The sequence below is a fragment of the Salvia splendens genome, chromosome 4, assembly GCF_004379255.2.
Source record: "Salvia splendens isolate huo1 chromosome 4, SspV2, whole genome shotgun sequence".
NCBI classification, from domain to species: Eukaryota; Viridiplantae; Streptophyta; class Magnoliopsida; order Lamiales; family Lamiaceae; genus Salvia; species Salvia splendens.
The window spans coordinates 25939383-26083561 of NC_056035.1; the positions used below are offsets into that span (position 1 = coordinate 25939383).

The 144179-nt window shown below is 40.1% G+C and overlaps 2 protein-coding genes, 2 long non-coding RNA genes and 1 pseudogene across 4 annotated transcripts; 1 reads left to right on the forward strand and 4 right to left on the reverse strand.

Annotated features, from left to right (window-relative positions):
* Positions 1 to 47907: 47907 nt before the first annotated feature.
* LOC121800888 (transcription factor bHLH140-like) lies at positions 47908 to 67348 on the reverse strand. The gene is given in 10 exon segments (XM_042200380.1): positions 47908 to 47999; positions 48648 to 48954; positions 49229 to 49399; positions 63762 to 64323; positions 64470 to 64730; positions 64866 to 65124; positions 65127 to 65222; positions 65225 to 65354; positions 67089 to 67213; positions 67306 to 67348. Coding segments are annotated over 10 exon segments (2046 nt in total).
* A 2889-nt stretch (positions 67349 to 70237) lies between these two features.
* On the forward strand, positions 70238 to 72053 carry LOC121799246. Its single transcript, XR_006050221.1, has 2 exons — positions 70238 to 71674; positions 71763 to 72053. It is a non-coding gene; the product is annotated as an uncharacterized LOC121799246 (long non-coding RNA).
* Positions 72054 to 72120: 67 nt separating this feature from the next.
* LOC121799245 lies at positions 72121 to 76337 on the reverse strand (annotated as a pseudogene).
* A 5845-nt stretch (positions 76338 to 82182) lies between these two features.
* Positions 82183 to 84185, reverse strand: LOC121801223. Its single transcript, XR_006050564.1, has 2 exons — positions 82630 to 84185; positions 82183 to 82536 (listed from the first exon to the last, which is right to left on the reverse strand). It is a non-coding gene; the product is annotated as an uncharacterized LOC121801223 (long non-coding RNA).
* A 1172-nt stretch (positions 84186 to 85357) lies between these two features.
* Positions 85358 to 87268, reverse strand: LOC121800254. The gene is made up of 2 exons (XM_042199828.1): positions 87222 to 87268; positions 85358 to 87008 (listed from the first exon to the last, which is right to left on the reverse strand). The coding sequence occupies exon 2, from the start codon at positions 86661 to 86663 to the stop codon at positions 86034 to 86036; it is 630 nt and encodes a 209-aa protein (XP_042055762.1). The 5' UTR covers positions 86664 to 87008; positions 87222 to 87268; the 3' UTR covers positions 85358 to 86033.
* Positions 87269 to 144179: the final 56911 nt, after the last annotated feature.

Consider the following 144179-nt stretch of genomic DNA (forward strand, 5'->3'; position numbering starts at 1 on the left):
ATCCCTTGATTTGAAACAGTTTACCTATCGTCAACGATGGACCTGGTAGGTAGGGCATCATCAAACTGCCCATGTACAACCTTAGCTAACAGAGTCTTCCTCCATCTTCTTTCGTAGTATTTATCAGGAATTTTTTTTACTTCATTGTTCCTAAACAAAAAAAGATATGGCTACACTAAAATCCCTACCTACCAAAAAGTTTCCAGTCGCACGAGTATGAGTCATCAGTCTTATCGTGTCTCACCAAATATGATTGCGATTGTTGTCCCCAAGCTTGTAGCTGTCAACCATATCCGTAGATGAAAAACCAAGCACGCGGCATCTGTCATTACCCTCAACAATTTCATCTTGTATTTTCTTGAACATACTATCGGTGTACAGCGTCGAAACATGTTTCTCGAATGGCAAGCTAGTGGCCAATATGGGCAGGGCAGTTGCATCGTGGTATTCCAACTTTGTTCTAGCGTTCCACTGGAATTGAACGGCATTGTTGAAATTCAAGTTGAATTCGGCAATGTTGGCTGGGGGCTTCAAATTTTTTTTGTAGAAGTTGTTCTATGATTCAGATATGGACATTGTCCTAATCATCAAACCTAGTGAAAAATCTCTGAAGTACGCCGGTATCCAGAATTGCCCATAGTAGTACAATGTCTTGAACCAGTCAACGTATTCCATCCCATGACGTTCCACCACTCCATTCCACTCCTTTCGAATTCATCGGGTTCAAGCAGGTCTGACCAAACGTAGGCATTGAATTCCTTCTTGAAATCTTCATCCCTCAACAACCTGTTTGGAACCTTGGTGGCTAACTTATGCATTATATTCCACATACACCATCGGTGTCGAGTGCTAACAAGAACCTCTTCAATAGCTGATCTCATACCCAAGTCTTGATCTATTACGATCATTTTGGGTGCAATACCCATGCATTCAACGAAATATTTGAACAACCAAGCAAATGCCCCTGTTTTCTCGTAGCGCACCAATCCAGCGGCGAAGGTTACAGGTTTTCCATGATTGTCCTTTTCCGTGAAAGGTGTGATCATACAATACATGTGTATCACAAGCAAGGTAATGCATCATTAGCTACGAATAATGTATATGACAAGCATTGTAATGCATATACAGTGCGTTGTAATGTAACTGTAAGTAGTAGGTTAATAAGAGATTAATGTATACGTATTTGTGTTGTACGTTGAGTCAAACTCCACAATATCACCAAACATATGGTAATTCCTTTTCATCAAACCATCGCACCAAAAGAGAGCAACCAACTAGTTACTAGCGTTGACTTCATAGTGATATGTGAACGCCTCAGACATTTCCTTCTTCTTAGCCATATCATCCAACACCATTTTCACGTCGAACCCATGTGCGTATGCATTGATGTCTCAAGAAGTGTTCCTGATATCCCCGACAGTGCAACCGACAAGTTTCAAACCCACCGAGAATTTCCTTCCACACCAAGGTAAGTGTGGGGCCTATATTAGCCTTGGAACAGTCAAGAATGAATGTGACGTACATCATCCAACTTTCGATTAAGTGCCATAAAATGTTGATGCTCAACCTCAACCATATAATGGTTATGCACCTCGTTGAACTCCTGAATAATATAACCTGGAGGTCCTCCTTCGGAGAAGAACTTGAACGATATACTCGCTTTACAACCACAACGCTTGGATAACCGTTTGCGTTTCATAGAAAAACCAGAACGTGCATTCAATTGGTCATCCTCGATCGCCTTCTTGCCGCCTTCCCTATTGCATACAACATAATACCAAGTAGTAACACCGTCCGTCTTCCTTATTCCTTGTTTGCGCGTATCAAAACCTACAGCGCAGGCATATACATTGTAAAACGCGAAAGTGAAATCTAGTGATTGGAACTTCTGGCTGACGACGGGCTTAAATTCTAGAGAACATTCAGATACAACCACCACTGTATAAAATCACAAAAAAAGGCTCAGCAAACATATACATTACAGTCCACAAACCGTCCATTACTGAGTCAAAAAAATTCATTACAGAATATATTTACATTATGTTTATCAATTAAAACTACTCTCTAGCCGAGATGATCTCTAAACCATCCATTACTGGCGACGGTTGTGTTACTTACTCCATACTACACCTTAGCCCCAAGGATTGCTAAACCTTTGGGGAATAAATGAAACGTGCGCCAAATAATCAAAAATTGTCAATCTTATATTACTCATGAAATTGTGTAACACAACAAAACAATACATGCAGTCAAATTCTACAACGATCGATTACTCCAACTAATGGGTATTTCAGTTAATAACTCGGATAATAATCAATGGAGGCAAAAAATTAATTACCTTCTTCAATTGTTGATAAAAAACGAAAGCAATGACCGAGTGCTCCCACTAATCGGTATATTTAGAGAAGAAATAAAAACCATGTCTTCTTCGATTTAGAAAAACAGACAACAATTTAGGACTGAGAATGTCTTCAATAGAGAAGTGATGCTGAAAGTTTAGGGATAGAAGAAAGATTGCAGCGTGTAATCGTGGAAATTAACCATTGCGATCTTTGATAGAGATAATCAAGGAAATTACCATAACAAACTAATTTGTGTATCCCAATTTTGACCTTTTCGAGTTACTAAAATATTTTAATTAAATACATGTGGCATTATTTTTGGCCATCAGATCTTGAAATTGAATGGCTGAGATTTAGTTGGAAGATTGAACAAAACATAGAAAAAGGATATGAATACATCCCTATAGGGATGTATTTAGATTCATAAGTTAAATAGTATTCAAAATCAAAACACTTGTAGTCCATTGGATCATGTGATCTAATGGTCAGATTAATGCCACGTGTCATCTAATAATGTAACTTAGCTAATAACGTACAATTTTAGTAAAATAATGTAGAATTTTAGTCAAATAATGTAGCATGGCTAATAATGTAACATCTTAGTCTAATAATGTAATTTATCACAACCATCCAATCTAAGGATCCAAGGGCTGAGATTTTCTTTGATTTTTGACAAAATTTCACTTATTGACCATAACGCACCCCTATATATAGGGATGTACTTCAAAAATATCACATTTTAAGTTCACAACATCCTTCCAATCATATGCTGCCACGTGGCACTTATAAGCAACAAAACAATGTTATTAAGCAATAAAATGGATGACATTTATGGATTTTCGTGGATTGCATAAAAGACTATTAATGTTGCATTAAAGGAAATTTATTTTGCATTGTAAACTAAAATGCAAAATAAACTACATTTAATGCAACATACATAGTCTTTATGCAATTCGTGGAAATCCGTCAATGTCATTCATCAATTTTGTTGCTTAATAATGTTGTTTTGTTGCTTATAAGTGCCATGTGGCAGCATATGGTTGAAAGGATGTTGTGATTCTAAGGGTGAAAGAACACTAGTGTTCCCCATTATATATATATGATTTTGATCAAAACAAGAATGGCTTTAAATAAAGAAATACAGGCCAAATGTGATCCTTAGGATTTGGCGAGATCATCTTGAGATTAAAAGATCTAATGGCTCAATTAATTCCCTAAATCTTATTATTTTATTCACTAAAAATCCAATAAGGTTATTAATGTCATTAGCTATATCTCGATTCTTATGGCAACTCCTATAATCTTGCTATTTCTCTTTCCACTAACAAATCATATGCGTGAATTATGAGTTAATATTCCTCAACTTCATCTCCTTCGTATCTTCATCTGCTTCAGTCGATGTACCATCAATCTTCCATTATATTTTTTTCCAAGAAGATTTATTATTTGTGATTAAGTAGTTGCCAGAATATTCGATTTGTTAATATCCAAAATCAATCTCTCGTCGCATCTATCTGTATCCTTCATCGGTAATTTTTTCTCCGAATCCAATGTAACTGTAAGTTAATACTCCGTACCATTCCTCTCTCATCTCCTTATTCACTGCATCAGTTTGTTATCATTTTGTAATCTATAAATTCAATTTCGTAATTTTTAGCGATTTTGTTTAATGTTTTGATAACTTTCATTTGTCGGTTTTTTTTGGCATAGATTTTTGTACCTTCGTTTTGCTAGATCCAATATATACTATAAGTTCATCTACTTTTTTTAATTCAGCCGATGGTTAATATATAACTCAGAGTTTTAGTTTCTGAATTTTCATTGATTTTGTTTAATGTTTTTATTACAAAATCTGTTGTTTATGTCTTTGTATAGATTCCTGTTTCTTCACTCCAAAAATGGAATCCGAAACACCTTGTACTTCGCATGTAGATAATCAAGCATCCTATGATGACATTATTGAGAATACAGGTTATGATTTAATTAATTTAATATTACGTTAGTATGATTATTTTCGTAGTCAGTCCGTATAATTTCTTCAGAACAGTTTCTATGACTGTAATTTTGTTGTTATGCTCTGATTCTTAATTAGTCAGTGTTTATAAATATTTTCGAAGATACTATGTATGCCTTAACTATGGGTTTAGTACGACATATAATTGTTATGACCTCAGTATGACATATAATTGTTATGACCTCAGTCCGCATTTAGCATGACCTAATGTTATGAACACTTATTTGTGTACTTGTTTTTTTTAACTTTTAGTATTGTTATAACCCTGACATATTAATAGTATTATTATGACATGATTTCGTATGACTTTAATTCACACTAAGCACGACATACCTTTATTAGCACTTTTTTTTTTTACTTTTAGTACTGTTACAACCATGACTTATTAATAGTATTATTATGACATGATTTCGTATGACCTTACTTCGCACTAAGCATGACCTACCGTTATTATCACTTATTAGGAACTAATTGAGCAATTTTATGGGGCAGAGGCACCCCAGGAAGTGGTTGTTAAACCACCTGAAGTCGTCAACACGAAGGGATCTGGTAGTAGAATCCTCTCAAGAGTGGAGAAGGCTTTGAAGCTTAAGAACAAGCCTTTGCGTCAATGCAAGAAATGTCAGGAGTGGGGTCACCACGATTCTAGGAATTGCGACAAATTCAAAGAGAAAGAAAAGCGACGGTCTAGAAGAAATTATGAAGTTTGATACCATGCATTCTTTTTTTTGAAGTAACGTCAGTTTATTTTTATTTTTTTTTTGGACTCCATTTTATTTGCAATGTCAGGTTGTTTGAAATTACTCAGTTCGTTCAGTTTTGTATGAGGCATTCTGGTACTCAGTAGTTTTATGTCATGACTCGAATATTGGATTATTATGACCCAATTTACCCATACGTTTCCATGACTCAAATATTCATTTATTATGACACAAATTAACCATACAATGCCATGACTCATATATTCATTTATTATGACCCAATGTATTGAGTAATTATCATCACACGGTATTTCATCTGCAGGAAACAAGAGTACAACATTACAAGGTGTTTCGGAGTGCAGTTTTACTCAAACTACTAATTTTTTTAATTTAAAAGTCCAATTTTACGTCATTTTAAGTGCAATTTTAAGTTAAATGGCTGAAAATGGATGGAGAAAGGAATAGGTGTAGTTTGGGTCATTGTTGTTGTATTGTTGGGTCATAAAAGTCCAATTTTACGTCATTTTAAGTGCAATTTTAAGTTAAATGACTGAAAAATGGATGGAGAAAGGAATAGGAGTAGTTTGGGTCATTATTGTTGTATTGTTGGGTCATATCATCGTACGGGTAATCTTTAAATTTGTAAATATTAGCATAATAATTGTACATACGACGTTTTGACTGCTCTTTTTTTTACTAATTGGTACAATGAAACATCAGCTGGATTAGTAGTACACAGAGACTCCAAAAATGAATACATATGAAATAATATACAGTAACAATTACATCAACCTGACATATATAAAACATGGTCCACAAAACGAGAATTACAAGGTCTAAACATCGTTTAATTAAAATACGGTAATCTATAAAGAAATGGACAACAATTTACATTAGTTTTAGGTATGACATAACTATAGATTAAGATCTGTAGTTTGCTATAATCTTTTCTACGTTGATCTTTGTTTTCTTGCTCTCCTTTTGCATAGTGTTTGTATGCCGCCTCTTTATTCAATAATGCACTATGATTATTTCTTACCACCATCAACACATGATTGTATTTAGCTCTTAGATACTGAAGCACACCTTTGTTTTTAGTCGATAGTCCATAATTTCATTGACCTCTCTTTCACCCATGTAGACTTCAAGGTGTCTGAGCAAATAAACACCGTTGTCATCAATATTACCTGTCGTTCTCAAACTCATCTTCAACCCTTGAATAGGTACGTTGATCACCGAGCAAAAAATATGAGTTTTTTCCATAGCCTGTTTCACATATGTCTCATATTATGAAAGCATATCTCATACCAATTCATGAGTTCTTCAAAAGCAGAGGTACATAAGGTAAATATATATAACTTTAACCTTGTTAAAATGACAATAGGCTCAACATAATATGACATGTTCCCACTTAATTATGTATTAAAAATTATATTCCAAAGTGTCAAACGAATCAATTCAACTATACAACCTTTTTCAGCATTGTTTACGCTCGCTGCCGGTTCCGTCCCTTTCCTAGTTGCCTCCAAATTCCCTGCATAAAAACGAGGTTATGAAAAGAGGAGGCATAGAGAGTATTGCGATCAAGTGGTCTATGAAGATATAACCAATCGGGTGGATCAGTTTGCAATTATCGTTGCGACTTGATCAAGGCGCCCCTCTCTCTTTCAAAACTATTATAACTCCCTAACATGCAACAGTAAGCGGCAAGTATGGGGTTGATCCCACAGAGAAGCTGGTGCGTTGAGTGCACGTTTAGTGAACAGGATTTTGGCTGCGGCCACGCTTTAAGTTGGGAGTTTTGTTTTTAATTACTGGTTTAAGCTAGGCAGAATGTACCCTGCATAAAAATAAGGTTATGAAAAGAGGAGGCATAGAGAGTATTGCGATCAAGTGGTCTATGAAGATATAACCGATCGGGTGGATCAGTTTGCAATTGTCGTTGCGACTTTATCAAGGCGCCCCTCTCTCTTTCAAAACTATTTATAACTCCCTAACATGCAACAGTAAGCGACAAGTACGGGGTCGATCCCACAGAGAAGCTGGTGCGTTGAGTGCACGTTTAGTGAACAGGATTTTTGCTGCGGCCACGCTTTAAGTTGGGAGTTTTGTTTTTAACTACTTGTTTAAGCTAGGCAGAATGTAAACTATCTACTTGATCAAGTGACATATCATGCTGGAAGCAGTGAACTGATCAGGTGAGCGACAAACTGAAATAAATGACTTAACTACCTAAGCATGCTACGAATCTAGGAAATACCTTGCCATTCAACATTATGCAAGTTTTAACAATGGATCTGGAAATTTAAAACTGAAACTGAGCTAGAACAATTGACGAGATTTATGAAAACAAATAACTTTGATTCAAAACAATATTCAGAACATGACTTGGAAAGTGCATAAAACAAACAAGAATGATTTTTCAACTACGTAATAAACACGGAATTTAACTAAGTAACTAGAACTTAAATGTAAGAAAGCGATAAATCCAATGGTCCTCGGTCGGACACTGAAACTGCACCGAACAGATCTGGGTTTCTCTGTCGCGCTCACTTTTGTCGCACTCCTTCTTACTCTCTAGCTAACCATTGCTAACTCTCTAAACGAAACTCAAAAGATAAAAGAAACAAAGGAGAAGATTAAAGGCCAGAAGGAAGAGAGCCACTCTCTATGGCGATGCGTCCTCTATTTATAGACTCTTCATAATCAACAACAGACATAGCTCCCTGTTTAAGGGACAAAAAATCTCTCTGCATCACAATACATTGTTGGCATATATTTATCGCTGAATTCTCTTAGAAAGTCATCCCAACTGAGCACTGAAGGTTGTATCATATAGCTTGTGGGACTGTCTCCTACCAATAGTAAGCATCACCTTGAAGAAGAGATATGGTATAATCAAAACGTTCTTATGACATACAACTCATTTGATTGAACACACGGTCTACCCTCTTCAGCCATATATCAGCCTCAGCTGGATCAGTTGTCTTATAAAAGTCGATAGCTCCCATTTTTTTGAGAGAGATTGAAATGTGCTCCTTTAACCAGGTGGCTAAGAGCGTGGTCTTTGCAGCAAGTACGTTCCCGTGCTTTGATGATTCTTATTGCAACACCCTTTGACGAGATTGGAGACTCCTTCTTCGAGGTGTCTTCCCTTGGCCCTTGCATCTTCATTGAGGTGCGCTACTTGAGCATAGTTCCTTGGATCGTATCAGTACGCTTTACTAGTTCTTATTTTTGCAAGTTTGTGGAGTCATTAGAATTTTTCTTTGGACAAGAAGGTTCAAGGTTCCGAACATTAATCTAACTCATAAGAGCATCCGCAACCATGCTCTTGCCAAAGAGCATGGTTGTGGGCCCAATCCCACATTTATTAATTTTTTACTCCCTGCCCTTCCCTAAGAGCACAACACCCCCATCCATGCTCTTCCGCAAGGACGTGCTCAAGGGTCCCACCATTTCATTATTTAATTTAAATACTTCAATTACTAAAAACATTTCTACAATAAAAATTACACAATTAAAATCCTACATATTAAAAATTACATACTTAAAATCCTAAAAAATAAAAATTACTTACATATTAAAAATTACATACTTAAAATACCTTCGTGGAACACTATTCTATCCCCAATGTTTTTCGGAGACCTCGTATCATTGCATAATGTGCATCAAGTTGCTCGGGAGACATGTGCGACGTATTGGCCATATTGAGTTGAGACAAAAGGGTCCACAACGAGTTGGTGGGCGGTTGAGGTGGCACAAATGGAGTGGGAGCGGCAGAGTCGCGACGGCGGTTGGCCGCCGCTTGTTTCCTTCCTTGCGGTCGGCGTTGGGAACTACTCGTGCCGGCGTCGGGGCTACCCGAGTTAGCTGCGGCAAGCTGGGTAGCCACATCATCCGAGCCGGCATCGGAAAACGACCTCGACCGTTTGTTGGAAGAGCTGGAGGAGGATGATAAGCCTCCCTTATACTTCGGATGCGTACGCACCTCTTGCCAAGCGCTGGGGTACTTGAATGCTTTGTAATAACAAAATTGGTAGGTCGCCATGGAGGCACTGATGATGTTGAGCTCGCTCTTGCCGCTCCCCGCCGACTCCTGTTCCTGAAGGTAAATCCCCTGGAACTTTTGGATTTCTTCGTTGTCTCTGAAGATGGCATTGCGCACCATACTCTGATTGCGCTCAATGGTTCCCTCCAGTCGGGCGGCATTGTACCGGTGAGAGATGCTGAACCAAAACTTATCCCGGGTTTGGTTCGTGCCAACCTCCGGATCTTCGGAGACTTCCATATAGGCCTTAAACATCATATCCATCTCCCTCGGAGTGTACGGGGTGTGGACGTGAGGAACGCCGCCACGACCCATGACACGAGTGTTACGAGGAGGAGGAATAGAAGGAGTTTGGGAGTCGCAGCTCCCTCCCAGAATTTGGGAGCCGCCGCTCCCTCCTGATCCTTGTTCGGGTGCCAACCCGTATTGCCCATCGGGGGCATCTTGCTCGTCCACCGAGTAAGGACGGTAGCCACCCAGAATTTGAGAACCTTGGGTTAGAGTGTTAGGGTTTAGTATACTGAAAAGCATGTTTCGAGCAAATTCGCACGAATAGGAATCTTGCTTGTATACGGAAAAACTCTACAATCCACTTTTAACCCGATTCAGTATTATTCAAGCAGTTTGTACGAATAGAATCAGTATATTACTACAGTGTGTTTACTTTTGCGTTTATAAGATGTTTTTATAAACTTTTAAATGCATAAGAAGTAAACAAAGCCTAAGTCTTTTGCTTAGTAGACTGGTTGTGGGCGTCGTCCACTTTAAAGTAACTACAGTCGGTTCTATGCAATGCTTTGCAAAAGAAAAAGAAGAATTTCACAACCTAGATAGGCTTTGGCTACCTATCGTGAAAGGTTGCAATGTCAGTCCGATTATTTCCAAGCCTTATTGAAATAAGATGACGTTGGTGTGGTATAGCGCTGAATGGATCTAACAGCAAGACGTGTCTTTATGCTATCTACTGAAAGACGGTGTCTTGATAAATATTTAGTTCTTAATCAATGTACGTTAGCATTGAGCATACGATATTGAGTATCTACTACTTTGACTTACCAAAGGTGCGGGTTTTTCATCACCCAACGATCCAGGTATATTGGGTAGTGGTGATCATTATCTAGCGGTGCTAGGATTGCTATTATGTTGAATCGCGCATGAGGTGAGTCTCGTTTGATAATGTCCTCAGGAGGAGCTTGAACAAGGTTTTATTATTCGGAAACTGGCCAGTTGGAGTTTTATTACTCTATGAATAATAAATAAGTGTTTCTTGCTAAGTCTACTCTTGGAGTAAATAAGATGTTAATTAATTAAGTCCATAGCAGACTTTAATTAATTAATGGACATTTATATCTTAAGCGCGGGAAATGAATAAATAAAATGGAAACCCGGAATACTTAGAATTTCGGATTTGGATGGGGAGTTCAATATTACGTCTGTAGTGGCTGCTCGTAATATTCCAATAAAAGCTTGTATTAAATTGTGGGTTCAATTTAATTAGTAAAAAGCTAATTGGGGGAGCCCATATCCAAAACCTTCCATAGATCCCTGACTGGGCCCAATATGAACTATTATAAATAGGAGAATAAAAGAGACAGAAAAATAATTTTTTAGTGTGAGAATTTTCGTCCCTCTCTCTAATTAGAAGATGAACGACTTTTTCTACTTCTTTTCTCCTCCGTGAGTTCTTCAGCTCCTCCTCCGTGAGAAAGTTCTGTCTTCTTTATTCGAGTCCTAGTGTTTCGATAAGATCAGCCCACCCTGATGTCGGAATACAGTTCAGGACACCAGTCAGAAGATCCGTGGTCTAGTATTGAAGATCATCGTGGAGAAGGAGTGAGCAATAGACGATTCTTTGGAGAATCAAATCGGTAACTCTAAACCGTAGAATTCATGTTTAGGATTTATATTCTATGAGCATGAATTATTTGCGTTCTAGCATGCAATTCTGTGTTAACATGTGAATGGATTAATCCCATAATCTGTCAAATAGATCCTACGTCTGATTTATTTGTTTTGTACAAGTCTTCCGCTGTGCAAGGGGCTCCAAACTCCAATAATTGGTATCAGAGCTAATTTTTGGCTCTGATTATGTGGATTAATTTCATGTTATGTGAATTGCTAGAATGCATTAACGTTTGTGTTTTGCTTGCTTATTATATTTTTATAATTTGAATACTTCGAAAACACTAGTACACGTGAGAATTGATAATGGAGACTTGATTCTCCTAGATAATTAATCAATGCGTTGACTGCAAGATTTGATTAAAATTAAATCAATTCGTATCGATTGTCGAATACATCTTCTTCAAATCGTTTATTCGTTCGTTGCGCTGCTCGGAGATACCGGCGGAGCGACGTCGACGCAGCAGCGTCGGAGATGTCGAGCTGGGCGAACTCGCGAGTCGAGTGGGAGTCCTTCGTGGGCAGTACCCAGACTCGACAGTCGTCGGAAGCGAGAGAGTTGGCGACGGACAGCAGCTCCGGCAGCAACTGCTTCGTCTTCGGACAGCAGCTGTGTCGTCGACGGACAGCAACGGCAGCGAGACAGCAGGTTTCCGGCGGGGACAGCTTTTCGAGTGGGAGCTTTTCTTGGACAGTTTCCAGGCTCGAAGAAAACTGTTGCCACAGCCGCTGCGAAGGCGACGTCGCGACAGTGACGACGCAGCAACAGCAGCGGCGCCGGCGAGGCACGGTCTGCCGGAAACGTCGCAGCAGCAGCTGGAGCAGGCTGTGCGACGGGAAGCTGCGGCGTGCGTGCGGCAACCAAGCCTTTAGGCTGGGCAGTCTGTGCGACGCGTACAGCGGCGTGCGTGCGGCAAAGACGGGGCAGCGGTGGCCGTGGATTCAGTGGGAGTCCAGTCGAGCCATATTAGGGTTTCGTCCTATGGGAGACGCTCGCGCGGGTCCCACCCGCGCGACGTCGCATTGCCTCGTTCCGTGACTTCGCTTTCCAAAGTTGATTAGGGTTTCCAAATCCTTGGATTCAATTTTGGAAATAATTCAAGATTAATATGGAAATAAGATTTGAATATATCTTTTGAGGATTTTATATATTATATGAGATTTGATTATGAATCAAATATTGGATTAATTAGATTCTTTCCTTATTTAATGGATTTATATGGATTTTATTCCTAGATTAATCCTAGTTATATTTGGAAAATAATTATCTAATATTTATCTATATTTTATGGATTTATATGGATTTATTCCTAGATGAATCCTAGATGGATTTAGATAATGACAATATTATTTTATTCTTATCCTATGAATTTATATGAATTTATTCATTGATAAATTCTAGATGGATTTGGATAGTGATAATATAATATTTTATTCTTTTCTTATAGATTTATATGGATTTGTTCCTAGATAAATCTTAGATAGATTTGAATAATTATAATATAATATTATCTAATTCTATGGATTTATATGGATTTACTCCAAGAACAAATCCTAGATGGATTATGATTAATATTAATATTAATTTATTTTATCCTATAGATTTGAATAGACAAATCTTAGATGGATTAAAATAAGCGTTAATCAAAGTTATCCTTATCTTTTGGATTTATATCCTAGATAGATTAGGATAAAAATAATATATAAGAAAATCCGTATTTAATTGGATTTAGATAAACTTATATATCTAAGAAATCCTAAGTTATGTATGATATATTCTAGATATCTATTCTAAACAGAATTAAGATTTGTATAAATCTTGGTTGGTTGGATTTTATTTATCGTATGGATTATGATGGAATCGTTTCTATATAGTAATATCCTAGAACGATTTAAATAATGATAATCCTAGATCAACGTTATCTTGAATTGAAGGATTTGAGTTTATCAAAATAAAATCTAGAATGATCCTAAATGGATTTAGATAGTTAACACTATCTTGATAAATCCTAAATGAATTTGGATAATTAATATCCAAGATAAACATTAAATAATTGTCATTAATTATCCAGTGTGTTTAAATGTCATGCATTAAATGGATTTATCTGTTTATTTGATGTTTATCCTTGTAAGTGGATTATCTGCTTTATCTGCTTGTGTGATAATTATGCAAAAACCATATAAAATATCTAAGCGATAATTACAACAAGTGCGTTGTATATGGTCTCCATCATTTGGTCTACAATTTATGCAGCTTTTTTTCTAATATTATAGCCACCTGCACTGTGGGGACAATAATCCAAAGAAATAGCGAGTTCATAAGGCGGACTTCTCAAATATAGATAGTATGAACTAGAATGTGGTTTCCAATATTATCGCCACCTGCACTATGGGGACAATAATCCTAAGAAACTGCGAGATTCAGAAGTTCACACAGAATTTATGAGATAGCTTGATCTTGTTAGCAGCACATGAGCATTGTTATGAGAGTGTGTTGTAGAAATGAGACTCTGTAATGCTAAATTCGATGGTCGTGCTTAGGCAACATTTGGCGGCCAGGCCGTGCTGCGGTCTCTGGACTATTCGTCGGTGTTGTGACCAGTAAAATTGTAAGATTTTAATGCGTATTGACTTCCTCTGGAGGGTACAAAATTTTGATTTTACAGTTGCAAAATACGTAATTGTTTTGTGGTTATTTGCGATTATGTATTGAGCATAAGTATGTGATAATAAGTTTATTTGCCAAATCTTCATTATGTCATTCATATTTTGTCTGCAATGGAATAAACTCGAATGCCAAAATTATGTAGACTGGAAATGCAAATGGATGAGATTCTCATCGCTAAAACTGGGAGTTTATACTCAATAATTCATGTCCTCCATTTCCTCGACATAATTCCACGAAGATTGTTCGAGAATGCTTTTTGCATGAACTTGACAAGTTCTTTAAGGAATAAGGTCAAGCTATTTTCTTTTAAGTAGCACGGCAAGTCTTGGTTTGTGACGATGAAAGATGGATATCAATAGAATCTGTCAAGATGATTCGATTGGAATATCCTAAAGGGACAGAATATTTTGAGGAATCTTTTGATCACTCAAATAGTTTCTGACTCAAGTCATCGCCTGGAGTAATAAGAAATGACTAAAAGAAGGTTTAACAAAAAAGTAGAAAACCTTCAGAATATTAGTCGTTATATTACTATTAGAGGAAAGTAACATGATTGATGACAAATTCATCAAGGCTGCAGTTTTCTTAAGTCCTAGTTCATTTGAACAAAAGATTAGATGTGGAAATGGAAGAGTCTGATTAGTCATCAAAGTTTGTTTAAAGCGAGTGAAGATGCTTTGTAAGTTGGATTGACCTCTTTTAAAGAAGGACAATGACTTACATGACAATGCAACTTCTAAGTAAGAGATCTTGATCCAGTTAGGCTTTTGTTGCAGTGGGAGCTTATAATGCTCAATTATTGTTTTATGGTTAATGATTAAGGCATCATAGTATTGAAACAATATATGTGCAACAAGATTGAGTATGAAACAACACATCAACTTCTTAAACAATGAATGATAAAGTATTTAGGCTCTTAGTCTTAAAGCCAAGAAAATACTTAGTTATTGCTCAAACTGATCTAGACTATCAAGATTTTAACAACTTGTTAAATAGCTTGAAAGTCGAGAATGTCTTTTCGATGCACTATGAGTTAGAATCATTTGATTCATAATACTTATAGAAGTGCAACGTAAAAAGACTAGCAAGTCTCAATGGTTTACACCAATTAGGAGACGAGCAAAGAGTTATGATCAGAAGTGGGAGTCTAATCTCCATTAACGAATCCAAGCATTCTTTCAAAGAATGGGATAGTTATGTAAGAAGGAATCAAAGTCTTTCTAAGACAAGTTTGATCAAGTGATGAGTTGTACTCATGAAAATCTTATCATTAATGGGATAAACGTTAGATACAACGAGATACACCTTAAAGAAACTACCATCATCAGTACCTTCTACAAAACACGAGTTGTGGACTAGAGCGACTCTAGTCTAGCACATCTCAAGGTGTAATGTTGTTCCAACGCATGTTGGAAAGGTATCCAAGTAATTGGAGTTGTGTACTGAGGTATGTTTTAAGGCTGTCCCAAATGATGTAAGATTATTAGTTCTGTAATCTTCAAAGATAGAATTCTTGTATGAAGATCAAGAAATGAACTAAAAGCCTAACAGCGTGATAACTCTCAGTACAGAGAGAGATATCGTATTTACCACGTTACCAAAGACTAATACCATTAAAAGCTTATGCACTAATAAAATCAACTTCAACACCTAAGATTGTTAGAACCATGTCGTAGTGGGAGCGTTCCTAGGAACATAACAGGTTCATGGGTCTAAGAGTGTCGCAAGACTCGGTCTTAGATTAACTTGAACATATTCCCTTTAACTACAATGTAGAATTGGTTCATTTGGATATTCATCCTAGGAAATGTGATAGATTCCAAACTACAATCATAAATAGACAACACATTTTACAAGACTTGCAATACTACCTACAGGTTGTGTCAGTCAGTGGGAGCTAGTACATTTGCAAGTGTAAATGTGGATCTTAAATGGCTAGACAATGACAATGGGCTATGCCCAAAGAGAAATATCATCTTCTCGTTGTTTTTGTGCCAAGATTTGTTCGATCCTATTGTCTATCAGCACTCACATAATTAGAATGTATGTATCATGATTGTCAAGACAGCTTTCTATTAATAGAAGTCTTGAAGAAATCATCTACATGGAACATCCTAATAGGTATGTAATAGAGGGCAAGAAACACATGATTGGAAGCTTATGAAGACCTTTGTGGTCTTAGGCAAGCATCTAAATCAGAGATAAGTGTTTTGTCGAGATTGTCAAATGTTTGTAATTTGACATGTGCTCTTTAAGTGTGTAGTATGCACAAGGAAGTTGAAAGTGCATTAAATATGGTATTATTGGTACTCTACGATGATGAAATCTATAAAAGTTGCAAACAACTAAGATTGGCATCTAGCGTAGGAAACTGGTTGTCTACCTAGTTTTAGATAAAGGATTTAAGAGAAACTAATTACATTCTAAGCATCTAAGTCTTTAAGATTGCTAGAAAGAATGTTGAGATTCTCTTACGAATCCTATATCTATACATAGCTTGGAACATTTTAGCATTGGAAATTCCATGAAAAGGTTGTTACCTTTCAAGATGGAATTGTCTTGTCTCTAGACAAGTGTCGTTTGACGCTTAGTGAGAACAAGAATTATGAGACTTGTTCTGCAGATAGATGTCTCATGTATGCTATGATGTGTACTAAGTTTGATATTAGTTGTGCTTTAGCATAGCAAGTATATATCATATTAACCATGGCAAAGGACTTTGATTGAGGTAATGATATACCATAGTACTTGAGAAAGACTAATCGCTATATTCTAGTTTACCAGTCATTCATGTAATGTCCTTAGGGTTACACTGACTAAGTCTTATGACTAATCAGTGATCGAGTAAGTCATCCTCAGTTTATGTGTTTACATTAGGAGTATACTCCTAGTAGCTTTGATCATAAGTTTGAGTATGCCTATGAGTATTTTTACGCTAGCACAGGCTAACTCAAGAGGAACACGAGATCATAAGCTAAGCAATCACATAGAGAGATTAAATTAATTAAAGATCAAGAACGCAGCAAAGATATATTGACGCAAAAGATATTATCAGAGAACAACCAAACAGATTTTTCACAGAAAAATGCCTTTGTGGTAACATGTTTCAAACATGATGTGAAATGAATGGTAGTTCGATATATCTAGCTCCAATACCTGCTTTGTGTATAAGTGGGAGAGTTTTTGGCAGTGGGTATACTCGAAAGCATGTTTTGAGTATAAGTGGGAGATTGTTAGGGTTTAGTATACTGAAAAGCATATTTCGAGCAAATTCGCACAAATAGGAATCTTGCTTGTATACGGAAAAACTCTACAATCCACTTTTAACCCGATTCAGTATTATTCGAGCAGTTTGCACGAATAGAATCTGTATATTATTACATTGTGTTTACTTTTGCGTTTATAAGATGTTTTTATAAACATTTAAATGCATAAGAAGTAAACAAAGCCTAAGTCTTTTGCTTAGTAGACTGGTTGTGGGCGTCGTCCACTTTAAGGTAACTACAGTCGGTTCTATGCAATGATTTGCAAAAGAAAAAGAAGAATTTCACAACCTAGATAGGCTTTGGCTACCTATCGTGAAAGGTTGCAATGTCAGTCCGATTATTTCCAAGCCTTATTGAAATAAGATGACGTTGGTGTGGTATAGCACTGAGTGGATCTAACAGCAAGACGTGTCTTTATGCTATCTACTGAAAGACGGTGTCTTGATAAATATTTAGTTCTTAATCAATGTACGTTAGCATTGAGCATACGATATTGAGTATCTACTACTTTGACTTACCAAAGGTGCGGGTTTTTCGTCACCCAACGATCCAGGTATATTGGGTAGTGGTGATCATTATCTAGCGGTGCTAGGATTGCTATTATGTTGAATCGCGCACGACGTGAGTCTCGTTTGATAATGTCCTCAAGAGGAGCTTGAACAAGGTTTTATTATTCAGAAACTGGCCAGTTGGAGTTTTATTACTCTATGAATAATAAATAAGTGTTTCTTGCTAAGTCTACTCTTGGAGTAAATAAGATGTTAATTAATTAAGTCCATAGCAGACTTTAATTAATTAAAGGGCATTTATATCTTAAGCGCGGGAAATGAATAATAAATAAAATGAAAACCCGGAATACTTATAATTTCGGATTTGGATGGGGATTTCAATATTACGTCTGTAGTGGCTGCTCGTAATATTCCAATAAAAGCTTGTATTAAATTGTGGGTTCAATTTAATTAGTAAAAGCTAATTGGGGGAGCCCATATCCAAAACCTTCCATAGATCCCTGACTGGGCCCAATATGAACTATTATAAATAGGAGAATAAAAGAGACAGAAAAATAATTTTTTAGTGTGAGAATTTTCGTCCCTCTCTCTAATTAGAAGAGGAACGACTTTTTCTACTTCTTTTCTCCTCCGTGAGTTCTTCAGCTCCTCCTCCGTGAGAAAGTTCTGTCTTCTTTATTCGAGTCCTAGTGTTTCGATAAGATCAGCCCACCCTGATGTCGGAATACAGTTCGGGACACCAGTCAAAAGATCCGTGGTCTAGTATTGAAGATCATCGTGGAGAAGGCGCGAGCAATCGACGATTCTTTGGAGAATCAAATCGGTAACTCTAAACCGTAGAATTCATGTTTAGGATTTATATTCTATGAGCATAAATTATTTGCGTTCTAGCATGCAATTCTGTGTTAACATGTGAATTGATTAATCCCATAATCTGTCAAATAGATCCTACGTCTGGTTTATTTGTTTTGTACAAGTCTTTCGCTGTGCAAGGGGCTCCAAACTCCAACATAGAGGAGGGTGGAGAATTCCGTTTCCGGACTAGGGAACACTTCGTGGTTCCAACCACGGGAACCGGAGGGGTGATCGCCGGAGCTGGACATTTTTTTTGCAAAAGTGGAGTGAAAGATTGAGAATGGATGGGAGAATTTAGATGAGAATTGTATAGTGTGGTGTAACATTTTTTGTGTGGAAATGGGGGTATTTATAGACGAAAAATGTGAATTTTGGGGAAAATTTTGAAAAAAAAATTAAAAGTGGTGAGAAAACGGATATATTGTATTGGGAAGTGGGAAAATAAATTTTTTTGAACGATTATTAAAAAAATGAAAAATGCCAACGGCTAAGCCGTTGGCTAATTGGGAGCTGCCACGTAGCCCTGCTCAGCAGCACGGACGTGCTCAATGTATTGAGCAGCGTCGTGCCGTCGGCAGGAGTGCAGCGGTGGATGAGGCGTTATCGCGCCGTAGGCACGGACGTCGTCCGTCCCATCAAGCACCGTTGGGGAAGCTCTCATTCCTTGCGGCCGGTGTTGGGAACTACTCGGACCGGCGTCGGGGCTACCCAAGTTAGCTGCAGCAAGCTGGGTAGCCACATCATCTGTGCCGGCGTCGGAAAGCGACCTCGACCGTTTGTTGGGGGAGTTGGAGGAGGTTGTTTGTGATAGATCTAAAGTTCGTCACGTATCACCAAGTTTAAGGTCATCTTAAGGCTTCCTATGTTCACATGCTTACGTCGTAGTACTTTCACGCATAACACATATATAACATCACGTAATTCATGCTCACGTTACAACATAATAATACCATCACATTATCATATTCACAAATAACTTTCATACACATGCATACTCGTGCAAATACATTCTCATCATCTCAACATTGATTTCATATTCTTTCAACAACTTAAAACATACCTCACTTTCTTTTGGTTGAGCGAGATGCTTCGGATGTTGAGTCTTCATGACACTTCTAGTCTAGGGGTATTAATCTAGACTTAGACTGAAAGAAGACTCTCAGACCAGAGCGAAAGAACGAAGCTCTGATATCACTCTGTCACGGCTTCCCTTACTAAGGATAGTAAAGATGGGGAAATCGTGACTAGGGGAGGGACTAAGAAGCGGGGAAGAAAAGGGGGAATAATAAAAGACGACATTTAACACAAAGCTCGACTAAACTTCAAGAGAAAATATTTTAAGGTATTGCATGGTTAAGCAGCGGATTAATGTCTCAAGGTGTCATAACATAGTATGGAAAAAAACGGAAGACTTTTAGAAAGAAAGCAATTTCAAACAAGGCAGCGGAAATCAAGTATCTAGAGAGAGTCATAGGATGACACCCATGTATGAAGACACGACGCATCCGGGAAATCTTAAGGCTCGACTCAACATCCGCCGCAACATCATCGCTCAACCTACACATAGGGAAAACATATGCAGGGCTGAGTACTTAATATACTCAATGGGCTCATGATAAAAGTTATGTCATCCATACCATAGTGAACTCGAGTTTTACATTTAGAAGAGAAATATCATCGAGTATCACAAAAACAGTTTCATAGTCTGGCCAGACAAAACAATCTCCCCACTTTCTCAACAATCAATCATTCACATCCTCATACCATAGTGCGACGAAAGTGTGGGCACACTATTCGCCCACGAGGCTGGCTAACTAGCAAGGACGGCTCACGATCCCACAAGTGTATGTAGCCTGATAAGTTTGCGGCCCTACTCAGACCCGAATTCGTTTAACACGGACCTATAGCCTAACGGAGCAAGCCCAAACGAACTAGACATCAGGCAACAATCTCAACATCAAAACAATCATGGCATGACATAACACTTTAAACCACCCTTATAACACCGTATCATACTTTTGAAAGCGTAAAAGAGTTTAGTAAAAGAAATTCCACCTCGCTTGCTTATACAACACAATTCACAACTTTAATGCAACCCTTGCTCTTTGTACCCACGTACGCACAACGACGCTTGTCAACACCATAACACAATCAGTTTTTCCATCAACACATTTATCATGCATGCCCTATCGTTCCTTTCATAGTTTTCTTATATTGCCCATCCCAAACGTTCACCAACATAAACAAAACGAACACTCTAGCATACATCAACGTGCAACACATAACCACATCATAGGATACATTCCTTATTCACACATGTATCATGTAATGCATTCAAAGCTTGTCAACAAAGCTTATTTCAACAAAACCAGAATCTGGCTAAACAGCGCAGTATTTTTGTAAAAATCATTAAAATTCCATCTGATCTCATATGAAGCTAAAATTTGGTCACCAGACAATAGACACATTAAGGTTTGTCCAATTAAAATTACACACCAAAATCATATCTTTTGTTTGGTCAAAATAAAAACGAAACTCACTGGACGAAACACAATTTCTGGCAGAACTGTGCAGTTAAATTGAAAAATTCGTTATAAATTCGGCCGTCATCAATTGAAGCTGAAATTTTGACACACCATAGAAGACATCTGAAACTTCATCCAGTTAAAAATACATGTCGAAATAAGATCGTTTGATTGGTCAAAAACCTGTCGGAACCTACTGTCCAAACACAACAGTTTTCATGTTCAACATTCACAAACTCTAGTTTGTCTATCATACCTTCACACGTACATATTCATTCTTCCAACACATAGTCATGCTTCAAAAACAAGATTACAACCATGCTTTCCAATTCGCACATAACATTCACAACGAGTCATCCACACACTCACACACACGTACATACATGCACACACACACAACCATTCATGTGCAACCATCCTTCCCAACCAATAAATTCTTAGATTTACGATTCTCCACTCACTATATGCATGAGGGATTCAAGAATCATGGATTCAATGATAAGGAGGGGAAAGGTGGATCAAAAATTATACCTTTCTCTTGAAAACAATCGGTAGAAAAGACAATTGGTGCGATTCCTCAACGGATCTTGAGTTTCCAACTCCAAATCGAAGCAACAATGAAGGATTGATTTGGAGCACTTGAGAGAGAGGGGAGGAGAAAAACGTGTGGGAGAGGAGAGGAAGAGAGGAAGGCGTGTGGAGTGAAGATTAGTGTTATGGTTTTCTTAATTTATATTCAATAATTATTCTCATACTTAATTAAACAATTAAAATTGTGGAAGAATAAAATAGAGGTGAATGAATAAGCTCCACAATTAAAAGAAATAGGCGTGTAGTGTGGGGGGAATTTTTCAAAAATTATGGTATTACTTGGAGAGAAATATACTCATAAAAATGGGTAAAAAGATATTGAGCATCCCATAAATAAGGTAACAAAATAATTCAAGAATTCTCCAAGTAAGAAAAGAGGGGGGCGTGTAAAATAGGGAGTAGTCAAAGGAAATATTTAAATCCCCAAACTAAATAGGAATAGGATTTAAATTTGGTAATTTCTTGTGGAAAAGACTCCCATAAAATAGGTAACAATTAAATTAATCCCACAAGGTAATTGAAAGGCATAAGGGGCGAAAATTTATCATGTCTTAAAGAAGGAAAGAGTCGAATCCTAATTAAAATAGGATATGGAGAGATTTAATTGGATTTTTAATTCAAGGAAGGAAATAAGTAAGGTACCAATTAAATCTACCAAATAATTTATCCTCCTAATTAATAGGAGATTTCGAAAAAAAACTAAGAAATGGGCAAGGGGTCGGAAATTATGTAGAATAACATAGGGATAATTTGGTTTGGATTTAATTTGGATAAATATCCCAAAACAATTAATTAAATCCAAGAAAAAAATACTATTTCAAATAATTAGGAGGGCCGAAAAATATCAAATAAAATGGCTAGAAAAATATGCATGATCTCATTTAATTTAATTCACACATTGGAACATAATTCGTAGTATTCCACATAACTCACAACAACTAATTCCACATAATTAACTCAATCGCATAGAAAATCAATTTCCATAAAAGAAATTCCCATTCAACATCCACATTAATAAAAACAAAAGTCGCAAATTTTTCGAGGTGCTACACTGGCTACATTACATAGGTAGTCTCCTAAATTAATTGGTTTTTTTACTCAGATACCTGCCTCGGCCAAGGGGGAACCCGCTGAGATTACGGTTGACAGAACAACACACACCATTAAGGAGGGAGCTACTAAGGAAGGGAAGGGAAAACAGTTGGCCATTCCAAATGTGGTTGCATAACTACATTATATGTTTGTATTGCTACATTGTTTTGGTGGTTACCTACATTAATTTGTTTTTGTTTTTTCCAATCAGAAACTAGATTCAGCTAAGAGGAAGGGCATTGAGATTGGTGTTGTGAAAACGACACAACCATCTAAAGATATAGCTTGAAATGGTGGGCGTGGAAAAGAATTGGCCATTCCAAAGGTGGTTGCTGAAGGAAAAGGGAAAGGCAAGCAGATCCATTAGGATGAGGGTGGAGATGTGGTATGGAATAGCTTATTTCATTCAAACATTAAATTATTGGATGTCAATTGAGATTGAGTTACCATGTATGGATGTTGCTCACTTGTTTTAACCATATCTTCCATTCGTGCGGGAGGCTACGAATCTTGCAACATCTCGATTGAAGAAAGCCAGCCTGGCTGCCCGTTCTCCATTCAATGAGCGGGCGGTTAGACTAACATCCAAGCCCAACAATGTTGACAAGGAGGTCTACTAATGGGTACTTAGCACAGCTGACAAAAATAAGTAAGTTTTATAGTTTTGTTGTTGTTATTGTGGGCACATCGGTTATTTTTGTTGAACAGTTTAATGTTATTCAGGGATTCTGTTGTCTACCAAGACAGCTTTAGGAAAACTGTGCAGATTGAGTTCCAGTCTTTAGCGCCGTTCAAGGCAGTGAACCCTGCTATTATAGATACTTGGAGCTCGTACCTAAATAACATGGAAAAGCTCAAGGCACCAAAGACTATTTCCAGACTGTTCTTCTCAACAATTCCATGTGTGAGTGAAAAATGTTATAAAAAAATGTTATAATGTTGTTTACACATTACTCTTATAATTACCAATTATTAACTAGTTAGCCAAATAAACTGTAGAAACACACGGTGGTCGACACACATCCCGAATGGACAGAACAATGGCAGTTCGAATCGTTCTGGACTCTACTCTTCGAGGAAGCGCTGGGAACGGGTAGCTTTCAATGGGAGAAATATGACATGGTGAGTGCTATTAGAATAATGTATCTGATATTCATTAATAATGTACACAATAATGTGTCATGTAATGTACCTTCATTGTGCAGATCTTCTTCCCAATTTGGGGTACGAGCCAACAGTACGTTGTATGTTTCGATCTGCTTGATGGTAAAATGAACATCATCGACCATAGCTTGGCTGAATCCCACAGCTCCTTAGGCGCAAAGTATGGGAAGACACCCTCCATTCTGGTACGTTGCATTATATTCATCAAAATTGACATTATTTTGAGTTCTTACCCACTTTTTTTTTATTTGGTGTAGAAAAAGTTCTTGGCAGATGCACTAGTAAAGTGCAAGGTTTAAAAAATGGCAAAATACATCAACATTTCCTCTTACCCTTACGCGGCTCTTTCTTCGTTGCCATCTCTTTAAGCATTGGACAATTTCTAGAGTCGTGATGGCCCATCTCATCGCACGCCTTACACCGTCTAAGAAGTCTAGTAGCCTCCTTTATAGCCTTTTTTCTCTTGGAAATCAGACAGCTCGCGGAGCTGCTAGCGTGGCCCTTGGTCTTGATAACATCCGAAGGATGGACCTCAATTACCTCAGGCCTTACCATCTCATAAAACTCTTCAATCAATCGCCTCTTTTCTGAGGCGGACGTTGTAGGAATTCCAGTTTGAAGAGAAATACCAAGTACTTCCACACCACCTATGAATGCACGAAGCACATCAATGTCTGTCTCAAATCATCGAAGAAAACCATAGAACGTCGAAATCCCTTGATTTGAAACAGTTTGCCTATCGTCAACGATGGACCTGGTAGGTAGGGCGTCATCAAACTGCCCATGTACAACCTTAGCTAACAGAGTCTTCATCCATCTTCTTTCGCAGTATTTATCAGGAATTTTTTTACTTCATTGTTCCTGAACAAAAAAAAGATATGGCTACACTAATATCCCTGCCTACCGAAAAGTTTGCAGTCGCACGAGTATGAGTCATCAGTCTTATCGTGTCTCACCAAATACGATTGCGATTGTTGTCTCCAAGCTTGTAGCTGTCAACCATATCCGTAGATGAAAAACCAAGCACGCGGCATCTGTCATTACCCTCAACAATTTCATCTTGTATTTTCTTGAACATACTATCGGTGTACAGCGCCGAAGCATGTTTCTCGAATGGCAAGCTAGTGGCCAATATGGGTAGGGCAGTTGCATCGTGGTAGTCCAACTTTGTTCTAGCGTTCCACTGGAATTGAACGGCATTGTTGAAATTCAAGTTGAATTCGGCAATGTTGGCTGGGGGCTTCAAAATATTTTTGTAGAAGTTGTTCTCTGATTCAGATATGGACGTTGTCCTAATCATCGAACCTAGTGGAAAATCTCTGAAGTACGCCAGTATCCAGAATTGCCTATAGTCGTACAATGTGTTGAACCAGTCAACGTATTCCATCCCATGACGTTCCACCACTCCATTCCACTCCTTTCAAATTCATCGGGTTCAAGCAGGTCTGACCAAACGTGAGCATTGAATTCCTTCTTGAAATCTTCGTCCCTCAACAACCTATTTGGAACCTTGGTGGCCAACTTATGCATTATATGCCACATACACCATCGGTGTCGAGTGCCAACAAGAACCTTTTCAATAGCTGATCTCATGCCCAAGTCTTAATCTATTACGATCATTTTGGGTGCAACACCCATGCATTCAACGTTGAACAACCAATCAAATGCCCTTGTTTTCTCGTAGCGCACCAATCTAGCGGCGAAGGTTACAGGTTTTCCATGATTGTCCTTTCCCGTGAAAGGTGTGATCATACAATACATGTGTATCACAAGCAAGGTAATGCATCATTAGCTACGAATAATGTATAGGACAAGCGTTGTAATGCATAGACAGTGCGTTGTAATGTAACTGTAAGTAGTAGGTTAATAAGAGATTAATGTATACCTATTTGTGTTGTACGTAGAGTCAAACTCCACAATATCACCAAACATATGGTAATTCCTTTTCATCAAACCATAGCACCAAAAAAGAGCAACCAACTGGTTACTAGCGTTGACTTCATAGTGATATGTGAACGCCTCAGACATTTCCTTCTTCTTAGCCATATCATCCAACACCATTTTCACGTCGAACCCATGTGCGTATGCTTTGATGTCTCGAGAAGTGTTCCTGATATCTCCGACAGTGCAACCGACAAGTTTCAAACCCATCGAGAATTTCCTTCCATACCTTAAAGGTAAGTGTGGGGCCTATATTAGCCTTGGAAAAGTCAAGAATGAATGTGATGTACATCATCCAACTTTCGATTAAGTGCCAAGTGTTGATGCTCAACCTCAACCATATAATGGTTATGCACCTCGTTGAACTCCTGAATAATATAACCTGGAGGTCCTCCTACGAAGAAGAACTTGAACGATATACTCGCTTTACAACCACAACTCTTGGATAACCGTTTGCGTTTCATAGAAAAACCAGAACGTGCATTCAATTGGTCATCCTCGATCGCCTTCTTGCTGCCTTCCCTATTGCATACAACATAATACCAAGTAGTAACACTGTCCGTCTTCCTTATTCCTTGTTTGCGCGTATCAAAACCTACAGCACAGGCATATACATCGTAAAACGCGAAAGTGAAATCTAGTGATTAGAACTTCTGACTGACGACGGGCTTAAATTCTAGGGAACATTCAGGTACAACCACCACTGTATCAAATCACAAAAAAACGGCTCAGCAAACATATACATTACAGTCCACAAACCGTCCATTACTGAGTCAAAAAAATTCATTACAGACTAATATATTTACATTATGTTTATCAATTAAAACTACTCTCTAGCCGAGATGATCTCTAAACCATCCATTACTGGCGACGGTTGTGTTACTTACTCCATACTACACCTTAGCTCCAAGGATTGCTAAACCTTTGGGGAATAAATGAAACGTTCGCCAAATAATCAAAAACTGTCAATCTTATATTACTCATGAAATTGTGTAACACAACAAAACAATACATGCAGTCAAATTCTAAAACGATCAATTACTCCAACTAATCGGTATTTCAGTTAACAACCCGGATAACAATCAATGAAGGCAAAAAATTAATTACCTTCTTCCATTGTTGATAAAAAACGAAAGCAATGACCGAGTGCTCCCACTAATCGGTATATTTAGAGAAGAAATAAAAACCATGTCTTCTTCGATTTAGAAAAACAGACAACAATTTAGGACTCAGAATGTCTTCAATAGAGAAGTGACGCTGAAAGTTTAGGGAGAGAAGAAAGATTGCAGCATGTAATCGTGGAAATTAACCGCTGTGATCTTTGATAGAGATAATCAAAGAAATTACCATAACAAACTAATTTGTGTATCCCAATTTTGACCTTTTCGAATTACTAAAATATTTTAATTAAATACATGTGGCATTATTTTCGGCCATCAGATCTCGAAATTGAATGGCTGAGATTTAGTTGGAAGATTGAACAAAACATAGAAAAAGAATATGAATACATCCCTATAGGGATGTATTTAGATTCATAAGTTAAATAGTGTTCAAAATCAAAACACTTGTAGTCTATTGGATCATGTGATCTAATGGTCAGATTAATGCCACATGTCATCTAATAATGTAGATTATTAGTCTAATAATGTAACTTACCTAATAATGTACAATTTTAGTAAAATAATGTAGAATTTTAGTCAAATAATGTAGCATGACTAACAATGTAACATTTTAGTCTAATAATGTAACTTATCACAACCATCCAATCTAAGGATCCAAGGGCTGAGATTTGCTTTGATTTTTGACAAAATTTCACTTATTGACCATAACCCACCCCTATATATATAGGGATTAAACAAAATCAATGAAAATTCAGAAACTAAAACTCTGAGTTATATATTAACCGTCGGCTGAATTAAAAAAAGTAGATGAACTTATAGTATATATTGGATCTAGCAAAAGGAAGGTACAAAAATCTATGCCAGAAAAAAAAACCGACAAATAAAAGTTATCAAAACATTAAACAAAATCGATGAAAATTACGAAACTGAATTTATAGATTACAAAATGATAACAAACCGATTCAGTGAATAAGGAGATAAGAGAGCAATGGTACGGAGTATTAACTTACAGTTATATTGGATCTGGAGAAAAAATTACCGATGAAGGATACACAGATGCAACGAGAGATTGATTTTGGATATTAACAAATCGAATATTCTGGCAACTACTTAATCACAAATAATAAATCTTCATGGAAAAAAATATAATGGAAGATTGATGGTACATCGGCTGAAGAAGATGAAGATACGAAGGAGATGAAGTTGAGGAATATTAACTCATAATTCACGCATATGATTTGTTAGTGGAAAGAGAAATAGCAAGATTATAGGAGTTTCCATAACAATCGAGATATAGCTAATGACATTAATAACCTTATTGAATTTTTAGTGAATAAAATAATAAGATTTAGGGAATTAATTGAGCCATTAGATCTTTTAATCTCAAGATGATCTCGCCAAATCCTAAGGATCACATTTGGCCTGTATTTCTTTATTTAAAGTCATTCTTGTTTTGATCAAAATCATATATATATATATATATATATATATATATGGATGTATTCATATCCTTTTGTATCTTTTGTTCTTTGTTCTTTTTAATCTCAGCCCCACGATTTTATCATCCGACGGTTAGATTGGTGCCACGTGTCATTTAATAATGCAGATTTTCAGTTGAATAATGCACACCGACTAATAATGCAGATGTTCAGTTGAATAATGCACACCGACTAATAATGCACCATTATAGTGTAATAATGCAGATCATCTGGACCGTTGATGAATGAGATCTAACGACCCATATTAAGAAGAATAAAGAATCTAAGGGATGAATAGGAGAATAATGCTCCCCTATATAAATAGGGGAACACTAGTGTTCTTTCACCCTTAGAATCACAACATCCTTTCAACCATATGCTGCCACGTGGCACTTATAAGCAACAAAACAACATTATTAAACAACAAAATTGATGAATGACATTGACGGATTTCCACGAATTGCATAAAGACTATGTATGTTGCATTAAATGTAGTTTATTTTGCATTTTAGTTTACAATGCAAAATAAATTGCCTTTAATGCAACATTAATAGTCTTTTATGCAATCCACGAAAATCCATCAATGTCATCCACTAATTTTGTTGCTTAATAACGTTGTTTTGTTGCTTATAAGTGCCACGTGGCAGCATATGGTTGGAAGGATGTTGTGAACTTAAAATGTGATATTTTTGAAGTACATAATGTTTTGATTACAAAATTTGTTGTTTATGTCTTTGTATAGATTCCTGTTTCTTCACTCCAAAAATGGAATCCGAAACACCTTCTATTTCGCATGTAGATATTCAAGCATCCTATGATGACATTATTGAGAATACAGGTTATGATTTTAATTAATTTAATATTACGTTAGTATGATTAGTTTTCGTAGTCAGTCCGCATAATTTCTTCAGAACAGTTTCTGTGACTGTAATTTTGTTGTTATGCTCCGATTCTTAATTAGTCAGTGTTTATAAATGTTTTCGAAGACACTATGTATGACTTAACTATGGGTTTAGTACGACATATAATTGTTACGACCTCAGTTATGACATATAATTGTTATGACCTCAGTCCGCATTTAGCATGACCTAATGTTATGAACACTTATTTGTGTACTTGTTTTTTTTAACTTTTAGTACTGTTACAACCCTAACATATTTATAGTATTATTATGACATTATTTCGTATGACTTTAATTCACACTAAGCACGACATGCCTTTATTAGCACTTATTTTTTTCAACTTTTAGTATTGTTACAACCATGACTTATTAATAGTATTATTATGACATGATTTCGTATGACCTTACTTCGCACTAAGCATGACCTACCGTTATTATCACTTATTAGGAACTAATTGAGCAGTTTTATGGGGCAGAGGCACCCCAGGAAGAGGTTGTTAAACCACCTGAAGTCGTCAACACGAAGGGATCTGGTAGTAGAATCCCCTCAAGAGTGGAGAAGGCTTTGAAGCTTAAGAACAAGCCTTTGTGTTAATGAAAGAAATGTCAGGAGTGGGGTCACCATGATTCTAGGAATTGCGACAAATTCAAAGAGAAAGAAAAGCGACGGTCTAGAAGAAATTCTGAAGTTTGAGATCTGGTAGTTTTAGGTATGACATAACTATAGATTAAGATCTGTAGTTTGCTATCATCTTTTCTACGTTGATCTTTGTTTTCTTGCTCTCCTTTGCATAGTGTTTGGATGCCGCCTCTTTATTCAATAATGCTCTATGATTATTTCTTACCACCATCAACACACGATTGTATTTAGCTCTTAGATACTGAAGTACACCTTTGTTTTTAGTCGATAGTCCACAATTCCATTGACCCTCTCTTTCACCCATGTAGACTTCAAGGTGTCTGAGCAAATAAACACCGTTGTCATCAATATTACATGTCGTTCTCCAACTCATCTTCAACCTCTGAATAGGTACGTTGATCACTGAGCAAAAAATATGAGTTTTTTCCATAGCATGTTTCACATATGTCTCATATTATGAAAGCATATCTCATACCAATTCATGAGTTCTTCAAAAGCAGAGGTACATAAGGTAAATATATAACTTTAACCTTGTTAAAATGACAATAGGCTCAACATACTATGACATATTCCCATTTAATTATGTATTACAAATTATATTCCAAAGTGTCAAACGAATCAATTCAAATATACAACCTTTTTCAGCATTGTTTACACTCGCTGCCGGTTCCGTCCCTTTCCTAGTTGCCTCCGAATTCCCTGCATAAAAACGAGGTTATGAAAAGAGGAGGCATAGAGAGTATTGCGATCAAGTGGTCTATGAAGATATAACCGATCGGGTGGATCAGTTTGCAATTGTCGTTGCGACTTGATCAAGGCGCCCCTCTCTCTTTCAAAACTATTTATAACTCCCTAACATGCAACAGTAAGCGGCAGCCGGCAAGTACGGGGTCGATCCCACAGAGAAGCTGGTGCGTTGAGTGTACGTTTAGTGAACACGATTTTGGCTGCGGCCACGCTTTAAGTTGTGAGTTTTGTTTTTAACTACTGGTTTAAGCTAGGCAGAATGTAAACTATCTACTTGATCAAGTGACATATCATGCTGGAAGCAGTGAACTGATCAGGTGAGCGACAAACTGAAATAAATGACTTAACTACCTAAGCATGCTACGAATCTAGGAAATACCTTGCCCTTCAACATTATGCAAGTTCAAACAATGGATCTGGAAATTTAAAACTGAAACTGAGCTAGAACAATTGACGAGATTTACGAAAACAAATAACCTTGATTCAAAACAATATTCAGAACAGGACTTGGAAAGTGCATAAAACAAACAAGAATGATTTTTCAACTACGTAACAAACACGGAATTTAACTAAGTAACTAGAACTTAAATGTAAGAAAGCGATAAATCCAAAGGTCCTCGGTCGGAAACTGAAACTGCACCGAACAGATCTGGGTTTCTCTATCGCGCTCCCTTTTGTCGCACTCCTTCTTACTCTCTAGCTAACCATTGCTAACTCTCTAAAAGAAACTCAAAAGATAAAAGAAACGAAGGAGAAGATGAAAGGCCGGAAGGAAGAGAGCCCCTCTCTATGGCAGTGAGTCCTCTATTTATAGACTCTTCATAACAACCTCCAGTTGTGATAACAACTTTGGCAGAGAATCTTCTTCCTTGCTGGAATTACGTGTCTTATCCGTCTAGTCAGCTTATACGTGTCCCCTTTTCTGTTTCGCCGTGGTCCTTGATAACCGATTGATGATCGCTTTCCAGCGCATAGGCTATTCGTGTCCTCTTTCTGCAATGTAGTGGTCCTCGGCTAACTACTTGCATGTCACCTCGATCAAGCCACACTGTTTTGGGCCTTTTTCGCCTTTTGCGCCAACTTGATCAGTTTGGCATTGTTGTACTTGGTCAAACGGCATTCCCGCACAATTAACACTCGATTTCCGCATGAAACTGATCAAGTAGCCTACATTTTACCCTACAAACCGATGCATAAAATAGGTCTTATCAGGTTAATACTGCGGCATACTCGTCATTAAACAACAATTGTGTAGTTGGGATACAATCATAATCATATCAAGTTATGATTAACCTAGTTTTGGGTCATGGATACCAAATCTAGAAAACAGAGGTACAGAAGGTAAATACAAATATTTTTAACCTGGTTTTGGGTCATGGATACCAAATCCAGAAGTGTTTAGAGACGAACTTTTAAATATTGATTATGAAAAAACCCACGAACAAAAAACAGAGTGCCCAAAAACAATTAAAACTTCATTCCTTCAAATAATAACATAGACAATGTAGTCGACATACCTTCCTGGTCTTTAGGTTTTGGTTGTGCCTTCTTCTTCTCAGTAATTCGTTGACACACTAGGTTACAGCCAACCAATTGAAGTAAAATTTGGGTCAGATTTGAGATGAGTTTCGGTCAAATTGTATACAAAAACTTACAAACCTTTTCCGTCATGTGACCCGGTTCCAGACGATCTTGTGTCCACCATGGTTGAAGAAGACACTCCACAAATTGTTCTCGTCAAGTAGAGGTTTGAAGTCGATTTTGTAGGTTTTAGTCGATTCCTTCTTCGCCGATAATGTAGTTAGGGTTTTTAGTCGATTTGAGAGCTTTTTAGTCGACTTTGTAGGTTTTGAGGAATTTGTGATGAATTTTTGGTGAGAGAGAGGAATTGAAGGGCGCGGGAACCGAAGAATCAACTTAATAGCGTGTGGAGTAATGATCCCAATTAATCCGCTCTTAAAAAATGGAAGGACGGATCATTATATTTTCTATTCCTAAATTACCCTTATCATGACACAAATAGTTCTTATTATGACCCACGGAAAACATTTAACAATCCAGATCGTGGCCATTCATCTCCAGATCTAACGGTCCATATATGGTCTGTATTTCTATACTTAGGGGCTTCTTTTGATAGATGAAAACCCTATAAATTCACGTGAATCAAAACTACCTATAAATTCAACTATACTAAGTTGATCATAATACTAAATATATCCTTTATGACACACCCTTAATATATCTAGAGTACAAATGACAATATAAGAAGCAATGACGATAAAAAAAATGCATGTTTCGGGCTAGGGATGTCATAATTCTTCCCCTCTTTAAGAATTTTGTCCGCAAAATTCATTTCTTTCTAAGTTAACGTGCTCAATGCAATTGCTAATATGGAAACAGATGTGGATAGTTCTTTCCGTATTTTCCTCTGTTTCACAAGTCACTTCTTTGACTCTGTGATTTTTCCAGTAGCGACTTCGGGTGCTCTAGATGCCCATCCTGGGTTATGGCAAACACACGAGCACGTCCTTGGAATATATATCCTTGTGCCTCTGACGGTCCTCATCATGTACCCATAATAGTATTTATAAAATGTCCTCTTCCACGACCTCGACCACAGCATGTAATCGATGCTGCCGATCGCACATTTTGTCCTTAATACTCTCTCAAGTTGAAATGTGCATTCTTTATTATAATGTCCTTGTTATCCTCATTGATAGCAAGCCCATGTAATTGTTCGACACTCTCATGTATTTGGTCGTCCACAATGCATAAAGGTCATGCATGTGTTGTCATACCAGATCCATTTCCCCACTCAGGGCTAAAAGATAGCACACGTCCACCTCTCTGAGAAAATGAACTCCCTCTACTAAAATTAGATGTTGAAGAAAATGAACCTTGTTGTTTTGGAATTCTAGGACTCACCAACATAGTGTGGTGGTCTTCTTTTCTGTCTCAGAAGAAAAACTTGTCTTTCTTTCACCAATCTCTCAACTCGAATAGCCGATGCCCGTAAGTCACTATAAGTGTGAAGATTTGAAGGTGTGATCTTGCTCCTTATCTTGTATTGTATCAATCCCTCTTCAAAATGTCTGTACTTATCTTGTTCTGTAGGCAATAACGTGGACAATAACGAGAAAGCTGAGTAAACTTCACTTCATAATTAGCAACAGACATAGCTCCCTGTTTAAGGGACAATAAATCTCTCTGGATCACAGTACATTGTTGGCATATATTTATTGTTGAATTCTCTTAGAAAGTCATCCCAACTGAGCACTGGAGGTTGTATCATATAACTTGTGGGACTGTCTCCCACCAATAGTAAGCATCACCTTGAAGAAGAGATATGGTATAATCAAAATGCTCTTATGACATACAACTCATCTGATTGAACACACGGTCTACCCTCTTCAGCCACATATCAGCCTCGGCAGGATCAGTAGTCTTATAAAAGTCGATAGCTCCCATTTTTTGGAGAGATATTGAAATGTGCTCCTTTGACCAGGCGGCTAAGAACGTGGTCTTTGCAGCAAGTACGTTCCCGTACTTTGACTATTCTTATTGCAACACCCTTTGGACGAGATTGGAGACTCCTTCTTCGAAGTGTCTTCCCTTGGCCTTTGCATCTTCATTGAGGTGCGCTCCTTGAGCATAGTTCCTTGGGTCGTATCAGTACGCTTTACTAGTTCTTATTTTCCCTAGTTTGTGGAGTCATTAGAATTTTGCTTTGGACAAGAAGGTTCAAGGTTCCGAACATTAATCTAACTCATAAGAGCATCCCCAACCATGCTCTTCCCAAAGAGCATGGTTGTGGGCCCAACCCCACATTTATTAATTTTTTACTCCCTGCCCTTCCCCAAGAGCACAACACCCCTATCCATGCTCTTCCGCAAGGACATGCTCAAGGGTCCCACCATTCCATTATTTAATTTAAATACTTCAGTTACTAAAAACATTTCTGCAATAAAAATTACATAATTAAAATCCCAAAAAATAAAAATTACATAATTAAAATCCTACATATTAAAAATTACATACTTAAAATACCTTCGTGGAAGACTATTCTATCCCCAATGTTTTTCGAAGACCCCGTATCATTGCATAATGTGCATCAAATTGCTCGGGAGACATGTGCGATCAAGGGGCTGGCAGCGGAAGCGTGTGTTCAAAACGGATCACATGAATTTGATCTATTTAGCAGATTATTTAGACAAAATCTATTCGCGTAATTATCACATGTATCATGCTCATAACTTGAATTAAAACATGCTTTAGCACATAAAATCCCTAAAACATGCTTACTACGGAATTAGCCAATTTACCTGGAGGTTGTATCATATAGCTTGTGGGACTGTCTTCCACCAATAGTAAGCATCACCTTGAAGAAGAGATATGGTATAATCAAAATGCTCTTATGACATACAACTCATCTGATTGAACACACGGTCTACCCTCTTCAGCCATATATCAACCTCGGCTGGATCAGTAGTCTTATAAAAGTCGATAGCTCCCATTTTTTGGAGAGATATTGAAATGTGCTCCTTTGACCAGGCGGCTAAGAGCGTGGTCTTTGCAGCAAGTACGTTCCCGTGCTTTGACTATTCTTATTGCAACACCCTTTGGACGAGATTGGAGACTCCTTCTTCGAGGTGTCTTCCCTTGGCCCTTGCATCTTCCTTGAGCATAGTTCCTTGGGTCGTATCAGTACGCTTTACTAGTTCTTATTTTCGCTAGTTTGTGGAGTCATTAGAATTTTGCTTTGGACAAGAAGGTTTAAGGTTCCGAACATTAATCTAACTCATAAGAGCATCCCCAACCATGCTCTTCCCAAAGAGCATGGTTGTGGGCCCAACCCCACATTTATTAATTTTTACTCCCTGCCCTTCCCCAAGAGCACAACACCCCTATCCATGCTCTTCCGCAAGGACATGCTCAAGGGTCCCACCATTCCATTATTTAATTTAAATACTTCAATTACTAAAAACATTTCTACAATAAAAATTACATAATTAAAATCCCAAAAAATAAAAATTACATAATTAAAATCCTGCATATTAAAAATTACATACTTAAAATACCTTCGTGGAACACTATTCTATCCCCAATGTTTTTCAGAGACCTCGTATCATTGCATAATGTGCATCACATTGCTCGGGAGACATGTGCGATCAAGGGGCTGGCAGCGGAAGCGTGCGTTCAAAACGGATCACATGAATTTGATCTATTTAGCAGATTATTCAGACAAAATCTATTCGCGTAATTATCACATGTATCATGCTCATAACTTGAATTAAAACATGCTTTAGCACATAAAATCCCTAAAACATGCTTACTACGGAATTAGCCAATTTACCTGGAGGTTGTATCATATAGCTTGTGGGACTGTCTCCCACCAATAGTAAGCATCACCTTGAAGAAGAGATATGGTATAATCAAAATGCTCTTATGACATACAACTCATCTGATTGAACACACGGTCTACCCTCTTCAGCCATATATCAACCTCGGCTGGATCAGTAGTCTTATAAAAGTCGATAGCTCCCATTTTTTGGAGAGATATTGAAATGTGCTCCTTTGACCAGGCGGCTAAGAGCGTGGTCTTTGCAGCAAGTACGTTCCCGTGCTTTGACTATTCTTATTGCAACACCCTTTGGACGAGATTGGAGACTCCTTCTTCGAGGTGTCTTCCCTTGGCCCTTGCATCTTCCTTGAGCATAGTTCCTTGGGTCGTATCAGTACGCTTTACTAGTTCTTATTTTCGCTAGTTTGTGGAGTCATTAGAATTTTGCTTTGGACAAGAAGGTTCAAGGTTCCGAACATTAATCTAACTCATAAGAGCATCCCCAACCATGCTCTTCCCAAAGAGCATGGTTGTGGGCCCAACCCCACATTTATTAATTTTTTACTCCCTGCCCTTCCCCAAGAGCACAACACCCCTATCCATGCTCTTCCGCAAGGACATGCTCAAGGGTCCCACCATTCCATTATTTAATTTAAATACTTCAATTACTAAAAACATTTCTACAATAAAAATTACATAATTAAAATCCCAAAAAATAAAAATTACATAATTAAAATCCTGCATATTAAAAATTACATACTTAAAATACCTTCGTGGAACACTATTCTATCCCCAATGTTTTTCAGAGACCTCGTATCATTACATAATGTGCATCACATTGCTCGGGAGACATGTGCGATCAAGGGGCTGGCAGCGGAAGCGTGCGTTCAAAACGGATCACATGAATTTGATCTATTTAGCTGATTATTTAGACAAAATCTATTCGCGTAATTATCACATGTATCATGCTCATAACTTGAATTAAAACATGCTTTAGCACATAGAATCCCTAAAACATGCTTACTACGGAATTAGCCAATTTACCTTGTTGATTCAATCAAGAATCGATGATGGCTTGCTCCGTCTCCACGTGAAGATCTTCAATACAAGACCTCGGATGTTCTGACTGGTGTCCCGGACTATACGCTGATATTTGTGTGGGTAAATCTCACCAACGTACTAGGACTCGAATAATGGAAGACAGAACTCAGCTCACGGAGGAGGCACAAATTTCGAGCTCTCTCTTTAGAGGGGGACGAAAATTTTGATAATAAATTGTTATGTTTTCTGTCTCCTTTGTTCTCCTATTTATATAAGTCACATATTGGGCCCAGTCAGGGATCTAAGGAAGAATTTGAAACAAGCCTCACCCAATTAGCTTTTTACTAATTAAATTGAACCCACAATTTAATATAAGCTATATTGGAATATTACGAGCAGCCACTACAGAAGTAATATTGCACTGCCTTCCAAATCCGAAATTACAAGTATTTCGGGTTTCCTTTAATTGCATTTGATTCATTTCTCGCGCTTAAGATGGAAACATCCATTAATCAATTAATGTCTGCTATAGAATTAATTAATTAACATATTTCGAATTCCAAGAGTGGACTTAGCAAGAAACTCTTATTTATTATTCATAGAGTAATCAAACTCCAACTAGCTAGGTTCCGAATAATAAAACCTCGTTTCGAGCTCCTCTTGTGGATGTTATCAAACGAGACTCTCCTCGCGCACGTTTCAACATAATAGCAATCCTAGCACCTCTAGATAATGATCACCACTACCCAATATACCTGGATCGTTGGGTTACGAAAAACCCGCACCTTTGGTAAGTCAAAGTAGTGGATCTTCAATATCGTATGCTCAATGCTAACGTACATTGATTAAGAAATTAATTTTCAAGACCTCGTCTTTCAGTAAATAGCATAAAGACTCGTCTTGCTGTTAGATCCATTCAGTGCTATACCACACCAACGTCATCTTATTTCAATAAGGTTTAGAAATAATCGGACTGACATTGCAACCTTTCGCGATAGGTAGTCTAGGCCTATCTAGGTTGTGAAATTCTTATTTTTCTTTGTTTAGAACTGACCATCTTACCTTAAATTGAACTGACCGTCTAAGACTTAAACTTTGTTACGTTTGCTCATACATTTAAATATGTAATAAACAACCATTAAATGTAAAACATAACAACATTATGACAAAAATAATCTGTTGCATTTATTGGAAAATAACCATTAGAGTTTTACAGTATCCAATCACTCACTCGAAAGGTGATTTCTAGTATACAAAACCCTAACAATCTCCCACTTATACTCAAAACAGCTTTCGAGTATACAAAATAGTAGTGCACACGTCTAAATTTCTCCCACTTATACTGAAAGCGAGTTGAGGTCTTGAATGAGTCGAACTCCCATCCCTTCAACGTGGCACTCGAACGGTTTTACCGCCAAAGCCTTTGTAAAAAGGATCTGCCAGGTTGTTCTCTGACGCAATCTTTACCACTTTTATGTCTCCTCTCTGCACTATATCTCTAATGATATGATACTTCCGCTCTATGTGTTTGCTCGCTTTGTGAGCTCTTGGTTCTTTCGAGTTTGCCACAGCACCAGAATTGTCACAATAAATGGTGATGCTCTTGGGCAGATTCGAAACCACACCTAAATCCATAAGGAAGTTCTTGAACCATACATCCTCTTTTGCAGCCTCCGAAGCGGCCACATACTCGGCTTCCATGGTCGAGTCAGCGATGCATTTCTGCTTCACACTCTTCCAAATTACGGCTCCACCTCCTAAGGTGAACACATATCCTGAAGTAGATTTTCTCGAGTCCTGATCAGCTTGAAAGTCTGAGTCAGTATATCCCAAAGGGCAGAGCTCGGCTGCATTGTATTCTAGAGCATAGTCCTTAGTCCGTTTAAGGTACTTGAGTATGTTCTTTACAGTAGTCCAATGTCCTTGGCCCGGATTCGACTGATATCTTGCCACCATGCCAACAGCAAAGCAAATATCTGGTCTAGTACAAAGCATAGCATACATGAGACTTCCAACTGCCGAAGCATATGGAATCCTTCTCATTGCTTGTATCTCAGACGGCGTTTTAGGGCACATCTCTTGAGATAAATGGATGCCATGTCTAAAAGGTAAGAAACCTTTCTTGGCGTCATGCATGCTAAAACGACTAAGTACTGTTTCGATGTAAGATTCTTGAGATAAGCACAACATCTTCTTCTCTCGATTCCGAAGAACCTTGATCCCGAGGATGTGTCCCCGCGTCTCCCATATCCTTCCTCTCGAACTGGTTTGATAACCATGTTCGAACTGATGACAACATCTTTTTATTGTTTCCAATTAGAAGAATGTCGTCTACATATAAAACTAAGAACACCACATTCCCCTTATCAACTTTCTTATACACGCAGCTTTCACTTGGGCACTTTTCGAATCCAACTTGTGAACAGTTTGATCGAAACATTGGTTCCACGATCTGGATGCTTGCTTGAGGCCATAAATGGCCTTCTTAAGCTTTCAAACCATGTGTTCTTTGCCCTTTATGGCATATCCTTCGGGTTGTTCCATGTACATGGTCTCCTCAAGACTGCCGTTTAGAAACGCAGTTTTAACGTCCATCTGCCATACATCCCAATCCATATAGCTGCAATAGACAACAGTATCCGGATCGATTTGAGCATGGCCACTGGGGAGAAGATCTCATCATAATCGATGCCTTCCTTTTGGGTATACCCCTTGGCCACTAGTCTTGCTTTGAAGACTTTAACTCGTCCATCGGGTCCACGTTTACGTTTATATATCCACTTGCTCCCAATGGCAGTACAACCTTCGGGTAGGACGGACAAATCGTAGACGTCTTTGTCTATCATAGATTGTAGTTCCGAATCCATTGCTTTTACCCATTCGCAATGATCGACATCTGCCAGCGCCTCCGTAAAGTTCCAGGGATCTAATACATTGCTGTCCGAGGAGTGATCCATAGATTCTCCCAAACCAATGTATCTGTCGGGCTCATGTGAGACCCTCCCACTGCGGTGCGGCACTACAATATTTTGAGTAGAAGTTGAAGTTTCGGGAATTGTTTGTACACTTGGTACTTGTTCTTGGTTAATGGAACTTGTGACAGAAGTTAGCTCATCAAGAGCCACTTCACTGCTGGGTTTATGATTCATTACATAGTCTTCCTCTAAGAATGTCGCGTGAGTGCTCACAATGACTTTCTTATCTCGGAGACTAAAGAATTCATAACCTTTCGTTCCTGTGGGGTATCCTATAAATAAACATACCTCCGTCCTAGATCCTAGCTTAGTTGGATCCTTTTCCAATACATGAGTCGGGCAACCCCAAACCTTGAGATGTGCTAGATTGGGCTTACGCCCAGTCCACAACTCATATGGAGTTTTAGGTACGGATTTTGATGGTAAATTGTCTAAAATGTGACTTGCGGAAAGCAAGGCATGTCCCCAAAACGAAATAGGCAGACGTGCATAACTCATCATCGATCGAACCATGTTTAATAAGGTCCTGGTCCTTCTTTCAGCCACGCCATTCTGTTGGGGCGTGCCCGGCGCAGTCAGTTGGGATTGAATTCCCACTTCCGATAAGTAGTCCAAAAATTCGGCACTGAGGTATTCGCCTCCACGATCAGATCGTAGGCATTTGATATTCCCATGATACTTCTCCACAAGAGTCTTAAAGTCTTTAAACTTGTCAAAAGACTCTGACTTGTGACGCATCAAGTAGACATATCCAATTTTCGAGAAGTCATCAATAAATGTGATGAAGTATCGAAAACCACCTCTTGCCTCAGTTGACATTGGTCCACATACATCGGAATGAACGAGCTCAAGTACTTCCTTGGCCCTATTGCCCTTAGCCTTAAAATGCCTCTTGGTCATCTTGCCTTCTAAGCAAGACTCACACTTATGAAAAGGTTCCTCCTCTAGACCTTTGATAAGATCTTGTTGAACAAGAGAATGGATCCTCCTTTCATTGGCATGACCAAGTCTAAGGTGCCACAAGTACGTTTCGTTCATTGAACTTGAAGGTTCCTTTCGTTTCTTTGAAATTTTCGATGTTGTATTGAGTTCTGATTTGCGATTTTTAAACTGTGTAGAAGTGATTGTGTACAGATTGTTTTCCATGATACCACAACAGATATAAGAACCATCTTTCTTAATAACGCAGTTGTCATTAAAAGAAATCGAATATCCATCATAAACCAATTTAGAAACTGAAATTAAATTTCTTCTAAAAAAAGGTATCAACAAAACATTCTTCAACATCAAAAATCTATCACTACTAAAACGCAAATAAATGTCTCCCACTGCAACGGCTGCCACTTTGGTAGCGTCGCCCAGCTGGACTTCGATCTCACGATCATGTAGCCGTCTTGTCACCTGCATTAAGTCAGGATCAAAACAAATATGATCAGTGGCTCCTGTGTCAATAACCCAAGTGCAAATTGATGTCGAAGTCAAACAAGACTCGACAACTAGAGCCTGGTGCATACCTGTAGCCTTGCCCCGTTTAGGACAGTCTGGCTTCCAATGCCCCTTCTCTCCACACTTGAAACACTTCCCCGTGGGCTTCTTGTTAGCCCTCTTCTTCTTCTTTCCCTTAGCTATCTTGGCCGGTCCTGAGTTCGGTGCCTGCCTTTTTCCTTTGCTAGGCTTTAAGCCAGAGGAACGAGGCGCCGAAATCATCATGGCCGCCTTAGCCTGGACCATAAGGTCCTCTGCCGACTGAAGTTCAGTTAACAGCTCTGCCAAGGTGTAATTCCTTTTGTTCATCTCGAAGTTGAGCTTGAACTGTTGGAAGCTAGGGGGAAGACTTTGAAGGATGATAGTCACCTGGGACTCGGGATCGATCGTCCCTCCCAAGACCTCAATTTGGTTGAGGTGGCCCATCATCTCGAGGACGTGGTCCCTCACAGATGAGCCTTCCTTCATTGTCTTCGACATGATACTCTGAAAGGCTTGAGACTTAGCCGTTCGATTCTGAGTACCAAAAAGATTCTTGAGATTCTGCATAATCTCGGCGGCAGTTTCCATAGCAGAATGCTGATGCTTGAGTACTGATGACATAGATGCCAACATGTAGCACGTAGCCATCTCATTCGCCTTATGCCACCGTCTATGTGCATCTCTGACTCCTGCCGAAGCGTTAGCCGCAGGTACTGGAGGTCGCGGGGTGGTGAGCACAAAGATGTACTCATCTGCTGTGAGAACGATGTCCAAATTTTGTTTCCATTCTATGTAATTTTGGCATATTGACGATTTGGATTGCACTGCAAAACATAGTATTTTACTATTGTCATAAACTTATGTAAGAAGTTTGATTAGATTAACCATAAAACTTTTCAAAATCTTACAACTGTAAAATTAAAATTTTGTACCCTCCAGAGGAAGTCAATACGCATTAAAATCTTACCGTTTTACTGGTCACAACACCGACGAATAGTCCAGAGACCGCAGAGTGGCATGGCCGCCAAATGTTGCCTAAGCAAGACCATCTCTTTAGCATTACAGAGTCTTGTTTCTACAACACACTCTCATAACAATGCTTATGTGCTGCTAACAAGATCAAGCTATCTCATAAATTCTGTGTGAACTTCTGAATCTCGTAGTTTCTTAGGATTATTGTCCCCACAGAGCAGGTGGCGATAATATTGGAAACCACATTCTAGTTCATACTATTTATATTTGAGAAGTCCGCCCTCATGAACTTGCTATTTTCTTATGATTATTGTCCCCACAGAGCAGGTGGCGATAATATTAGAAAAAGGCTTCATAAATTGCAGACCAATTGATGGAGACCATATACAAACGTTGAGTTCGTAATTATAGCTTAGATATTTCGGTTATGGTTTTTCTTTAATTATCCTTAGTCTTAGGGCAGAGAAAGACTTGGTCAAATTCTGTTGGTATTTAATCTACTGGATAATTAAATCTTTTATTAATTGGTATCTTCCTTTAGGGAACAATTATTCTAGAATATAATTCTTATTCATGTCTACTATAAGATTTGACTAAAATAAATGAATTATTTAATTCTTAATAAGACATGAAAAATTAAATTTAAATTAATTCCATGTTCAAGATTAGGAAGAGATATTTCATCATTTAATGTATTCATACATATCTATCCTTTTTAGGATCTTAGATATATAAATATTAGGAAACTATTAAATTATTCTTATCCATATCATCTAGGAATCAAAATATTATTATTTATTTCCATAGATATAGAAAATAATAAAAATATTCCTTAAATCTAGATAAATATTAGGAAACTATTAAATTATTCTCATCTATATCATCTAGGAATAAAATAATATTATTTATTTCCATAGATATAGATAATAATAAAAATATTCCTAAAACCTAGGTAAATCTTCCAAAAAGATTTTATTTCCATTAAATAATAATATTTTAATGATATCTTTTAATAAAATAAGTAAATAATCATTAAAATAATCTTTCATCGTTATCTCATCATACGAGGTTCGCACGAACGATGAACGACGAAAATACAACGAGTTCTTCGTCGGACCACGACGCACGAAGCGTCTCGGCCACCAGCGCGCAGATGGCGCGCCAGCGTCTCGGCCAGCGGCTCGTCGGGTGTCGCCAGCGTCTCGGCCAGGAGCGTGCGCGGAGACGCGGCTCCTCTCGGCCAGCGGCGAGCACCCATCACGGCGTCTCGGCTCGTCGGGTGCCAACGCTTCTCGGCCAGGCGCGCACGCGGCGGCGTGCGCCTCTCGGCCAGCGTCTCGGCGTCCGTCTAGGACATCCGAGCCGTCGGGTGGCGCGAGCTCTCGGCCAGCGGCGCGCACGGTGGCGCGCCCGCTCTCGGCCAGCTCCAACCTTCCGCCTAGGGTTCGGCCTAGCGTCTCGGCACCTCGGCACGTTCTCGGTTGATTTGCCGTGCCACTCCATCAGCCGCGTCGACCTCGACCCGAGTTCCGTCTGGTGCGTGTGGTCTCGGCCGGCGGCGCGCACGAGCCCTACTCGTCTGTGCGTCGCCCCGTGATCACGGCTCCCGGCTCCCACTGTCTCGACTTCCCTACCTCGATCGCACGTGGTGCGTTCGAGCAATTCAAGTTCTTTGATTCGATAGTTCTTGAGTTCATCATGCATAAAATTAAACAAAAACACCAAGAACATGCTTCGCAATCAAATAACACATGCATACATGAATTTCGCGAAATTTAAATCCAAATAATCAGAGCCAAATACTGGCTCTGATACCAACTCAAGGGGCTGGCAGCGGAAGCATGCGTTCAAAACGGATCACATGAATTTGATCTATTTAGCTGATTACTTAGACAAAATCTATTAGCGTAATTATCACATGTATCATGCTCATAACTTGAATTAAAACATGCTTTAGCACATAAAATCCCTAAAACATGCTTACTACGGAATTAGCCAATTTACCTTGTTGATTCAATCAAGAATCGATGATGGCTTGCTCCGTCTCCACGTGAAGATCTTCAATACAAGACCTCGGATCTTCTGAGTGGTGTCCCGGACTATACGCTGATATTTGTGTGGGCAAATCTCACCAACGTACTAGGACTCGAATAATGGAAGACATAACTCAGCTCACAGAGGAGGCACAAATTTCGAGCTCTATCTTTAGAGGGGGATGAAAATTTTGATAATAAATTGTTATGTTTTATGTCTCCTTTATTCTCCTATTTATATAAGTCACATATTGGGCACAGTCAGGGATCTAAGGAAGAATTTGAAACATGCCTCATCCAATTAGCTTTTTACTAATTAAATTGAATCCACAATTTAATATAAGCTTATATTGGAATATTACGAGCAGCCACTACAGAAGTAATATTGCACTGCCTTCCAAATCCGAAATTACAAGTATTTCGGGTTTCCTTTAATTGCATTTGATTCATTTCCCGCGCTTAAGATGGAAACATCCATTAATCAATTAATGTCTGCTATAGACTTAATTAATTAACATATTTCGAATTCCAAGAGTGGACTTAGCAAGAAACTCTTATTTATTATTCATAGAGTAATCAAACTCCAACTAGTTAGGTTCCGAATAATAAAACCTCGTTTCGAGCTCCTCTTGTGGATGTTATCAAACGAGACTCTCCTCGCGCACGTTTCAACATAATAGCAATCCTAGCACCTCTAGATAATGATCACCACTATCCAATATACCTGGATCGTTGGGTTACGAAAAACCCGCACCTTTGGTAAGTCAAAGTAGTGGATCCTCAATATCGTATGCTCAATGCTAACGTACATTGATTAAGAAATTAATTTTCAAGACCTCGTCTTTCAGTAGATAGCATAAAGACTCGTCTTGCTGTTAGATCCATTCAGTGCTATACCACACCAACGTCATCTTATTTCAATAAGGTTTAGAAATAATCGGACTGACATTGCAACCTTTCGCGATAGGTAGTCTAGGCCTATCTAGGTTGTGAAATTCTTATTTTTCTTTGTTTAGAACTGACCATGTTACCTTAAATTGGACGACGCCCACAACCGGTCTACTAAAACAAAGACTTAGACTTTGTTACGTTTGCTCATACATTTAAATATGTAATAAACAACCATTAAATGTAAAACATAGCAACATTATGACAAAAATAATCTGTTGCATTTATTGGAAAATAACCATTAGAGTTTTACAGTATCCAATCACTCACTCGAAAGGTGATTTCTAGTATACAAAACCCTAACATGCGACGTATTGGTCATATTGAGTTGAGCCAAAAGGGTCCACAACAAGTTGGTGGGCGGTTGAGGTGGCACAAATGGAGCGGGAGCGGCAGCGTCGCGACGGCGGTTGGCTGCCGCTTGTTTCCTTCCTTGCGGCTGGCGTTGGGAACTACTCGAGCCGGCGTCGGGGCTACCCAAGTTAGCTGCGGCAAGCTGGGTAGCCACATCATCCGAGCCGGCATCGAAAAACAAGCTCGACCATTTGTTAGAAGAGCTGGAGAAGGATGATAAGCCTCCCTTATACTTCGGATGCGTACGCACCTCTTGCCAAGCGCTGGGGTACTTGAATGCTTTGTAATAACAAGATTGGTAGGTCGCCATGGAGGCACTGATGATGTTGAGCTCGCTCTTGCCGCTCCCCGCCGACTCCTGTTCCTGGAGGTAAATCCCCTGTAACTTTTGGATTTTTCCGTTGTCTATGAAGATGGCATTGCTCACCATACTCTCATTGCGCTCAATGGTTCCCTCCAGTCGGGCGGCATTGTACCGGCGAGAGATGCGAAACCAAAACCTATCCTCGGTTTGGTTCGTGCCAACCTCCGGATCTTCGTAGACTTCCATATAAGCCTTAAACATCATATCCATCTCCCTCGGAGTGTACGGGGTGCGGACGTGAGGATCGCCACCACGACCCATGACACAAGTGCTACGAGGAGGAGGAATAGGAGGAGTTTGGGAGCCGCCGCTGCCTCCCGGAGTTTGGGAGCCGCCGCTTCCTCCTGATCCTTGTTCGGGTTCCAACCCGTATCGCCCATCGGGGGCATCTTGCTCGTCCACCGGGTAAGGATGGTAGCCACCCGGAATTCGAGAACCTTGGGTTTGAGGAGGGTCGAGAATTCTGTTTCCGGACTAGGGAACCATTCGTGGTTCCAACCACGGGAACCGGAGGAGTGATCGCCGGAGCCGGACATTTTTTTTTGCAAGAGTGGAGTGAAAGATTGAGAATGGATGAGAGAATTTAGACGAGAATTGTATAGTGTGGTGTAACATTTTTTTTGTGGAAATGGGGGTATTTATAGATGAAAAATGTGAATTTTAGGGAAAAAATTGAAAAAAATTAAAAGTGGTGAGAAAACGAATATATTTTATTGGGAAGTGGGAAAATAAATTTTTTTGAGCGATTTTTAAAAAAAGTGAAAATTCCCAACGGCTAAGCCGTTGGCTAATTGGGAGCTGCCACGTATCCCTGCTCAGCGGCACGGACGTGCTCAATGTATCGAGCAGCGCCGTTCCGTCGGCAGGAGTGCAGCTGCGGACGAGGCGTTGTCGCGCCGTAGGCACGGACGTCGTCCGTCCCATCAAGCATCGTTGGGGATGCTCTCCTTCCTTGCGGCCGACGTTGGGAACTACTCGGGCCGGCGTCGGGGCTACCCAAGTTAGTTGCGGCAAGCTGGGTAGCCACATCATCCGAGCCGGCGTCGGAAAGCGACCTCGACCGTTTGTTGGGGGAGCTGGAGGAGGTTGATAAGCCTCCCTTATACTTTGGATGCGTACGCACCTCCTGCCAAGCGTTGAGGTACTTGAATGCTTTGTAATAACAAGATTGGTAGGTCGCCATGGAGGCACTGATGATGTCGAGCTCGCTCTTGCCGCTCCCCGCCGACTCCTGTTCCTGGAGGTAAATCCCCTGGAACTTTTGGATTTCTTCGTTGGCTCTGAAGATGACATTGCGCACCATACTCTCATTTCGCTCGATGGTTCCCTCTGGTCGGGCGGCATGTACCGGCGAGAGACGCGGAACCAAAACCTATCCCAGGTTTGGTTTGTGCCAACCTCCAGATCTTCAGAGACTTCTATATAGGCTTTGAACATCATATCCATCTCCCTCGGAATGTACGGGATGCGGACGTGAGTATCGCCGCCACGACCCATGACACGAGTGCTACGAGGAGGAGGAATAGGAGGAGTTTGCGAGTCACCGCTCCCTCCCGATCCTTGTTCGGGTGCCCACCCGTATCGCCTATCGGGGGCATCTTGCTCGTCCACAGGGTAAGGACGGTAGCCACCCGAAATTTGAAAACCTTGGGTTATAGGAGGGGGCGAGAATTCCGTTTCCGGAGTAGGGAACCATTCATGGTTCCAACCACGGGAGCCGGAGGGGTGATCGCCGGAGCCGGACATTTGTTTTTGCAAGAGTGACGTGCCAATTGGGAGTTGCCACATCGCCCTGCTCAGCGGCACGGACGTGCTCGATGTATCGAGCTGCGCCGTGCCGTCGGTAGGAGTGTAGCGGCGGAGGAGGCGTTGTCGTGCCGTCGGCACGGACGCCGTCCGTCCCATCAAGCATCGTTGGGGATGCTAACACCTTCACCTTCATCTTCATCTTCATCTTCATCTTCATCTTCTTTAACTCTTGTCAGCATTTTTATTACTTCATTTTTTAGTTGATTATTATTGAATTTATTTGAATATTTGCAAGAACAAGTCTTGGACTTATTTATGTTTCTTGAATCCCCAAGATTCTGCCATGCATCAACCATTCTACCACTAATTCAATACACGCTCACAACATCTGTAATTTTTTTTGTAATAGATAAATAAATACATATTTAAATACCGTGTCACGATTGACTCTAATGTTGAGACATTTGTTTGTCATACATTACCGCTCTACCGCTTAGCAAACTCAAGAGACACAGGAAGTAGCTTCTATTGATACCCGTGGGGATGTCAACATGATACTAGAATACTATACAGTATTATTATGAAAAGATCTTTCGACCTTCAGTATTAATTAGTATTATGAAAAAGTTTGTATGGCCGTAAGAATATCCACATACTACAATAATTATGCGACATTGGATTATAATTACATTCACCCAGCAATAGTACCCAAAAAATATTCCATATTTTGACAGTACAAGCCTCCAAAGCATCAGCTAACCTAACATGCCTTATCTCACAAAAATCGACATTATTTTGATCCCAAAAAAGGGACCTCAATTTGTCCATAACAAAGCTGAAAAGTACTGAAGAGCGACTTGTACACACTGCTGGAATCAAGTTACTTATACTTTACCTTCCGAGGAAACAAGATAGCCATTTTGGATTAGTAATGTGAGGGGATCTTTACAAGACCGAAGATGGTTCTTGAACTTAGGCATGTTCGGGTTCACACTTAGACAACGATGGCAGCGCAATACCCCATCCAAGAAGCTTTCATTTCCCAATCTGAGCTCTCCAGCTTCTTCAAGTTGCTTAATCACATTCACTGAATCTAGGAAGAATGGAGTATTGAATGAAAGCCAATGTTTCTTGTTCTTCAGGTGAGTCGAGTCGAAGTCCTGGCTTATCACGTGTAGGTGCAGTTGCCGCATTGAGGGGATCTAGAATAAGGTTAAAATTTCCATCTCATATCACAATACTGAATCCCATGCAACTTCTAGTTTTCAAACTATGATATTAAACGATACATCTTCGAAAGGCAGACTTCAAGTAGAGAGATATTCTGAGGTAAGGTAAGATATTGTTGAACTGAAAATTAGATCTAAATGCAGTATAAAACACGTTAGATATTCCAGATTATTATTGACGACTTTCAAATGCACACCATGTTAAATCATCAATTCCAACCAAGATGGAGTTTAGAACATGGCTTACTGAATGGTATCCAAGGCGGAATTCCAGCGACTTATTTTCGAGAATGAGCTTTTCAGCCCATTTCAAGCCAACATCATGCATCTCTTTCAATAACGGAATATCTCCACCACGGACATCAGCAAGGCTGTCAAGCCCATGGCATTGTGCAATAACTAAGAGGTGTTGTTGTGCCTGCAGATAATAAAAGAAATTTTAGAAACATTATTGAAAGGACCTTAGGTGCGTAGGTGTCGTTCAAGCAAGGATATATCCTAGAGATCCTAACTAACCTAGACCTTGGTTTCAAAGATTCCTCAACCCACTTCTACTGATCAGTATAGTGGTGGTAAGGGTCGAATCCCACAGAGATGGTGCGTTCTTAAACTACCGCGGTGACAATTGGAAGATTTGGTTGGCTACCACGCTTGGGTTGAGTTTCTACCTAGGCTGGAACTTAAAGGAGGTGTTCTACTGGTCAGACGGTAAGGAAAACATTTGGAATGTAACTGTGTACGTGGAATGGGGAGACAATTTTGTAACAGAAAATATTTGGAAGGTACGTGTTTCTATTTTGGGCTAAACAGAATATTCAGAGTGTAGTGGAAGTTTGATGACTAGGCTGACAGGGCTTAACTAAAAGTGAAGGACAAAAGCAAAAGCATCTCGAAAAGTAAGTGGTCCCCTCCAATTGAAATAGACATCATCTTCTTCAACAAACACTTCCAAAATTCAGATAACAATTCCAGATTCAACACGGAAAACTCAGATTAACAACTCACAAACACAGATCCAAAACTAAGAAATCAAATCTGAAATCAAACACTGAAACTGGACTTCTGCATACTGGTCAACATGAAAGAACGATTCAGAAATTAAAACTAAGCTTTGCATGCAACGATCTACTTTCCGATCAAACAGTACTTGTTTATCTATCCTAAAGAAATTTGTTACGTAAACGGAATTGAGAGATTCAGCACTTTAAACACCGAGAAACTTTAGATCTAAGCTAACTAGGCAAGGGAATAAAGAAACACCACAATAAACGAAACGGAAATCAACTTCATAGCATAAACACGTTCGGATCTTCAACAAAGTACTTCAAAAGCAGAAAATATCCAAAGGCAAACAAGATCCAACGTAAGGAAAGCGAGAATTTAAAACTACGAAAGCAATGTAAAAGTGTTTTGCCACTCCGGGCGATGAGACTCTAAACTACGATCTTGCTGGCTGGAATGGACGATGACTGGAATTCTGGGAACATCTGAACGTCAAGTGATCATGGCTACGGCGAGGCAAGAAGCGGGACACGGCTGAAAGACTGAAACTACCGAGAGAACTTTCTACCTAAAGATGGTGGTGAATCAGTGAATCTGTATGTCTCTCTCTCCAATTTGGCTTCCTTTTATAGGGAGGCTACCCTTGATTTTAGGGTAAATCCTCGTTGCAATTTGACTTCTTTGCCCTTAATTGTGGGTAATCCGTCCCAGCTATCCGTCTTCTCCATCTCAAGCCGTTTTAGCACGAATACTGATCAGTATGAGATCATGCTGGCGCCTCCTTCACCTGAACATTCCGAAACTTCCCTACTGGCTAGAATGCTTAACCTGCACACTTTAAACAACTGTTTTTGCAAATATAATCAATTAAGCACATCATACTGACCCGTAACCAAGGCCTAGAATACGACTTATCAAACTGCTCACACTTACCACAGGCTTGTCCTCAAGCGTGAAGAACAAACAAAGAAAAGAATAAGTCGAATTCTAGCCTGGTTACTCCCCTGACCGACTCTACCTAACTTAGACTCTAAACTATGACGCAAAGAAAAACACAAACAAACACAGAGAAAAATAAACACATAAAAGACTGAAAACACATAGATCGGGCTATATTTTCAACCATCCCTCCCCTCTGGATCAGGTGCAATCCGGCCTTAGACAGCCTTGAACTTCTGCCACCCCCCTTTTCTCTTCCAGTCAGTATATCTGTTTGTCAAGATCGCCCACACTCTCGGCCCAACACTAGGTTCGCTCAGTCACTCATACCTCACCAGGAATGTTAGGACTGCATTCTCTCATTATGCTCACCACAATTGCTTCGGACTTAGATTCCACGAGCGGCTACTGAAGGACTTATAGGCTTGTAACGGGGTTGTTGGCTTGTAATGTTTTCGGTTGATGTTCCTAAGGCTCTAAGGTTCAAAATTTCTATTTTTATTTATGCGGGGGGGACTGTGTATATTAGGCTTCTGATCAGTTGCTTTCTTTAGTTGGCGTTTCTGGCTTTGGTCTCCACTGGTCAGTAGCATCTTGTGGCTTCGCCACCCTTATTCCTTCATTCATCTCTTTTTTGTGGTCAAATCTTTCTGACCATTTTCTTCATTTTCTCGGTTCCCTCTTTTTTTTTTTTCGTTCCTTCGTGGCTTTGCCACCCTTATTCCTTCTTCTCTTTTTTGGACTGGGAATGACTCCCTTGTCGATTTTCTTCTAACTTTTTCGCCCAGCTGGTTTTTGCTTTTCCGCACTTCTTCCTGGCCAGTAAGCTCCATTTGTTTCATGCCTTACACAGTCCCAGTCGGCTGGGGTGTTTATCTGGGTATATAAAAGGTTAAGAAGAAAGGGTTCTAAAGGCGGTTTTTTTTTTTTTTTTTTTTTTTAAACGGGGGGGGGGGGGGTTCCTACTGCCTTCAGTATTTGCTACCCGTGATCACTTCACCCTAGGCGAATTGTGGCAGCCTCTCTTTTCTTTCCAATATATGTGGAAAGTGGTTCCACTTTAAGGCTTATAACTCACATTTTTAGAGGGCTTTCGTGTTTGGCTCTAAGTATGGGCTTTTCTCTCATACTCACCTCATCTATCCTGACTAGGAGGTACTAACGGGGATGGTTTAGGTTTTCCAGCATGTCCTATCTCCCTCAATTCCCCTCACCTTCAGCTCAAGACGGTTGAGTTTTAAGCCCAATCACACACAACATAAAACTAGACCTAACAAAACAAAACAAAACAAAAGCACAAACACAAAGACTACACATATATACATACATCCTACTGGCCATTGCGTCCCCCCTCTCACTTCACAAGTGTCTGCCCTCAGATAAGGCTGTGAAGTGGAAAAGGTAATGGCCAGTACGATGGCACACAGACAACAAACAGCAAAACTAAAACAAAAACTTCTCACACTTAGACTATGGAATAGGCTAAGTGAGAGAGGTTTTATCACCTATACAGAGATCAACAAAACATAACCACAAACACATATATACAAACTCCTCACACTTAGACCATGCAATGGGCTAAGTGTGAGCTAACATGCATGCGACATAGAAAACAAAACAAACAAAACAACGAAAACATGCTCCAAAGAAACAAACCCTTAACTTCTCACACTTAGACTATGGAATAGGCTAAGTGTTATGAAGTGGGGTTTGCGCGCAAACACAAATTATACTACCTAAACAAAAACCAACTCATAACAACAATACGAAAAGTTAAAAGAAAAACTGAAACTTAAAAAGAAAAACTAACTTGGTCAGTAGGGGGGGTCTATCGGAGTCTCCTGCTCCTTCGTGGGGCAGGTGGTGCAGGTCGTTCTATCGGTTGGTCCTCCTGTTGGTCCGTCTCCATTCCAGCTTGGTTCTCATCATCCTTTGCCGGCTCCTCGGCAGTTGCCGGCACCTCGGCTTTCTCTTCCTCTTGCTCCTTCACTACGGTCTCTGGGACTTGTGGTTCAACATCCTGGCCAGCATGGCCGCTTGGTCCGGTATCCTGGGCTACACTGCCCCTTACTCTCATAGCTTCAGCCGCCCTCTGATGGCTCACCTCCTCTAGGATATTGTCGATCATGGACAACATCCTATTCATCTCCGTCTGTATCTTGTGGTTCTCCTCTCCTAAATTAGTCACGATCACTTCCATAGACGCTTGCCTCTGGGTCAGTATCCTCTGCTCCGCAGATTCCTTCAACACCCGTTCCACTACTGATGCCAATCGGATCATTTCTGCCCTCATCTGGCTGTTCTCCTCCGCCAATTCAGTAACCGTCCTTTCCAATAACGCGACTCTTCCTCCTGCCGTGGCTTCCTCACCCATTGCATAAAATTGCGTCGTCCCACCCTCATGTAGACCGCATTTGTCCTAACGAAGTAAGGTATGTCGAATAATCCCGGTGGCCGCACCATGGGCAGCGGAGACAAGTCTTCAGCCTCAGTGATAATGAGGTTGTTGCCTACGAAAGCTCCCAAAATGTGGCAAAGAGTGAGGTTTCTGGCAGGGTGCGTAGCGATCAAGTGGCACTGATATGCCGTCCAAAATCCAAGATGCAGCTTGCGTCCCTGTCTTGCGCACCAAAGGAGATACACCTCCGTCATTGAAGTGCGGACGGCTGAGTTAGATTGGCCCAGCAGGTTGGCATCAAGGTGGAGCTGTATTAGTCGCAGAACTGGATCATTGAAATGGATGGAACGGGAAACAGTGGACGCGAATTCTCTAGCGCCGGGGTGAGTAAGTTCAGCCCAGGCCTCCTGTTGATCAAAATCCACGTGCCTACGAGGGATACCCCTCTCCCTGTCTCTCCACTCAGAACTGATCGCTTCTTCCAATGTACACATGCCCATCCGACATGTCCACTCTATCAAGTTCATACTAAACTCTGCCGCAAACAATCTAAAATTAATGGACACTTCATCCAGGTCCGTTGTCACCTTAAACCGAAAGGTAGTGAAGAACTCCTTCGCTAATCTCACACTGATACGTGGATCCCCATTTTGCAGTAGCCACTCAAAACCCAAAGCATTTATATAAGCAAGGAATTGGTCACGAACACCTAGTTCATCCAGAGAAGGGTAGTGTATTACCTTGCCGCACTTAATTTCCTTGCTGCCATCGTCCAGACTCTCGAAGGTATCCTTCAGTTTCTGCTTCTCGAAGAGTTTCATCTCCTCGGCGATCTCATTTGTGAAATCCATGGTCCATCTTCTATATCGGAGCCTCTCCACTGGTGGGTGGACAAGCTCTCGGTGATCACCTGGGAGCGACTGTTCCCCATATTCCTCCTCTTCCACGGACTCATCACTATCCGATGCAGACTCCTCACTAATCTCATACTCACTATCACTCTGCTCTTGCCGGCTCGATGGGATCCTCTGAGAAGCTTCGGTAATCACAATTCCTGTGTTTGCTGCCCTGGACCTCTTTGTTACTGCTTTCTTCTGGATTGGAGCCTTCCCTTTCCTCTTTCTGGCTCGCTGATATTGTGCTTCTTCCTCCTGAGCAGTAGGTTGTGCAGGTTCACCCCCTGCCTTCGTTGGAGTGGCTTGTTCTTCCTCGCTCTCGATCTCTACTGGGTTCTCAGCCGTGCTTGTCTTGGCCTTGCTGGCTGCTCTTTTGCCCAGGCATCGCTGAGATACCCGCGTCTTCAGAACCAATTGCCGCTTCACTGGGTGGGGTTTTAAGACGGGAGGCGCCACAGCTTCCGGTACTTGAGTGTCTACGGTTGGTCTCTCCTCATCTACTTGCATTCGATCATCCCCTGCTTCCACTTGGGTATCAACTGGCTCTGGCCCTTTCTCTTCACTCTGTTCTTCCCTCTCCTCTTCCCCTACTGACTGGGATGCCTTATCCTTCGGTATGGGTTCTGTAAAAGCTTATTCATCCTCTCCTACTGCCCTCGATGCGAGGTCTAGACCCTCAGCCATTAGAGCAGTATCTTCCCTGCGATTCACCTCTTCCACTATTGATTCAAACTCCGTTTCCGTCATGAGGCCGCGCTTTTGGGCCGACTTATTCAGGTCGATCTCCTCCCTAATTACTTCTTGGCGAACCGCTTCCACTTCTGGCGTCTCCTCAATTCCTTCTCCCCCTTCCTGGTCTTGTTGCTCCCTTCTCAGCCTTTCCGCTCTTTCTTCTTCATCAGAGGCATAATAAGCCGCAATGGCCTCAAGATCCTCAAGTTCGGCTTCAGTTGGGGGGTTGCTTTCTTGGGGAATCATCGACGGAATCGGCAATGTAGATGAAATAGGGGTCAAGGGTTGCGTAGTGGTTACTGGCATGGTTGCCGCATGAGTTGCTCCGGCTCCGCTCCCTTGCCCTCTACCTTGGTTAAAATACTCTAACTCCGCTGCCCAATTCCTATTCGGATCCTGCAATCGGAGAAACTCTGCCATTGCATCCAGAGAGACCATCGGCGGGGCTTGTTGTGTTGGCGCGGGACGTTGTGGGTTTAGTGGTGGTGGTATTTCAAGGTTTCCTTCCTCACTGGTTTTCTTTGAGGGCGGTTTGATTTTGGTAGCAAATGCTTTTTTCCCCATGGCTGAAAATTAGGGCTTGTAAAGAGTGGAATTTGGTCTTGATATCTGGGAGAAAATGGAAGAAAATGAGGGTTTGTGATTTACACTTTCTTGAGAGAGTATGGGATAATATCTCTTGAAAAAAAGGGAATTTGAAAATGAGGGTTTGTGAGGGATAAAGTTTGGGACGGTCGTTTAATTTAGGCGAGAGATAGCAGTTGCAGGAGGTTACAACCGGCTATAGGGAGTTGCCGGTCGCGACGCTTGGACGGAAGGCGGTTAGGAATGCTGGCCCCTGATTGGCTATCGCGTCTACTCTCTCTGCTCCACGCCACTCCTGCCGCTGCCACCTGCAAAAGCTGCATAAGTCTTAATTCAAAATTTCGTCTTTTCTCGAAACCTACCATTACTTGCCTAATAAGGGAAATAATTCAAATGGGCTCTTAAATTAGAATTGAAATAGCACCAAATAGGTAGTCTCTTGGTCAATGTGTACTCCAAATTAAATTTAAGGCCCGAAAATATTTTTGGATTTTCTTAGAAATTATCTGACATGCAAAGACTAATTACGTATTTACAATATTTACACCTTTCTTGGGTAATTTGGAATCCTACTTGGCCAGTATACGCAGAAAATTATCAAAATGGAACTAGCCATGTGGAATTCCAAATTCCTATCTTACTGATCAGTATGAAACCAATGTAAGTGTTTGCAGTGGAATTTCATCCACTACACCCACTTCGCTATTCTCCCTGAATATTTTCAACCTATGTCCATTTACTATGAAAGGTTCCGAGTTAGGAAAACTCCCTGAAATTTCTACTGCTCCATTGGATCTGAGTGCAGTTATGATGTAAGGTCCTGTCCATTTGGACTTGAGTTTCCCTGGCATAAGCTTCAATCTTGACTGGAAGAGTAGTACTTTCTGGCCAACGTGGAGCTCCTTAGTTCTCAGATTTCGATCATGCCACAGTTTGGTTCGCTCCTTGTACCACATGGCTGAGTCGAATGACTCCAATCTAAGTTCCTCAAGCTCCTGCAGCTGCAGCTTCCTTTCCTCTTCGCAGGCTGTAGCATCCATATTCACTTTCTGTACTGCCCAGTATGCTCGATGCTCGATCCCAACCGGTAAATGGCACATCTTCCCAAAAACGATCCGGTAAGGGGACATGCGGATGGTACGGGCTGGAAAGTCTATGGTGCACACCGTATTTCTTCATTAAGGCTTCAATTGTGCGATTACAGAAGTGTGTACCTTGATCTGATATGATCGCCCTTGGAACTCCGAACCGGCTGAAGATATGACTCTTTAAGAACTTGGCCACCTCCTTTGCTTCACACGTACTTGTGGCCTTGGCTTCTACCCATTTGGAGACGTAATCTACCGCGACTAGGATATACAGATTGCCATAGGACGAAGGAAAAGGCCCCATGAAATCCATTCCCCATATGTCGAATAGCTCGCAAACTATTATGGGTACCTGCGGCATTTCGTCCCGGGCAGATATTCCACCGGTCAGTTGGCAACGCTCGCAACTTCTGCAGAACTCGTACGCATCTTTGTTGAGTGTTGGCCAATAAAAGCCGCTATCCATAATCTTCCTTGCCGTCTTCTTGGATCCGAAATGTCCTCCGCATGCTAACGAATGGCAGTGGGTTAGAACATCCCGCTGCTCCCAGTCAGGAATGCACCTTCTTATCACTTGATCGGATCCTACCCTCCATAGGTAGGGGTCGTCCCAAAAGTAGTATTTTGCTTCACTCTTGATCTTCATTCTTTGTGCCTTGGTAACACTTGGTGCTTCTGGAAGTTCTCCAGTTACTAGGTAGTTGGCCAGGTCCGCATACCATGGCTCCTGCCCTACCTTCTCCTTTCCTTTTGCTGTATCATTCTGACCAGTAAGTTTGTACACTTCTTCCCAATCAATTTTCCTGGGCGCAAAAATCACCTCACATAAATGTTCCTCTGGAAACTTATCATGCACTTCGTCACTGTTTCCATCTTGCATTATTCTGCTCAAATGGTCTGCCACCTTGTTCTCGACTCCTCTCTTATCTTCCACCTCCCAATCAAATTCTTGTAACAAGAGTACCCATCGGATCAAGCGTGGTTTGGATTCCTTCTTGGCAATTAGATACTTAATGGTTGCATGGTCAGTATATACTATGACCTTGGATCCCAACAAATATGGCCGGAACTTCTCGAAAGAATACACCACTGCCAGCATCTCCTTTTCAGTGGTATCGTAATTCCGCTGGGCTTGATTCAAAGTCTTGGACGCATAAAAAATTACGTACCTCTTCCCATCGATCTTCTGACCCAGCACGGCCTCTACCGCAAAGTCGCTGGCGTCGCACATTACTTCGAAAGGATGGTCCCAGTCAGGAGCCCGTATGATAGGTGCGGATATCAGCTTTTCCTTGAGAAGATTGAAAGCAGCCTTGCATTGCTCATCAAAAACAAACTCCACGTCATTTTGAAGTAGCCTGGTAAGGGGTTGGGCGATTTTGAAGAAATCCTTAATAAATCGTCGATAAAATCCGGCATGCCCCAGAAAACCCCTAATCCCCTTCTGATCAGTAGGGAACGGTAATTTAGATATAACGTCCACCTTTGCTCGATCCACCTGGATTCCCCTTTCCGATACCACGTGTCCCAGAACAATCCCTTCGGTGACCATAAAATGGCACTTCTCAAAGTTCAAAACCAAACTCTTCGCTTGACATCTCTCAAGAACTATATCCAAATGATGAAGGCAAGAATCGAACGAGTCTCCGTAGACCGTAAAGTCATCCATGAATATCTCTATGCAATCCTCAATCAAATCAGAAAATATGCTCATCATGCAACGTTGAAACGTACCTGGAGCGTTGCATAGGCCGAAAGGCATGCGCCGGTATGCATAAATTCCGAATGGGCAAGTGAAGGTGGTCTTATCCTGGTCTTCAGGATCCACGTAGATTTGGAAATATCCGTTGTACCCATCCAAGAAGCAAAAGTACTTCTTCCCAGCGAGTCGCTCCAACATCTGGTCGATAAAAGGCAGAGGGAAGTGATCCTTCCTTGTTGCATTGTTCAGCTTGCGGTAATCGATGCACATTCGCCAACCCGTGACTAGCCTCGTTGGAATCAGCTCATTCCTCTCATTTTGGACGACTTGGATTCCCGACTTCTTTGGAACCATGTGGATCGGGCTGACCCACTCACTGTCTGGCACTGAATAGATAATCCCTAGCGACAACAACTTCAAGATTTCCTTCAATATTTCCTCTCGCATGTTAGGGTTTACTTTCCTTTGGGCATCTCGATGTGCCTTTGCTCCCTCTTCCAGCCTAATATGGTGCATGCAGACGTCGGGGCTAATTCCAACTAAATCTGTAAGACTCCATCCAATCGCCTTCTTGTTCTTGCTCAGCACGGTCAGTAGCCTAGCTTCTTGTTCCTTCGTAAGGCTGCTGCTGATGATCACTGGATAGGAGTTCTCACCTCCGAGGAAGGCATACTTCAAATTCGAGGGTAACTTCTTCAGCTCAACTTGGGGTGGAAGTGTGTCTTCGGTTAGGGGGTTTTTCTCGGACTCTTCCCCTTTTTCTAAATCTCCTTCTGATGGTTCTTCTATACTGACTGGTAGCTGAGCCCCTGCGGCTCCTATGAACTCCGACTTTTGACAAAAATCCTTGATTGCTCCTTCAATTTCTTCATCGGTCAACCCCTGGCTACTGATCAGATCACACCATGCAGCAGCTTCTACGTCAGCCTGTTCATAAACATCTAAAGCCTGGAGTCTCTCCTGCAATAGTTCGGTCTCAAGAAAATCTTGGACTAAAGGGTCAATCACATCAACATAGCATAGATTTTCAGAATCAATAGGTTTCTTCATGGCATCATTTATATCAAAGGTAAACTTCTCCCCATGAAAATCAATGCAAATAGTCCCCTCAGCCATATCCACGATCGTCTTGGCCGTTCTCAAAAATGGTCTTCCTAATAAGACTCCACTAGACTCCCTCGCTTCATGCTCACTCATTTTGATCACATAAAAATCAGCAGGGTATGTAAAATCATGCACTCTAACTAATACATTCTCTAAAACTCCCTCCGGACTTATGCACGACCTATCAGCCAGTTGGATCAATACTCTAGTACTTGACAGCCTCACTCCCTTCAACCGGTTATAGATAAACAATGGCATGACATTTATAGACGCCCCCAAATCACACATTGCATGTTCGACCTTCACATCTCCAACAGTTATTGGTAAGGTAAACATACCTGGGTCGGCTCTCTTTGGTGGTAACGTCTCTTGCACTATTGCTGACGCTATCCCTTCCACCATAATCTTGCCATCTTTCTGGGCTCTCCCGGCTATGAAGTCCTTTATGAATTTCCCGAGAGGGGGTAGTTTCACGGCTTGGAGAAATGGTATGGTGACATCCAACTTCCCAAAAATCGACAAATAGTCCACCGGGTTCTCTTTCTTTCTCTTTGTAACAAATCGGAATGGGAATGGTTTCTCCCCTTTTTTCTCATCTACTTGTCCCTTAGCAACCTTCTTGGAGTCTTTCCGGGGTAGTTCCTGAGTCTGGGCTTCCATTCTGGGCTCTTCCCCTCGATGAGGTTCCTTCCTGGTCAGTAGGGTTTCGGGTTCATCTCCTACAATTGGTGTAGCATCCAAGAAGAATGGATCCTGCATCTGAGGCATAGGCCTCCCTAGTTCTTCCGCTGAAACGGTATCGCCTCCTATCTTCGTTCCATTAGATCCTCCACTAGGTCGTTTGGGTTGAGGCGCGTCATAAGTAGTTCCGGTCCGCAACGTTACCTTACTCACATTTGCCTTGTCGGGCATTTGGACTGTAGATGGGAGTTTACCTGCATTTCCCTTCAAATCCCCCACCGAACTGGCCAGTTGGGCTAACTGCCTATTCATCATATCCATGTTCGCCTTATATTCTTTCTGGGCATTTTGCATCCCCTGCACGACCTCGTTATGGGATTGCAAGTCTCCTTTGATGCTCTGTTGTGACGCTAGCATTTCACCCATCATGTCCTCAACGGACCTCCTTGGCCTGTTCGGATTTTGGAAATGATTCGGCCCTTGGTGTTGATAGTTCTGGAAGTTTTGCTGGCCTTGATTAGGCGGGTATTGGTTATACTGGGCAGGAGGGGCGTACTGATCTTGAGGATATTGATTCTGGTGCTGGGCTTGAAACTGATTTTGGTTCTGATGGTGTTGGGGTGCATGATTTGGCTGATTTTGGAAACTGTGGAAGTTTCTCTGGTGGGGTGGTACATAAACAGGATTCGGGTTTTGGCTTTGTGGGCTTTGATTTTGGGTTTGTTGGTTTCTTCCTGACCAGTTGGGCTGGTAGTCTGGGTTTGCTAGTCCACGGTTAGGGTTTTGGTTTGGATTGGGGTTATACTGGTTTTGTCCTTGGTTCTGATTTTGGCCCCCGTCTCCCCATCGAAAGTTTGGATGATCCCTCCATGGTGCATCCCGTTGTCTACCCTGAATCCAATGCCCACTGGAATTGAAGTACCCCGCAGCATTGACCTGTTCCACATTCACGTAGTCACTAGGCTGTTCATAGTTCGGCCCTTGATTTCCCTGTTCTGCACCTTTGTAATTCCCAGCTGGGGGAGGTGGTGGGGTGCTTTTCTCGATCGCACTCAGAAGTGACTTCTTCAGCTCATCCATCTTCAAGTCCATTTTCTGCTCCAGTTTATTTTCCTGATCAGTAGACGAGACAACAGCAGCCCGCTCTCGGTTGTATCCTTCCCTTGAATGGTCATACTCTTTCTTTGCATTTAGTAGCTTCCTTAGGACTCTCTTCGCTTCGCTGACCCGTAATTGTGTGAAGCTTCCTCCTGACGATGAATTTGCTAGATCCTTGGTTACCGCGTTCATACCTTCGTAGAAAGTATGATGCACTTCAATGTCCGCCATGCGATGGTTGGGACATGATTCCAAAAGACCCATGTATCTTGCCCAATAATCGCTCAAGGGTTCATCATACCCTTGCTTCACATTAGTTATTTCCCTTTTCAGCGCGCTTGTCTTTGTTGACGGGAAAAACTCGCCTAGGAATGCTGACTTGAAATCGGCCCAAGTCTCAATGGAGTTGGGGGGCAGGCGCATGAACCAGGTGTTGGCTTCCCCCTTGAGCACAAATGGCAAGGCCTTCAACCTATAATCATCCTCATTCGCTCCTGCTGGTCTCCTCTGCGCCCTACAAATTTTACAAAACTCATGCAGAAACTCATACGGCCCTTCATAGCTCTTCCCACAGTATGTAGGCAGAATCGCGATCACATGAGGCTTCACATCGCAGGCGGTTTGCCCTGGAGTGACGACTATGGCTTGCGATGGTTCTCCCTCGGTATGCGCGTTAAGGGTACCGATCTCTGGATCCTCATCTCCGTTGGCGGCCATCTGAACTGGAATGCCTTCCAACAGTGGTATCTCCTCTGGTATTGGTCCTTCTATGTTGTATTGCTCTTCGTCGCTACTCGAACCTAAGTCAGATAAAGCCGTCGACAACCCGGATCGAGTGGTTACGAGTATCGATCCTCGCTGAAGTATCTTCGGCCTCCACTGGTCAGGAGCCGAACTGCTTCTCATAAACTGAAAAGAAAAGAAAAAAAGAAAGGTTATGCACAATATATACACCGAAGTATCACTCACAGTAATTGCAAATAACGCTATCCATCCCCGGCAACGGCGCCATTTGAAAGGACCTTAGGTGCGTAGGTGTCGTTCAAGCAAGGATATATCCTAGAGATCCTAACTAACCTAGACCTTGGTTTCAAAGATTCCTCAACCCACTTCTACTGATCAGTATAGTGGTGGTAAGGGTCGAATCCCACAGAGATGGTGCGTTCTTAAACTACCGCGGTGACAATTGGAAGATTTGGTTGGCTACCACGCTTGGGTTGAGTTTCTACCTAGGCTGGAACTTAAAGGAGGTGTTCTACTGGTCAGACGGTAAGGAAAACATTTGGAATGTAACTGTGTACGTGGAATGGGGAGACAATTTTGTAACAGAAAATATTTGGAAGGTACGTGTTTCTATTTTGGGCTAAACAGAATATTCAGAGTGTAGTGGAAGTTTGATGACTAGGCTGACAGGGCTTAACTAAAAGTGAAGGACAAAAGCAAAAGCATCTCGAAAAGTAAGTGGTCCCCTCCAATTGAAATAGACATCATCTTCTTCAACAAACACTTCCAAAATTCAGATAACAATTCCAGATTCAACACGGAAAACTCAGATTAACAACTCACAAACACAGATCCAAAACTAAGAAATCAAATCTGAAATCAAACACTGAAACTGGACTTCTGCATACTGGTCAACATGAAAGAACGATTCAGAAATTAAAACTAAGCTTTGCATGCAACGATCTACTTTCCGATCAAACAGTACTTGTTTATCTATCCTAAAGAAATTTGTTACGTAAACGGAATTGAGAGATTCAGCACTTTAAACACCGAGAAACTTTAGATCTAAGCTAACTAGGCAAGGGAATAAAGAAACACCACAATAAACGAAACGGAAATCAACTTCATAGCATAAACATGTTCGGATCTTCAACAAAGTACTTCAAAAGCAGAAAATATCCAAAGGCAAACAAGATCCAACGTAAGGAAAGCGAGAAATTTAAAACTACGAAAGCAATGTAAAAGTGTTTTGCCACTCCGGGCGATGAGACTCTAAACTACGATCTTGCTGGCTGGAATGGACGATGACTGGAATTCTGGGAACATCTGAACGTCAAGTGATCATGGCTACGGCGAGGCAAGAAGCGGGACACGGCTGAAAGACTGATACTACCGAGAGAACTTTCTACCTAAAGATGGTGGTGAATCAGTGAATCTGTATGTCTCTCTCTCCAATTTGGCTTCCTTTTATAGGGAGGCTACCCTTGATTTTAGGGTAAATCCTCGTTGCAATTTGACTTCTTTGCCCTTAATTGTGGGTAATCCGTCTCAGCTATCCGTCTTCTCCATCTCAAGCCGTTTTAGCACGAATACTGATCAGTATGAGATCATGCTGGCGCCTCCACCTGAACATTCCGAAACTTCCCTACTGGCTAGAATGCTTAACCTGCACACTTTAAACAACTGTTTTTGCAAATATAATCAATTAAGCACATCATACTGACCCGTAACCAAGGCCTAGAATACGACTTATCAATTATTATCATTTCTTTCACCCTTTTTCTCCTTTTCATGCACATATGTATAAAGACAGATAAGTGGATATTGAGGACCTTTGGATAAGAATCCTTTATCACTACCACGTGATCTGAAACCTCAAGCACAACGTCCTTATGATTGCCAGGACTCGTAGCAATCTTGTGAAGAGCTTGGGCCCATGGGTTCCAAGTCTTAGTAGTGCTGCCTTGCTCAGCCTGATTTTGATTATTCACACCAGATTTTGATAGTGGAGAGCTTGAACCTTTACTCTTCTTGTTTTTCTCAGGCATAAAAGCTGCTGTTCTTTTGCCATTTTGATCTTCGTTACCATAGGACTTCACTATAGAAACAAAGCCTTCAAACAGTGATGAGTAAGCTTCGCGAAGAATCTTGCATTCCTTAGTATAATCGGCTTTGAGACAATCGGGTCGCTTGGGGTTCATATTTGGTCCAAGAACATGGATAACATGGGTCACACCTTCTGCACAAAACCATGGAGAAGATGAAGGAAGTGGCACGACCACACACTCCCCTGCTGCAAGTTTTTCAGCTCTTTCCTTGGTTGCAACTTCTAACTCGAAGCCTGCGGCTTTAAAAACAGCAGCATTTACTCCTCCACCTCCTGGTTTTATTTCCCTGCACAAAATAAGATTTCAGCTGATCTACCTAACATACGAACATGGATAAATCAGCCTGCAATACTAAAACCGTCCCGAATATTTTCATTCTAATGTATTTGTAAGTTCTCTTCTCTACCAAGAATAATGATGTAGCAGACTCACCGGTTTGTAGGGTTAGCAATTACGTTGCAGATTAAACTTCCACAAGACCGGAGTTGAGTTATATCTCCAACAAATGTAGAAAACTTGTTAGAGTCAATATTCTTCTTCGCAGCCTTGGTCTTAACGAGGGACAATATTTTCGATCCATGAGATAAATCTACCATATATTCCTCAACTTTCTCAACAATAATATCAGATGCTTTTTCAAGATCAAATTGAAAGCCTGCAGTAGAAATGGATGGAAACGCCAAAGTTGGAATGCTGCAAGAAGCAGTAGAACCTGAAGTAGAGGTAGTAGCATCAACTTTATCACACTTCCCCTTCTTCTCAAGAGCATCACCTGCTGTATGAGAACCCGTTTCCGCTCCCTGATTGCCAGAATCTTCAGGCACAGACTTAGCATTTCCGGAGGTATCTTGTTTCTTGAAAAAGCTCCTGATCCCAACTTGAACCTTGGAATCCAAACTCTTCTGACCAAAACAACCAGAAGGAAGAGAATCACACAGGCTGAGAGAACCATACAATTTGATAGCTTCTTTCACATCTTTCTCATTGTAGCAAAACATAATTCTGTTAAACCCTTCACTCAGTTTAGGGAGCTCTTTCTTTGGCGCCATGTGATTCACCACTTTAGCTGCTCGACCACCTTGTAACTTCCCTCGTGCCCACTACGCTTCACAGAACGAGAGATACAGAGTGAGTTTGGAAGATCAAGCACCACGGCATGTTTCTCTGTTTCTGAGCCACCGAGTTGAGAAAGTCTGCCCTCTGCTCTTTGTCAATGTTACACCTGTCTATCAATACACTCTTACCATCTTCCAAAGCAGCAGCTGCAACAGATAAACACATGATTTTTGTCCCACTCTTGCCATTATTGATTACATCCTATATCAAAACGAAACAGCAAAAAAGGTTCACATAAAAAACAACACAGAACACATGTCACAAGTAATCAATCCTTCCCATTACAAGCCATTCGTGTCTTTTAGAAACATAGATTAAGAAAATTGTGTGCTTAAAATAGTATGACCCCACTACCTTGTACTAATACACATTCAGTTTTTCGTAATTATGCCCAAAATGAAATATGAACCACTTATAATGTGTGCCAATTTATGCTACTCTCGAAACATAAAAGGAAGATAAAAACTATTATGCTCTTGTTTGCAATGGAAAAGTATCAAAGAAGATGAGAGAGCAGTACAAATTTAACACATGGTAACTTTCAAAATACATGTAAAGGTCAATGTTATCAAATAGCGGATATGGCGGCGCCATGGCGCTATGGCATGGCGTTCGGTGGTGGAAACGCCAAAGCACCATGTCCGACATTTGACAACATTGCGTGTGTACTGCATTTAGGAATAGGGCAAGAAACATGGTGGTTAGAGTGGTATATTATGCTTTATTAATAGTTTAAAGTGTTTTAGATGTTATATTTTTAATATTTTTTAATTTTTGAATTATATATAAATATATAAGTATTATTTTATTTATTTAATTTTTGACCGCCATATCCGCCATACTAATACGCCATATCCTACGCCATATCCCTGTGGCGGTTTTTAGGCAAACCGCCATAAGCCGCCATACGAGATTGATAACATTGGTAAAGGTATAGAAGATAGCAGAGAGAGAGAAATGAAGAGATTAGCTTATTTCTGTGTACTGAATTGTTGATGTAAACACACACTACATTTATATACTCATGCATGGGCTGAATCACATGGGATAAAAGCCAATATGATTAACATCTCAACCTCCTAAGTGCCTAGCTTATTTAACTTAGCTCAAGCTCTATTCAATAATCCACATCTACAGCGCTGGATTTCAACAATACATTGAGGCAATTCATCAAACAATTACAGCGCGCCGACTTTAACAGTTAGAGCAGAGTACAAGGGTGATGGTTGGGCGAATTTTTGATGGTAGTAAATGCAGGTAATAAATATAGATCACGACACAAGGAATTACGTGGTTCGATTTACTGAGGTAAATCTACGTCCACGGGAAGAAAGGAGGGCAAGATTGTATTGCTTGATCTGGTTTACCAGCTTACAAATACAGACTTGCTATATGATATTTGATGTCTAGAGAGCTTTCTTTCTCCTCGCCTAGTCTATCTGATCTAAGTTCTATTTATATATTGAACTAAGATCGTGGCTTGCATCACCACTAACTAGGTCGTGGCTTACATCACCACTAACTAGGTCGTGGCTTACATCACCACTAACTAGGTTGTGGATGTCGTGGAGGTCATGAGATCCTGCATGGGTCCACTATCTCTTTGTTTGGTCCGCTATCCTGCATGAGATCCTGCATGAGTTGACACCACTAAATAGATCGTGTAGTGGAGGTCGTGGAGGTTCTGCATGAGTCCACTATCTCCCAGTTCGGTCGAATACTGAGACCGAACTGCTGAACTATTGCCGAGCAGCTTTTGCCGATCTGAGAGTAGAGCTTGATTGGTCGGCTTTTACTGAGCTGTAGGCTGGGGCCGAACTCTTTGGTAATGCCGAACTGATACTCTTCCTTGGGCTTTGGGCTGATGGGCCGTCACTGCTATTGGGCTTGTTTAGTACGTACCCCATCAAAGGGCAATGCGCAATGTAGGTCTACCTGGCAAACGCGGGTCCAGGGGCGACAAGAAATTTTCGCCACTTCCTCGCAAAAGGTGGATTTTCCACTTCCCGGTAGACCAATTAATACTAGTATGATTTGCTTCAGTTTTTCCCCCTTTCCTCCTTGAAGCAACCAAAATAATAAAATAAAATTAAGCAGCAGTCGCAATGTTTTGATTCATCGAAGCACAACGTTGTAATCAACACACATATACCTCCAGGCGGTGTATTTCCTCGATCAATTTCCACTGATTCCATTCTTGATCTGTGTCTAGAGAAGCCAAACTATGCGATTTTCTAAAAGCCCGAAAGTAATAAATTAAAAGCACACCTAGCTGTTGTTTTGGGCTTTATTAGAAATGGGCCACTCACCCCTTAAAAGGCCTCATAAGGGGGAGGGTTGTCCACACTTATATAGATTAGATGGGATCTTCACCAAGTCGATGTGGGACAGAATTTAGAGAATTTTAACACGCCCTCTCACGTGTGGGCCGGAAAGGACATCGGTCCAGAATTTAGAGAATTTTAACACGCCCTCTCACGTGTGGGCCGGAAAGGACATCGGTCTTCCATTACGTGGGTAGGCAATGCAAGAGAAACCATCATCGATGTGGGCCGGAAAGGACATCGGTCTTCCACTCGTGAGGTAGATAAGAGATAAAGAGAAAACCATCATCGACTTGGGCCCGCTCTGATACCATATTAGAAATGGGCCACTCACCCCTTAAAAGGCCTCATAAGGGGGAGGGTTATCCACACTTATATAGATTAGATGGGATCTTCACCAAGTCGATGTGGGACAGAATTTAGAGAATTTAACACGCCCCCTCACGTGTGGGCCGGAAAGGACATCGGTCTTCCATCACGTGGGTAGGCAATGCAAGAGAAACCATCATCGATGTGGGCCGGAAAGGACATCGGTCTTCCACTCGTGAGGTAGATAAGAGATAAAGAGAAAACCATCATCGACTTGAGCCCGCTCTGATACCATATTAGAAATGGGCCACTCACCCCTTAAAAGGCCTCATAAGGGGAAGGGTTATCCACACTTATATAGATTAGATGGGATCTTCACCAAGTCGATGTGGGACAGAATTTAGAGAATTTTAACAGGCTTTGACTCATAAATAACTCAGAGGTTGTATTTTTGTCTTGTTTTATTGCGTTTCTTCTCTTCTGTTTTCCTTGGACGATAGAAAGGCGGCGGCGAGAAATTTTGAAAGGAAATTTTGAGGAGATCTAAATACTCCCTCCGCGAAAATTAAGAAAAAATTGGTAAAAGTAATAGAGAGGGATAGAATGATACTTAAAATAATATTAGTGGATAGTGGGATCTACATTATTAAATTGATACTTCCTCCGTCTCATAGAAATATGTCATTTGAAATCGACACGGATTTTAATGCGTAATTGGTAAAGTAGGAGATAATGGAAAAAAATAGTTGAAATTATGTAGTGGATAGTGGAATCCATAAATGACAAGGTAAAAGAGAATGGGAAAAAGATTGTCATAAATGGATATGGACTATTTCTATGATACTGACGAAAATGGAAAGTGCACATATTTTTATGAGTCGGAGGGAGTAGTTTATACTGTTATCATGCGCAAGAGATTTAGCTTTTAAAATGTACTACTTCCGTCATAAAAAATTAGATAAACTTGTAAATGACATGTGTTTAAATGTCAAATTGATAAAGTGAGAGATGACAAAGAGTGTTTTCAGAATTTATACTTTTGATTCAACTTCTTGTAAAGTTGTGTCACGATCACATCTCCCTAGTCAAAGAAAGTGTAGCTATTTCGCGACTAAATCTTACTGAATTGTCTCAACTCATCATAGGATATGCATAAATCACAAGGAATATTGTCTGAAAGTGAGAAAAGGTACAACCATACTAAATCAGAGTTTCTGGGGCATTGTCTTTACTAGGACAAGTTCTTAATTTGCGCAACGGAAGAGTACCAAGACAGTGTAATATGTATGAAGACATACTACAACAACTATCTCCCTGTTTATTTAAGCTTCGGTCCCAACACCTCCTCTGCATCAAACGATCAACCTGCACATTAAGGAAAACATTATGCAGGGCTGAGTACTTGATATACTCAGTGGGCTCATGCCGAAAACATTTTCTCTTTTAGTTGTCAGCCAACTTGAGTGAATACGGGATTTTACTGAAAATAAGTCCCGGTCACTAAAATTGTTGATTCTTTCTAAAAATAGACTACAGTCATTTAAACTTCTCATGATATACCATATCTAATCTGTGTGAACCGGGAATGTGGCCACATTCCACGATCACTGGACCGGCCAACGCTGGCGCTAGCACACGGTCCCTGAGTGTACACTAGTCCGAGTAGGGTTTACGGCCCTACTGGGACCCGAATTCGATTAAACTGGTTTGACATAGCCAAATAGATAGGCAATCATAAAATCAAAACTGGGCATGATAACTCATTCAAAATAATCATATTTTCACATAAAACACACTTGGAAAGAAAAGAAGAGCCCACCTCGGCTGCTTAACTCTTTCAAACGGGCGCTTCATGACTTGGGATTACTCGTCGTGCAAAGACGTTCCTTTATAACAATTAATATACTTAAATTAGGCTTTAAGTAATTATCTATCTTGCATGTATGCATGCCTAAGCGTGTGCTTATTATTTTATTTTCTTCTTTCTAGATTTAGAAATCTTAAATCCTTAATTAAATCGGCGATTTAATTTATTCGGAAACTGGCCGAGCTGTTCGGGTACAATAAATTCCCGATTTATCTTAAGTATTTTAAAATACTTTTTGTGACTAAAGAAATTCTCTTCCATTCATTTATTGGGTACTATTTCAACACGGTTTAATAATTTCTGTTCTTCCGTGGCTTAGGGAATTAATTCCACTATAATGGCTTCAACCAAATTAATGGTCTAATTAAATAAATTCTCAGGCCCAAAAAGGAATTTAAATTATTCCAGCCCAGAATATTTATTTCTTAAGCGGTTTCGGCCCAAATAGTAATTTATTTTTTTCCGGCCCATGATGTTATCCTTTTTTCTTTTCTTAGCAAAATGGCCCAGATTAATTTAATTGGCCCAACTTCAACAATTTATTTATTTGGCCCAAATGCTTTAAGAAGTTGGGGAGGCCCAAATCTATACCCCTATGCCATCCGTCTCTCTCCCTCATTTCATCTTCCCAAAAATCCCCAAATTTCAATCCAAAACCTAGCTTCTCGGTCGGCGCCTCCTCGGCGAGTTCACGGTTGTGCTGAGGGGTTTTGGCTTCCCGTCGTCGGTCTTCCCCTTCTCGGGTCCCGCCGCCAGCCGTCGTGTACTCACGTCAGTGGAGGTCCCGCCGTCGCCTCCATGCTGTAGGGAACGGCTCCACGACGAAGACATATGCGGCGGCGTTTCCCTCCGTCGCCGGTGGCCTGCCGCGACGTCTCCCTCTCCCTTTCTCTCAGGGAATCACCGTCGCCACTATCCACGCCATCCAGCGGCTTGGAGTTAGCAGAGCAGGCGTCGCTGCTGTTTCCGGGGTCTCGCCGCAGGACTCCCTCCGCCGGCGCCTTTCCGTCGTCACCGCCGCTGTCTCGACGTCAGCACCGCCATCTCCGACAACCCCTAAAGCTAAGTCTCTTTTCATTTATTACTTAGCTTATGTTATGGGTTCCATTCGGCAGAAGCTAAGTGAGCTTAGAGTTAAATTCTTCTTTCAAGGTTACATTCTTACTTGGTGATAAAGTTTCAAATCTTAAAATGTTTGCTATATTCTTTTCGTGTGGAGTTCACTGGGGTGAGTTCGGTTCTGGTGGAATTTCTGCTATTGCCAAAGCTTTTATCACCATATTTCCAAATTCTGAGCTTAGATGTGCTACCTGAAGTAGTAGTAGGGCGTACTACTGCTTTACTAACTTCATGTTCAGGCTTAAGCTATGAGATGATGGTGTTGAGGTGGAAATGGTTTAACTTTCCCTCATCTTGGGCATGCTACGTACTGACTAGAGGCCTATCATGCTATGCTTGAGTTCTCATCTATGAATATGTGTGATATGCTCTATCACTTTGGGGAAAAGTTGATTACCTATTGCAGTTGCTTCGGTTTCTGCCTCTGACTCGGCTCTTCCTCCCTCTCTTTAGCTGGTTGTTGCTATTGATTGTGTTGTTAAGGGAGGAAGAGCTGAGGGGCTATTTATAATGGCTGCCTAACTGAAAGCTGCAAAAATGGCTGATGTACTTGGCTGGAGAAGGTAGTCCTTGATGGACTGGATTAGCTGTTTCTTCTGCAGCAAGATCGCAGGGTGTACTTGTGAGCTGGATGAGTCTTTAGTTCCTGGCTATATTCTGATGCCATAACCGATTTTGGTGCTTTGTGCTACCTTGTACCCTAGTTCATTCATGGGTTTTGTCTCCTTTTGGCTGGTGCACAACAAGGGGTGGCATTGTGGGGATGATTCCCAGATGGTGGTAGGTCTTAATGGAGGGTACGAGCTGCAGGAATTCAGCCTTGCAGAGTGTAGCGACTGAGATGACATGCTGTTGGCTGAACTTGCTCCTCTCGGCCCAGCTCTCACTCACTTTTCGGAAAGGTAATACTATCTTTCCCCTTTCTAATGTGGCTGTTTAATCACTCTATCTCTTATGCATTTTCTTTGGCTGCTTGTATGTTTCTGGCAGGAGCTGAGGCCGGCTACCGAGGCTGCCCTTTCCTCATGGTCTCGCCCTCTCGGCTTGTCTGAAATTCTGGGGCCGAGACGGCCCAGTGGTGGAGGTCGACGTAGTTGCTAGGAAATTCAACAATGTAATAGTGTAGTTCGACTTAAAATTTCTTTCCAACATGTTCGCAAAACTCGATACTAGTTGGTGTGTCTTTCTTTTCTAGCATTTGAAATTCATTAGTCTTGAAATTCTTTATATTGTATTCATTTTTATTCAAGAAATAAAAATGCTCTTTCATTCTTCATCAAATTTCTAGTATTTATTTCATAATTCTTGAGAATCTATGTCTCAGCTATTACAAGCTGATTCTGTGCAGTAGTCTAAAGAATTTCTCTCATATTCTCAACTGCAAATAATAGCTGATTCTGTACAGTAGTGTAAAGAATTTCTCTCATATTCTCAACTGCAATTTGATTTTTAATCTCCTCTTAGCAAGTTGGAGTTTGACTCATTAAAGCACAGAGATGCGCCATCAAGTGAGGTGAAGGAAGATTGTACTGCTCTTGAGTGGTATCTGTAATAAATCAGAATCTAGATATTATGTGTTTGTAGAGCAGCTCGTTCCACGTATCAGGAACACCAGGGAGGCACCAATGCAGACAATCAGCAAACGCAGCAGGATTAGCCTTCTGTTCCGGTAGCAAAAGTTTACCTTGACGAAGGGTGTATACTGAGGTATGAGCATCCTTCCTATACTCTGACAGTGTCGTGATATCGATAAGATCCACTGGGATTCCCTTCTTCTTGATTGTATTTTTCACAATGTCAAGTATCCGCCTGTCTGTCCCCATGTCTAGCTCCATTGTTGTGTTCATGATTGGTGTCGTCTCTCAAGCACAGACTGCCCCATCAGGGTTGTTCCAGTTCGAGCTCCTAGCACGATAATTTATTTTCGTAGCTGTGTAAGAAATGGAAGTGGAAAATGATGATGGTTTTTGTAAGGTAGATGAGTGGTTTACTGCCAGTGAACTGGAGACATGGTGATGAAGTAAGATGCGGTTCGAGTGTGATTAACGTTGTGCATTAGCCAATCAGCCCATGTTGCCATGACTCTTTCGTACGCTGTACACCGTTGTACCTCATCATAATCTGCTGATTCTTGATCAGACGATCCCCGTCTGTTTCATCAAAACCCAAATCAGCCCGCTTCATATTTTGTTACTCTCTCCGTCCCTTAAATTTTGTCACATTTTTATCATTTTTTATAGTGGACCTCATATTTCACTAATTCATTTCAACTCACATTTTATTATAAAATTAATATATAAAAGTAAGATCCACTCTCTACTAACTCTTTAACTCAATTTTCATTACATTTCTTAAAACCTGTGCCTAGTCAAAATGAGACAAAATTTAAGGGACGGAGGGAGTAATATATTTATGTGTGTGTTTGGACTTACAAGACTTTGATGGTTGGATTGTTCATCCACCATATGTAGGTGTTGAAGACGAGAAAATCTGCATCCTTCCAATGGATTCCATGATTGGAAATGGATTCAGGCATTATAATTCTTTGGGAAATGCTGTGGTTTCTTGGATCATCTGAATTTGATTGTACTAGAAATGGAGCCCAGTAAAATTCGACTGTCACGTTAGAATCCTGCAAAAACAAAAATGACCAAGCCAATAAATTTATTGCATTTAATATATCATGAGATATCCTATTTACTTAAATCGACATGGGCATGATGAAACAATAAATGTTGCACATGCGATTGATTCATTGAAGATGGAAAGGGTGTTGAACTTGAGTTTCAAGTTTCAACTATAAACTAGTATGCTATTAAGTTTATCATAATTTTAGTACTCCCTCCGTCCCACAAGAATATTCACTCAACATGCACTATATCTTTTTTAATTTGTCTCACAAGAATATACATTTTCCAATTTTGAAACTCATTCCCCACTAACAATACTTTAATTACTCCCTCCGTCTTATGTTACTCGCACTTTTCATTTTAGGCCATAAATTTGGGATTGATTTTTTTGTGTAATTAAATTAGAATTTTAAATGTAACGAGACATCACTTAATAAATGAGCTTTTAACTTAATCTAACATATTAATTAAATGCATTAATTCTAACTTAAACTATAAATAGTGTAAGGAGTTTGTGACGAGCCAAAAAACAACAGTGCAAGTAACATGGGATGGAGGAAGTATTTTTTTTCTCTACCTCTTATTTTACCAATTTTGTATTAAAATTATTGCTTAGACATGCCATTAATCGAGCGGTAAACGTGTTTCACGTTTCAACTACATAAACTATCAGTACAATGTGTCTCTAAATGATTAATGTGACTCTTACGAATCAAACTTTAGGCCCCACCGATACCAGAGCTATCAACACAATGTGGTTTTAATTGATGACTATGAGTTTGCAGCTCTTTGAAAAGTAAATATGGTATGCTAACCTTTGAAACTAATCTATTAACGAGGGAATATTTTTTTTGGCCCACAAACTTTGCCAAAATATCATTTTAAGTCCGTAAATTTTGAAAATATCATTTTAGTTTCGTCAATTACAAGTTAATATCATTTGAGGTATTTTAAACTTTTTCTGGACGAAAATGCCCTTAAGGTCTTCAAATGACAATTTGGACAATTCTTTCGCCACTCATCTTGCGCTAGAAGCCTATAGTCCAAAAAATTTTAACGACAAATTTTTATAATTAAATTCAATTTGGATTGTAATTGATCTCCATTGTGAAATTCATATAAATAATTAAATTCATATAAATAATACTCCGAATGACCATCCAAATTAATAGCTATCTAATTTCAAGACAAATAAACTAAATATAATTCACAAATCACCTATAGTAACTTCTTAAAATGCAATTTAGATTGAAAAAATAAAATAAAATATCAAGTCTCAATTCACTATCCCTATATAATTGGTCATCTAATAATTGAAAAATTAACACATAGTACTATTTTTTACGGCAAATTTTAATTATATTTAAATTCAATTTGGATGGTAATTGAATTAAATAGTAGTAAAAAAAATTGTTGGACTCTAGGTGTTTGACGCAAAATGAGTGGCGAAAGAATTGTCCAAATTGCCCTTTGAAGGCCTTAAGGGCATTTTCGTCCGAAAAAGTTCAAAATACCTCAAATGATATTAACTTGTAGTTAACGGACCTAAAATAATATTTTCAAAGTTCACGGACTTAAAATAATATTTTTAAAGTTCACAGACCTAAAATAATAATTTGGCAAAGTTTATGGACCTAAAAAGATGTTCTCTCTTTAAATTTTATCCTAACCTTTAAGATTATAAATTCTATCACAACTTTTAGCAATTGCGATCAATATTATTTTTTAAAATGTGGAGTATCAATTTTATCCGATTTTTTTTTATCTTGTATCAAATTTTATTTTATCGTTCTTATCCTCATTTTTTGATCTCGTTATCGAATGTTATTAACAGAATTTTCCTCCAACGGTTGAGTCGTGACATAATAAGTAGGAGGATAGTCAATTATTTTCCTCCGAAAATAAGTTTCAATAATTTTATAATAAACATTAATAAAAATTGATATATGTTTGAAAGGTGATGATAAAATTGATAAATTCATAAACACAGAGTAATAATTGATAAAATTGGAAATATCTAGATGAAGTAGATAAATTTTAAAAGGTTAAGAAAATAGATAAAATTATTATAAATAAGGATAAAATCACGAATATCTTCACCGACACATTGATTCAAAGTTTCAAACAAACTAGAAAGTAAAATTGTAGCGGAGAATTCGTTGTCCTAACCTGAATAGAGAAGACAGAAAGTGGGGCCCCCACCTTCCAAGTTGCTCTGCCCGGAGCAATTCCGGTGTGGAGCAAGCAAACCATCGACTCCCATTGATTCCGATTAACCGAATCTCCCACAAACATAAGTCTCTTCCCCCTTAGTTTCTCCAATAATATTTTTGCGTCAAACCTAATTTCATCAAACAAATCTTTTCCAATCACATAATTTCATAGTAATGGAATCGAATATAGTATTCCTTAACATGTTTTCACAAATTATATGAATTTAAAATTAATACTAGATGATAAATGTATGTGTAGATTTAAAGTAAACTTACTTGGGCAAGGAACATTCATTTGGCTGCCATCTCCAATTTTGGTACATCAAATCCTTTCTTCCATTTCTGACACATGTCACTTGAGCTGTCAAGAACTTACATTTCTCTTCATTGTATAAAGGCCTTGTGATATTATCAAAAACCCATTTTCCTTTAGACAAATCACACGATTTTGGAGGCAATTCAATCCCATAATCACCATCTTTTACTTCTTCATCTTCTTGTTTAGATATTGATGGTTTTATTACCTCTTCAACCTCTCCTTTTCTTTCTCCAAGAGGCTGAGTATGATTCCATCTTAGGGTGATTTGGGCTATGAAAGTTATGTTTTTGGTGAGTAAACTGAGGGCGAAGAGGAAGAGGGAGATGAGAGAGAAGAAGAGAGGGGAATTCTTGCATTTTCTCTGGGCCATATGTGCGCTTTATTTTTTGTGGAGATGTGTATAACTTTGGATATAATTGTGTGATTTGAGGAGTTTACTATTGATTGAGGTATTAATTTAACATAATTTGTTAGTCTAATTGGGGTCCATGCTGCATATTTATTGCTTTTCTCACCTTCTCACGTTCATTTTGGAATCAATCACAGCTAGTGCATGCATTGTCATGCAATTCCAGGTCATCATTTTCTTGATTCGAGCGCAATTACTTAATTTTGTTGGTCTTTGTTAGGTAAGTCAAATTTTTCTTTGTTTATTGGATGTAAAATGCTGGAAAGTTATTTTTTTAAGTAGGACTCCTCAGTCCTATCTAAGTTTAGTCCAAAAAATTTAATAAAAATATTAAGAAATTATGTTGAAATATAAAAGAAATGAATAAAATAAAAAAGAAAAAGAGAGTAAAATATTAGATGGAATAAAATAAGAGTGATCAAATTATTTTTATCAAAAAATGGGATGACTTATTTGAGAAATCTAAAAAAGAATACGACTTCATTTAGTTGGGACGAATGGAGTATTACTATTTCAGTAGTTCATCAATGCACAATTTGTTACTAACTCTGTCCCATAATAGGAGTAGCATTTGTTGTAGGCACTAATTTTAAAAATATAAAGAAAGTGGGTTGAATAAGTTAGTAGTGAAGTATTAATCCCATTTATGTATATCAATTTTATATTAAAATATAAATTAAATAAGTTGATGGAACAAAAGAATACCAGTGTAGCCCAAAATAAAGTGTTACTAGTGGCCCACTAGTAAACTTAGAGCATCCGCAGCGGTGGCGAAAGACGCCACCGCCGTCCGCGCCGTTGGCAAGGCGCAGGACCGCCGCCGCTGCAGCCGCGCCGCTGGCACGGCGCTGCTCGATGTATCGAGCACGTCCGTGCCAGCGGACGCACACGTGGCGCGCTCCCATTCGTCAACGGCATAGCCGTTGTGTTTAAACTTTTTTTTATTTTTTTTTTTAAAAATCGGTATTTAATTATAAATAATGCTAAAAAATAAAAAAAAATATTTTCCAAATCCCAAAAATATGGCCGTTTTTTTCCCGTTTTTTCTGAATTTTTTTGATTTTTTTTAATTTTTTTTCCCCAAAATCATCTATAAATACACACATTCATCATCCATTTATCACATCAAATCATCTCTCATTCATCTCTCATTCATAATTCTCATACAAACTATCAACACATTCATCACCCACTCAAAATCTCAAATGGATTTCACCCATATTATGGCGGAAGCGGAACGCGAAGAACAAGAATACTACGAACAACATCGTGCCGCTTACGAAGCATATGTCGCGGCGAATACCCCTGCTCCTCCTCCTCAACGAACCAGATCAAATCGACGGTACATCCATCGTGACCGGGAGGGAGCCCACGAAAGGCTCGTTGCCGACTACTTTGCCGACCAGCCGCGGTTTCCGGCAGATTACTTCAGGCGCCGTTTTCGCATGTCAAAGCGCTTGTTCATGCGAATTGTCAACACATTGTCCGCACGTGTTGAATACTTTCAAACAGGTGTAGATGCAGCCGGCCGGCAAAGTATCACGGCGTTGCAGAAGTGTACGTGTGCCATCCGACAACTCGCTACTGGGCAAACGGCCGACATGTTCGACGAGTATTTGCATATCGGTGAGTCCACTGGAATCCTATGTTTAAAGAATTTTTGCGAGGGCGTTCGTTCTGCTTTTGGGGATGAATTCCTTCGAGCACCCACCACTGATGATTGCCAACGGTTGCTTCGTCTTCATGAATCAGTCCATGGCTTTCCCGGAATGCTTGGCAGCATTGACTGCATGCATTGGAGGTGGAAGAATTGTCCGACTGCTTGGAGGGGGCAACACTTGAGCGGTCACAAAGGCGGCGGCCCAACGCTTATCCTTGAGGCGGTCGCCGACTACCGCCTATGGATTTGGCATGCATATTTCGGCGTTGCTGGATCCAACAACGACTTGAATGTGCTATATTCGTCACCACTCTTCAATGATGTGATGAATGGTGTAGCACCGGCGATCGACTTCACCATCAACGGAAATATATACCGCATGGGTTACTATCTCGCCGATGGTATCTACCCAAGGTGGTCGACGTTCGTGAAGACGCTCCACAACCCGCACGACCCGAGACGGGTTCTTTTTGCGCAGCGTCAAGAGTCAGCGCGGAAAGATGTCGAAAGAGCCTTCGGGGTCCTTCAAGCTCGATTCAACATTGTGAAGGCCCCGGCTCGGCTGTGGTACGTGAATAATATCGCCGACATCATGTTCACGTGTATTATATTACACAACATGATTATAGCCGACGAAGGGCCGAGGGCGGCTAGCTTCTACGACGAGGACGAAGCCGGAAGCTCAACAGCGAGGTCTCCCCTACGCCGAGGCGAGCATACGACGGTTGGCCAGAGGATCGAGACAAGACACACAATGCGCGATACTCGAATCCACAATCAACTACAAGAAGACCTAATCAACCACATGTGGGCGAAATTCGGCAACGAGTAGTGTCATTTTTAATTTTTAGGATTTTAATTATGTAATTTTTAATTTTTAGGATTTTAATTATGTAATTTTTAATTTTTAGGATTTTAATTATGCAATGTTTAATTTTATTTGTCATTTGTAATATTTATTGTGGGTTTTAAATGAATTTTAATATTATGGAAATGTTTTTGTGTAATTGAATTTTATATTAATTGTGCTCGTCCTTGCGGAAGAGCACAGTTGTGGGTGTTGTGCTCTTGCCAGAGAGCAGGCATGAATAGTACCGCCCGGGCCCACAACCGTGCCGCTGGCAAGAGCACGGTTGTGGATGCTCTTATTGCTCAGCCCTCCGGGAGACACGAGATTGAGTCCCCTTAAAAGTAGCGCATTATACTTTTCTATGTATTTACATTTGTCCAGTCACCAATTTTTCAATGTATATGCATTTATTCAGACTATTTTTTCTTTCTAATGTATATATTTCATGAATAGTTTTTATATTATTTGTACTTTTCTCTCTTTTTATTTTGTATCAATGAATTCAATTATTTTTTCTCTCCTTTTGATTTATAACAATACATCTCGTGTATAATATTTTTGCTAATGTAATTATTTTATCTTTTCGTTTTTGTACATCCAAAATTTCTAATTGACTCAACTTATTTTAAACAAGTAATACCCGCAAGTGTAGGGGGCGGCTAATGTAGCAATTAGCAAGCAAGAGTATCGTATCCCACAGAGATAAATTTGTATCAACTTAACTACCACTAACAAATGTTAACTACTATCTAGACAACCGGGAAATGTTTGATTTGTTCTAACACTAATAGAAGTATACAATAAGTAGGTAAACAAATGAGAACAAGTAAACAAGACGTGAAAAGATAATATAGAGAAAATTGTTAAACTCAAGGATCCGATGAACAATTCGAAGCTCTTATCCAATCTATTTGCCTTACTTTTAGTGTCCATAGAGTTATTAAGTCGATCACAATTATAGATTAAACCCCCTCCCGAGGTGAGAAACCTGTAGATTAGGTGCTAGGATTGAAGTCCCCTTCTAATCCTAAACCCCTAACTCACAAAAGCACGATGAGATCAAAGACCTCACTCAAAACCTCAACTCTCCCGAGTTCTATTGAATTAAGGTGTGAATTATTCTTCTTTCCAGATTAATTATTTCATCTCCTGATTAATCTAATTAATCCTACACAATCAAGTGGTGATCAAGCAATTGAAAGGAATAAACCCAAGAATAATCAAATAACTACAAGAGCAATGTAAGAAGAAAATTGATTGAATAAAAACGATGAAATCAGTGTATCATCACCATGAATTCTACAAGAAGTGTTTAGCTACTTATGTTCATGGAGAAAACCAAGTTTAACACAAAGGAATCCAACAAATACATGAATAAAAGATACTAAATACTCCTGTGAGATTGATCTACGGAGTGAAGCTTCAATCTTCCGATATAGAATCTTCAATCTTCAAATCTCTCTCTCAAAGGTGTTCTCAGGCTGTGTCTAGAGTGTAGGAGGCGGTAGGTGTGGAATAGATCAAACCCTAGCGTTTTTCTTCTTTTTTTTTTCTCAAAAATCGTGTTTTCTGCAAAATAATTCGCCAAAACAGTGCACCCGGCCACGTGAATTTATAAGGGTAACATTCACCCGGCCGCGTGAATCTTTTCGACCCCTTACTAGAAGTCCAACGCTGTATCACTTGTACCCGGCCGGGTGAATTTATAGGGCAATAATTCACCCGGACGCCTGAAACTTTCTGGACAGCGCAATGTTCTTATAATGGCCATAACTTCTTCTACCGAACTCCGATTGAGGTGTGCGGGACACCCACATGAAGCCCTTTCAAAGACAAAGAGATTGATATGCATTAGAGGCTGATTGGACTTCAAAATATCCAGTAAAATTGTCTCAACCCAAGGCTGTTGTACATCCACATATTTTGTACTACCTTTTTCTACTCATTCTTAACAAAATGGTCAACATACCAACATGATAGAGAAGTAGATACAAACACGCCCAATAATAACGAAATATGATCAAATTCATACAAAACCACCATCTAAAACCATGTAAAATCCAAGTATGTCAACTCCCCCAAACTTGCATAATTGCTAGTCCTCGAGCAATGAAGAAAAAGAATTAAAAGAAGACTTGGATTTAAAAGGGTTTAGACATCGTCATTGTTTCAAAGAGTATGGAATAAAAGAGATATCAAAATACAAATTCTATCAAGTCAAGCTGTCGAGTGCACTTTTATTACTAACTTGTATATCACCTTGGATTCATGCTTCTCTCAAGATATGTGTACGTGTATCTCACTCTCGAAAGTGTATGTGTATAGAAGTAATACTCTCAAATCAAACAGAAGTGAATAGTTTACCATAGGCTTGCTCAAGGTCTCACCTCTCCTTTACTATGTTGTGACAACAGATCAAGGATCCGAAAGGTCTTTCCTTATGGTTGTCATGTGGCTCTTTGGACGGTAGGGAATATTTAGGCTAAAGTGGCTGAAAAGTATAAGAAGCACAAGTACCCACATATTACAATTCCCAACAAAAGACCATTGCCAAAACAAATCTCAGATATGTAAGACTTTGTCGAACTTTTTCCTCCCATCCGGTCTCCACTTATTTAGAAACCCAACCAATAACTCTTCTAGACTTCGTCTAGCTTATACCTCCAAAAAATTTCTTGATTTTTTTCTCCTAGACTTCATCTAGCTTATACCTCCATTATTTTTTTTACAATCTCACCACATCTTAAAGATATCTTTTCTCACTATATTCTTCTAGCTCTCATTTTTCATAATTCATTACATGTGAGTCTAGGATTCCACACCCAATTGATTAGCTTGTCAAATATAAAGGCTCAAGGCTCAAAATTGGCTAACAAAAGGTTATGAGTACGGTTAGTGTTTGGATAAAGATATGGCTAACAAAAATGGTCTAACGTCATCTCCTCTTTCTAAAATCACTTGTAGACTTCAGAAGACCAAGAGCAAGTTCTAGAAGCATATAGCACGATTGATGATGCATCACACATGAAAAGATTAAGGCTCAATTCTCACTCGGGTAATAGCATGATTCAAGGCAAACAAACAATTCGTTACTTATGCACCTATTACTCAAACTTTCAACTTAAAGACCATGATAACTTAAAACATGGATGATGTTTTTATCATTAAAAACTAGTCTTTACCCCAAGAAACCATAATTCAAACAAGTTCAAAATCAATTCCGCAACCACCCAAAACCAATACAACTCACGGAGGTCTAAAGCAAAATTGTAATAGCCGAGATCTAATTTTTCGTTATTTATGAAATAAATACTAGAAATTTGAGAGAATGAGAACGAAAGAGTATTCGTTGATTTCTTGAAACACAATAATTAGAATTTCCAGTTAAATCTAAATTTACAAATGCTTGACAACAAAAATAAAGGAAAAGAAATACATTAGCTATAAGAGACATTACAATTAAGACTACCCTATTACATTAGGGAGGAAAGAAACTAGCATTTGGGCCTCTCCTTAGCCTAGACGTCGGCCCAGTGTTCCGACGGCCCGTTGGGCCGAACCGACGAGGTAACAGCCTGGGGGAGATCAGCCTCCTTGTCTCTGCCAGATACACACCGTCGGTCCAGAGGCATTGAGCCATGCCGCAAGGAAACGATTCCCAGCTAACTAGTATTGGTACATCACTACAAATTGCCAAGTTGTCGACAAGTTTAGTGAGCCTTTTGAATTGCCAAGGGCTAGCAACCAAAACAAGCGAAAGAAAGAGACAACGTTACCTTTGCAATGAAGACCAAGGGGTTGCCAAATTAGGAGGGATATGTGGCTACAACTCCTGCACACCCCAGCCCAACCGAAAGCTGTCATGGAGCCATTCAACCCTGCAACGCCTGCTCTTTTTAGTTGCAGCAGCTCTGCGGTTTGTCCCTTAACAGCCCCACATCCTTGTTGTGCACCTGCAATTCGACACACAAAATCCAGGTAAAAGTGCTGCAGCATCAAGGGAAAAAGGAGTTTCTGCAAGAAGGAAACAAAATAGTATAACAGTCACATTTAATCCCACGAGTACATCCCTGTATAGCTGCAGAGGAAACAGCCAAAACATAACCAATCAAGGACTCTCTGCACAAACAGCCAGCCTCGCAGGCTTTCAGTTACACACTCTCATATATAGCACGACCCCCTCAGCCTCATTTTGCCTACCACTACATACTCATTCAGCGAGTTACCAAGTTGGAAAGTGAGGGAGGTTGCAGCTAAGAGTAGAGAGCAGAACTAGTGTAAGAGAAGGTAATCCTTTCCCCATCTCCAGCGCATTTATGTAACATATCGTCATGTAGGATTTGAAAATTTTAAACACACTTAGGACATCATCCACTCCAAATCTTGACAACCTGACAAAGTAGAAGGAAGTAGTAAACTTTTGCACACCCTCTGCCTCGGTTATATTTGTGCTTAGCATAAAGAATTAAAAGCTTTAGCACATAGATAGAACACGAGAAAATAAAGGTATGATGTCTATTGATCAAAGTCAGTGAGAAGTAATCCCAGAGCAGTAGGTCCCAGGGTCCAGAAATTCCTAAATCAGCCGTTTCCGTCGAAGATTAATTACGGTCTACCTAAATCCACATAAGAGGGGCAAGAACAAACCCAACTTAAAGAAAACACCTAAATAGCTAAGGTAGAAGACTTAGCTTAGGAGTTTTCTGTTGGCGATGACGGCGCCGACTGTGAACCAGCGGCAACCCGACGGGGAAGCACCACGCATGGCGGGAGGAGACGGCAGAGCAGTGACGGCGAGGCACTCACTCGACGTTGCTGTTCGGCCGCGGTGATTCCATGGTGGTGAATCGACGAGCCAGCAGTAGCGGCGGAGCCAACAACCGACGTCCCCTTTTTCCTCCAGCTACGTTGGAGAATCGGCCAGTTCACCCAGAGTGATGGTGACCGGCGTCGATTTGACGGTGGAAGCTCGGAGGGAGGCGACGAATCGGAAGTTCCTCTCACTTAGGGTATCTTCCCAATTTGGGGATTTTACCGAAATGGAAAGAGGCTTGGTACAACCGAGAGTGGTGACGGCGATACCGCCGGCCCGGTATGGAACGGTCGGCGACGGAAGGGGATCGGCAGCCTCCTTGAGTTTGGGCTTTCGATCCGACCGTGTGGGGAAGGAGTGAGGTGAAGAGAGAGAGAGGGTTTTGACCGATAGTGGTGAAGAAGGGAAGTGAGTTGGGCCAGTAAAATTTTTTAATGATTTTTTTAATGATTTGGACCATTCAATTTAATTAATTTGATTGGCCATCGACCTAAATAAATTTAGGAAATTAGAGGAGAAATTTCCCTAAGCCACGGAAGAAAAGAAAATTTATCAAGCCGTGTGGAAATAGTACCCAATAAATAAATAGATGAGAACTCCATTTAGCCACATAGAGTATTCCAAAATACTTAAAGAAAATAATCCGGGAATTTATTATACCCGAACAGTTCGGCCAGTTTCCGAATAAATTAAGATTTCTAAATTTAGAAAGAAGGAAATAAATAATAAGCACATGTTTAGGCAATCATACATGCAAGATAAATAATTACTTAAAGCCTAATTTAAGTATATTATTTGTCATCAAGGAAAGTCGTCACACGACGAGTAATATCATGTCAGGAAGTGCCGTTTGAGAAAGTTTAAACAAACGAGTGGGCTCTTCTTTTCTTTCCAAGCGTGTTTTATGTGAAAACATGATTATTTTGAATGAGTTGTCATGCCCAGTTTTGATTTTATGATTGCCTATCTGTTTGGCTATGCCAAACCAGTTTAATCGAATTCGGGTCCCAGTAGGGCCGCAAACCCTACTCGGACTAGTGTACACATAGGGACCTTGAGCTAGCGCCAGTGTAGGCCCGTCCAGTGACCGTTGGAATGTGGCCACATTCCCGGTTCACACAAATCAGATATGGTATTTCATGAGAAGTTCTATGACTGCAGTCTATTTTCAGAAAGAAATAACAGTTTTAGTGACCGAGAATTGTTTTCAGAAAAACCCCGCGTTCACTCAAGTTTGGCTGACAACTAAAAGAGAAATGTTTTCGGCATGAGCCCACTGAGTATACCAAATACTCAGCCCTGCATATTGTTTTCCTTATTGTGCAGGTTGATCGTAGTCGCAGCGGAGGAGGTGTTGGGAAAGAAAGTAAATTTAGTTAGGCAAGAAGGGAGATAGCGGATGTAGTATGTCTTCATACATTTTACACCGTCTTGGTACTTTTCCGCTGTGAGAATCTAGACTTTGTTTTAGTAAAGACAATGCCCCAGAAATTACTCTGATTCAGTATAGTTGTACTCTCTTTCACATTCAGATAATGTTTCTCTTGTTTTGATTATCCATTTATGATGAGTTGAGACCATTTAGTAAGTTTTAGTCGCGAAATAGCTACACTTTCTTTGATTAGAGAGTTGTGGTCATGACAAAAATAAATCTATCCTAAAACATAAATAAAAGAAACAAAAGACAACTAATCAATCCGAAACAAAAATAAAGCAGTAAAGTACCTCATAAGGTTCACTATCCACCATATCACCCCTCCCCCCAAACTTATTCAATGATATGCAAAAAATAAGTTTGAAAAGTTGGTGGAGAAGAGAGACTTATATGATAGATAAACTAAAATGAAAACAATCTAAAAGTTACCTATTAGGGGTCACCACCCCTATAGTGCCTTTGGTTATCGTCGTTGGCTCAACGTCTTCAATAAGCTCATCATTTCACTTCCCCATTAATGGAGATGTTGGCTTCTTCTTTGCGTCTAGAAAAGTATGATACTTCCAACCTCTTCTTCCACCATATTTTCTTCACCATGCTATCATTTGATCTGAGCTCAAACTCGGGTAAGCTCGATGCCTCTGCTTTCTTGTCCTTCACTTCCTTGAGCTTTTTTTGTCTCCCTTTGCAATGACTCGAACCTCCACATGGCCCAAGTAAACATCATGGGGAGGAAATATTTTTGACCTTGGGCTTCGCCACTTAAGCCTTCTGAACCTCAACAACGTGCATAACTTTGCACTCTTTCTTCATAGCAAGCTCTTCCACCTTAGGACTCTTCATGGCATTGTACATGGATAATATATGGTGTTTGGTGCCCATGCGGAGTGTAAGCTCCTCTCTTGACACATCAATCAATGCTCTCCCCGATGCTAAGAATGGCTGACCAAGGATAAGCGGCACATTCCTACTTCTTCCATGTCAAGCACAACAAAATCAACGGGAAATATGAAGTCATTGACCGGCACTAACGCATCTTCTATGATCCCTTCATGATAGGTGACAGATCTATCAGCCATTTGGAGCGTGATTCTAGTCGGCTTGAGAGTGCCGATTTTCATCTTCCGAAAGAAGGATAGGGGCATCAAGTTGATGCTCCACCCCAAATCACAAAGTGCATTTGTGTGTTTGTCATCACCAATGACACATGATATGTTGAAACTTCCAGGGTCTTTGAGCTTTGCGGGAAATTTCTTCTGGATTATGGCACTGCAATTCTCCGACATGTTCACTATTTCATACTCCACCCACTTCTTCTTCTTGGAGATCATGTCTTTCAGGAACTTTGCATACTTAGCCATCTGTTGCAATGCCTCTACTAGTGGAATATTCACACTCACCTTCTTGAAGATGTCCAACAATTTTTCAAATTTTTCATCCACAATCTTCTTCTTGATTCGGCTCGGGAACGACATCTTAGGAATATATGGCTCCAATCGAGGTGGTTCAGGTCGTTTCTCCTCTTTCTCAAAAGCATTATCCACTGCAGTCTCTTTATTCATCCCTTCTTCCACTTCATTGGGTTGAATGCTCGCGCAGATGGCTTTGCACTCTTTGTGTTTGACGGGATCGGTACTTGTATTACCAGGAAATTGCCCCGGCTTGGGTACAGTTCCCACAACTTGGTAAATTGACTGAGTTGAGTGTCGATGCTCTTCATGTGTATGTTCAAACTTTCCACATTAGCTTCTACCTTGTCCAGCCTCTGATTAGATTGTGTCATGCATTCGCCTGTGTACTTCATGAAAGCCATCAGAGCTTCTTAGAGCTCGGCCTTCTTCGACTCCTTGATTTGGCCATTTGACACTTGGAATCCTGGTGGTGGCTGCAGAGCATTATTGGGGTTCCTATAAGAAAGATTGGGATGTGGCTTGTGAAGGAGTTGGCGGCGGAAGCGCATCATAAATCAATTACATAATAATTATAATCTATTTAGCAGTTTTTTAGACAAATTCTATTCGCGCAATCATCACATGTGTCATGCTCATAACTTGAATTAAGACATGCTTTAAGTATAATTGAAACCTAAAACATGTTTTTCTACGGAGTAGCCATTTTACCTTGGCGATTCTCCAAAGAATCGAAGATTGCTTGCGCCTTCTCCACGTGAAGATGTTGAGTACTAGACCACGGATCTTCTAACTGGTTCCCGAACTGCATGCTGATATCAATGTTGGCTGATCTCACTAGAATAACATGACTTAAATAAAGAAGACAAAAATCCCACGCAGAGTAGGAGAGAAAAATCGTCCCCTATGCGTATTAGGAGGGGGACGACAATTTTAGGAAAAATAATTAAGTATTTTCTGTCTCTTTTATTCTCCTATTTATATTAAGTTACATATTGGGCCCAGTCAAGGATCTATGAAAGGTTTTGGAAATGGCCTCCCCTAATTAGCTTTTTACTAATTAAATTGTACCCACAATTTAATACAAGATTATATTGGAATATTATTAGTAGCCACTACAAAAATAATATTGCACTGCTCATCCAAATCCGAAATTACAAGTAATCTGGATTTCCGTTGTTTGTTGTTCATTTCCCACGCTTTGGATAGAAATGTCCATTAATTAATTAGTGTCTGCTTTGCACTTAATTAATTAACATCTTTTTCATTCCAAGAGTGGACTTAGCAAGAAACGCTTATTTATTATTCATAGAGTAATCAAACTCCAACTAGCTAGGTTCCAAATAATAAAGCCTTGTTTTGAGCCCCTCTTGAGGACATTGTCAAACGAGACTCAGCTCGCGCATGATTAACTATAATAGCAATCCTAGCACCGCTACCCAATTGTCACGACCGCCCATACTAGGGTTACTACAAACGCGGCGATCGTGATACAACATGCAAGGATAGCGTTTTATTTGAAAACTTAATTAACTTAAAAGGATGAAAAAACATTTTGGTTTAAAGAAGTTTAAAGTTACAACTTTTCTATTAAATAAAAACGACTCATAATAAATACCTTTAAAAGAAAGCAGCGGAGAAAATTAATTATTAAAAACCCAATCAACTTCTAAGAAAAACATTTAGTTTACTTCGCAAGAAACATCATTTTCAAGTAACATTGTAAATACTCATTTAAAACCTAACACAACCAAACATACTCAAACACAGAATGGAAAAGATTAAAGTATTAGAACATAGTTCAAGATATAGCAGCGAAAATAAGGTTCAAAGAGAGAGTCAAGGATAACGCCTATGTATGGAGACACATCGCATCCTAAGTTCTTAGGCCGACTCAACATCCTCCGCAACATCCCGATCAACCTGCACATAAGAAAAATAATATGCAGGGCTGAGTACTTATTGTACCCAATGGGATCATGCCGAAAACATTTTATATTAGTTATGTCATCCATACCAGTGATCTCGAGTTTTATGTAGTAAGAAATATCACGAGAACACAAAACATTTCAAGTATGGCCTGACAATTTATCTCCCCACTTTCCATATCATTCCATCAAACACAGTCATCATATCACAGTGCGACGAAAGTGTGGCCACACTATTCGTCCACGAGACCGGCCGACTAGCAAGGACGGCTCACGATCCCACTAGTGTACACAGCCTGATAGGGTTTACGGCCCTACTCAGACCCGAATTCGTTTCACAACACAACTATATAGCCTAACGGAGCAAGCTCAGACGAACTAAGCATCAGGCAACAATCTCACAAATAAAAAAAACATGGCATGACATAACAAGTTAAACCACCCTTATAACACCACATCGTATTTTCGGAAAATAAAAAGGTTTGAAAAGAAAGCCCACCTCGTTCGCTTAACAAATCAAAATCCAACTTATGGAAACTCTCGTTCCTCGAGCTCACGTATACACAATCACCCTTGTCAACGACAACACTATTAGCCTTCCATAAGTTTATATTATCATGCATGTCCTATTGTTCTTTTTTTTATCGTTCTCTTACCCATCCCAACATTCACCAACACAAAGAAGACATGTCATAATATTTCTCAACGTGTCACACATAATCACGTCATAGGATACTTCTCAAATCATACATGCATCAAATAATTCATCAAAATTTAGCAACAAGTGATATTTTCACATAATAACAAAACTGGCAGAACTGTGCGGTTGGTTTGTAAAAATCACCAAAAATTCATCCGACCTCATATGAAGCTAAAATTTGGTCACAACACAGTAGACTCATTCAAGTTCATTCAGGTAAAGTTTCACACTCAAATAATGTCATTTGGTCAGTCAAAACATTAATACCACTCTCTGGTCAGAATATAAAAATTCTGGCAGCATTGCGCAGTTCATTTGAGAAATTCACCATAAATTCAACCGATGTCCAATGAAGCTGAAATTTTTACACGACTCAGAAGACACTTCAATATTTCATCTAGTTCTAGAATCACATCAAACGGAGGTCATTTGGTCGGTCAAACAGAATACGAAACTTTCTGGGCGAGAACACAAGTTTCTGGCAGAATTGCGCAGTCAACTTCAAACATTTTGTAAAAATTCATTTTTCGACAAAAAGGGCTGAAACTCACACGAGACATAGAAAACACCTTGAAATTTAATCAGTAAAATTTACATATCAAAATTCGATCATTTGTTAGGTCAATTACAAATCAGAAACCGCTGTTCGAACGTCACAGATTTCAGGCTCACAAATTCGAAATTAGGGTTTCTTCTTCAATCATCCAAATACAATTTTTCATGCTTATAACACACAATCATACTTAAAAAGGTTCTCATAATCATATTTGCACATAAACTCACATCATTCACCAAAGATTCAAATCAAACTTCACATAAACTCAATCAAAATCGCATAATTATCAAAGTTCTCATGCAACCACACTTTCCCACCTATTAATTTTGCGATCTATCATTCCTACACTCGCTATATGCATGTAGGGTTCAAGAACAAGGATTATATGAAAAGATTGAGGGAAAGTGAATCACTTATACTTTTCTTGAAGAAAACGAATCGGTAGAAACAAGAATTGATGCGATTCGTCGAAGACTCTTGAAAATAAACTTCAACGGATGCAAGAACAAGGATTGAATGGAGGATTTTTGGAGAGAATATGAGTGGGAGAGGAGAGGAGAGGCGTGTGAGGGAGATAGGGTGGGCGGCTAGGGTTGAGAGAAAATGAGGCTAGGGTTTAGTTTAGGTGATTTTATAGCTCTAGGTAAATTCAAAATTTAATTAATTGTGGAGGAATAAAATAGAGGCCAATAATTAAAATTTTCACAATTAAAAGAAGCAAATTTTTCAAAAATTATGGCTGAAAATTTAACAAGGAATTATTTGATATTTACTTGGAGAGAAATAGATCCACAATTTAGGAAATAAAATAATGAATATTCCATAAACAAGGGAACAAAATAAATTAAATCTCCAAGTAGGAAAAATGAGGTAGAGGCCGAAAATTTAAGAGATATTGCACAAGGGAATTATTTAAATCCTCAATTAAATAGATTATGATTTATATTTGGTAATTTCTTTATAGAAAAGAGGCTCCCATAAAATAGGTAACAATAAATAAATTCCCACAAGGAAAAATAATAGCATGGGGCGTGTGACATGGAGGGTGCAACACATGGAAATATTCACACCACCAATTAATTTGGCTTAGGTATTAATTTGAATAAAAGGGTCTCACAAAAAGGAAACAATAAATTCTCCTCTACAAAATAATGAGGGGGCCGAAAATAATTAGGCTTAACTAGCCAAGGAATTATTTCAAATCTTTATTTAATTTGGGTGAAGAAATAAAATATGACATGATTTAATTGGATTTAATTCAAAAGAAGGGAGTCAACAAAGCACCAATTAAATCAAAGAAAATAATTCATCCTCCTATTTTAAATAGGGGATTTTCGAAACTCCCAACGATAATAGGCTAGAGTTCGAATTTCATGTACTACAATTTAGGGATCATTTGGTTTGGATTTAATTTAGATAAATATCCCAAAATAATTAATTAAATCCAAGAAATGAAATACTATTTCAATAATTAGGAAGGGCCGAAAATTTCAATGAATTGGCTCGAAAAAAATAAATGCATGATCCTATTAATTATTTCCCCACATTCGAAAATATAAAATATCAAGCACTTCATTCCACATCACTCACGACAATTATTTCACGCAATTCACTTAATCACATAGAAACAAAAGTTTCATAATCGAAATTTCAAATAAACATATAAAAAGAGTCACAAAAATTTGGGATGTTACACCAATATATCAGGATTATTGGGTTGCGAAAAACCCGCACCGTTTGATTAGTCAAAGTAGTGCATAATTGATGCACTTTTTATTAGCACTATAAATACCTGCAAGTATACAGAGTATGAATAATATAGATAAAGGTTAGTACCAGATATCGATCACGGGGAAACAAACACATACTGGCTATCCTCTAATAAAATTCAATTATTATTTGGAAAACCGAAAGATTTGAAGATTTTTTTAAAACAAAGAACAATTGAAAACAAGTAAACAACTAATTGCAAATAATCATGGAGATAAAAGTATAGAGATAAGGGAATTCCAGGGATGTGCGTTCACAGTTATGGTTATACAAATTACAACTACAACACCTTAGCACAGTTCTTACTTTGATAGAACGAGTCACCTAGCTTATTCTCATGCGATGCAAACGTTGATTACAAACATTAGGGTTTTCAATCCTAAATACGTAACTCCTAAAAGCTCCTAAGATCCTTGAAAAGTCCCCACTCTCAATTAACAATGCCGTTTTAATGGAAGCTAATTGAAGTGTCTATTAAGTGGATCTAACTCGCCAACCTCCTCTCATGATTATGTAGCAAGTTATATTAAATCATCACAGAATGTGTCACTCAAACGTGAAGCATTATCCAATTACTTAGGGAAGGAACAAAGTACAAACAAAATGGATATTAAATAGAAAAATGAATTGTATAACCAAAGTCGTTACTAACACATCCCTAGAATCCTATGAGTTTTGTAACGCCCCACTTTCTGAACCCTAATTTTTGAACCATGAAATTTTGCATTTAATGCTTTTAATGCCGTGAAGTATGCAAATTAAATGATGAGTGAATTAATTGCTTGATTTCTATGTGACCTAATTTTGTTTTGGAGTTGAGATGTGGGTGGAATAGTCAATCGTGTTGAATTGTGACGTGGCTGTTTGAATAATTGATGCGGGGTGAAATATATTGTGGTGAATTATTTTTTCTAAGGGTGAGTGAGATTAAATAGGATCATCAATAATTACCTTGCCCATTTTATTTGAAATTTTCGACCACTCCTATTTATTGGAGAGAGATCTATTTTCCTTGGATTTAATTATTTGTTTGGGATAATTATCCAAATTAAATCCAAAGCCAATTATTCTTTATTTTCTTCATGAGGAAAGTCGACCCCCATGCTTGCCCCATGGAGATTTCTAAAATCTCCTAATCATGGAGAGGGGGAATTATTCATTATACTAATTGATCCCCTATTTATTCCCTCCCATGAATAAATTCAAATATCCTAGCAAATCTTGCCTTATCTTGTTCAATTAAAGATTTGAAATTTATTCCTTGTGGAAGAAGCATAATTCACGTCACTTCCCTATTTTTTTATTGAGAGAATTATTATTTTATTATGCTCCGTAATATTTTATTCTACTCCTTGAAATACCAAATAAAATCATTGGCTAATTAAATAGCCAAGATTTCAAAATCTCTCCACCAAATTCACGCCAATTCCCACTCCCTCATATCTTCCCCAAATCTTTATTTAATTGTGGGATATTTTATTCCTAACTCTATAAATAAGAGATTAAACCAAACCCTAACCCTAGCCCCCACAATTTCACACGCCTACTCCCTCTCTCACACGCCCATTCTCTCTTCCCCACTCCTCCCACACTTGTTCTTCTACTCTACTCAAGTTCCTTTCGATTCACCAAGAGTTTGTTGAAGAATCAAGAGTTATATTCGTTTCTACCGATTGTTTCGTTGAAGAAAGGTACAATCAAACCTCTATTCTTCATTCCTCTCCATCTAAACATTCTTTTGACTCCCTCATGCATATAGTGAGTGTAGGGATTTCAAATCTAAGGATTTAATCGGTGGGAATTTGTATTTGTATGTGTGTATGCGTTTTGAATGAAATTGTATGAAGATTTAATGAATCATTGGTGAATGATGTATGATTATATGAAAACATGAGTGTGAGGAATCTTTTAAGCATGTTTGTGTGTTAAAACCATGAAAAGGTTGTGTTTGAATGAATGGGGATGAAACCCTAATTCGAATTTTTAAGCATTGAAAACTGTGGATTCGGACAGTAGATTCCGACACGAATTTGACCAATCAAATGAACTCCTTTTTATTCGATTCTTTTTTTCTGAGTAAACTTCATGATATATTCTGTGTTGTGTGCAAATTTCAACTCATTTGGACAAAAGATGAATTTTCGGTGAATTTTTGAAGTTGACTGCGCAATTCTACCGGAAAATGTTTTCTCGACCAGTGGGTTACGTTTTCGATTTGACCGACCTAAAAAGGTTATTTTGACATGAATTTTTAACTGGAAGTTATTTGATGAGTCTACTGCATTGTGGTAAAAGTTTAGCCCCAACGGAAGTCGGGTGAGTTTTTAATAATTTTTATAAAATGGTTGCGCAGTGCTGCCAGATTTCTATCTTTACAAAAACAACTATGTTATTATAAGTGATATACATGATATATATATGTGATGACGTGATGTGTTATTCAAAGATGGGGAAAAAGGGAAACGTTAGGGACATTCATAATATTAAGTCGATGTTTGTGACTAATTGATAATATATATTATCTAAAGGTGATAACTCGTGCGCGAAGCGTGATAACAAAGGGAAAACAGTACTTGAAATCTAAACGGTCGAGGTGGGCTCTCTTTTAAATAAGGACGATGTCCTAAATGCTTTATTGATGAAAATTTCTATGATTATCATGCCGTGATTTGTTTCAACGTGCCTATCTGATGTGGCTTTTGCCACTGTTATATAAATCGAATTCGGGTCCTCGTAGGGCCGCAAACCCTACGTGGATTAGTGTACACCTATGGTAGACTGTGTGCTAGCGTACGGGCTGGCCGGTCTAGTGGCTTGGTTTGTGGCCACATTCCAAGTCATGTATTGGCAGATATGGTTGACGTCTATGGGAAAATGACTGCGCAGTCGCTATTTGAACAATGAAAAATATTTTGGGTGCCTCGGGCCTTTCTAAAGCTCAAACCCCGATGATTACTTACGTATGACATGATAACATATACTCTTATTTAAAATGTTTTCGGCATGAGCCACTGAGTACTTTTATAGTACTCAGCCCTGCATGCGTTTCCCTATGTGCAGGTTGAGCGGCGACGAGCGGTTGGTGGTGTTGAGCAGAATTAATAATATACTATGTTTGTTTTGAAACTCCGAGTGTCGTTGTGTCTTCACACATGACTTCACTGTTCTCTTGGATGCTTCCGATGTGATATTTTTTTTACTATTTTTTTATTTAACTATGAAACTGTTTGTTGGGATGTTTGAAAACTTATTATCTTTTGAATAAATGCTAAACCTTTAGTCTTTTTATTTATTAAACTTAAATTCTTGGTCAGACTTTTATTGAAACCCTAGTCTTCTATGTCTGTTCATTAAGTCCTTTTAATCACGATCGTCCGCTTTTATTAACCCTAAAGGGCGGTCGTGACAAGTTTAGTTACACATGATTGAATAAACTAAAAACATAGATTGTAGGGAAGACAATGAAAACATAAGGACTAAAGCAAATAAAACCCAAAGGTAGAATCCTTGTAGCCTTGATAAACTCTTGAATCCTTCTTCAACCCCTTGCACAATGAAGTACTATAACTTTTAAGCTCTGGAAATATTTTGCAAAGAGAAGATCCTTTTTTGATGAAGCTTTGGGGAGTATTTATAGGGAGAAAATCGCCCCTCTTCAAATAAGGAAAAGGGTTTCAAAATATGGTAAATCTCGGAGAGAAAGTAGGGCAAATCTGCTCGCCGCTTTTTCCCAGCTGGCCGCTGCACCTTGGCCAGCGGTCGCTGTGGGTTGGTCCGAAGCTTCTGTCTCTTGGCCAGCGGTCGCTGGCAATCATCCCGTAACTCTTCGGACTCTTTATAGCGGTCGCCACACACTCCCCAGCGGTCGTTGGGCGTGTCTTGTCTTTCATGCATAACTTTCCTGAAGCGGGCCGCTACTGACTTAGAGGTCGTTGGGCGCCAGCAGTAGCCGGCTGTGTTGCAGCGGACCGCTGGACATGCATAACAACTCCAAATTTCCAACTTCACATTTTGACTCCCTTTTTAGGCTCAAATATGCACATTTCTCACGAAACATGTCAAAATACAAAAATAGACAAAACATGCAAATAATGGGCATGTAATGCAACTTTGACATTTAAAACGGACCAAATAATGGCCTAAAACAGTGAATTGGTGAATATTATGAATTAGGTTATGGGGTACATATATGCTTGAAAAAGGTTTAAACATGGTAAAAGGTGTCCTCCAAGTAATAGGAAAGATGGAATTTTCGTTCCCATAGGTTAAGGAAAACATTTGGCTTAACAAGGTAATAGTTTCTTTCCTTCCTTAAATTCCCGCCAGCACTTGACAGCATTGCGCAGTCTTCGTAGAATGGCCATAACTCTCTCCACAGAACTCCGATTGAGATGATCTTGTTACCAATGCGAAGATCTTTCAAAGAAGATGAGAATGATATATAGCACGCCCTGACCGGACTTCAGAATCTCCGGAAAATTGGTTTTGAACACAGGCTATCATGAGCGACCGGGCGCAGTCAGCCGCTGGACAGCTCCAGAACTGTCTGGACTTGGTTTAGCGACCGCTGCATTGGGTGCAGCGGGCCGCTGGGTTACGCTCTAGTTCCAGCTTTCAAATTTTGATCTTTTTATGCTCTTTTTCTGCTATATTTCGCACATTTATCACAAAACATGTCAAAATACCAAAATGGATAAAATATGCAAATAATGGACATGTAATGCAACTTTGACACTCAAAACGGACCAAATAATGGCCTTAAAATAGTACAAAATCCGAGCGTATCAACTCCACAAACTTAAATATTTGTTTGTCCCCAAACAAAACAAGAAATAAATATAAAATAGAAGCACAGATTGCATAAGGATTAGACGTCATAATTGCCTCAAATTATGAAAAAGATAGATTAAGCATGAATTAACTAGTGCGGCGACTCTTGTGTGTGTCAACTGGTCAGGAGGGTACCTAGATCTAGTTGTGTCGTTGGGTGTGTGCCTAAAACATCTTGTCAACAAAAAATCCTCAACCCACTTCTACTGACTAGTATAGTGGAGTAAGGGTCGATCCCACAGAGATGGATAGGACATGTGCAATTGTGAAGACATCTTAGAAGGGTTGGTTTTCTACCACGCTTTATGGGGTTGAGGTTAAAATTAGGCGTGAAATGAAATGAGACCTATAACCTACCTGACCAGTAGGTTAGGGTAGGCTCTAATTGCTGCATGCTAAAAGAAATTAAAATGCGTGGGTAAACTAGGTTGAGAGTGTGCATGTGAGAAGCTACTAGACGGAACTTACTAAAAATGGCTAGACAAAAGGTAATGGGAATCAAAGGACATGCTGACAGACTTTCTGCTGGGTGTAGTGCAGAAAAGCTGACAAAGTGCAAGTACAAAAGCAAAAAAGCAACATAAGCAACACAAGTGGTCCCATTCTTTGATTGTGACATTATCTTCTTCACCAAGCTAAACTAACAAGATCTAACAAACTCCATTGATGAATGCTCAAGCTTGAAAATTCGTAAATGCAATATTTAACTTGAAATCGAGAACGAAAGCAAAGAAAAACTGAGATCCACGAATACCATGCATTTTTAGAAGAAATGGCTTGTTGAAACTTAGAGAAACTTAAAGAAACACTAGATCTAACTTAACTGGGCATATTCAAGCTCGAAAACAAGAAAAATTCTATTTTTGGTAATGCATGTTAATGGAATTCCATTTTAATGAAGGGTTTTAGTCGTATTCCGACTGAGGGAGTGACGCATAACCCTTATGCGTCGTTAATAGAGAGACGCATAACCATCATGCGTCTTTACTTAGTGACGCATAACACTTATGCGTCTTTACTTAGTGATGCATAACAATTATGCGTCTTTCCTTAGCGACGCATAATACTTATGCGTCTTTCAGTAGCGACGCATAACCCTTGTGTGTCTTTGCCTAGCGACGCATAACACTTATGCGTCTTCGATCGGGTTTTAAAACAAGCAGAAGGCTTCGCACAGAGCAGAAGCAGCGAAGCAGGAGCAGCGAACGAACAGGCGTCTAGGGTCGACAATTTCCGACGAATCCCAGCAATTTCCTGTGAATTTCCCTCATTTTCGAACATATTCCGGTAATTGTTCTTCAATTTGGCTACATACATCCTTTATTGCTTAATTTGTGTAGGTTTTCCGTAGTTTAGTAAAATTAGGGTTTATGATGAAATTGATGGATTTTTGCTTGATTTTTGTTGTTTTGTTGCCTATTTGTGTATTTCATATGCATATAATTCAATGGGTAGAAGTAAGTGATTAAGTTTTTGTAATTGCACCCCTTTTCTTGCCTATTTGAATCTTGATTATGTCTCCAAATTGGAATATAGCTTGCCGTTGTCAATTGAAGTTGCAATTTAGTTAGATTGTTGAGTTTTTATGAAAAAAATTGAATCTTGGGTGAATGTTTTGAAGTAGATGGCATCTGCAAGTTCCAAACAGTTATGTTATGGACCTGAGGATCCATCATTACTATTTCATCAAAACGAACACATTTCAGCCTCATTGTTGGCAAATGGCACAACAAATGTGTTGAGAGTTCGTAGGACGGAAAGTAAGGTTTGGGCAGTGCCAATACATGAAATTTGAAGTATTGGCTTGATGTATGGGGTTTCAAAGGCGTGGTGGAATGTGGAAGGCCGATGAGGATGGACAACGAGCTTATAATTGCCTTGATCGAGCGCTGGAGGCCTGAGACACACTGTTTCCACCTACCAGTTGGAGAAGTGACCGTAACCTTACAGGATGTGCAAAGCCTGTGGGGTTTGAGAGCAGACGGTCGTGTTTTCACTGGCCGTGACTACCCTATTGGATACGAAGATTGGCCCAGCAAGTGTCGAGATGTCTTGGGATGGATACCTGACGCAGAAACAGAAACGAAGCAGGGTAGTTTGTTGATGACATCTCTGATCCAACAAGCGACGATACCTTTGGGTGATGGGCTGCATGAGTATGCATACATCCAAAGAGTACGTATACATGCTCTGATCTTGTTAGGGGGGCTTATTATACCGGACACCACAGGGTGCAAGGTCCCCTTTATGTGGTTAAATGTCTTTGACGATTCGGAAGAAGTGGCTAATATCAGTTGGGGTAGTGCTGCTTTAGCCTTTCTGTATCATTATTTGTGCGAGGCTTCTGTAGGCAGGCAGAAAAGAGATGTGGGTGGACCTATGGTTCTTTTGCAGCTGTGGGCGTGGGAAAGAATGCCTACATTGAGGCCAGCCTTCTTGATATCGCCTATGCACACGCCGTATACCCCGTGTGGAGCCAAGTAATGTATTTTTTACTTTAACTCACTTAATTATGTATTTTTTGGTAACTTTTGACATTAATATTATGTATAGGTGGCACAGAGTTACTGAAATTGGAAATGCTCCCCGACATTCAGTAGCTCATTAACGTGATCAATTATCACTGATTCGTCCCGGCCAGGTGAAATTTATTTTTGTTGTCTTAGTTAATGAATTTACTATAGTATGAAATTAATTGTGATTTTTATATTATTTTTTTGTAGTTTCTGTGGACACCGTTTGCAGATTGTATCCTGCCTGATTACTGCATTGATTCGACTGCATCCTTCTTGTGCGATGCTTATTTGGTGTGCTGGTCATTTGTCGAGGCACACGAGGCTGGATGCGTTTACCGACAATTTAACCGCTACCAGCGTATTCCTCAGTACTGTGATAGGATGCTACATAATGCTGGACATTTGAGTAAAAGTCACCGCCGTGGGAGGAAGGGCGCTGATTGGGCTAAGGTACATAAGTTCTTCATTGATGAATGAGACTTGAGACACGACAGGTTCCAATCAACTTTTGACCATGCAACGGCGACAATGGATGGTTGCATTAATCCGGGATATATGGCGTGGTACAATAGGATCACAGTGTCGTACCTAATTCAACCTGGGACACAGTCAACTAATAGGATGAACGAGTCAGCCTCTTCTATGAAGATAATGGTATGTTATGTTTTTGTATATAAAAATGTATTTAGTTTGAAGTTTGTATAGATTGATTGTAATGATTTTGTATTTGTGTTATCTAGGTTGAGACCCTTCAGGGGATATGGCATTTGACCTCTGAACATGATGTTAGGTTTAGTATACTGAAAAGCATGTTTCGAGCTAGTTCGCACGAATAGAATCTTGCTTGTGTACGGAAAAACTCTACAATCCACTTTTGACTCGATTCAGTATCATTCGAGCAGTTTGCATGAATAGAATCAATATATTATTACAATGTGTTTGCTTGTGCATTTATAAGATGTTTTATAAATATTTAAATAGGGGTGGCAAATCGTGCGTGTCGGGTCGTTATCGTGTCGACACGATAACGACTCGAACACGATAACAACAAACATGAACACGACCTGTTAAGAAAACTCCAAACACGAACACGAACACGACCTGCTACCCTGAGACACGAACACGACACGAACACGACACAAACCCATTAACGACACGAAACACTTCGGGTCAACACGACACGATAACAACACATATCGGAAAGTGATTAAATATTTAAATGATTTAAATGAGATATGACCATATGAGACTATGAGAGTCAATTTAATAAATATTGAAAAATGAAAACAGTAAGAATTAATAATATTAAAATATTATTTGTTAACGGATAACATGAACCCGACACGAACACGGAACGAACACGTATTGTTAACGGATAACACGAACCCGACACGAACACGACACAAACACGATACAAAATTTTCATGTCCTTAACGGGTCGACCCGATAAGGACACGAACCCAGTAAGCTCTGACCCAAACCCATTAATTTCGTGCCGGTTCATGTCGTGTTATCGTGTCGTGTCAAAAATTGCCAGCCCTGCATTTAAATGCATAAGAAGTAAACAAAGCCTAAGTCTTTTGCTTAGTAGACTGGTCGTGGGCTGCGCTCACTTTAAGGTACTACAGTCGGTTCTAAGCAATGCTTTGCAAAAGAAAAGAAGAATTTCACAACCTAGATAAGCTTTGGCTACCTATCGTGAAAGGTTGCAATGTCAGTCCGATTATTTCTAAGCCTTATTGAAATAAGATGAGGTTGGTGTGGTATAACACTGAATGGATCTAACAGCAAGACGAGTCTTTATGCTATCTACTAAAAGACGAGGTCTTGATAATTAATTTCTTAATCTACATACGTTAGCATTGAGCATACAACATTGAGTATCTACTACTTTGACTTACCAAAGATGCGGGTTTTTCGTCATCCAACGATCCAGGTATATTGGGTAGTGGTGATCATTATCTAGCGGTGCTAGGATTGCTATTATGTTGAATCGTGCACGAGGCGAGTCTTGTTTGATAATGTCCTCAAGAGGAGCTTGAACAAGGTTTTATTATTCGGAAACTGGCCAGTTGGAATTTAATTATTCCATGAATAATAAATAAGTGTTTCTTGCTAAGTCCACTCTTTGAATTAAAAAGATGTTAATTAATTAAGTCCATAGTAGACTTTAATTAATTAATGGACATTTATATCTTAAGCACGAGAAATAAATAATAAACAAAATGGAAACCCAGAATACTTATAATTTCGGATTTAGATGGGGAGTTCAATATTACTTCTGTAGTGGCTGCTCGTAATATTCCAATATAAGCTTGTATTAAATTGTGGGTTCAATTTAATTAGTAAAAAGCTAATTGAGGGAGCCCATATCCAAAACCTTCCATAGATCCCTGACTGGGCCCAATATGAACTATTATAAATAGGAGAATAAAAGAGACAGAAAATACAATTTTTTGATGAGGAAAATTTCGTCCCTCTCTCTATAGTGTAGGGGACGAAAATTTCTCTCAGCTCCTCCTCCGTGAGAAAGTTCTGTCTTCTTTATTCGAGTCCTAGTGTTTCGACAAGATCAGCCCACCCTGATGTCGGAATACAGTTCGGGACACCAGTCAGAAGATCTATGGTCTGGTATTGAAGATCATCGTGGAGAAGGCGCGCGCAATCGACGATTCTTTGGAGAATCAAATCGGTAACTCTAAACCGTAGAATTCATGATTTAGGATTTATATTCTTTAAGCATGAATTATTTGCGTTCTAGCATGCAATTCTGTGTTAACATGTGAATTGATTAATCTCATAATCTGTCAAATAGATCCTACGTCTGATTTATTTATTTTGTACAAGTCTTCCGCTGTGCAAGGGGCACCAAAACCCCAACAATTGGTATCAGAGCCAGTTTTTGGCTCTGATTATGTAGATTAATTTCATGTTATGTGAATTGCTTGAATGCATGAATTTCTTCTTTTGGCTTGTGTTGTTGAATATCACAATAACGACGAATTGTTAAATGACGATGTGGGTACATTCGATGAGGATGCGCAGCCGGCGCTTGCGCCGGGGCTGCACGTCGTCGAACATGCAATTCAACGTCGAGGAGAGCTTCCTGATCATGCAGCAAAATAAATATGCGCTGCAATGTTGGAATCTTTTATAAAATAATTCTAATCTAATGTATTAAATAATGATTACTTATGTTGATTACAAATTGTTGCAACTGCACGAGAGATTGTATCCATTACGCTGCTATCGATTTTGTTCGTGATTGTGGAATCGTATCGAGTCTCTGGCAGCGGCGACTGCAGGCGAGAAAAAACAACGGCGCAGCAGCCGCTGCGAAGCCGCCGTCGCAACGGCGACGACGATGCAGCAGCAGCGCCGGAGGCGAGATCATGGCTGTTCCGTACAGCAGCGCCGGTGGCTGCAGAGACGACGACGTCGCAGTAGCGACGACGACGCAGCAGCGGTAATCAGGCAGCAACTGCGGTGACACAGCAACAACGGGGATCGGGAGCGGCGCGTACGACGACGCAGTGACAGCAGCGTTGGATTTGAATAATTATAATATAATATTATCTAATTCTAATATATTATATTATAAAATAAATTAATATAAATATTTATAATAATCATCTAGAATATTATAATATAATATTATCTAATTCTATGGATTTGAATAATTATAATATAATATTCTAATCATCTTAGATAGATTTGAATAATTATAATATAATATTATCTAATTCTATGGATTTATATGGATTTATTCCAAGATAAATCCTAGATGATTATGATAAATATTTATATTAATTTATTTTATCCTATTGATTTGAATAGATTTAATTCTATTATGAAAAATTTTAGATGGATTAAAATAAACAGTAATCCAAGTTATCCTTATCTTTTGGATTTATATCCTAAATAGATTAGGATAAAGATAATATATAAGAAAATCCTTATTTAATTGGATTTAGATAAACTTATTTATCTAAGAAATCCTAAGTAATATATGATATATTCTAGATGTCTATTCTTGTATAAATCTTGGTTGATTGGATTTTATTTATCGTATGGATTATGATGGAATCGTTTCTATCTAGTAATATCCTAGAACGATTTAAATAATGATAATCCTAGATCAACGTTATCTTGAATTAAAGGATTTGATTTTATCGAAATAAAATCTAGAATGATCCTAAATGGATTTAGATAGTTAACACTATCTTGATAAATCCTAAAAGAAGTTGGATAATCATTATCCAATATTATCGCCACCTGCTCTGTGGGGACAATAATCATACGAAACTGCGAGATTCAGAAGTTCACACAGGATTTATGAGATAGCTTGATCTTGTTAGCAGCACATGAGCATTGTTATGGGAGTGTGTTATAGAAATGAGACTCTGTAATGCTAAATTCGGTGGTCTTGCTTAGGCAACATTAGGCGGCCATGCCACACTTGTGGTCTCTGGACTATTCGTCGATGATTGTGACCAGTAAAATTGTAAGATTTTAATGCGTATTGACCTCCTCTGGAGGATACAAAATTTTAATTTTACAGTTGCAAGATACATAATTGTTTTGTGGTTATTTGCGATTATGTATTAAATTGAGAATAAGTATGTGATAATAAGTTTATTTGCCAAATCTTCATTACGTCATTCAATATCTTGTCTACGATCCTTAAAGAAATAAACTCGAATGCCAAAATTATGTAGACTGGAAACGTAAATGGATAAGATTCTCATCGCTAAAACTTGGAGTTTATACTCACTAATTCATGTCCTCCATTTCCTCGACATAATTCCACGAAGATTGTTAGAGAATGCATCTTGCATGTACTTGACAAGTTCTTTGAGGAATAAGATCAAGCTATTTTCTTTTAAGTAGCACGACAAGTCTTGGTTAGTGACGATGAAAGATGGATGTCAATAGAATTTGTCAAGATGATTCGATTGGAATATCCTAGAGGGACAGAATGTTTTTAGGAATCTTTTCACTCAAATAGTTTTCTGACTCAAGTCATAGCCTAAAGTAATAAGAAATGATTACAAGAAGGTTTAACTGAAAAGTAGACAACCTTCAGAATATTAGTCGTTATATTACTGTTAGAGGAAAGTAACATGATAGATGATGAATTCATGAAGGCTGCATTTTTCCTACGTCCTAGTTCATTTGAACAAAAGATTAGATATGGAAATGGGAGAGCCTGAATTGTCATCAAAGTTTGTCTGAAGCGAGTGAAGATGTTTTGTAAGTTGGATTGATCTCTTTTAAAGAAGGACAATGACTTACATGGAAATGCAACTTCTAAGTAAGAGATCTTGATCCAGTTAGGTTTTTGTTGCAGTGGGAGCTATTTTTGCTCAATTATTGTTTATGGTTGATGTTTAAGGCATCATAGTATTGAAATGATACAAATGCAAGAAGATTTGTGTATGAAACAACACATCAACTTCTTAAACAATGAATGATAGTATTTTTGGCTCTTAGTCTTAAGGCCAAGAAAATACTTAGCTATTGTTTAGACTGATCCAGACCATCAAGATTTTAACGATTTGTTTGTTAAATAGCTTGAAAGTCGAGAATGTCTGTTTGATGCACTATAAGTGAGAATCATTCGATTCAAATCGCTTACAGAAGTGCAACATAGAAAGACTAGCAAGTCTCAATAGTTTACACCATAAGGAGACAAGCAATGGGTTATGATCAGTAGTGGGAGCCTAACCTCCATTGACGAATCCAAGCGTTCTTTTGAAGAATGGGATAGTTATGTAAGAAGGAATTGAAGTCTTTCTAAGACAAGTTTGATTAAGTGATGAGTTGTACTCATGAAAATCTTATCATTGATGGGATAAACGTTAGATATAACGAGATACACCTTAAAGAAACTACCATCATCAGTACCTTCTGCAAAACACGAGTTGTGGACTAGAGCGACCCTAGTCTATCACATCTCAAGGTGTAATGTTGTTCCAATGCATGTTGGAAAGGTATCCAAGTAATTGGAGTTGAGTACTGATCAGGCATGTTTTAAGGTTGTCCCAAATGATGTAAGATTATAAGTTCTGTAATCTTCAAAGATAGAACTCTTGTTTGAAGATCAAGAGATGAACTAAAAGCCTAACAGCGTGATAACTCTCAGGACTAAGAGAGATATCGAATTTTCCACATTACCAAAGAGTCATACCATTAGAAACTTTTGCGCTAGTAAAATCAACTTCAACACCTAAGATTGTATGAACAATGTCGTAGTGGGAGCATTCCTAGGAACATAACAAGTTCATGGGTCTAAGAGTGTCGCAATACTCGATCTTAGATTAACTTGAACATAATCCCTTTAACTACAATGTAGAATTGATTCATTTGGATATTCGTCCTTGAAAAGGTGATAGATTCCAAACTACAATCTTAGATAGACAACATGTTTTACAAGACTTGCAATACTACCTATAGGCTGTGTCAGTCAGTGGGAGCTAGTATAATTGCAAGTGTAAATATGGATCTCAAATGGCTAGACAGTGACAATGGGCTATGCCCAAAGAGAAATATCATCTTATCGCTGTCGTTGTGCCAAGATTTGTTCGATCCTACTGTCTATCAGAACTTACATAAATTAGAATGTATGTATTATGATTGTCAAGATAGCTTTTTATTAATAGAAGTCTTGAGGAAATCATCTACATGGAACATCCTAATGGGTATGTAATAAAGGGCAAGAAACACATGATTGGAAGCTAATGAAGACCTTTATGGTCTTAGGCATGCATCTAAATCAGAGTATGTGTTTTAGCGAGATTGTCAAATGTTTGGAATTTGACATGTGCCCTTAAGCGTGTTGTAAGCACAAGGAAGTTGAAAGTGCATTGAATATGATATTATTGGTACTCTACGATGATGAAATCCATAAAAGTTGCAAACAACTAAGATTGGCATCTAGCGTAGGAAACTGGTTGTCTACCCAGTTTAAGATAAAGGATTTAAGAGAAACTAATTACATTCTAAGCATCTAATTCTTTAAGATTGCTTGAAAGAATGTTGAGATTCTCTTAGGAATCCTATATCTAAACATAGCTTGGAACATTTTAGCATTGGAAATTCCATGAAAAGGTTGTTACCATTCAAGATGGAATTGTCTTGTCTCTAGTCAAGTGTCGTTTGACACTTAGTGAGAACAAGAATTATGAGACTAGTTCTGCAGATAGATGTCTCATGTATGCTATGATGTGTACTAAATTTGATATTAGTTGTGTTTTTGCATAGCAAGTATATATCATATTAACCATGGCGAAGGACTTTGATTGAGGTAATGGATATACCATAGTACTTGAAAAAGACTAATAGCTATATTCTAGTTTACCAGTCATTCATGAAATGTCCTTGGGGTTACACTGACTAAGTCTTATGACTAATCAGTGATCAAGTAAGTCATCCTCATTATATGTGTTTACATTAGGAGTATACTCCTAGTAGCTTTGATCGTAAGTTTGAGTATGCCTATGAGTAATTTTACTCTAGCAAAGGCTAACTCAAGGGACAAACTCAAGGGACAAACAAGATCATAAGCTAAGAATTCACATAGAGAGATGAAATTAATTAAAGATCTAGTACGCAACAAAGACATAGTAGTGGAAAATATATTATTAGAGAACAACCAAGCAGATTTTTCACAGAAAATGCCTTGAATAACGAAGACAGAAACTGCTCACGGAGGAAGCACAAATTTCGAACTCTCTCTCTAGAGGGGAACGAAAATTTTGATAGAAAAAAGTGTGTTTTCTGTCTCCTTTATTCTCCTATTTATATAAGTCACATATTGGGCCCAGTCAGGGATCTAAGGAAGAATTTGGATCAGGCCTCACCCAATTAGCTTTTTACTAATTAAATTGAACCCACAATTTAATATAATCTTATATTGGAATATTACAAGCCGCCACTACAGAAGTAATATTGCACTGCCTTCCAAATCCGAAATTACAAGTATTCCGGGTTTCCTTTAATTGCATTTAATTTTATTTCCCGCGCTTAAGATAGAAACATCCATTAATTAATTATTATCTGCTATGGACTTAATTAATTAACATATTTTAATTTCCAAGAGTGGACTTAGCAAGAAACTCTTATTTATTATTCATAGAGTAATTAAACTCTAACTAGCTAGGTTCCGAATAATAAAACTTTGTTTCGAGCTCCTCTTGTGGATGTTATCAAACGAGACTCTCCTCGCGCACGATTCAACGTAATAGCAATCCCAGCACCTCTAGATAATGATCACCACTACCCAATATACCTGGATCGTTGGGTGACGAAAAACCCGCACCTTTGGTAAGTCAAAGTAGTAGAGACTCAATATCGTATGCTCAATGCTAACGTACATTGATTAAGAAATTAATTATCAAGACCTCGTCTTTCAGTAGATAGCATAAAGACTCGACTTGCTGTTAGATCCATTCAGTGCTATACCACACCAACGTCATCTTATTTCAATAACGCTTAGAAATAATCGGACTGACATTGCAACCTTTCGCGATAGGTAGTCTAGGGCTATCTAGGTTGTGAAATTCTTATTTTTCTTTGTTTAGAACTGACCGTGTTACCTTAAATTGGACGACACCTACAACCGGTCTACTAAAACAAAGACTTAGACTTTGTTACGTTTGCTTATACATTTAAATATGCAATAAACAACCATTAAATGTAAAATATAACAACATTATGACAAAAAATAATCTGTTGCATTTATTGAAAAATAACAATTAGAGTTTTACAGTATCCAATCACTCGAAAGGTGATTTCTAGTACACAAAACCTTAACATATTCTTCCTCTTCCGGGTCCTCTTCCTCTTCCGGGTCCTCTTCCTCTTCCGTGCCCTTGTCGAGCCAGCGGAAGTCCTCATCGCCATCCATAATGTCGTCTACATAATCATCCTCGAAGCCCGGAATCATCCCTATTTGTGCCATGTCTCCACCTTCCGTTGCAGGCTTAACCTCGATCATGGGTTTTTCTTCCCAAACTATCTCGTCTTTCTCATCTTCCGTCGACAGTGTTCGCTCAAAATGAGAGTCGATCAGAGCACACTGTAAGGCTTTTAGGAAACCTTTCATGTCGCCATCCATTCCATTACTTCGTGGTTCGTACCACGTAAACCGACTGGCCGTTGCTTCCATCCAAGAGTTCCAACTCTCGGGCATCAACTCGACTAGTCTGCTTATGCCACCATAGGATGACGCATGGTACCCGCGGACTTTTCGCCACAGGGTCTCGAAATGCGCGACGACCTCTCCTAAGGCTTTTCCTTCTTCTCTCTCATAGTGGTTGTAATCGTATATTGCTTGTCGCATCCTGGCACTATATTGACTGCTCTTAAGCGTGGTTTGTTTCGTTCGTACCATCTACGTGAAGACGAAAGTTTCTTTTCAAAACACGTTATATATCATTGCTTGTTTGTGATAGTTCCTAAGTTTGTCACGTAGTTTGAAGTTTAATATTATCTTAAAGCTCCATATCTTCACACGTTAACGTTGTAGTATTTTCGCACACGATACACATTTAAAACATCACGAAGTTCATGCTCACGTCTTATCACTTTCGCCCATTTGACATGTACTTAGGTCATCATACAAATTTTGTTCATGTCACACGTAACAATATCATGTTCGTACATACCACACGTGTTTAGATAATCATGCCAATCATGCTCACATTCAACGTAGGTATGTCGTCATATCATTCATACCCAAATTTTAATATGGTAATAACATCGCCCTATCACATAATTCCATGCTCATGTATACTTTTGTCCAAAACATCATCACCATATTATCATCAATTTCATGCATCGAACTAACATGCTTACAACAACTTAAAACATACCTCACTTTCTTTGGTTGAGCGCGATGCTTTGGATGTTGAGCCTTCATGACACTTCTAGTCAATAAGGGTTCACTAATCTAGACTTAAGGTAAAAGAAGACTCTCGGACCAGAGTGAAAGAACGAAGCTCTGATACCACTCTGTCACGACCGCCCATACTAGGGGTACTACAAACGAGGCAATCGTGACCAAGGGACAAACATTAAGAATAGCATTTAAGGATAACAGTTCATAAGAAAGACTCAATTAGCTTAAAAGAATAATATTTTAGTTCATCAACTGTTAAACAACAAGTTTTTAGTTTAAAGAAACTTAATGTCGAAAATTCATTATTAATTAGCAAAGACTTAGCAAACGATTTTCCAAAGAAGCAGCGGGGAAAATAAACATAAAAAAATCCAATTAACTTCTAAAAGAAAACATTTTTTTAGTTTACGAAAAACCATTTTAGAGTAATGAAGTAAACAACGGATTAAAGTCAAACAAAATTTTGACATACTCAAAACAGTACGAAATAAAGTAAGGTCTTGAGGCATAGTTCAAAAGTATAGCAGCGGAAATAAGGTTTCAAAGAGAGTCAAGGATGATGCCTATGTATGATGACACAACGCATCCCAATTTCCTAGGCCGACTCAACATCCACCGCAACATCCCGCTTAACCTGCACATAGGGGAAAACACATGCAGGGCTGAGTACTTGTTGTACTCAATGAGCTCATGCCGAAAACATTTTATACAGTTATGTCATCCATACCGGTGATCTCGAGTTTATGTGTAGTTAAGAAGTATCACAAGAATACAAAAATATTTCAAAGTCTGGCCACACAATCAATCTCCCCACTTTCTCATCAATCCATCAATCACAATCATCATATCACAGTGCGACGAAAGTGTGGCCACACTAATCGCCCACGAGACCGGCCGACTAGCAAGGACGGCTCACGATCCCACCAGTGTACACAACCTGATAGGGTTTGCGGCTCTACTTAGACCCGAATTCGATTCACAACCTAACGGAGCAAGCTCAGACGAACTAGGCATCAGACAACAACCTCACAAACAAAAACAACATGGCATGGCATAACAAGTTAAACCACCCTTATAACACCACATCATATTTTCGGAAAATAAAAAGATTTTTAAAAGAAAGCCCACCTTGTTTGCTTAAACAATTCAATATCCACTTAAGGCAACCCTTGTTCCTTGTGCTCACGTACACACAATAACCCTTGCCAAACCACAATACAAATCAGCCTTCCATCAAGTCACATTATCATGCATGTCCTATCGTTCCTTTTATCATTCTCTTAAATTACCCATCCCAACATTCATCAACATAAGGAAAACATGCCATAATATTTCTCAACGTGTCACACATAATCACGTCATAGGATACATTCCTAAATCGTACATGCATCATATAATTCACTCAAATTTGGCAACAAGTGATATTTCCACATAACAACAAATCTGCCAGAACTGCGCGGTTGGTTTGTAAAAATCCCCAAAACTCCATCCGACCTCATATGAAGCTAAAATTTGGTCACAACACAGTAGACACATTTAATTTTATCCAGTTAAAATTTTACACCAAAATCACGTCATTTGGTCAGTCAAAACAATAATGTAACTCTCTGGTCGGAACACAAAATTCTGGCAGCATGTGCAGTTCAATTGAATCAAAATTTCATACGATGTCCAATGAGGCTGAAATTTTCACACAACTCAGAAGACACTTCAAATTTCATCTAGTAAAAAAATTTCACATCAAAAGGAGGCCATTTGGTCGGTCAAATAGAAAACGAAACTTTCTGGGCGAGAATACAAGTTTCTGGCAGAATTGCGCAGTCACTTCAAAACTTTATTAAAAATTCATCTTTCGTCAAAAGGGGCTTAAATTCACACACAAAACAGAGAACACCTTGAAATTTACTCAGTTAAATTTTGTGTCAAAATGCGATCGTTTGTTTGGTCAAACACACATCGGAATTTACTGTCCGAACACCACAGTTTTCAGGCCTCACAATTTCGAAATTAGGGTTTCTTCCCCATTCATCCAAACACAATTTTTTTCATGCTTCCAACACACAATCATGCTTAAAAAGGTTCTCACAATCACGTTCTCATATAATCACACATTATTCACCAATGATTCATTCAAACTTCACACATATTCAATCAAAATCGCATATTCACGATTGTTCTCATACAAACACAAATTCCCACCAATTAATTATGCGATCTAAGATTCCTACACTCACTATATGCATGAAGGAATCAAGAACAAGGTTTTCAATGGTGAAGATGAGGGAAAAGATTCAATTATACCTTTTAGAATCGAAAACCAAACGGTAGAAGCAAAGATTGATACGATTCGACGGGAACTCTTGAAAATCAAACTCCAATGGATGCAAGAACAAGGATTGGAAGGAATTTTGGAGAGGATGAAGAGAGGGAGAGGAGAGTGGCGTGTGGAGAGATGGAGAGGATGGAGGTGGATGAAAATTTGAGGGAGAATGGGGGCTAGGGTTTAGTTTAGGTGATTAAATAGTCCTAGGTTTAATCCCATAAATAAATTAATTAATTAATTATGGAGGAATAAAATAGAGGCCAATAAATAAAATCCCACAATTAAAAGGAAGGCAAGTTTTTGAAAATTATGGCTAGAAATTCAATAAGGAGTTTATTTGGTATTTACTTGGAGAGGAATTGATTCACATTTTAGGAAATAAAAAAATGAATATTCCATAAACAAGGGAACAAAATAAATTAAATCTCCAAGTAGGAAATAATGAGGGAGGGGGCGAAAATTTTGATGGTGTACGCAAGGAAATTATTTAAATCCTCAATTAAATAGAATATGATTTAAATTTGGTAATTTCTTTATAGGAAAAGACTCCCATAAAATAGGCAACAATTAAATAAATTTCTACAAGGAAATTAAGCCAAAAAAAGGTGTGGGATGGAGACACAATAGAAGGAAAATATTCACATCCCCAATTAATTTGACTTAGGTATTAATTTGGTATTTAATTGAATAAAAGGAATTCCACAAAATAGGAAGCAAATATATTCTCCCCTACAAATAAGGGGGGCGAAAATTGGCTTAATTAGCCACAAGAAATAATTCAACTCTTAATTTAATTGGGGTGAGAGAATAAAATGTGGAAAGATTTAATTGGATTTAAAATAGCTAAAGGAAATCAACTAGGTACCAATTAAATCAAAGAAACTAATTCATCCTCCTAATTAAAATAGAGAATATTCGAAACTCACAAAAATAATAGGTTAGAGTTCGAATTTCATGTAGCACAATTTAAGGATAATTTGATTTGGATTTAATTTGGATGAATATCCCAAAACAATTATTTAAATCCAAGAAAGAATAAATTTTCCAGTAATTGGAGGGGGCAACAATAGCCACTTTATTTGGCTAGAACAAGATGCATGATCTTATTTAAATTGATTTTCCCCACATTAAACTATAAATATCACTTCATTCCAATTCCCCATGACGATTTATTCCACATAATCAAACTCAATCACGTAGCAACAATTTAAATTTCATAAATGAAATTTTCAATCGACATATATTAAATAAAGGTCACAAAAACAGTTTCATAGCCTGACCAGGCAAAACAATCTCCCCACTTTCTCAACAACCAATCATTCACATCCTCTTACCATAGTGCGACGAAAGTGTGGCCACACTTTTCGCCCACGAGACCGGCCGAACTAGCAAGGACTGCTCACGATTCCCTCTGTGTACACAACCTGATAGGGTTTGCGGCCATACTCAAACCCGAATTCGTCTAATATAGCCCTATAGCCTAATGGAGCAAGCTCAACAAACTAGGCATCAGGCAACAATCTCATCATCAAAACAAACATGCATGACATAACACTTTAAACCACCCTTATTCCACCATAATCATACTTTTGAGAGAGTAAAAGAGTTTAGTAAAAGAAAGCCCACCTCGCTTGTTTATACCACACAGTTCACAACTTAAATGCAACCTTGCTCTTTGTACCCACGTACGTACAACAACCCTTGTCAACATCATAACACATAATACAATCAGTTTTCTATCAACATATTAATCATGCATACCCTATCGATCCTTTCATTGTTTTCTCACATTTCCCATCCTAATCGTTTACCATCATAAATGAAACGTTTCCTTTAGCATACATCAACGTGCAACACATAACATAATCACATCATAGGTTCCTTTCCTTACTCACACACGTATCATGTTCTTCATTCAAAAGTTGTCCACGAAGAGTATTTCAACAAAACAGAATCTGACAGAGCAGCGCAGTCTTTTTGTAAAAATCATTAAAATTCCATCTGATAATATTTGAAGCTAAAATTTGGTCACCACACAGTAGACACGTAAAGGTTCAACCAGTTAAAATTTCACACCAGAATCTTGTCTTTTGATCAGTCAAAACGAAAATGAAATTCACTGGACGGAACACAAATTCGGGCAGGATAACGCAATTCAAATGAAATATTCGTTAAAAATTCGTCCGTCATCAATTGAAGCTGGAATTTTGACACAACACAGAAGACACCTAAAGCTTCATCCGGTTAAAAATTCGCATAAAAAAGAGACCGTTTGATTGGTCAAACACTCGTCGGAACCTACTGTCCGTACACCACAGTTTTCATGTTCAACCTTCACAAACCCTTGTTTGTCTATCATACATTCACACATACACATTCATGCTTCAAAAACGAAATTACAACCATGCTTTCCTAATCACACATAACATTCACAAAGATTCATCCACGTACTTACACACACACGTACATACTCGCACACACACACACACACACACACACACACACACATATTCTTGTGCAACCATCCTTCCCAACCAATTATACCTTTCTCTTGGAAACAGTCGGTAGGAATGACAATTGGTTGATTCTTCGATGGTTCTTTGAGTTTCCAACTCCAAAACGTAGCAAGAACGAAGAATTGGTGGAGGATTGAGTGAGATGGAGAAGAGGCGTGTAGGAGGAGAAGGAGAGGGATGGAGGCGTGTGAAATGGGGCAAGGGTTAGGGTTTTTTTTCCTTTTTATACTCTAGGATTAATCCCACACTTAAATAAAACAATTAAAATTGTGGAAGAATAAAATAGAGGTCAATGAATAAGTTTCACAATTAAATAAAATAGGCGTTTAGTGTGGGGGAGGGGTTTTCAAAAATTTTGTTATTTAATTAGCATAGAAATTGATTTGGTATTTACTTGGAGAGAAATATACCCACAAAATAGGTAAAAAGATCTTGAGTATCCCACAAATACGGTAACAAGACAATTTAAAAATCTCCAAGTAGGAAGGGAGGGAGGGGGCGTGTACTATGGGGAGTACTTAAGAAAAAATATTTAAATCCTCAAATTAAATAGGAGTAGGATTTAAATTTCATAATTTTTTTGTTGGAAAAGACTCCCATAAAATAGGTAACAAACAAATTAATCCCCCAAAGAAAATTACAGGTATAAGGGGCGAAAATTTTGAGGTCTTAAAGAAGGAAAGAGTCAAATCCTAATTAAAATAGGATATGGAGAGATTTAATTGGATTTTAATTCAAGGAAGGAAATAAGTGAAGTACCAATTAAATATACAAAAATAATTTATTCTCCTAATTCATAGGAGCTTTCGAAAATGCCAAGAGATGGGCAAGGGGTCAAAAATTATTTAGAATAATATTGGGACAATTTGGTTCGGATTTAATTGGCATAAATATCCCAAGACAATTAATTAAATCCAAGAGAGAAAATACTATTTCCAATAAATAGGAGGGCCGAAAATTCCAATAAAATGGCTAGAACAAAAATGCATGATCCCATTCAATTAAATTCACACATTGGAAAATTAATCACATTATCTTCCATAACTCGTAACAACCAAAATCACATGATTACTCGATCACATAGAAAATCAAATTCCACAAATGAATTTCCCAATCAATATCCACATTACTAAAACAAAAGAAGTCACAAAATTTCGGGGTGCTACACATGCACACTTGGTTCTTAGTATATTTTAGTTAAGCAGCGTGTTGGTGTTGGTTTTTGCGATTTCTATCTTTTGGTTTTGTAATTCCGCTTCGAGAAGAAGCGATGAAACAATTTCTACTTTTAGTATTGTTTACCTTTAGTGTATGCTTGACGTTTCAGACTTTGGATGTGTTGACTCAGTGATTTCAGTTTACAACAAATGTTTTGTTGAAGTTGTTTATCGTACATGAACTTTTTGATCTATGTTTGATTTTCGATTTATGAGGCACATCTTAGCTCAAATGTTTTGCTGTTGTTTATTCTGTTGGATCTGCTCTGTTGTCTATGAATCTTACTCAGTTGTAAAGTAATCGTGGATGAAATGTGTTTGGGCGTTCAGATATGGTTATTAGTGACAAGATGGTGTAGATCTGAGTATGGTTACGTGGATCGAAGATGCGATTGTGTTTGATTCATTTCGGTAGTCGTAGATCTGAAGTTTTGTTTCATTATTTGCATGAGCATGAGTAGGTCAGTTTGTTACGTACTTGTAGTCGTTGTTTCCCTTGTTGATTTGGAGTTATGCATTAGATTTATAAGTTTGTACCTTCTTGCCAAGTTTGTTCTGATGGAAGTCTCTGCAGATCTGATTTACTATGTTCCTTGATTTCGTTGTAGAAGAAGATGAGTTTGTTAGTAAAGTTTTGCTTTACCGTACACTTTTCATATTTCTGACACTAGTTGCTTTTACGCTGTTTTACTATTTCCGGAAATCATCATACAAGGCTCAGTTAGAATGAGTTGATCAGTTTAATTTAGTCAATCGCTCAGCTTGTCACAACCTTAGTAGTCCCAACTTAACACACCGTAGTGAAGTGTGGTAGCAGCCATCCTCATTTTGTCCCCAACCAATGTAGAACACATCATCTTTGTGGGGTCGATCCTCACTTCCCTATACTAGTTAATAGTATTGTGGGTTAAGGTTTTGAAGTGCCCTAAGTTCCCATCCATCTGACTTAAGTCGGATTAAGTCAAGTTGACCAGTTTGAATGTAAAAGCCGAGACTTAGATTCTCGAGAGTTATGAAATAAAATACTAGAATTTTATTAAACAATGAATGAGTTTTTACTTCTTGAATAGAGAGTATAAGTACAAATTACAGAATTTTATTCTTCAAGCTAAACTTTAAATTTACAAATGTTGACAAAAGAAACTATTGGAAATGAGCTTTTCCTACACTATTACAACATTCAGGTTTAAGTAGAAATAATATTCTATTACATTAGTAGAAGTGCCGAGCTAAGTGCCCTTCTTTAGTCCCAGACCGCGGTCCCACCAACGGCTCGTTGGGCCGAGACGTTAAGGTGGTTGCCGACTGAAATCAACTCCCTTGCTCTCTGCTAAATCACACCAAAAAGGGTTGGAATGCATAGATTAAAATGCAAACTAACATCATACATAGAAAAGGGAAAACAAGAGTACTACCTTTCGGTAAATGAGAGAAAGGCTGGGCCGAGAAAGGCAAGACCAGCCAACCATTTTCCCCCTCCAACCGCAGCACTGCAAGACTGCAGAAAACAGCCTGTACAACCCCTTTCAAACCTGATATGGTCATGGATATCAGCCACAAGAACTATCTCCTGTGTGCACCTGCAATAAGAGACAACACCTATTAATTCACCAAGTACTAGACCCCAGATAAAGCCAATTTCGGTTAAAGGTGGAGCAAGAAATGCAGGAGTTTGTGCACCAAAAATTCAGTGATAAAATCAGAATACAACAAGGAGCACTATGCTCTTTCATCTCACGAGACACCCCAAGAACCACCAGAATTTGGTTGGGGAAAAGCCAAGGATTCAGAGTTACACTCTGCAAAGCTGCAAAGAAATCAGCCAACACTTAATCAGCCAAAGACCCTCTTTAGCCAGAGATATCAGCCTTTTTCAGGCTTTCAGTTAGGCCACAAGTATAAATAAGGCCTCAGCCTCCGTCTTTCCTCATCACAAAAATCGATCACGAGATAGAGAAGTAAAGAGTGAGAACGACCAAGGCAGAGAGGGATCGAAGCCAAGGAGGGAGAGGAGCCGAGTAGGAATCCGGGCCAAAAGCAGAGGGCGACATAACAGTAGCAGTGAAGGTAACCCCTTTCACTCCCGATACAAATTGGAAGGTCATGTAATCATATAGTTAGAATCCAACATAGAAACCTTAGGAAGCATGCTTACACTAAGGCTTTCACCAAAGAATAACAGTAACTGAAGCATGCTAGGTTCCTTTTTCACAATTTATCATGGACTCAGCTCTTAAAATTTAAGTAACGTTGCCAAGAGACTTAGTTAGACAAGCTAAGGAGAAGATTTAGCTTAGGGATTTTCCGTCAGAGAATGGTGGCGCCGACTGCGAGACGGCGGCGACACGACGGGAAGCACCACTTACGGCAGAGGGAGACGACAGAGCAGTGACGACGAGGCACTCACTCGACGTTGCTGTTCGACCGCGATGAACCCCATAGTGGTGAATCGTGAGCCGGCAAATGGGCCCGCAACGCGATAGCCCAGGAGGCAAAAGACTCCCCGATCTGAGAAGCAACGATGGCGGCATGATCAGCATCTCCACCACTGTGAAGGAACGTCGTCACTCGACGCGTAATCTCAGGACAGGAAAGCACCCGTTTTGCAAGAGTTTAAGCAATTGAGGTGGGCTTTCTTTTCTTTCTTTTAAAGCGTGTTTTATGTGAAAACATGATTATTTGAATGAGTTGTCATGCCATGTTTTGTTTTATGATTGCCTATCTGTTGGCTATGACAAGCAAGTTAAATCGAATTCAGGTCCCAGTAGGTCAGTAAATCCTACTCGGACTAGTGCACACATATGGACCGTGGTTAGCGCCAGGTTGGCCGGTTTAGGGGTCGTGAGCTAGCGCCAGGTTGGCCGACCCAGTGATCGTGGAATGTGGCCACATTCCCGATTCACGCAGTTTGATATGGCATATCGTCAGAAGTTTAAAAGACTGCAGTCTATTTCAGAAAGAAATAACAGATTTTAGTGACCGGGACTTGCTTTCAGAAAAAAAAACCCCGCGTTCACTCAGCTTGGCTGATGTCACGACCGCACTTCCTAAGGATAGGAAGCACGGGAAATCATGACTAGTGGGGGAAACAAGAAGCGGGGAAGAAGGGGGAATAATCACTTCAAGGCAAAACAACTTCACAAACAAAGAGGGAAAAATTTCATTTAAATCGGTCAACGTTTCAATAAAACCCAAGTCTCAAAGTAAATGATAACAGAGTTCGACAATAATAAAAATAACAGAGTTTCTTAGTCATTTGATAGCGGAAGCATTTTGAGAGCATAGTTACTACTACGTATGAAGACATAATAATAACCGGACCAGTTCTTGAAATCATCACTCAACATTCCTCCGCCTCCCGACCTCGCTCAACCTGCATATAAGGAAAACATATGCAGGGGCTGAGTACTTGATGCACCCAGTGAACTCATGCCCAAAAACATTCATCGTTAAGATATATCAAGCCATCATCGTGTGAATCCCGGGTTTTACTTTAAAAGAACCGGGAAGCACAAAAAGTCATTTCCATTAAACAGTGTCCGCGCGGACAAACATCATCCCCCATCATATACCATATCTGAACCATCATGTGAAACGAGACTGTGGCCACAATCTCGATCACTGGACCGGCCGACCTAGGGGACGGCTCACGATCCCCATCAGTGCACTAGTCTAAGTAGGGCGTAGCCCTAGTTAGACCCGAATTCGTTAACCATCAAAGTCTAGTAGAGTATCATTCTAGTAGACAATCAGATAGGCAGTTTCAAAGCATAAACACGGCATGACATACTTATAGAAACATCCTTATAACACCTTAAACATATCAATTCAAGAATAAACGTTTAAAATAAAGCCCACCTCGATAGCTTAGAAATTCCCGTTTATAACTTCTCGATCCGACCTTAACGAGCGTACGAACCACCTTTTCGCAAAATACATAAATTCATATCAAAATTCGGTGACAACGATAGTTAGAATGCATGCAGTCTAATTAATTCTTTTAAATCTTCTTTCTCGATTTCCGTGTATTTTCGGTTATTCGGCGGCCGCCCAAGGCGTCGCGTGCGACGCCGGTCGGCCGCTTACGCTCGTTCTTTCCTTCGTTGGCTCCTCGTATTTTCCATCACATCGAAAATAATTTCTAAAAATTATTTAAGCGCTTATTTAAATTTTCCTCAATTACTCACCGTTGGAAAAAAAAGAAGTATTAATTCATACTTAGTTAAATTATTCATCCTTCAAAAAGTTTTTCCGGAAATTAATTAAATAATTTCCCCCGATCGAACTTTAATTACCGGGCCGAGAGATTTAAATTCCTTAGCCATTTAAAACCTCCAAAACAAAATAGTGAGCCCATCTTCCAATTAATCTATAAAAGCCCAACAACCAAAACATCCCATTTAATTTAATAGGCCCACTTCCTTTAAACAAACAAGGGCCTAATTCATTTCTAAAATAAAAGGCCTACTTTCTAAAAAACAAAGGCCCAAAACATCTCCCTCTCCCACACACCCTCTCTCTCTCTTCCCTCCCTCTCTTCATCGTTTTTTTTTTCTCTTCCTTCCTTCCCGTCGACTGCCCCTTCCCGACGGAAGGTACGCCGCCGTCGCCCTCTCTCCGGCTCGACGCCATCGATGGGATCGCCGCTGCAGCAACGTCGTCGAGGAGTTGACGTCCTCAGCCCGTCGCCGTCGCTGAGTTCGCCGAGAGCTGCTGCCGCGAAGGGGCTGCGCATGGCGTCGCCGCCAGCCGGGGTCACCGGCCGCTGCTGCCTCCCGTCGCGTTGCTGCTGCCGCCGTCGCCACCGGGAGCCGTCATCCGCACCGGGAACGTCGAGCGCGGCTGTCCGCCGCTGCCCGTCGCCGGCGGCGACTCCTCCTCCTCCGAAACCACTCCGAAACCGCCCGAAAACACCCCGCAAAGGCTCGCAACACGTTTTATTAACCTAAAGCTAAGTTCTTTCTAAGTTCCGGTTACTCGCGGCGATCGTTCGGAAGGTTCTACGTTAAATTCTACCTAGCTCGGTTATGGAGGATAAAACAAACTATATGCATGCAAAGCTAATAACAACTCATGCTTTGAGATAGAGAAGGGAGTATACCTCCAAAAAAGAAATGGTTGGACTTGATGGTGAATGGACAAAGATGTGAAAACTTCCCCTCTCGCTTCCTCTCTCGGCTTCTCTCTCTCGCCACTTCTCCTCCTCTCTTCTCTTTTTTCCTTGCAAAGTGAAAGTGAGGGGGTGGCTTTTGGGGTGTGGGTATTGATGGGGAAGTGGGGAGGTAAAAAGAAAACCGTCGATCATGGGGGAAAGAAAACCGTCGGTCATGGGGGAGAAAGAAGAAGAAGAAAGAAGAAAAAGGAAGAAAAAGGCTTGGGCTTAAATCAATTAAATTCATGCTTGGGCTTGCATGTAGAATTATTTCCTAATGGGCTAAAAAGAAATACAAGCCCAACATAAAAGGGTGATTAGAAAAACAAGTTGTTCATTTTTAATTGGCTTCAAATTTATTTTGGAGAAACCAAAATAAATTCATACTTTTTATATATATTTTTTTTTTCGTATTTTCCCTCGTTCATTAAAATTCACGGTCCTTTATTAGATTTTGCTATCTCGTTCCTCATAGTCAAAAAAAAAATAATTAAAGTACGCGAAAAACGTACATAATTTATATTTGGTGTTATTCCAAATATAATATTCATTCGATCGATCCTCGACTTACGCGCATCGTTGTCCATTAAAACATATATTTTTCTTTCCATTTAATTCATTCGTCTTGCTAATGAATAGCAATTTCACCATCGATCTTTCAACGAGACCTTAAACAAGTCTCCATCGTTCATACTTAAAATAACATAAACACATTCTTTTTCCATATTAAACACATAAACCATATTCTTTTCACATCACAATTATCGAGAGCATAGCATTTCGAAATAATTTTATCAATTATTCCGTTACATAAAATAAATTTCAAACTTAAGGTACGGGTGTTACATTCTACCCACCTTAACAGAAATTTCGTCCCGAAATTTACGCATTTCTAACGAAAAGTTCCGGGTATTTCTCTTTCATTTTATCCTCGAGTTCCCAAGTAGCCTCCTCGTGGCCATGGTGTTTCCAAAGTACTTTCACGGATACGATCGATTTGTTCCTCAACTCTTGCACCTTCCTGTCCAGAATAGCTTCGGGCTTCTCCTCATAACTCAAGTCAGGATTCAAAATCATTTCCTCCTGATGAACCACGTGTTTGGGATCGAACACGTACTTTCGTAATTGTGACACATGGAAAACATTGTGCACCGTCCCAAAACTCGGTGGTAGTGCCAACCTATACGCTACGGGTCCCACCTTCTCAAGGATCTCATAAGGCCCTACGTATCGTGGCTTCAACTTCCCCTTCACACCGAATCTCGTTATTCCTTTCGACGGGGATACCTTCAGGAACACCTTATCTCCCGTACTGAACTGTAATTCTGTACGCCGGACATCAGCATACGACTTCTGTCGGTCTTGAGCTTCCTTTATCCTTTGTCGAATTTGTCGCACGATCTCTATCATTTCTTCGACCGAATCTGGCCCGAGTATTCTTCTTTCACCAACCCTATCCCAGTAAAGTGGTGATCTACATTTCCTCCCATACAATGCTTCATACGGGGCCATATTTATTGTCGCCTGGAAACTATTGTTATAGGCAAACTCAATCAAAGGTAGTACTACTTCCCAATTTTCTCCTCTGTCGAGCACCACAGCTCTTAGCATGTCCTCAAGAGTTTGAATCGTTCTCTCGGACTGTCCATCGGTTTGTGGATGGAAGGCAGTACTGAAATTCAGTCGTGTACCAAGCTCCCGTTGCAAACTTATCCAAAATCTTGAAGTGAACATGGTGTCTCGGTCCGACGTGATTGTCACTGGCACTCCATGTAGCCGAATGATTTCTTTCACATAAATCCGAGCTAGCTTGTCGGATCCATGAGTTATAGGGATAGGTATAAAATGCGCACTCTTGGTGAGGCGGTCTATGATTACCCAAATGGCCGTATTCCCTTGCCGGGTCTTTGGTAAGCCTGTCACAAAATCCATAGTGATATGTTCCCATTTCCACTCCGGGATCTCCAACGGTTGCAACTTCCCATAGGGTCGTTGATGTAAAGCTTGTACTTGTTGACATGCCAAACATCTCTCCACAAACAAAGCTATGTCCCTCTTCATTCCATCCCACCAGAATGATCCCTTCAAGTCCTGGTACATCTTTGTACTTCCAGGGTGGGCGGTGTATGTGGTCTCGTGTGCCTCGGTCAGAATTTCCTTTCGAAGTCCTTCGTCGTCTGGCACACATAGTCTCCCCTCGTAGGTGAGAGCATTATCAGCCTCTTCTCGAAACTTCTCTTGTTCGCCCTTCCTCACCTTCAGTCGAATTTTCTCCAAATTTTCATCGTTGCGTTGCCCTTCTATTATCCTTGTTCGGAGATCGGATGCAATTACCAAGGTGGCAATCTTACCCTTCACGGTTTCCGGTGCTCTTACTACCTCCAATTGCATCTTGCTAAAATCACGAATCAACTCCGCTTCCTGAGTGAGAAAGGTAGCTAACTGCGGTTGAGCTTTCCGGCTCAAAGCATCCGCCACCACGTTTGCTTTACCCGGATGATAGTTAATACCACAATCATAATCCTTGACTAGCTCGAGCCATCTGCGTTGCCTCATGTTCAAATCTTTCTGCTCAAAGAAGTACTTCAGACTCTTATGGTCGGTAAAAATCTTACACCGAACTCCATAGAGGTGGTGCCTCCAAATCTTCAATGCGTGCACAACAGCCGCTAGTTCTAAGTCATGAGTAGGGTAATTCAACTCGTGTGGTCTCAACTGCCGCGATGCGTAGGCAATCACCTTACCATTCTGCATCAGAACACACCCCAGTCCAATCTTCGATGCATCAGTGTAAACCACATAGTCTACTCCCGGTTCCGGCACGGCTAGAACAGGTGCGGTGGTCAATTTCTCTTTCAACAACTGGAAGCTAGCCTCACACTCCGGTGTCCAATTGACCTTGGTCCCCTTCTTCAATTGTTGAGTCATTGGTCTTGCGATTTTAGAAAATCCTTCAATAAACCTTCGGTAGTATCCTGCCAGTCCAAGGAAACTCCGAATCTCGTTTGGGGTCTTTGGCGCCTTCCACTGTTGTACGGCCTCCACCTTTGCGGGGTCAACTCGAATCCCTTCGGCCGTCACAACATGCCCCAAAAAATTCACTTCCTTTAGCCAGAATTCACACTTACTGAACTTGGCGTATAACTTCTCTGTTCTGAGTGTTTCCAGTGTGATCCTTAGATGCTCCTCATGTTCCTTTTCATCCTTCGAGTAAACTAGCACATCATCTATGAATACCAGGACGAACTTGTCCAAGTATGGGTGGAATACTCGATTCATTAAGTCCATAAATACCGCCGGTGCATTTGTCAGTCCAAACGGCATTACTACAAACTCATAATGCCCATACCTCGTTCGGAAAGCCGTCTTGGGTATGTCCTCCCTTCGTACCCTCAACTGATGATATCCCGACCTTAAATCCATCTTCAAAAATACTCCTGCTCCCCTGAGTTGGTCGAACAGGTCGTCTATTCTCGGTAGAGGATACTTATTCTTGAGAGTCAACTTGTTCAATTCCCGATAGTCTATGCACATTCTCAGTGTCCCGTCTTTCTTCTTCACAAACAGCACCGGTGCTCCCCACGGAGACACACTCGGTCGGATAAAACCCAAGTCCAGTAATTCTTGTAGCTAGATTTTGAGTTCTTCCAACTCCTTCGGTGCCATCCTATATGGTGCTTTCGATACTGGTGCGGCTCCTGGTTCCAGATCGATAGTAAACTCTAACTGTCGGTCAGGAGGCGGGCCTGGCAACGCATCGGGAAATACGTCGGGAAACTCACGTACCACTGCCACATCCTCAACTTTACTCTCTTTCTTGTCATGTCCTTGTAGATACACAAGATAGGCCGGACGCCCCTTCCTAATCATCGTGGTTGCTTGAAGTGCCGATATCACACAAGTTCGTTGATTCATCGAAATTCCGTGGAAGGTAGAGGGCTCCTTCCCCGGGGTTTGTAACGAGATTTTCCTCTCTTGGCATCGGATAGTGTCATAGTTTTCAGCTAGCCAGTCCATCCCCAGAATAATGTCCACATTATCCATCGGCATAACGTGCAAGTTGTGCGCCACTAAACTAAGTTCTCCCATCATGAGTTCTATGTTCGAGCAAGATTGTGAAATTTCTACAAGGCCTCCTACCGGTGAGTTCACATTCATCTTATGTTCAAGTTCATCAACAGGCAGTCTTAAAGCATTCACGAAGGAGTGCGATATAAAAGAGTGCGACGCACCCGTATTAAACAGAACAGCAACAGGCATGTCAAGTATTGTTCCCATACCTGCCAGATTTTCTTGTTTCGGCTCTCCCTGTGGGGCCTTCGCTTGCTTGCGTCCCAAGGCATAGGCCCTAGCTTGAGTCGGGTATGGCTGGCGACATTGTTGCTGCTGCGGAGGTGGTGTAGGATTCCCTCGAGGTCCGTTCAGCGTTCCCCCACCTCCAGTATTGTTGTTGCTCGGGCACTCTTTGGCGAAGTGTCCGACCCCACCACACTTGCAGCACACGTTGGTCCCGACTCTGCACTCTCCCATGTGGTTCTTCTGACATTTGGCACAAGGAGGTACTCTCTGACGGAAATCTCCACTTTGGAAGGGAGCAGCTTGCTTTCCTTTTCCCTGGGAAGAGTTTGGGGTACTCTGGAACCTCTTGTTGTCGAAGGGTGCGCGGTTCCCGTCCCATTTCCTCTTATCCCGGAAATTCTGCTGTGAGGTCGGCGGTGTTGGAGTAGTGGGTGTAACCGTCCTTTCCCGTGGCATCGCTTCCTCTACGTCCAGTGCACGGGATAATGACTCGGCATACGAGAGTCTGCCACGGCATGCCAAAGCCATCCTGATTTCGTGCCTCAGACCGGCACAAAACTTCTTCGCCATCTTCTCGTCGGTGTTTACTTGCTCGGGTGCATATCGAGACATGTCACATAGGGCACGGTCATATTCTGTCACAGTCATCCGCCCCTGCTTTAAATTGTAGAACTCGGCCTCCTTTGCCTTACGGTAGCTCCTTGGAATGTATTTGTCATACAGTTCCTCCTTAAAGTCTTCCCACGTCAGAGTGTCTAACTGCTCCTGCGTCATTGTCCGCTGCTTAGTCTCCCACCAGTATTCTGCGGATCCAGTGAGCTGATAAGTCACGCACGATAGGCGCTCCTGGTCAGTGCACCTCAAGAACTTAAAGATGCATTCTATGGCCCGAATCCAGGTCTCGGCCTTGGTTGGATCTCCCATTCCATCAAACATGGGAGGACGTTCCTTTCGGAACTCTTTCTCGATGTTCCGTTCCGGCTGTGGCGGTGGTGGAGGTGGTGGTGGTGGTTGTCCTTCGGGACCCACACTGCTTTGGGTCTCGTTGCTTGCCCCATTCTCGTGGTGAACTGCGGCACGTCGGGGAGGCATTCTGTTCAACACATGCGTTAGTACAAAATCCAACTTTTACCATCACCACACCACACAACCTTTCCAAAACGATAACACAACTTTCCATGCACAACGAGGTAAAACGAACACAACGATAAAACAACGGAAACTTCATTATCTTAAAACCAACAAGTACGTGTTTCACAAGGTCTTTGAAACAGGGAAGAAAAACAAACGTAAAAAGAAACTACTACATAGTTCGTCAAAGCAAAACATTCGAAACTAACAAAACAGTAAAAGAACACTACTCCTCGGGAGCTCTCTCATAATTCGCCCCTTCCTCGCTATTAACTTCAACCTCTCTCGCAAGGGGCTCTTCTTCGGGGTCTTCCTCATCCTCCATGGGATCCTCCTCGTCTTCAAGGGGATCTTCTTCCTCTTCCTCATCACTCTCCCGCACATCAGTAGCGTCGTCGATATACTCATCAACCACAAGGACTTCCGTCGCGGGAGGTGCGGAGGTACGCATCCCAAGCCTTCTCCTCTTAGGGCAGTTTGGTTGCAGCGTCTCACTCTCGTATCGACCCTCGCTATAGGGACTGTGACTCGATGAGGACGCCTCCTTCCTAGGTGGAGCATAGGGTGGCGGTCCACCACGAGCATCGACCAGTGCTTCCAAGAGAACCTTCACAAAACCATGCATGTCTCCCTGCATGCTGTAGTCGGGAAGCTTATGCCAGATGTATGACCGTGAAGCCTCGTCGGCCCACCTATTCCAAGGTGCCGGTAGTCCATCAATCAATCTCTTGATTCCCTCATAGTGCCTCACTCCACAGCCATGAGCATCCCGCCATAAGGTCAAGTAGTCGGCGACATAAGATATCAAAGGGGCCCTCGCGTCCCTCTCGAACTCGCGATACATTTCCACCGCCCGTAATCCATTCTTGACGTACCTTCCCCTTAGCGGTGCGTGGATCGTGATCGCCATCTACACCAAAAGTAAGTTCCCTTAGCAACCAATCGTAGAAAAAAGAATAAGCGAGGTAGAAAGAGACAAAACGCGTAAAGAACGTCATACGTGTTACCGTGCATATACCTGTCAATTTCCATAGGAAAAAGTCATAAAAATTCCTTCCTTTTTTTTTTATTTAGTTATCATCTAAGGATAGATGTTTCGTATTTTTAAAACCGTGGTACTTTTGCAACTTCGTCTATCCTACAATCTAACGCAAACCGCGCTTCAGTACTTTATCCTTGTCTCGTCATTTCATCGTCCTTTGGTTTTCGCGCCCTTTTTGCGCCCCATTCATTCTATCATTTCTATTATGCTTCGTTTCAACTTTTGCCTTCTTTCGTGTTGAGCGCGGTGAGACGGAGTGTTGAGTGTTAAGCGAATACTCTTTTAGTCTAGCGAAACGAGTCTAGACTAAATTGAATAAATGACTCTCGGTCCAGAGCGGAAGGAAAAACACGCTCTGATACCATTCTGTCACAACCGCACTTCCTAAGGATAGGAAGCACGGGAAATCATGACTAGTGGGGGAAACAAGAAGCGGGGAAGAAGGGGGAATAATCACTTCAAGGCAAAACAACTTCACAAACAAAGAGGGAAAAATTTCATTTAAATCGGTCAACGTTTCAATAAAACCCAAGTCTCAAAGTAAATGATAACAGAGTTCGACAATAATAAAAATAACAGAGTTTCTTAGTCATTTGATAGCGGAAGCATTTTGAGAGCATAGTTACTACTACGTATGAAGACATAATAATAACCGGACCAGTTCTTGAAATCATCACTCAACATTCCTCCGCCTCCCGACCTCGCTCAACCTGCATATAAGGAAAACATATGCAGGGGCTGAGTACTTGATGCACCCAGTGAACTCATGCCCAAAAACATTCATCGTTAAGATATATCAAGCCATCATCGTGTGAATCCCGGGTTTTACTTTAAAAGAACCGGGAAGCACAAAAAGTCATTTCCATTAAACAGTGTCCGCGCGGACAAACATCATCCCCCATCATATACCATATCTGAACCATCATGTGAAACGAGACTGTGGCCACAATCTCGATCACTGGACCGGCCGACCTAGGGGACGGCTCACGATCCCCATCAGTGCACTAGTCTAAGTAGGGCGTAGCCCTAGTTAGACCCGAATTCGTTAACCATCAAAGTCTAGTAGAGTATCATTCTAGTAGACAATCAGATAGGCAGTTTCAAAGCATAAACACGGCATGACATACTTATAGAAACATCCTTATAACACCTTAAACATATCAATTCAAGAATAAACGTTTAAAATAAAGCCCACCTCGATAGCTTAGAAATTCCCGTTTATAACTTCTCGATCCGACCTTAACGAGCGTACGAACCACCTTTTCGCAAAATACATAAATTCATATCAAAATTCGGTGACAACGATAGTTAGAATGCATGCAGTCTAATTAATTCTTTTAAATCTTCATTCTCGATTTTCGTGTATTTTTGGTTATTCGGCGGCCGCCCAAGGCGTCGCGTGCGACGCCGGTCGGCCGCTTACACTCGTTCTTTCCTTCGTTGGCTCCTCGTATTTTCCATCACATCGAAAATAATTTCTAAAAATTATTTAAGCGCTTATTTAAATTTTCCTCAATTACTCACCGTTGGAAAAAAAAGAAGTATTAATTCATACTTAGTTAAATTATTCATCCTTCAAAAAGTTTTTCCGGAAATTAATTAAATAATTTCCCCCGATCGAACTTTAATTACCTGGCCGAGAGATTTAAATTCCTTAGCCATTTAAAACCTCCAAAACAAAATAGTGAGCCCATCTTCCAATTAATCTATAAAAGCCCAACAACCAAAACATCCCATTTAATTTAATAGGCCCACTTCCTTTAAACAAACAAAGGCCTAATTCATTTCTAAAATAAAAGGCCTATTTTCTAAAAAAACAAAGGCCCAAAACATCTCCCTCTCCCACACACCCTCTCTCTCTCTTCCCTCCCTCTCTTCGTCGTTTTTTTTTTCTCTTCCTTCCTTCCCGTCGACTGCCCCTTCCCGACGGAAGGTACGCCGTCGTCGCCCTCTCTCCGGCTCGACGCCATCGATGGGATCGCCGCTGCAGCAACGTCGTCGAGGAGTTGACGTCCTTAGTCCATCGCCGTCGCTGAGTTCGCCGAGAGCTGCTGCCGCGAAGGGGCTGCGCATGGCGTCGCCGCCAGCCGGGGTCACCGGCCGCTGCTGCCTCCCGTCGCGTTGCTGCTGCCGCCGTCGCCACCAGGAGCCGTCATCCGCACCGGGAACGTCGAGCGCGGCTGTCCGCCGCTGCCCGTCGCCGGCGGTGACTCCTCCTCCTCTGAAACCACTCCGAAACCGCCCGAAAACACCCCGCAAAGGCTCGCAACACGTTTTATTAACCTAAAGCTAAGTTCTTTCTAAGTTCCGGTTACTCGCGGCGATCGTTCGGAAGGTTCTACGTTAAATTCTACCTAGCTCGGTTATGGAGGATAAAACAAACTATATGCATGCAAAGCTAATAACAACTCATGCTTTGAGATAGAGAAGGGAGTATACCTCCAAAAAAGAAATGGATGGACTTGATGGTGAATGGACAAAGATGTGAAAACTTCCCCTCTCGCTTCCTCTCTCGGCTTCTCTCTCTCGCCACTTCTCCTCCTCTCTTCTCTTTTTTCCTTGCAAAGTGAAAGTGAGGGGGTGGCTTTTGGGGTGTGGGTATTGATGGGGAAGTGGGGAGGTAAAAAGAAAACCGTCGATCATGGGGGAAAGATAACCGTCGGTCATGGGGGAGAAAGAAGAAGAAGAAAGAAGAAAAAGGAAGAAAAAGGCTTGGGCTTAAATCAATTAAATTCATGCTTGGGCTTGCATGTAGAATTATTTCCTAATGGGCTAAAAAGAAATACAAGCCCAACATAAAAGGGTGATTAGAAAAACAAGTTGTTCATTTTTAATTGGCTTTAAATTTATTTTGGAGAAACCAAAATAAATTCATACTTTTTTTATATATTTTTTTTTCATATTTTCCCTCGTTCATTAAAATTCACGGTCCTTTATTAGATTTTGCTATCTCGTTCCTCATAGTAAAAAAAAAGTACGCGAAAAATGTACATAATTTATATTTGGTGTTATTCCAAATATAATATTCATTCGATCGATCCTCGACTTACGCGCTTCGTTGTCCATTAAAACATATATTTTCCTTTCCATTTAATTCATTCGTCTTGCTAATGAATAGCAATTTCACCATCGATCTTTCAACGAGACCTTAAACGAGTCTCCATCGTTCATACTTAAAATAACATAAACACATTCTTTTTCCATATTAAACACATAAACCATATTCTTTTCACATCACAATTATCGAGAGCGTAGCATTTGGAAATAATTTTATCAATTATTCCGTTACATAAAATAAATTTCAAACTTAAGGTACGGGTGTTACAGCTGACAACTAAAAGAAAACAGTTTTCGGCATAAGCCCACTGAGTATATCAAGTACTCAGCCCTGCATATTGTTTTCCTTAATGTGCAGGTTGATCGATCGAGGCAGAGGAGGTGTTGGGACAGAAGACTAAATAAGTAGAAGGATAGCTGGTGTAGTATGTCTTCATACATATTACATCTGTCTTGGTACTCTTCCGTTGCGTAAACTTAGACTTGTTTTTGTAAAGTCAATGTCCCAGAATTCACTCTGATTCAGTACTATGTTATCTCTAGCACTTTCAGACAATGTTTCCTTGAATTAAGTTATATTCATGATGAGTCGAGACAGTTCTTTGACTAGGGAGTTGTGGTCGTGACAGAGTGGTATCAGAGCACCTTTCTTTCGCTCTGACCCAAGGACCTTCCTTCTAAGCCTCAGTCAAGAAAAGTTAGTACTAGGCTAGAAAGTGAACATAATGTTAAGTACAAGATCCCAACACCTCAGCTCGACACGATCAACTGCAACAGAAACAGGGGTCGACGCCCGCTCGTCCAGAAAAGAGAATTTTAAAAAAAGAAAAAATATTTTCCATTTGAGAATGAAAATGAATTTTATGAGATTTTCAGAAAAAGAAAAGAATTTTCACAGCCCTTTATGGGAACAAAATGTTTATTTGAAATGTTTGCAAGATGCAACGTGATAGCTGATACTTTGCATGAGATATGCTTAATGTATCTGTGATTTATGAGCTTGACATGAATGTATAGGTGTCATGTGGACTATGTATGCGAACCTAGAGTGCTTTAGAGAAGTACCTTAGGTGAGACATATAGGACCAAGTACTAGCAGAATGAGAATTTGTTAATGCCTTCCAGGACGACGAGACCAACTGAACTCATCAGTTAGGGAGAACCCCTAATTCCACGGAAATTCGAGAAAGCAACAGCGAACCAGAAAGTACCAACGTACGATCTATAGACAGCAACGAAAGGAAGTTCATTCCGTAGAACACAGATTTTACGCATATAGATATATATGTATACTAGCCGGTTATGAGATATAGCCACAGACAGACCTAGTACAACCTCTTCGAGAGACAGCGACTCAGTTCATACCATCTTTTACACAGCTTTTCATACTTGTATATATATACTTTCTTTTGCGAGCCATTTTTTTGAGGGCCTTCTTTCTGTTCATGTAGAGATGGCTCGACAGAGCTGTGCGTTACTACAGACGTACCGGCGCTTCCATGGGACACACTCGCCAAATTCGTCGCCCACTATGGCAAGTTTTGGGACGAGGCGAATCAGCATGGAGTGAAGCCCTACGAGGGCATAGTCCGGCTTGTAGAGTTGTTCCCACCGTAGTGGCAAGGGTAGATGGCGGCCACAGTACGGCTATACACTTCTTCACAGCCTCCGACTTATGAGCCGACAGGAGACATGCCGGACTTCCTGAGTGCGGTCTCGGCCGGGTGTTTCCACTTTAGGAACGGGCCTCCGCCAAACACGCAAGCCCCGGGAAGCGAGCGGTTTCGTAGCCTGCCACCTCTGGCCCTGATGCGAGCGGCAGATGGGGTATTCGAGGAGGGACAGTCGTCCCGAGTTCCCAGCCGTCGCAGAAGTAGGGCAGAGATGGGGGACATGTCGGAGTCCAGCGATGAGATTGAGCCGATGGAGAGTGGCACAAGAGGAGGAGAAAGCAAAGAGGATTCCGAGGAGGATCCAGAGGAAGAGGATCCCGAGGAGGATATGGTAGGGGACGATGACGACGATGAGGAGCCACAAACTGGCGGCCTCACGGACTTGATGATGGAGGTCAATCCACCACAGCCCCTCGAGCCTCCACCCCCCATGGAGCCTTATCATGAGGAGCTGCAGCTGCCACTCCATCCGGTAGACGAGGCTTTCTACAAGGGCCTATATCTATACACAAAGCATGTGGATCCAGACTTTGCCGCCAACCCCAGCGTACCAGTGGCGCCCTACGTGACCCCAGTAGTTCCACAGCCTGTCGTCGTTTCCGAGGACGAGGAGGAGCTGTGGTCACTGATCGAGATGCCCTTCCCAGGGACGAGCCACGGCGACCCAGTTTGGATTAGTAGGGACTCGGAGTAGGGTCGGTCAGATGGGTCGTAGCCATGCTAGCGTAGTAGATTAGTTTCCCTTTCTTTTGTAGAACTCTGTTGTCTTCATATGTAACAGATATTAAGTCCTCGCGAGACGCAATTTTCCCTACTTTATGATGAATGCACATGACGTTACTCAAATTATGACTCCTACTTGTTTATTTAAGTATATGCATGAAAGAAAATGCATGAGATATGAAATGAATCCTAAGGAAATACAAACTTTGCACATGAAGAAAGTGAATAACTAGTACTGATATCGTCTTATAAACAAAATACCTCCCAGAAGACAAGAAGGCAGACCAAGAAGGTACGCGCAAGTACCAGAGCATGTGCCCCGGAGAAACCAAGCTGGGGGAGCAGGAGCTCAACCGCCACCTCCTCCACCACCGCCTCCTGCTCTACCGGAGAGACGAGTGGAAGAGACTTTCCTCAAACAGAATTCACCCGTCTTTAATGGTCTGGGGGACCTAGTCACAACAGAGACCTGGAAGCGTGCGATTGAGCGCATCTTTGATTTTGTTCAGTGCACCGACCGGGAGTGACTGTCATGTGTGAAGTTTCAGCTGGTTGAGTCCGCCGACTTCTGGTGGGAAGCCAGGCGAAAGATTATGACTCGTGAACAGTTGGAGCACTTGACCTGGGAGGAGTTCAAGAATGAACTGTACGACAAGTACATTCCCAAGAGCTATCGCAAGGCCAAGGAAGTGGAGTTTTACAGCCTAAAGCAGGGAAAGATGTCGGTGACCGAGTACGATAGGTTATTCTGTGATATGTCACGCTACGCTCCTGGACTAATGGACACGGACAAGAAAATGGCAGAAAAGTTCTGCACTGGCCTGAGATCAGAGATAAGGATGGCTCTGGCCAGTCATGGAGGTCTGTCCTATGTCGAGTCACTGGGCCGAGCCCTGGACATCGAGGCAGCCATGCCCAAAGAGAGGCCGACTGCGCATGTCACCACCGCCCCACCGCTGCCACAGCAGCAGCTCCCTCGAGAAAAAGGAAGTGGGAAGGAGACCGAGTTTCAACTGATGCTAAGAAGCCACAATTCGCTCCAAGGCCACAGCAGAACAGCTGGCAACAGACTGCCCCAACTCAAAATGTGGAGCGCCGAGCTCAACCACGTCGATGTGCAAGATGCTCGAAGAAACATGACGGCAAGTGCAAGGCCGGGACAGATGGATGTTTCCACTGCGTGCAGAAGGGACATTTTGTCAGAAACTGCCCGAGCAAGGCGACTGGGACGGGAGGACAGCGCTCGCAACTGCGGGCACTCCAGGCTGAATAAGAGAAAGAGAGTGCAACACTCCCTGCACCACAGCCTCAGCGACAACTACGTCCGAGACTTCCCCCACATGCAAGAGCCTTTGCACTGCATCAGAAGCAGGCCAAGGCCGAGAAGGGGAAACAGGAGCAAGGCAACTTGGCAGGTATGGGAACTCTCCTCAACGTACCTATTGCCATTTTGTTTGACACCGGTGCATTGCACTCGTTTATATCAGCATCTTGTGTGGATACTTTGAACTTTCCTACGAATGTGATGGAACATAGGATGAGGGTGTCCTCACCCGTAGGAGGCCTTATAGACATCACACGAACGTGCTCGAACATAAATTTTTTATGGGAAACCTGAACTTAGTAGCTCATAACTTACATGTGATGTTTATGTGGAGAGTCGACATCATACTAGGAATGGACTGGTTAGCCGAGAACTACACTACCATCTGTTGTAAGGATAGACAGATAGCATTGCAGTACCCCGGGATAGAACCCGTAATTTTCCATGGGATCTCCATGAGGAAACGAAAGTCGATTATTTCTGCCCTACAAGCAACAACCATGATGAGGAAGGGGTGCCCTGCATACCTCGTCTACTTGAACGAAGAAGAGAAAAGGGACAGGAAAATTGAGGACTTAGCAATAGTACGAGAATATCCTGACGTCTTTCCAGGAGAACTACCAGGCTTGCCGGCAGACAGGCAATTGGAGTTCACCATCGATCTAGAACCAGGATCAGCTCCAATATCAAAGGCACCTTACAGAATGGCACCAAAGGAATTAGAGGAACTCAAGATGCAATTACACGAACTACTAGACCTGGGTTTCATCGGACCCAGTGTGTCGCCGTGGGGCGCGCCAGTGTTATTCGTAAAGAAGAAAGATGGCAACATGAGAATGTGTATTGACTATCGAGAGCTGAACAAGATAACCCTCAAGAACAAGTATCCTTTACCAAGGATCGATGACCTCTTCGATCAGCTGCAAGGAGCTGGAGTTTTCTCGAAAATTGACTTGAGATCGGGTTATCACCAGCTAAGAGTTCGATAAGACGATAAACCAAAGACTGCATTCCGCACTAGATATGGCCATTATGAGTTCACGGTAATGCCTTTTGGGCTTACCAATGCTCCAGCTGTGTTCATGGACCTAATGAACCGCGTGTTCCACCCGTATTTGGACATGTTCGTCCTAGTCTTTATAGATGATGTGCTCATCTACTCGAAGAACGATATGGAACACGAGGAACATTTGAGGACCACTTTAGAAACGTTAAGAGCCGAGAAACTCTATGCTAAGTTCAGCAAGTGTGAGTTCTGGCTTAACGAAGTGAACTTCCTTGGACACATAGTGACAACAAAACGGATCCGAGTGGACCCTGCTAAAGTTGAAGCCGTGCAACGTTGGCAGTCACCAGCAACGCCCAATGAATTTTGGAGTTTCCTAGGACTGGCAGGATACTACCGAAGGTTCATTGAGGGATTTTCTAAAATAGTGTCACGACCGCCCATACAAGGGGTACCACAGATGCGGCGATCGTGACCGACATGCATGGATAACAATTTAAAGGAACAACTTAATTAACTTAAAGAAAGAAAAACAACTTAGTTTAAGGAGTTTACGGTTATGATTTTTTTTTGAAGAGACATAAGGTAAAATACTTGTAAAAAAAAAGACAACGGAAAGAATTTGACTTAAGTAAAACAACAATTAATAACTAAAGCAAAACAACATTTAACTTAAATCTCGGAGAATATCATTTTCAAAAGGCAACGTAAATATTTGTTTAAAACCTATCACCACCATGCATGTTCAAACACAAAACACAAAGAAAAGATTAAGGTCTTGAGACATAGTTCAAATTATAGCAGCGGAAAAATAAGGTTTAAGGAGAGTAAAGGATAACGCCTATGTATGGAGACACTACGCATCCTAAGTACTTAAGCCAGCTCAACATCCACCGCAACATCCCGCTCAACCTGCACATAAGGAAAATAATATGCAGGGCTGAGTACTTGCTGTACTCAATGGGCTCATGCCGAAAACATTTTAATAAGTTATGTCATACATACCAGTGATCTCGAGTTTTAAATAGTAAGAAATATCACGAGAAACACAAAAATTCAAGTCTGGCCAGACAATTCATCTCCCCACTTTTCACATCAATCCATCAATCACATCACAGTGCGACGAAAGTGTGGCCACACTATTCGCCCACGAGACCGGCCGACTTGCAAGGACGGTTCACGATCCCACCAGTGTACACAGCCTAATAGGGTTTACGGCCCTACTCAGACCCGAATTCATTTCACAACACAGCCATATAGCCTAACGGAGTGAACTCATACGAACTAGTCATCAGGCACACAATCTCATAATAAAAACAACATGGCATGACATAACAGTTAAACCACCCTTATATCGCCACATAATAATTTTCGGAAAAGTAAAGAGGTTTGAAAAGAAAGCTCACCTCGATCGCTTAGCAAATTCACGACCTAACTTATAGCAACTCTCGATCCTCGAGTTCACGAGTACACAACACCCTTGTCAACGACAACACAAGTCAGCCTTCCACAACATTTTACTATGCATGTCCTATCGTTTTCTCTCTCATCGTTTTTCTCAAATTCCCCAACCCAACATACGTCACAAAGGTGTAAAGACACACGTAACACATTCCAACGTATCACAAGTGATTTCAACATTTAAACACGTTCCTTGGACATACATGCATCATATAATACTTTTAAACTTGAAACTAGGTGTCATTTTAACAAGGCAGAAAACTGGCAGAACTGCGCGACCGTTTTGTAAAAATCACTATAAATTCACCCGACCTCAAAAGAAGCTAAATTTTGGTCACAATACAGAGGAAACATTCAAGTTCATCCATGAAAATTTTAACACCGAAATCACGCATTTAGTCAGACCTATCACATAATAAACTCTCTGGTCGGAACATAAAATTTCTGACAGCACTGCGTAGTTAATTTGAAAAATTCACCATAAATTCATCCCATGCCCAAAAAGGCTAAAAATTTAATACAACTCAGACGACACTTCAAATTTTCATATAGTTCAAGAATCACATCAATCGGAGTTCATTTGGTCAGTCAAACAGAAAACGAAACATTCTTGGCGAGAACATGAGTTTCTGGCAGATTTGCGCAGTCAATTTCAAAAATTTATTAAAACTTTATTTTTCGATAAAAAGGGCTCAAATTTACACGAGACACAAGAAACACCTTGAAGTTTACTCAGTAAAAATTTCATAGCAAATCTCGTTCGTTTGATGGGTCAATTACAGATCATAAGCTGCTGGTCGTGTACCACAGATTTCAGGTTCAAGGTTCGTAAATAGGATTTTCATCCTCCATCACACAACAACCGATTTTTCATGCTCGAAATCACATAATCATGCTTACACGTTTCTCATACACATATTTGCACATAAACTCACATCATTCACCAATACTCCAATCCAATACCACATGGTTTCAAACAAACACACAATACCATCCAAGTTCTTACGAAAACACACTTTTCCCCCGTTAAATCTTGCGATCTATCAATCCTACAACCACTACATGCATGTAGGACTCAAGAACATGGTTCAAACGGAAAAGGATGAGGAAAAGTGAGCAAATATACCTTCTTTTACAAAAACAAATCGGTAGAAGCGAAGCGATCTATCGGAAACTCTTGAAGGTACTTTCAATGGTTGCAAGAATAAGCTTGAATGGAAGATTTTTTTTGAGATGGGAGAGTGGGAGAGGAGAGAAAAACCGTGTGGGAGAGTGAGAAGGGAAGGGGGCCGAAAATTGTAGGAGAAATGGGGGCTAGGGTTTGTTTAAGTGTTATTTATTTGCTAGGTTGAAGTCCATGGTAAATTAAATAAATAAATCGTGGGGAATTAAAATATACGCTAATGAATAAAAATCCCACAATTACAAAGAGCCTAATTTTAAAAAATTATGGCTGCAAATTAACAAGGGATTATTTGATATTTCTTGGAGAGAAATAAATCCACAACTTAGGAAATAAAAAAAATAATGAATACAAGGAAACAAATAAATTCAATCTCCAAGTAGTAAAAATGGGTGGGGGCCAAAAATTTAAAGGAGAATTGCACAAGGGGATTATTTAAATCCTCAATTAAATAGAATAGGATTTAAATTTGGAAATTCCTTTATGGGAAAAGACTCCCATAAAATAGGTAACAAATAAATTAATTTCCACAAGGAAAATAAAAGCATAATGGGCGTGTGATATGGAGGCAAAATAGAAGGAAAATATTCACATCCCCATTTCATTAGACATAGGTATGTATTTGAATAAAAAGAGGATTCCACAAAATAGGAAACAATAATTTATCCTCCAAAATTTATTGGAGGGGCCGAAAATTACTAGGCTCAAATGGCTAAGGAAATATCCCCACTCTCTATTTATTTTGGGAGATGAAATAAATTATAACATGATTTAATTGGGTTAAATTCAAAAGAAGGGGGTCAATAATGCACCAATTAAATCAAAGGAAAAAGAATAATTCATTCTCCTATTTTTAAATAGGAAATTTTCGAAACTCTCAAGGATAAAAGAATGGAGTTCGAATTTCATGTAGTGCAATTTAGGGATCTTTTGGTTTGGATTTAATTTGGATAAATGTCCCAAAACAATTAATTAAATCCACGAAATGAAATACTATCTCAATAATTAGGGAGGGCCGAAACTTTCAATGAATTGACTCGAAAAAGGATAAATGCATGATCCTATTAATTATTTCCCCGCATTGGAAACAAATATAAAATCTCAAGCTCATGATTCCACATTAACCACGATAATTTATTTCACGCAAAACACTTAATCACATAGAAACAAAAGTTTCATAATTCCAAGAATTCAAAAATTCAAATAACATATAAGAAGAGTCACAAAAGTTTGGGATGTTACAAATAGCGAGGCCGATGACTCAACAGCTCAAGAAAAGAGTTAAAGTCAATTGGACCCCAGAATGCGAAGCAAGCTTCCAATTGCTTAAGGAAAAGTTGACCACAACTCAAGTTCTAGCCGTGCCAGAAGGAGGAGTCGACTATGTGGTGTATACAGATGCATCGAAGGTCGGACTCGGGTGTGTGCTGATGCAGAAGGGCAAGGTGATTGCATATGCGTCACGCCAGTTGAGGTCGTACGAGTTGAACTACCCGACGCACGACTTGGAATTAGCAGCAGTGGTACACGCTTTGAAGATTTGGAGACATCACCTCTATGAAGTTCGATGTGAGATCTTCACAGATCATAAGAGTCTCAAGTACTTCTTTGAGCAGAAGGATCTGAATATGAGACAGCGCAGATGGCTAGAACTAGTCAAGGACTACGACTGTGGTATAAATTACCACCCAGGCAAGGCCAATGTGGTAGCAGATGCTTTGAGCAGAAAGACTGCACCTCAAGTGGCTACCCTCCTCACACAAGAGGAAGAGCTTATCCGGGAATTCGCCAAGATGCGACTGAAGATAGTAAGAGCCCCGGAAACAGTAGATAGCAGAATTTCCACCTTAGTCTTAGAACCAGATTTAAGAGCCAGAATCATCGACGCCCAGAGACGCGATGAGGCCCTATAAAAGGTCCGTCTCAATGTGAGGACCGGCAAAGGAGATAGTTACCGCGAAGAGTCGGATAACGCTCTCACTTTCGAAGGAAGACTATGCATACCCAACGATGAGGCACTTAGGAACGAGATCATGAGTGAAGCTCATGAGACGCCTTACACTGCCCATCCTGGATGTACGAAGATGTATCAGGACTTGAAGAAGCAATTTTGGTGGGATGGCATGAAGAGAAGCATAGCATCGTTTGTAGAAAGATGCCTGGCTTGCCAGTAAGTGAAGGCTTTACATCAACGACTCTATGGGAAGTTGCAGCCTCTCGAGATTCCAGAATGGAAATGGGAGCATATAACAATGGATATTGTGACAGGATTGCCAAAATCACAGCGAGGAAACACTGCCATCTGGGTGATTATAGATCGCCTCACCAAAAGTGCTCACTTCATACCAATTCGTATCACATATGGATCAGACAAGTTGGCACAGATTTATGTGCAAGAGATCGTGCGCTTGCATGGTGTACCAGTAACGATCACCTCAGATCGAGATTCAAAATTTACTTCCAGATTTTGGATAAGCCTACAGCGAGAGTTAGGCACTCAACTGAATTTCAGCACCGCATTCCATCCACAGACAAACGGACAGTCCGAAAGGACGATTCAGATATTAGAAGATATGTTAAGAGCCGTAGTGCTCGACCATGGAGTAAGCTGGGAGCCGGTACTTCCACTTATAGAGTTTGCCTACAATAACAGTTACTAGGCAACCATCAATATGACCCCATATGAGGCACTCTATGGGAAGAAGTGTAGATCACCGCTTTACTGGGATGAAGTTGGTGAGAGAAGGATTCTCGGACCAGACTCGGTAGAGGAAATGATAGAAATTGTCCGACAAATCCGAGAGAGAATCAAAGAAGCTCAAGATAGACATAAATCCTATGCAGATGCTCGCCGAACGGATTTACAGTTCAAAGCAGGAGACAAGGTCTTTCTGAAAGCAAGCTAAAACCGCGTCTTATCAGACCTTACGAGATCCTAGAAACAGTCAGCCCTGTGGCGTACAGATTAGCTTTCCCGCCAAGCTTTGGGAATGTTCACAATGTGTTTCATGTATCACAGTTGAGAAAGTATGTGTTTGACCCCAAACACATAGTACACCAAGAAGAGATGGTGTTAGAACCAGATTTGAGCTATGAAGAAAAGCCAAAGGTTAAAGAATTGAGAAATAAAACTATTGTAATAGTGAAAGTCCTATGGAAGCATCACGGCCGCGAGGAGGCGACGTGGGAGCTCGAGGACCAGATGAAAGAGAAGTATCCACAGCTTTTTGCTTAACCGAGACAAAATTTCGGGACGAAATTTTTGTTAAGGGGGGTAGAATGTAATAGCCGAGACTTAGATTCTCGAGAGTTATGAAATAAAATACTAGAATTTTATTAAACAATGAATGAGTTTTTACTTCTTGAATAGAGAGTACAAATGTTGGAAATGAGCTTTTCCTACACTATTACAACATTCAGGTTTAAGTAGAAATAATATTGGAAATGAGCTTTTCCTACACTATTACAACATTCAGGTTTAAGTAGAAATAATATTCTATTACATTAGTAGAAGTGCCGAGCTAAGGGCCCTTCTTAAGTCCCAGACCGCGGTCCCACCGATGGCTCGTTGGTCCGAGAAGTCAAGGTGGTTGCCGACTGAAATTAACTCCATTGCTCCCTGCTAAATCACACCAAAAAGGGTTGGAATGCATAGATTAAAATGCAAACTAACATCATACATAGAAAAAGGGAAAACAAGAGTACTACCTTTCGGTAAATGAGAGAAAGGCTGGGCCGAGAAAGGCAAGACCAACCAGCCATTTTCCCCCTCCAACCGCAGCACTACAAGACTGCAGAAAACAGCCTGTACCACCCCTTTCAAACCTGATATGGTCATGGATATCAGCCATAAAAACTATCTCCTGTGTGCACCTGCAATAAGAGACAACAACTATTCATTCACCAAGTACTAGACCCCAGATAAAGCCGATTTCGGTTAAAGGTGGAGCAAGAAATGCAGGAGTTTGTGCACCAGAAATTCAGTGATAAAATCATAACACAACAAGGAGCACTATGCTCTTTCATCTCATGAGACACCCCAAGAACCACCGGAATTTGATTGGGGAAAAGCCAAGGATTCAGAGTTACACTCTGCAAAGCTGTAAAGAAATCAGCCAACACTTAATCAGCCAAAGACCCTCTTTAGCCAGAGATATCAGCCTTTTTCAGGCTTTCAGTTAGGCCACAAGTATAAATAAGGCCTCAGCCTCTGTCTTTCCTCATCACAAAAATCGATCACGAGATAGAGAAATAAACAGTGAGAATGACCAAGGCAGAGAGGGATCGAAGCCAAGAAGGGAGAGGAGCCGAGTAGGAATTCGGGCCAGAAGCAGAGGGTGACATAACAATAGCAGTGAAGGTAACCCCTTTCACTCCCGAGACAAATTGGAATCTCATGTCATTATATAGTTAGAATCCAACATAGAAACCTTAGGAAGCATGCTTACAATAAGGCTTTCACCAAAGAATAACAGTAACAGAAGCATGCTAGGTTCCTTTTTCATGATTTATCATGGACTCAGCTCTTAAAATTTAAGTAACGTTGCTAAGGAGAAGATTTAGCTTAGGGATTTTCCGTCAGAGAATGGTGGCGCCGACTGCGAGACGGCGGCGACCCGATGGGTAGCACCACGCACGACGGAGGGAGACGGCAGAGCAGTGACGATGAGGCACTCACTCGACGTTGCTGTTCGACCGCGATGAATCCTGTAACGCCCCACTTTTCGAACCCTAATTTTCGAACCCTAAGACGATTTCATTTATATCTTTGATTGCAGCAATTAAATGACGAATTGTTATGTATTTGCTTTGGTGACCTAATTCTGATTTGACCGAGTCAAATTCATCGATTTATGACGTGGCTTTAATTAATTGATGCGGAATGAAATATATATTGCATTATATTATATTTTTTTTGGGGAGTGAGATTTAAATAGGATCATCAATAATTACCTTGCCCTTTTGTTGAGAAATTTCGACCACTGTTAATTGTTGGAGAGGGAATTTATTTTCTTGGATTTAATTATTTGCTTGGGATAATTATCCAATTAAATCCAAAGCCTAATTACCTTATTTCTTCATGAGAAAATTGACTCCTATTGTTGTACTAAGGGAGATTTCGAAATCTTCCAAATTTTGTGGGAGGGAGGAATTATTTATTATTTATTTGGATCCCTTATTTAGTTCTTTCCATGAATGAGTTGGAATATCCTAGCAAATCTTACCTTACTTTATTTTATTAAGGATTTGGAAATTTTTTCCTTGTGGGAGGGCCAAATCACACGCCTACTTCCTTATAATGTGGGAGGATTTTTATTAATTTTTCTGCTCCGTATTATTTTATTCTGCTCAGTGAAAATACCAAATTAAATCAAAGGCTAATTAAATAGCCAAGATTTTCGAAAATTCCTCCTTATTTCCTCCCTCAAATTCACGCCAATCATCTCCCTCAAATCCCCTAAAATCTTTATTTAATTTATTCTCCCAAATCTTCAAATTAATTGTGGGATATTTTATTTTCAACTCAATAAATAGAGACTAAACTAAAACCTAAACTCTAGCCACCCAATCCCACACGCCTACACTCTCTCTCACACGCCCATTCTCTCCTCTCCACTCCTCTCTCACTTGTTCTTCTACTCTACTCAAGATCTTTTCATCCTTGCCAAGAGTTGGTTGAAGAATCAAGACTTCTATTTGTTCTACTGATTGTTTCAATCAAGAAAGGTACAATCGAACTTCTTTTCTTCATCCTCTCCATTCAAACATGGTTTTGACTCCCTCATGCATAAAGTGAGTGTAGGGATTTCTAATCTAGGAATCGGTGGGAATTTGTGTTTGTATGAGAACATTTGTGAATAGGCGATTTTGAATGAAATTGTGTGAGGTCTAAATGAATCTTTGGTGAATGATGTGTGCTTATATGAAAACATGAGTGTGAGAACTCTTTTAAGCATGTTTGTGTGTTGGAAGCATAAAAAGGTTGTGTTTGGATGAATGGGGATAAAACCCTAGTTCGAATTTTGAAGCATGAAATCTGTAGTGTTTGGACAGTAAGTTCCGACGCATATTTGACCAACCAAATGAACTTCTTTTTGTTCAATTCGTTTTTCTGAGTAAACTTCACGGTGTCTTCTGTGTCGTGTTTGAATTTCAACCCATTTGGACAAAAGATGAATTTTTGGTGAATTTTTTAAGTTGGCTGCGCAGTTCTGCCAGAAAATGTTTTTCTCGACCAGTAGGTTACGTTTTCGATTTGACCAAACTAAATTGGTTATTTTGGTATGAAATCTTAACTGGGCAACAATTTATGAGTCTACTACACTGTGGTAAAATTTTAGCCCCAACGGAAGTCGGGTGAATTTCTAATGATTTTTACAAAACGATTGCGCAATGCTGCCAGATTTCTATCTTTACAAAAACAACTATGTTGTTATGTGAAATGATATACATGATTTATATATGTGTTAAAGAACCCACGCTATGATGAAGTGATGTGTTATTTGATGATGTATGCTATGATGTGTTTCCTTTTGTTGATGGGAAAAAGGGAGACGTTAGGGACATGCATAATTATGAGCCAACTTTTGTGACTGATTGGTAATACATATTATCTAAAGGTGATAACTCGTGCACGAAGCGTGATAACAAAGGGAAAAAAGTACTTAAGGTCTAAACGGTCGAGATGGGCTTTCTTTTAAATAAGGACGATGTCCTAAATGTTTTATCGATGGGATATGAAACTGTGTTTATCATGCCTTGTTTGATTTTAACGTGCCTATCTGATGTGGCTTCTGCCACTATTATTTAAATCGAATTCGGGTCCTTGTAGGGCCGCAAACCCTACTTGGATTAGTGTACACCTATGGTAGACCGTGTGCTAGCGTACGGGCTGGCCGGTCTAGTGACCTGGTTTGCGGCCGCATTCCTTGTCATGTATGAGCAGATATGGCTAACGTCTATGGGAAAATGACTGATCAGTCGACTTTTACAATGAGAAATGATTTTGAGTGCCTCGGGCCTTTCTAAAGCTAAACCCCGATGGTTACTTATGTATGGCATGATAAATAATAATTTTTATGAAAAATGTTTTCGGCATGAGCCCACTGAGAATTTTTATAGTACTCAGCCCTGCATGTGTTTTCCCTATGTGCAGGTTGAGCGGCGACGAGCGGTTAGCGGTGTTGAGCAAATTAATTCATTGATGTGACTGTCTTGAAACTCCGAGTGTCGTCGTGTCTTCACACATGACTTCGCTCTACTCTTGGATGCTTCCGCTAAAACATGATTACTCTTATCTTTGGGTTTATACTGAAACCTGTTTTACTTGTTTTTGGTTGATCTTGAAACTATTTTGATTT

Bases quoted from the DNA above. Each gene is read 5' to 3' on its own strand.
- LOC121800254 (XM_042199828.1), bottom strand. From the start codon at position 86,663: ATGAATAAAGAGACTGCAGTGGATAATGCTTTTGAGAAAGAGGAGAAA.